Source organism: Acipenser ruthenus, chromosome 16 (assembly GCF_902713425.1).
Source record: "Acipenser ruthenus chromosome 16, fAciRut3.2 maternal haplotype, whole genome shotgun sequence".
Classification (NCBI taxonomy): Eukaryota; Metazoa; Chordata; class Actinopteri; order Acipenseriformes; family Acipenseridae; genus Acipenser; species Acipenser ruthenus.
This window is the reverse complement of record NC_081204.1, coordinates 18,640,842-18,750,929: the sequence shown is the minus strand read 5'-3', so window position 1 is coordinate 18,750,929 and position 110,088 is coordinate 18,640,842. Positions and strand designations below refer to the sequence as shown.

The 110,088-nt window shown below is 43.6% G+C and overlaps 3 protein-coding genes across 3 annotated transcripts in view; all 3 read right to left on the bottom strand.

The window, feature by feature from the left end:
* Window positions 1-25,472: 25,472 nt before the first annotated feature.
* Window positions 25,473-58,576, bottom strand: LOC131697872 (uncharacterized). The gene is made up of 3 exons (XM_058989613.1): window positions 58,289-58,576; window positions 56,980-57,490; window positions 25,473-25,888 (listed from the first exon to the last, which is right to left on the bottom strand). The coding sequence occupies exons 2-3, from the start codon at window positions 57,458-57,460 to the stop codon at window positions 25,473-25,475; spliced, it is 897 nt and encodes a 298-aa protein (XP_058845596.1). The 5' UTR covers window positions 57,461-57,490; window positions 58,289-58,576.
* A 21,374-nt stretch (window positions 58,577-79,950) lies between these two features.
* Window positions 79,951-81,630, bottom strand: LOC131697767 (uncharacterized). The gene is made up of 3 exons (XM_058988979.1): window positions 81,565-81,630; window positions 80,977-81,427; window positions 79,951-80,851 (listed from the first exon to the last, which is right to left on the bottom strand). Exons 2-3 carry the CDS (start codon window positions 81,408-81,410, stop codon window positions 80,431-80,433), a joined length of 855 nt encoding a protein of 284 aa, XP_058844962.1. The 5' UTR covers window positions 81,411-81,427; window positions 81,565-81,630; the 3' UTR covers window positions 79,951-80,430.
* Window positions 81,631-98,895: 17,265 nt separating this feature from the next.
* Window positions 98,896-110,088, bottom strand: part of zgc:56231 (uncharacterized protein LOC406257 homolog) — a 13,773-nt gene continuing 2,580 nt past the window's right edge. Inside the window, exons 2-18 of the mRNA XM_058988978.1 lie at window positions 109,927-110,022; window positions 109,432-109,551; window positions 108,459-108,597; window positions 108,147-108,331; window positions 107,808-107,919; window positions 106,858-107,037; window positions 106,454-106,565; window positions 105,706-105,768; window positions 105,375-105,521; window positions 104,906-105,071; window positions 104,511-104,693; window positions 103,970-104,109; window positions 101,978-102,143; window positions 101,119-101,239; window positions 100,611-100,678; window positions 100,276-100,395; window positions 98,896-99,205 (exon numbers count right to left, since the gene is read on the bottom strand). Coding sequence (XP_058844961.1) covers window positions 98,969-99,205; window positions 100,276-100,395; window positions 100,611-100,678; window positions 101,119-101,239; window positions 101,978-102,143; window positions 103,970-104,109; window positions 104,511-104,693; window positions 104,906-105,071; window positions 105,375-105,521; window positions 105,706-105,768; window positions 106,454-106,565; window positions 106,858-107,037; window positions 107,808-107,919; window positions 108,147-108,331; window positions 108,459-108,597; window positions 109,432-109,551; window positions 109,927-110,022 — 2,355 coding nt within the window. The 3' untranslated portion in view covers window positions 98,896-98,968. The remainder of the gene's footprint in view (window positions 99,206-100,275; window positions 100,396-100,610; window positions 100,679-101,118; window positions 101,240-101,977; window positions 102,144-103,969; window positions 104,110-104,510; window positions 104,694-104,905; window positions 105,072-105,374; window positions 105,522-105,705; window positions 105,769-106,453; window positions 106,566-106,857; window positions 107,038-107,807; window positions 107,920-108,146; window positions 108,332-108,458; window positions 108,598-109,431; window positions 109,552-109,926; window positions 110,023-110,088) is intronic.

The following is a 110,088-nucleotide window of genomic DNA, read 5'->3' as shown; positions in this document are numbered from 1 at the left end:
GGCGGAGCAGAGAGGTCGAGTGGGGGTGTAGGGAGAGATGAGGGCCTGGAGGTAGCTGTAGGCTAGTACAAGAGTCTTGAACTGGATGTGAGCGGTGATCGGGAGCCAGTGGAGTGAGCGGAGTAGTGGAGTAGCGTGGGCGAAGCGAGGTAGAGAGAACACCAGGCTGGCAGCAGAGTTCTGGATGAGCTGGAGCGGACGGGTGGCGGACGCAGGGAGGCCAGCCAGGAGGGAGTTGCAGTAGTCTAGGCGGGAGAGTACCAGGGCCTGGACCAGGATCTGGGTAGCGTAGTTGGTGAGGAAGGGTCGGATTCTTCGGATGTTGCTCAGAAAGAATCGGCAAGTGCATGCCAGAGTGGAGATGTGCTGAGAATAAGAGAGGCAGGGGTCCAGGGTGACTGCGAAGTTCTTAGCGGAGGAAGAGGGAGAGAGTGTGGTAGATTCCAGAGGAACAGAGATAGAGAGATCAGAGGAGGAGGAGGGAAAGAAAAGGAGGTCAGATTTAGAGAGGTTGAGTTTGAGGTGATGCGAGTGCATCCAGGAGGAAATAGCAGACAGACAGGTAGAGATACGGGAGGAGATGATGGAGTCAGAGGTGGGGAAGGAGAGGAAAATCTGAGCATCATCAGCATAGAAATGGTATGAGAAACCATAGGATGCGATGAGGGGGCCCAGGGAGCGGGTGTAGAGAGAGAACAGGAGAGGACCCAAGACTGACCCTTGGGGCACTCCAGTTAAGAGAGGGTGAAGTGTGGAGGTTGCTCCACGTCAGGTTACCTGGTAAGTGCGGTTGGAGAGGTAGGAGGAGAACCAGGCCAGAGCAGTCCCAGGTCAGCGAGAGATGATAGTAGAATAGAGTGATCAACAGTGTCAAAGGCAGCAGAGAGGTCGAGGAGAATTAGGACAGAGGAGAGAGAGGCAGCTCGGGCACACTTAAGTGAGTTGGTAACAGACAGTAGGGCGGTTTCAGTGGAGTGAGCAGAGCGGAAGCCAGATTGGAGAGGGTCAAGCAGAGAGCTGGCGGTGTACAGTCCGCTCGAGGGTTTTGGAGAGGAAGGGTAAGAGGGAGACAGGACGGTAGCTCTGGAAGGAGGTGGGGTCGAGGGTAGGTTTTTTGAGGAGGGGAGTGATAGAGGCTTTTTTGAAGGCAGAGGGAAAGATACCAGAAAGTAGAGAGGTGTTGAGGAGGGAGGAGATGAAGGGGAGTAGAGCAGGAGCAGCAGCTTGAAAGAGGTGAGTGGGGAGGGGGTCCAAGGCACACGTGGTGGGTTTGTGACCCTGGAGCAGGGAGGAGAGGTCAGTCTGAGAGGGGCAAGAAGGTGGAGAAGGAGGGCGAGTTAGTAGGGGATGTAGTGGGTGTAGGGGTTGGAGCAGGAGGGGGTGCGGGGGAGGGAGAGGTGTTAAAGAGTTTGCGGATATCTGAGATTTTAGAAGAGGAAGCGGCAAAGTCATCAGGGGAGATAGAGGAGGGAGGAGGAGGGGAGGGAGGGTTTAGGGAGGAGAAGGTAGAGAATAGTTTACGTGGGTTGTTAGTGGAGGCTTGGATTACAGATTGGAAATAAGTACATTTAGCAGAGGAGAGAGCGGTAAAGGTCTAGGGCAGCAGGGAGTTTGGTTCTCTTCCATTTCTTTTCAGCAGATCGCAGTGTGGTTCTTGCTGAGCGGAGCGCAGAGGAGAGCCAGGGTTGGGGAGGGGAGGGGACAGAGGGAGTCAAGGGAGGAGGTGAGTGAGGAGAAGAGGGTGGAGGTAGCAGAGTCTACGGAGAGTTGTGAAAAGGAGTCGATAGGAGGGAGGTGAGAGAGAGCAGTGGAGGCAAGGACAGAGGGGGAGAGAGAGTGGAGGTTACGGCGAGAGGTGACAGTGGGGGTAGGAGGAGCAGGGAGAGGGGGGAGAGACAGAGAAAAAGAGATGAAATAGTGATCAGAGAGGTCCAGGGGGGTGACAGAGAGGGTGGAGGGGCAGCAGGCCCTGGAGAAGGTGAGGTCCAGCTTTGTGGGTAGGAGGGGACGGAGAGAGACAGAAGTCGAAGGAGTGAAGGAGAGGGAGGAATCCAGCAGAGTGGCTGGGGTTGGAGAGATGGATGTTGAAGTCACCCAACAGGACAGTCGGGGTAGACAGAGAGGGGAGGGAGGAGAGTAGATAGTTGAGTTCATCCAGAAAGTGAGTGAGAGGCCCAGGGGGGCGGTACAGAACAATGAGCAGGAGTTGACAGGGAGAGGTTAGTTGGACTGCATGAAATTCAAAGGTATTGACAGAGAGTGAGGAGAGATCGGAGGGGACAGAAAAGAGTAAGGAGGGAGAGAGGAGAAGACCCGTCCCACCTCCCCGTCCAGTGAGACGCGGGGTATGGGACAGGACATAGAGAGAGGACAGGGCGGCAGGAGTAACAGTGTTATCAGGGGACAGCCAGGTTTCGGTGAGAGCAAGGAAATCGAGCGAGAGGTGGGAGGCAAAGGCAGAGATGAAATCAGCTTTGTTAGCAGAAGAGTGACAGTTCCAGAGTGTGCAGGAGGGGGGAAGAGGCAGAGAAATGAGGTTAGAGGGGTTGGAGGAGCAGCAGCAGAGGGAGGGCAGAGGACGAGGACAGGAGGACAGAACAAAGATGTGAGAGGCAGTCATAGCAGGAGGTCGCACTTCAAACGAGGGCGGCGCCTATCGGTCCAGAAGACGAGAACCTGGGCCAAACAGTGAATCAACCCACACCGCACTTTACATCTTACAATGCTCAGCTTCTATCATTGAATCTGTGCTATCTATTGTAATCAATGTTATTTTACATTGTATTTACATAACTCTGAAGTGACAATTATTAACTAAAATCGAATTAATTTCTGTATGTTTGGTATGTTTTCTCCTTCAGCACAAACTATTCAAAAGAAGCCTCTCCTAAGGTACCAGTAGCTTTTTTTGTGTGTGTTTTGTTTAAATATTTTTCTTCTGCCATATTTATTTGACATTTGAAAGTAGCTTGCTTGCTAAGCAGGACACAAGTAAGTGTAATGTTTGTATTGTTCTGAATTGTACACTTTTAGTTAGAATCCCTTTCATTGTATCATGTAGCTCACAGCTGTAAATCTTAGAGTACAGCAAGAAGTGGATTACTAGCTGGTTTGCCCTTTAAATACCTAATGATGATAATCCTACAGTTGGTCCCATTGAAGATGTCTCTGGTATCCTGGCGTGGTACCTGCTCCCGCAATGCAGTGCAGGTTACTCATTAGCTTGGTAAGTTTTTTTTTTAAAGAAATGCATCAATTACATTGTGTGAAAAATCCCCTGAAGAACCGTAAGGTGGCGCATTTTTTGGAGCAGAACTTAAAAACAAAAATCCTGGCTGGACATCAGATGGTGTTTAACTAGGACTGCATCCCGTGCCTACTGTAAAATGTAATTGTAATTTATGGCGAAGATTATTTTTAGTGAAAAATGCTGAAAACCCAAATGCATCGAATATAACATACATTGTATTTCTGCTTATGGCTAGAACACAGATGAGATATTATCATAGCTAATATTCTGGCATATTTCCTTATGTAATTAATGTATACAAAAAGTTCAGCTCATATGTAAAAAGGCTATGATCTTTTAATAGTTATGGTAAGGTTATTATCCTGGCTTTAGCAAGCTGTTTAATTTTCATATTTACACAATGCTGGTGCATGACGTTTGTATTTAGAAGTTCTTTTGGTCACAAATTAGCTTCATAGAAAATATTTTAACACAAAAATGTAAGCGGAATAATATTAATAAACTCCAACAAAAATGAACATATACTTGTAATATAGGGTTTAACAAAAGTGATGTCTGAGATATTACCGTTAAGTATGTAAAAAAAAAACAAAAAAAACACTATCAGAGGGAAAAAACACGATTATCTGCGAACGGCTGTAAAATCAAAACAATTAAACATGTGACAGTTTCATAAGAGAGGGGAAAGCATCCTTCTGTACAGTTATGTTGCCTTGCTGTTAATAAATAAGTGTTTTGATAAGCTGTTTTGAGCCTATGTACAAACCATAATCAAACCAACTAAAACTGGTTCTAATTTACTTTTGTTAAGTGACACGCTATAACATTAGGTAAGTGTCACCCAACTCGTAATAACACACTATACAATTGGAACACGCAGGCTTTTTCTGATAAGCACGCACCATGTGTGGGGCAGGGTACACATTGTTCCAGTTAAATGGCACAAGCTCTTATTGTTTCATCAGCCTTTGTTCCTTTTCATTATACAACCCGTTACTTATGCTTCCCATTTAAATGATGAAGGAAGTGAGAAATCATTTAAACTGTCTGTAAACATTGTGTGATTTTCATGTGTAAGCTCTGAATCAACGCAGGGTTAATGAACTCTTAAAATCAAGCTGTACATGGCTGGTGCACATCAGTGTTTGCAATCACCAGCCTTGTTGTTCAACCTTGTGATGCGTGGGTATAGCGCTGTGCTGCCTGTGAGAATTGAGCAAAACTCAGCATTGTTCTTTTTTTATATATAAATTTAGTCGTCGCCAATTTTTTACCCCGGTTTTCTACCCCAAATTAGTATGCCCAATTATTATCTGTATCCTCGGCTCACCGCTCACAACCCGCCCCCGCCAACTCGGGAAACGGATCATTTTTCGCACTGCAGATCCAACAGACCTATAGTGCCGGAGGAAAACATACATCTGGCGGCTTCACTGCAGAACCACAGGCGCCCTATCGACCACAGGTGTCGCTGATGCGCGGTGAGCCGTGGATTCCCCTGCCGACCTAAGCCCTCCTTACCCGGGCAGCACTCAGGCAATTGTGCGCCGCCCCCTAGGAACTCCCGGTCGGCTGTGACATAGTGTGGATTCGAAACTGCAATCTCCAGGCTATAGGGCACATCCTGCACTCCGCGCAGAGCGCTTTTACTGGATGCGTCACTCGGAAGCCCCCCATAGCATTGTTCTTAAATGGATCTTCTAGTTATCTGGGTTTCTGCTGACATTGGTAAAGTGAAGAAGAAACGCAAATGTTAACTTTTAATGTGCTTTGTCTCCCACCATGCATCATGCTAGGGAAATGAGACCAAATTTGGTCAAGGAAATGACGTAAGCTAGCTGTAGATCTGTGCTGTATGAAGTCATTTATTTGCTCAGAAACTAACATCTACACTTATGCAGCTCAGTCATTACACCTCCTGTACTGTATAATAACATCTACACAGATGCCAGCTCAGTCATTACACCTCCTGTACCGTATAATAACATCTACACTAATGCAGCTCAGTCATTACACCTCCTGTACAGTATAATAACATCTACACTAATGCAGCTCAGTCATTACACCTCCTGTACAGTATAATAACATCTACACTGATGCAGCTCAGTCTTTGCACCTCCTGTGCCGTATAATAACATTTCCACTGATGCCAGCTCAGTCATTACACCTCCTGTACAGTATAATAACATCTACACTGATGCAGCTCAGTCATTACTCCTCCTGTACCGTATAATAACATCTACACTGATGCAGCTCCGAAACTAACATCTCAGCTCAGTCATTACACCTCCTGTACTGTATAATAACATCTACACTGATGCCAGTTCAGTCATTACACTTCCTGTACTGTATAATAACATTTCCACTGATGCCAGCTCAGTCATTACACCTCCTGTACTGTATAATAACATCTACACTGATGCCAGCTCAGTCATTACACCTCCTGTACAGTATAATAACATCTACACTGATGCAGCTCAGTCTTTACACCTCCTGTGCCATATAATAACATTTCCACTGATGCCAGCTCAGTCATTACACCTCCTGTACCGTATAATAACATCTACACTGATGCAGCTCCGAAACTAACATCTCAGCTCAGTCATTACACCTCCTGTACTGTATAACATCTACACTGATGCCAGCTTAGTCATTACACCTCCTGTACTGTATAATAACATTTCCACTGATGCCAGCTCAGTCATTACACCTCCTGTACCGTATAATAACATCTACACTGATGCCAGCTCAGTCATTACACCTCCTGTACCGTATAATAACATCTACACTGATGCCAGCTCAGTCATTACACCTCCTGTACTGTATAATAACATCTACACAGATGCCAGCTCAGTCATTACACCTCCTGTACTGTATAATAACATCTACACTGATGCAACTCAGTCATTACACCTCCTGTGCCGTATAATAACATCTACACTGATGCCAGCTCAGTCATTACACCTCCTGTACCGTATAATAACATCTACACTGATGCCAGCTCAGTCATTACACCTCCTGTGCCATATTATTATTTATTTATTTATTTATTTATTTGTTTCGTAGTTGACGCCCTTATCCAGGGTGACTTACAATTGTTACAAGATACCACATTATTTTTACATACCATTTTTACTGGAGCAATCTAGGTAAAGTACCTTGCTCAAGGGTACAACAGCAGTGTCCCTACCGGGGATTGAACCCACAACCCTCCGGTCAAGAGTCCAGAGCCCTAACCACTCCTCCACACTGCTGCCTAACCACTCCTCATTACACCTCCTGTGCCGTATAATAACATCTACACTGATGCAGCTCAGAAACTAACATCTCAGCTCAGTCATTACACCTCCTGTACCGTATAATAACATCTACACTGACGCCAGCTGTCATTACACCTCATGTGCCGTGTAATAACATCTACACTGATGCAGCTCAGTCTTTACACCTCCTGTGCCGTATAATAACATTTCCACTGATGCCAGCTCAGTCATTACACCTCCTGTACCGTATAATAACATCTACACTGATGCCAGCTCAGTCATTACACCTCCTGTGCCGTATAATAACATTTCCACTGATGCCAGCTCAGTCATTACACCTCCTGTACCGTATAATAACATCTACACTGATGCAGCTCAGTCATTACTCCTCCTGTACCTTTTAATAACATCTACACTGATGCAGCTCCGAAACTAACATCTCAGCTCAGTCATTACACCTCCTGTATTGTATAATAACATCTACACTGATGCCAGTTCAGTCATTACACTTCCTGTACTGTATAATAACATCTACACTGATGCAGCTCAGTCTTTACACCTCCTGTGCCGTATAATAACATTTCCACTGATGCCAGCTCAGTCATTACACCTCCTGTGCCGTATAATAACATTTCCACTGATGCCAGCTCAGTCATTACACCTCCTGTACCGTATAATAACATCTACACTGATGCAGCTCAGTCATTACTCCTCCTGTACCGTATAATAACATCTACACTGATGCAGCTCCGAAACTAACATCTCAGCTCAGTCATTACACCTCCTGTATTGTATAATAACATCTACACTGATGCCAGCTCAGTCATTACACCTCCTGTGCCGTATTATTATTTATTTATTTATTTATTTATTTATTTCGTAGCTGACGCCCTTATCCAGGGTGACTTACAATTGTTACAAGATACCACATTATTTTTACATACCATTTTTACTGGAGCAATCTAGGTAAAGTACCTTGCTCAAGGGTACAACAGCAGTGTCCCTACCAGGGATTGAACCCACGACCCTCTGGTCAAGAGTCCAGAGCCCTAACCTCTACTCCACACTGCTGCCGTATAATAACATCTGCACTGATGCAGCTCCGAAACTAACATCTCAGCTCAGTCATTACACCTCCTGTACTGTATAATAACATCTACACTGATGCCAGCTCAGTCATTACTCCTCCTGTACCGTATAATAACATCTACACTGATGCCAGCTCAGTCATTACACCTCCTGTGCCGTATAATAACATCTACACTGATGCCAGCTCAGTCATTATTATTATTATTATTTATTTCTTAGCAGACGCCCTTATCCAGGGTGACTTACAATTGTTACAATATATCACATTATACATTATTTCACATTATACAGATATCACATTATTTTACATACAATTACCCATTTATACAGTTGGTTTTCACTGGAGCAATCTAGGTAAAGTACCTTGCTCAAGGGTACAGCAGCAGTGTCCCCCACTGGGGATTGAACCCACAACCCTCCGGTCAAGAGTCCAGAGCCCTAACCACTCCTCCACACTGCTGCCTAACCACTCCTCATTACACCTCCTGTGCCGTATAATAACATCTACACTGATGCAGCTCAGAAACTAACATCTCAGCTCAGTCATTACACCTCCTGTACCGTATAATAACATCTACACTGACGCCAGCTGTCATTACACCTCATGTGCCGTGTAATAACATCTACACTGATGCAGCTCAGAAACTAACATCTCAGCTCAGTCATTACACCTCCTGTACCGTATAATAACATCTACACTGACGCCAGCTCAGTCATTACACCTCCTGAACCGTATGCCAAATGTGTTCTTTGTTCTTGTTCCTGTTTTTAAATTGATTTTTAAATACAATCTTTCTGATTGAATTTAAGAAGACTAATTCATTATTTTTAAGAAGAAATCGAACCTCTTACAATTTACACTTGCTGATGTGTAAGCTCTGAATCAACGCAGGGTTAATGAACTCTTAAAATCAAGCTGTACATGGCTGGTGCACATCAGTGTTTGCAATCACCAGCCTTGTTGTTCAACCTTGTGATGCGTGGGTATAGCGCTGTGCTGCCTGTGAGAATTGAGCAAAACTCAGCATTGTTCTTTTTTTATATATAAATTTAGTCGTCGCCAATTTTTTACCCCGGTTTTCTACCCCAAATTAGTATGCCCAATTATTATCTGTATCCTCGGCTCACCGCTCACAACCCGCCCCCGCCAACTCGGGAAACGGATCATTTTTCGCACTGCAGATCCAACAGACCTATAGTGCCGGAGGAAAACATACATCTGGCGGCTTCACTGCAGAACCACAGGCGCCCTATCGACCACAGGTGTCGCTGATGCACGGTGAGCCGTGGATTCCCCTGCCGACCTAAGCCCTCCTTACCCGGGCAGCACTCAGGCAATTGTGCGCCGCCCCCTAGGAACTCCCGGTCGGCTGTGACATAGTGTGGATTCGAAACTGCAATCTCCAGGCTATAGGGCACATCCTGCACTCCGCGCAGAGCGCTTTTACTGGATGCGTCACTCGGAAGCCCCCCATAGCATTGTTCTTAAATGGATCTTCTAGTTATCTGGGTTTCTGCTGACATTGGTAAAGTGAAGAAGAAACGCAAATGTTAACTTTTAATGTGCTTTGTCTCCCACCATGCATCATGCTAGGGAAATGAGACCAAATTTGGTCAAGGAAATGACGTAAGCTAGCTGTAGATCTGTGCTGTATGAAGTCATTTATTTGCTCAGAAACTAACATCTACACTTATGCAGCTCAGTCATTACACCTCCTGTACTGTATAATAACATCTACACAGATGCCAGCTCAGTCATTACACCTCCTGTACCGTATAATAACATCTACACTAATGCAGCTCAGTCATTACACCTCCTGTACAGTATAATAACATCTACACTAATGCAGCTCAGTCATTACACCTCCTGTACAGTATAATAACATCTACACTGATGCAGCTCAGTCTTTGCACCTCCTGTGCCGTATAATAACATTTCCACTGATGCCAGCTCAGTCATTACACCTCCTGTACAGTATAATAACATCTACACTGATGCAGCTCAGTCATTACTCCTCCTGTACCGTATAATAACATCTACACTGATGCAGCTCCGAAACTAACATCTCAGCTCAGTCATTACACCTCCTGTACTGTATAATAACATCTACACTGATGCCAGTTCAGTCATTACACTTCCTGTACTGTATAATAACATTTCCACTGATGCCAGCTCAGTCATTACACCTCCTGTACTGTATAATAACATCTACACTGATGCCAGCTCAGTCATTACACCTCCTGTACAGTATAATAACATCTACACTGATGCAGCTCAGTCTTTACACCTCCTGTGCCATATAATAACATTTCCACTGATGCCAGCTCAGTCATTACACCTCCTGTACCGTATAATAACATCTACACTGATGCAGCTCCGAAACTAACATCTCAGCTCAGTCATTACACCTCCTGTACTGTATAACATCTACACTGATGCCAGCTTAGTCATTACACCTCCTGTACTGTATAATAACATTTCCACTGATGCCAGCTCAGTCATTACACCTCCTGTACCGTATAATAACATCTACACTGATGCCAGCTCAGTCATTACACCTCCTGTACCGTATAATAACATCTACACTGATGCCAGCTCAGTCATTACACCTCCTGTACTGTATAATAACATCTACACAGATGCCAGCTCAGTCATTACACCTCCTGTACTGTATAATAACATCTACACTGATGCAACTCAGTCATTACACCTCCTGTGCCGTATAATAACATCTACACTGATGCCAGCTCAGTCATTACACCTCCTGTACCGTATAATAACATCTACACTGATGCCAGCTCAGTCATTACACCTCCTGTGCCATATTATTATTTATTTATTTATTTATTTATTTGTTTCGTAGTTGACGCCCTTATCCAGGGTGACTTACAATTGTTACAAGATACCACATTATTTTTACATACCATTTTTACTGGAGCAATCTAGGTAAAGTACCTTGCTCAAGGGTACAACAGCAGTGTCCCTACCGGGGATTGAACCCACAACCCTCCGGTCAAGAGTCCAGAGCCCTAACCACTCCTCCACACTGCTGCCTAACCACTCCTCATTACACCTCCTGTGCCGTATAATAACATCTACACTGATGCAGCTCAGAAACTAACATCTCAGCTCAGTCATTACACCTCCTGTACCGTATAATAACATCTACACTGACGCCAGCTGTCATTACACCTCATGTGCCGTGTAATAACATCTACACTGATGCAGCTCAGTCTTTACACCTCCTGTGCCGTATAATAACATTTCCACTGATGCCAGCTCAGTCATTACACCTCCTGTACCGTATAATAACATCTACACTGATGCCAGCTCAGTCATTACACCTCCTGTGCCGTATAATAACATTTCCACTGATGCCAGCTCAGTCATTACACCTCCTGTACCGTATAATAACATCTACACTGATGCAGCTCAGTCATTACTCCTCCTGTACCTTTTAATAACATCTACACTGATGCAGCTCCGAAACTAACATCTCAGCTCAGTCATTACACCTCCTGTATTGTATAATAACATCTACACTGATGCCAGTTCAGTCATTACACTTCCTGTACTGTATAATAACATCTACACTGATGCAGCTCAGTCTTTACACCTCCTGTGCCGTATAATAACATTTCCACTGATGCCAGCTCAGTCATTACACCTCCTGTGCCGTATAATAACATTTCCACTGATGCCAGCTCAGTCATTACACCTCCTGTACCGTATAATAACATCTACACTGATGCAGCTCAGTCATTACTCCTCCTGTACCGTATAATAACATCTACACTGATGCAGCTCCGAAACTAACATCTCAGCTCAGTCATTACACCTCCTGTATTGTATAATAACATCTACACTGATGCCAGTTCAGTCATTACACTTCCTGTACTGTATAATAACATCTACACTGATGCCAGCTCAGTCATTACACCTCCTGTACCGTATAATAACATCTACACTGATGCCAGCTCAGTCATTACACCTCCTGTACCGTATAATAACATCTACACTGATGCCAGCTCAGTCATTACACCTCCTGTGCCGTATTATTATTTATTTATTTATTTATTTATTTATTTCGTAGCTGACGCCCTTATCCAGGGTGACTTACAATTGTTACAAGATACCACATTATTTTTACATACCATTTTTACTGGAGCAATCTAGGTAAAGTACCTTGCTCAAGGGTACAACAGCAGTGTCCCTACCAGGGATTGAACCCACGACCCTCTGGTCAAGAGTCCAGAGCCCTAACCTCTACTCCACACTGCTGCCGTATAATAACATCTGCACTGATGCAGCTCCGAAACTAACATCTCAGCTCAGTCATTACACCTCCTGTACTGTATAATAACATCTACACTGATGCCAGCTCAGTCATTACTCCTCCTGTACCGTATAATAACATCTACACTGATGCCAGCTCAGTCATTACACCTCCTGTGCCGTATAATAACATCTACACTGATGCCAGCTCAGTCATTATTATTATTATTATTTATTTCTTAGCAGACGCCCTTATCCAGGGTGACTTACAATTGTTACAATATATCACATTATACATTATTTCACATTATACAGATATCACATTATTTTACATACAATTACCCATTTATACAGTTGGTTTTCACTGGAGCAATCTAGGTAAAGTACCTTGCTCAAGGGTACAGCAGCAGTGTCCCCCACTGGGGATTGAACCCACAACCCTCCGGTCAAGAGTCCAGAGCCCTAACCACTCCTCCACACTGCTGCCTAACCACTCCTCATTACACCTCCTGTGCCGTATAATAACATCTACACTGATGCAGCTCAGAAACTAACATCTCAGCTCAGTCATTACACCTCCTGTACCGTATAATAACATCTACACTGACGCCAGCTGTCATTACACCTCATGTGCCGTGTAATAACATCTACACTGATGCAGCTCAGAAACTAACATCTCAGCTCAGTCATTACACCTCCTGTACCGTATAATAACATCTACACTGACGCCAGCTCAGTCATTACACCTCCTGAACCGTATGCCAAATGTGTTCTTTGTTCTTGTTCCTGTTTTTAAATTGATTTTTAAATACAATCTTTCTGATTGAATTTAAGAAGACTAATTCATTATTTTTAAGAAGAAATCGAACCTCTTACAATTTACACTTGCTGATGTATTGCCCTGTGAGGAGAGGCTAGTTTTTCATAGGCAAGTGTTTCAAAATCCTTACACTGGGCTAAACATTACATAGAGTGATACATCTTGAAGGTCTACCCTAGTGACAGGTTTCAAATGGATAATAAAGTCTACTGGTTTGCTCATTATTGATCACTGCATTTCAAGTATTTTTGCTTCATAAATCACAGAGCTCTTTGGAAGTTCCACCCTGTCCTGCGTTGTATTCATGAGGTGCCACTTCTTATACTGATATGTGGTACAAACAAATGCAGTAGGGTTGCCTTTCATACACCATCATACATATCAGTCAATTGCAAGTTATTCTAGGAACCTACATTGAAGAAGTAGTTTACATGATATTATTTATTGAGATACAAGGCATAAAAGGTGCTGGGATCACCTCTTCCAGTTGATTAAATTCTACCTTCAGTACTTTTTATACTCCAGGGTTGAGGTCAAAAAGGTATTGCCCAATAAAGTCACACGTTTTCATCTGATTTTTTACGCAGTTACGGGAATGCTTAATGTTCATGATGCTGGACTTGATAGTCCGTTGTCCGTCATGGTCCCATGTTTTGGACATAGCAGCTGCAGTCTTTAACACCATCTGTTAAGACAACCAATTAGCAACTTTCTCAAAATCCTCACATTCGTTAAGATTTACTGAAACATTACCAACTGGTTATGAAGACAACTTTGTCACGGGAGGAGCAGGTAATGTGAATGTCTATATTATCTTGAGACCCGAGACTATGTGTTTAGGTATAATGTCTTACAATAATGCAATACAACCATAATAATAATAGTATAGCTACACTATAGAACCGTGGTACATTTTTATAGGGGTATAGCTTCACACAATCTACATTTACTTAATCGTATTGAAGTAAGAATGATGTGTGTCATTCTCCTCTTATTTACAATGTAAAATTGACATGCTTACATGTCTGTATAGGTTAGCCTAGATATACGCAATAAAATATAGGAAGCTGAAGTTCAGGTAGTCACTCATATTATTTGCATCCCAGTTTTTGTTCTGTCCTTTAAGCTCATATGCCAATTGATTTATCAAAGTTGAATGGTTATCCTTTTGTATAAGTCCCTTTGGTCATATCATGTTGACTTGCTTTTTGTCTGAGTATCCCACGAGGATCATCCCTTCTACAAGTGCATGTAACCCTGTAAATCTCCAACTGCTTAAGAGCAAATAAAAGGGTAAACTTGTCCAATTAAGCAAATTAATTCTAATCAGGTAATGAAGGCCACAGGGGGATCAAAAAATGAAAACCTTCTTGCCCAAGAGTTCTGCACCCCTGACAAAGTTAGATGTAACACAGTCATTCATTCACAGTTGTCTGAAGGTTTTTTTTGTTTTTTGTTTTTTTTTTAAAGCACTTATTTATCTGTTTTGATTGAAGTCCTGCTTTCCTGTCAAAAGTACTATGAAAACAAACAAGGAGATCAAAATTGAAAACAAAGAACTTAATTACAAATACAGTGCCTTGCGAAAATATTCGGCCCCCTTGAACTTTGCGACCTTTTGCCACATTTCAGGCTTCAAACATAAAGATATGAAACTGTAATTTTTTGTGAAGAATCAACAACAAGTGGGACACAATCATGAAGTGGAACGAAATTTATTGGATATTTCAAACTTTTTTAACAAATAAAAAACTGAAAAATTGGGCGTGCAAAATTATTCAGCCCCCTTAAGTTAATACTTTGTAGCGCCAACTTTTGCTGCGATTACAGCTGTAAGTCGCTTGGGGTATGTCTCTATCAGTTTTGCACATCGAGAGACTGAAATTTTTGCCCATTCCTCCTTGCAAAACAGCTCGAGCTCAGTGAGGTTGGATGGAGAGCATTTGTGAACAGCAGTTTTCAGTTCTTTCCACAGATTCTCGATTGGATTCAGGTCTGGACTTTGACTTGGCCATTCTAACACCTGGATATGTTTATTTGTGAACCATTCCATTGTAGATTTTGCTTTATGTTTTGGATCATTGTCTTGTTGGAAGACAAATCTCCGTCCCAGTCTCAGGTCTTTTGCAGACTCCATCAGGTTTTCTTCCAGGATGGACCTGTATTTGGCTCCATCCATCTTCCCATCAATTTTAACCATCTTCCCTGTCCCTGCTGAAGAAAAACAGGCCCAAACCATGATGCTGCCACCACCATGTTTGACAGTGGGGATGGTGTGTTCAGGGTGATGAGCTGTGTTGCTTTTACGCCAAACATAACGTTTTGCATTGTTGCCAAAAAGTTCGATTTTGGTTTCATCTGACCAGAGCACCTTCTTCCACATGTTTGGTGTGTCTCCCAGGTGGCTTGTGGCAAACTGTAAACGACACTTTTTATGGATATCTTTAAGAAATGGCTTTCTTCTTGCCACTCTTCCATAAAGGCCAGATTTGTGCAGTATACGACTGATTGTTGTCCTATGGACAGAGTCTCCCACCTCAGCTGTAGATCTCTGCAGTTCATCCAGAGTGATCATGGGCCTCTTGGCTGCATCTCTGATCAGTCTTCTCCTTGTATGAGCTGAAGGTTTAGAGGGACGGCCAGGTCTTGGTAGATTTGCAGTGGTCTGATACTCCTTCCATTTCAATATTATCGCTTGCACAGTGCTCCTTGGGATGTTTAAAGCTTGGGAAATCTTTTTGTATCCAAATCCGGCTTTAAACTTCTCCACAACAGTATCTCGGACCTGCCTGGTGTGTTCCTTGTTCTTCATGATGCTCTCTGCGCTTTAAACGGACCTCTGAGACTATCACAGTGCAGGTGCATTTATACGGAGACTTGATTACACACAGGTGGATTCTATTTATCATCATTAGTCATTTAGGTCAACATTGGATCATTCAGAGATCCTCACTGAACTTCTGGAGAGAGTTTGCTGCACTGAAAGTAAAGGGGCTGAATAATTTTGCACGCCCAATTTTTCAGTTTTTTATTTGTTAAAAAAGTTTGAAATATCCAATAAATTTCGTTCCACTTCATGATTGTGTCCCACTTGTTGTTGATTCTTCACAAAAAATTACAGTTCATATCTTTATGTTTGAAGCCTGAAATGTGGCAAAAGGTCGCAAAGTTCAAGGGGGCCGAATACTTTCGCAAGGCACTGTATGTAATGCAGTTTGGATATTAAAATTAAAATGCAGTTATTTTTTATAGATATGTTTTTATGATATAGCAAGAAATAATGAATGTAAACTTGCTTTTTGTTGATATTTTAAAACCAACTTTGGGGGGATTAAATCAACATTTAGATCCATCCACTAAAACCAAATTAGAAATATGTACTTAATAGCAGTTTGATTTATCATAAGAGGACACTTTCTTCTACTAATAAATACAACCACCATTAAATTCTGACTTTGCGATTAGCTGGTGGGTCAACTTTATAATTTAATTCCCCCATTTCATTTACACTGAATAAAGGGTATGAATAATTATGGAGCCTACTGTATTTGCAAGTGAGTATTCCTGAGCATTCTCTATAACATTTAAATAAACATATGTAAACAATAAGTATTAATGACTTTATGCACAATCATTTACTTGAATTGCATATTGTTCACTAAATATATTAAACAACCTTCAACAATGTTACATGTAAAAACCATTAAATAACAAACAATCACACTGCACTGCACCCTTTAGATGGACATCCAAGTGCTTTTTTAAAAGGTGGTGTTTATTGGGTTTGCATTTTGTATTTGCTTGGCTGGCAAAATGGACAGTGGTACAATCTGCAGCATTGGGTACACCGTTTCACCTCAGGCAACACTCCTCCTTTCACTGCTATTATATGTAACTGAAATACAAAGAGCAAATTACAACATGATTAATAACCTACAATTAATATACATCAGTGTATCTACATTGAGACTGCATGAAAATAATGTGTAAAAAAAATTTGATATCTTGTAACAATTGTAAGTCGTCCTGGATAAGGGCGTCTGCTAATAAATAAATAATAATAATGATCTGTATGTGAAATTTAGAAAACACTGATGTATATTGGTACAGTGAGGTATATTCAATGGCCTCTATACTCAAAGCATTTTTTGCACATTTTGTATTAGCATCATTTTTTTTCAGAGCTGTAAATGTTGACATAAAATGCAAGTTATGAAGTACGATTTCCTCATACACAACATCTATACATATTAAGCATGTGTGCTGTGACTTCTTACATTTTATTCCTTTTAGAAAAAGTGTCAATAATAGCAAATTTGTGTAAAATGCTTTGAGTAGAGAGACCAATGTTTCTGTAATTGATGCATTGTTAGGGTGTTATATATATAATGGAGGCTGTGTCACAACTATCTTAAAACAGACAAAGAGCCTTGTTTACTTCTGATCATTTATAGTAGGAAAGTCAAGAGAAAATACTGATTTTTAGATATAGAAGTTTAAATGTTTAAATTTGATGAAAACTCTTTGTAAGAGTCAATTTTTATTTGTTTCATTTCAATCTATATTTTCTCTTGACTCCTCTACTGTCAACATAGATATACACATAAAATTATAATATAATGTCACCTCAATGATAAAAGGCCACTGTCCGCTGTAAGTCCAGAGTAATAAATTGACACACACACTCACTGACACACTCACTGACACACACACTCACTGACACACACACACACTCACTGAGACACACACACACCCTGTAGCAATGTCATTGTTATTTAATAAACATTAATTATAACTTTTATAAGTCTCTGTAAGTCGCCTTGGATAAAGGCGTCTGCTAAATAAACAAATAATAATAATATAGCCTACATATGCATTATGATAGCCTTAACTACAAAATACACAATGACAATAATAAAACAAACATGGTGTAGTGGGTTTTCTGATGAGTTTCATAGAGATGTAGTTGTTGATATGTTGTTTTTAAATGTCTTACGATGTTTTTCTATGTGTTGTTTAAAGTTATGTACACGTTGAATAGTACTTTTGCACTTTTGACAATGCCAGTGGCTTCTGTTTACTTTTGAAGAAGTTTCATTTCAACACAATAACAGGGAATTATGCACTTGTCTGTAGAAATAAACAATAATAATATATACTACTAATTATAATAATCTTGATTTGATATAGCGCCTTTCATAACCACATATCTCAAAGCACTTCACAAATAAGGGAAAAACAGATACAATAACACTAAAACGACCATGACATATACAAAGTGATCTACAAAACACTAACACAATTAGAAATAAAGAATATAATAACAGAAGAAAAAAAAAGGTAATTTAAATAAGTGGCTTTTTATGCGAGATTCAAAAACAGACAGAAACTAATAATCCCTGATCTCAATAGGAAGTGTTTCTGTTTCCACACCTATATAACAATGTTACATGAGAAAAAAGTTCACGAATTCGAAAGGATTGTATAATGGTTATTCACTGGTTGCCTACGAGGGCTTGAGAGGAGGCGAAATTGGGAGTGAGATATTAAGAATGAGACCAGATGAGAGGATTTCTCCGGTTGCTTAGGAGGCTTGAGAGGGGTGAGACATTTGAGAGTTTAAGAGTGAGACGAGTTTGAGGGATGGCGAGATTGAGGGCTGGAGTTTGGGAATGGTGCTTAGTAACATTGAGGTTAGATACTGATAGCAGGACGAGATAGGGGGGACGAAGAGTTTTCCCTTCTCGTCGGGTCAGGCAGCATCCTCTGGCTGCTGGGCGACGTAGAGAGGGAGACATGAGAAGAGCAAAGGATTAGATATAAACACTTTCCGCCAGGTCAGGCAGCATCCTCCGACTGCTGGGTGACGTAAAAGTGAGAGAAAGAGCAAAGTTTAGACATATAACATACAACAAACTGACTCTCGCTCCCGACGGGTCAGGCAGCATCCTCTGGCTGCTGGGCGTTTAGTGGAGCAAGAGACAGGAAGGGGACGAACAGGACAAAAGGACAGATCCTTCGCAACTCAGTGCAGCATCCTCAGGCAGCTAAGCTGGCAGCTGGGCGGCGTGGAGAGCTTAGGAAAAAGTGTCTCGGGTCCGTTTAGGAGAGACGAAAACAGAGAACCCCCCCCCCCTCGGTCGGGGCCCGCTCGGCAGGTGGAGGCACGGCCTACTGCATGAGGGGGCTGAAATGGTCCTGGACCTGAAATAGAAGAGAGGAGATGGGACAGCAAGGTTGAGGCCTGGAAGGCTTAGCGCATAAGCAGCAGAAGAATAGGATGTGGCCGGGGGTCCCCTCAGGCCGGCGAGGAACAGCCGGGCGGCAGTGGTTGAGACGAGAGGCCGACCCGGACAGCCGGGGGAGTGAGACTCACTTCCCCCCAAAAGAGGACCCCCGGCTCCCCGCAAGAACCACACCGTGGGATAGAAAAGAGATCGCAGAGCCGCACACATAAACAAAAGCTAGAAGAAAAGAGAAAAGACAAGAGATGTTAGTAGACAACCTATGCCTATAAGCCGTCCGCACTGTGGAGAGGAAAAACCCCCCTGCAGGGAGGAAACCTCTGGTGGGCCTGGCGGAGAGGGCGCCCCCCACTCCGGGCAAGCTAACAAGTGCTTGGTGAGCTGTGGCGATGTCTGCAGAGGATGGTCTAATATAAAGTTCACAGCTGAAGAGATCCAGCGCCCCATAGACTTAATCAAAGTGTTGATACCTGCGCTAGCCGCGGAGGCAGCTGCTCCGATCCAGAATGAATGGGGGGAAAAATAGTAGAAGAAAGTCCGATCCGTGACGAGAGGGTGCATAAACGGGATGAGAACCAGTGACTCGTAAGTATAGATCTGGAGCTGTCGAAGAGGGGATCTGACAGAAGATACTGAATCCTCGGCTTAATTGGACCGTTTTTGAAGATCTGATGAAGAGGATAAAGTGGTTTCCGGGGATTTGAGAGAGATCTGAGCACTTGAGGCCTAGAGCTGGGAAGTTGGAAATTGATGGAGTTGAGAATTCTGCACAGCGGAGAAATCCAAAGGCGACGGTCAGGCACAGGGTTTCCATAACGATGTCATTGAATAGGTTGAAGCATCCTTGCCAGAGAGCAGTGATGAGACAAAGGAGAAGGTCAGTAGAGATTGATTAACTTGATGGAGAGGAGGGGAGCAAGCTTTTCTCCATACCTCTGAGCGTTCTCTCTAGAGATCCGCTATCTCTAGAACGGACGAGAGGAGAAAGATTGGAGGCGAAATTGATACTGAATGCCGGCTAGGTAGCATCTAAATAGAGGAGGGGGCTAAACATAGAGACAGCCTGAGGTGAGTGATGAAGGCGAGGAGGTGCTGTAGGTTGAAAGAGGTATGAGATCCGTTTTTTTTGTTTTTTTTTTAATTATTTATTTATTTATTTTTTACTCGCAAAAGTGAGTAAATGAAGACCAGGCAGTCAAGTAGGAGGAACGGGTAGATGGGGCGAGAGCGTTCTCCATGAATCCACGTGGTGATTGAAGGAGGTCGGAGAGAGAGTTATTCAGTTGAATATTGTTTTGCTGAAAGGTAGTACGAGACGAGGGTTGGGGTCTGCTCCTGGGACCAGGTTGCAGAACTTCTGGATCTTGATGTAACTGTCTGTATTGAAGTCCTGATGAAGTCCTGATTTTTTTTTTTATTTATTTATTTATTTTTATTTTAACTGCAAGGTGTAGTGTTCTGTAGTAAAATTACTACAGCTGGCCAAAGTCCAGTATCTGGGTGCGTGAAATGGTTCACAAGACCTCATGGTTGAAATGGCTTAACGGTCAGAGTCTATCCATTGTATTCCCCTTGATGTCTTGGTACTCTTGCTTTTTTTTTTTTTTTTTTTTTTAAACGGTAAATCACAGGTGTTGTCACGGTAAGTTCACAGGGTGCACTCTGTTCCTTCAGGAATCCTGCAGAGGAAGTGCTTCACAAGAGCAGTTAGACATAGTACTTCCAAGGTAAGGTCATTGCATAGACAGAGCAGCTTTTTTCTGAGGGTAGATATTAAAGAGTGAAGAATGTCTATTGATATAGGGAGCCAGGAGGGAGCAGCGGGGGGGGGGGGGGGGGGCTCTTGAGGATCTCTCTGAGTGTCAAGCAAACTGATGGGATGGATAGGAGTGTTGAAGAAGGGACGGAGATGAGGCGGCAGAAATACTAAATTCCGGAGATGTAGGCTTTAACGGTAGAGGGGGCTAAGTGAAGAGAATCCCTTGCATGGGCGATGGAGGCTAGAATCCGTTGTTCATTAAATCAGAATGGGATGTATTTTGAGTGCAGAAAGTTGTAAATGTTTTCCATCCAGAGGTAAATGAAGATTTGGTCGCTGGGACTAAGAGTGTGGCCATGTAGTGATGAGCAGATTGCAGAAGGTTGGAGAGTGTTGTATTTAGTTGAACGGCAGATGTTGGTGTTGCAGAGTTTGATGAGGGCTGAGGTGGCAGCTGGACCTGAACAAATATATGAAATCGACTGCTGAGATGTTTTTAAAACTAAGGCAGAGAGCTGAGATGCCAACCATCCTGTGTTAGTTAATACGGGATTGATCAGTGGTTTGCTACCATCTTGTCTGTTTGGAATGGAAAAGGTGAACTCATAAATCAGAGATATGGGTTTCACAACTCCAGTCATTCTCCAAATAGTGGAACTCCTTAACTCATAAATCAAACAGATTTACAGTCTCGTACCATATATTAAAGCTTGTAGTATCTGAGAGGATGAGCGGACATATGACTAAATTGCTGAGGAAGTCAAGCGCTCCGTGTATATATATATATCTTAGATCCAGGTATTGGAGGAAAGCTGGAGTGTTGGAAGCTCTGGAGGAGAGCAGTTGCAGATTTGAACAGTAAACTAAAGCCACTTTTGTATGCTGCAATAGAAGCAGATCTGAAGAGGAAGCCGAGATTTGCTGTAATGAGGAAATATTAACAGTAGAGGCAAGATCTGCTGAACGGGCAGAGATCTGAGGGGTAAACGATGGAATGCTGTCAGTAGTCTGCAGTGGCCTGCTGTAGAGAGCAGAGAGCTGCTGAATGCGGTGAAAATTGGTATTTGAGAGTTAAGGCGTTTTTAGATGATGTCGGCGATGGGGCTGCCTTTGGGCAGAAATGAAGAATGCATAGATCTGAGGCCGCTGCAGAACCTGAGAGGATAGGAATGCGTTGCTCGGAGGCTGCTACAAAACCTATTGATTTGATCAGGAGCAGTCTAAGAGTGTATTGTCCATTGCGGGATACGAGGACGCTTGACTGAAATGTTGATAATCGTAGCACATAGTTTCCGAATGTGACTGGTAGCTCAAATTGAATGAAAATACTTTGAAAGTTATATTAAGTGCCTTGATGAAGTTGGGGGCAAATAAGGAAGTGCAAATCCAGGAACAAGAAGGTTGCAGGAATGGCCTGATGCAGGAAAGCTGTAAATTAATGTGACGGTGGATTCTTAACATCTCAGAAAGCTGATAAGCATGGCTTCATGACAAGGTTCTCAAGGGGAGGAGTTTGGATTTGAAAAATTCAAGTTAATATATGTAGAAAAAGAGGTTGAGGCAGGAGGGTACTGAGAATCCCTCAAAAAGACAACGAACTGCAGGAATTGATAGAAGGTTTGGAGAGTGCCAGATTCGCAGCGATAGCAAATCATCTTAAATTATGTAGAGCTTGTGGTGATATGCTGCCATCTAGAGGTTTTGATTGGAATTGAAACTATTGGCTTCAGTGAAGCAGGGTAGCATATATTTGGTTATTGCGATTACAATCCTTGTCTATGTATTAAGCATTTGCTTTAGAACAGTTAGTGATGATATAAGTAAGTTAATGTAGGTCTAGAAGAGGAGCCTGCAGTATTTAGATGTCACAATTCGGCGAGTTGAAGCTCTCATGTTGCAAAAGCGCTGCAGCAGGAGCCAGAAATTGCAGTCGTGTGGCACAGGCTCTCATTGCCTGTTAAAGCTGCCTGGTCGCCGTAGCAACTTACCACTCCCAGTAGTCACTCGCTGAGGCGTTGCCGTGGTAACCATGGTCTGTGAGGCGCCGGTGTAAAACAGTTGCAGTGCAGTGGTGACATTGAAACTGATGAAAACGCAGACCAAGTTGAGAATGACGCTGCGTTTTGAACGGCGCAGACTGAGCAGGTAGGAAAATAGCTGATACTATCTTGCGAGCGCAGAGCAGAGAGACAAAAAACAAACACAGACAAGGAAGCGGAAATAGTGCTGGGTTAAAGTAGAAAAAGAGAGCGAGATAGACAGGAGGGGCAGCCAATAACACATACGTGGAGCAGAGCTGGCCATGCCCTAATAATTTACGTGGCGAGCGCTGCATTGTGCGATTGGCTAGAAATACTAAATGAGGCTGAACTGGGATCAGCTTCCACCCGGAAGAGATCGCGGACGCTACCGGGCAGGATGCCACGGAGGGAAGGTAAGACAGGCTAAAGAAAAGGAAATAGGATAAGAAGAAAAAAGGAGCGCAAAGCGGGAGAGCGCCCTCTACGGCATCCCCCGAATTACGCCTAAAGGCTAACATTTAACCAATGATATTGATTGAAGCAAGAATCACATGTTTAAAGCGTTGCGAGTTTACGAAATTAATAATCACAGTGTATCTTCCAATTATTTCACATTAAGAATTGAACTCGCGAAGACGCGCGTTCTGCGAGGGCTGCGGCGTGACGTCACTGCAGCTCTGTAAAGCCGCTGCGGAGCGGATTGCGACTCGGAACCAAAGAGATCACGAGTGACCGGCTAATCGTAATTCAAATAACGACTACAACTGCTGCCCGCCTGTTAGCAGTCATTTAAACAAACATACTGTCAGTGATAAGTGATGTATAATGTTCCAATAAAATCAATGATTTCTGGCTGTCGTTTTTTTTTGTTTGTTTGTTTGAAGTCCAATATGGAGCCACATTCGCTGCCGCCACTAAGCTTCACCGGAAGTGAAAGTGCTCTATATTTCAAACTGGTGGACTGTTCGCACGCGCCCATTGTACCGGATATCGACTGCAAGTCTCCCGCGTGGTTGCAGTTCTTGAAGTTCGGCTGCTTCTGTGAAATTAACAAAACAAGGTAAAGAAACGCCAGATGATTCACAGATACAATCAGCAACGCCGCTATCCAGCACAGGACACACCAGCTACACGCAAACAGGGTGGGTATTGTGCAGTACAGCAGTAACTGCCATTGCTTCAGAGGGACATCCTCCCACCCGTTACCCGTTTCTGAGGGGATTGGTGAATGTAAACATTACTCGTTGTTCACGTTACGGGACACGCTACAACGCGTAATGTGAAAGACGCAGAACATGTGCTCAATCATCCCTGCGCTCAATTACATTTTTACAACGAAAATATTTAACTTTCAATTCAAACAACTTCTTGAATGAACATCACAAGTATATCCCAATTCTCAATCATTGTTCTGATCGATTCTTCCTAATCAGCAAAGGAGTAAATGTACTAACTGAACTACGACACACATAATGGTTGCTGTTGTTGATTTTGTTGTTGTTATTATTAATACAAAACGTCCTGTGGATATTTTTTTATCGTTTGCCTTTGCAGGTGTGCAGTGTTAAGAGCTTTGCCCACTGAATCCGTTCAGTCATTTTCATCTGAAAAAGTGGCGCGTCATAGGGGCTTCATTTACTGAAGATTCTTAACACGCGTGTTAGCCAAAGATAAGGCGCCTGCTAGATACTGCCCTATTTATCAACCACGATAAAGCGCGATTTAAAGCATAAGACCTCTGCCTTAAAAATAATACGATGGTACTCATCAGCATCTGCTGAATATGCAAAATGCATGGTGATGTATTCAAATGAAGTGGCATGAGAGCACTAACGAGGCTAATGATAGACAGACGATATTAACTAAACTGTGCTAACAGGTATATGTATGTACGATACTACACATCCGAAACTCTGTAAATAAGTGAGTCTGATTTTAAAATAAATGCGTTTATATACTAATACGCACATATACCAGCCGACTGCATAAAATAAATACATGCGTCTATATACAGGTATATTGTGATTAAATAAAACTACAAACAAAATCAGTAACAGGACATTGAAAATAAAAGTGTTTATGTAGTGTTTATGTATAGACATAAAAAGCATGCAAAATCTTACTATCCAAAAAAATGGTCATAACTTACTATGCAAACAAATAAAAAAAAAGACAACTGCGTTCATACAGACATCATTGAAACACTGTAATATAAATAAATAAAGGAAATGGGGTTTGCAATCACAACAGCACATAGTATCAGAGAAGGAAGAGTTCTCCTGAATCACAGACCTGCACACAGTGCGCTATGTTTCTCCACACGATTTGGGCACAGCTATACCACTGCATATGTCAGCTGGCACTGGGGTCCAAGGAGGGGTCAAGACTAACACCTAGGATTTTAGCATAAGGGGTTGGAGAGAGTGATAGTGTTGTTGAAGCTGACACCCTGAGTGTTGTTGAAGCTGACACCCTGGCATCCTTCAAGAAGCTGCTTGATGAGTTTCTGGGATCAATAAGCTATGTACGACCAAACGAGCAACATGGGCTGAATGGCCTCCTCTTGTTTGTAAACTTTCTTATGTTCTGATGATGGGGGTTGTGACAGGAGAGCATCAGGGAGGAGACTTGCATTCAACATACCCAGTCTTTGATTACACATTTACACACTTTACAAGGTGGGCTTCTTCCCTGCCACACACTTTCCCCCTTGTGCATCGCACACATGGCTGGAATCGGCCAGTGCCCCCCCTTAAATAATCCCCTCCCCCTTAAACCCCAGCCATTTCCCCACAAGGGATACAGCAGCCCCGCCCTCTGTGGCTCTGGGATACAGCAGCCCCTCCCTCTGTGGCTCTGGGATACAGCAGCCCCTCCCTCTGTGGCTCTGGGATACAGCAGCCCCTCCCTCGTGGCTCTGGGATACAGCAGCTTCTCCCTCTGTGGCTCTGGGATACAGCAGCTCCTCCCCCTTCTGGCTCTGGAGACGGTGGCTCCTCCCCCTTCCCGGCTCTGGAGACGGTGGCTCCTCCCCCTCCCTGGCTCTGGAGACGGTGGCTCCTCCCCCTACCGGCTCTGGAGACGGTGGCTCCTCCCCCGCCCGGCTCTGGAGATGGTGGCTCCTCCCCCTCCCGGCTCTGGAGACGGTGGCTCCTCCCCCGCCCGGCTCTGGAGAATGTTGGACATATCTGGGTTAAGGGATGAGGAAGCTTGTAGACAGCATGTAAAAGCACCATGATGAGAATGCCTGATTTCTGTGTCTTGCTGTGTGACAGATAGGAGGATGCAGTCCACAGAGTGCAATTCATCCACGGAGGACCTGGCAACCGAGGCCATGGGCACTTCATCACACCCGCAAGGTGAGAGAGCTCTCAAATATACTGTGCTGTAGCGCTCGGTGCTGCTTACAACATCATAGACACTGCTTCTTCTTTATAGTACTAACTGACTAACACTAAAATATAGCATCGCCTCACCATGAATCAACCAAGTGCATGAAATATTACCGGAGGGCTATATATTCATATTTTAAAAGCTCGCTACTCTACCATAAAAGCCAGTGTTGGCTTTTATGGTAGACAGTGGGGCCCATAAAATAAATATTAATTTCTGTGTTTTTTTCCCTGTGTCATATGCATGCAATTAAAACAGGTAAACTTCAGTTCACAATCAAATTAAGCAGCATTGCATTGAATACATTATATTTAGCAACTTGAACAAAACTTAAATATTGTCATCGGAAGATACTATTCAGTTAGTCTGTAACAGTGCATTCAGACAGCTGAATGGCTGATTCGAAACGCTGGGTGTCAACACAAAAACACCATTGCGAGGAACAAAACACGAGCTCTCTCTCTGTATTGAGAAGGCGGTGGCTCATTTGTTCAGTCGTGCAGTTCTGGGGTACAAGTCTTTTATTATAGAGCTTTGTTTTTTGTCACGGGGGTTTTCTGAGGATGCAGTGTTTCTAAGTGAACAGCAGTGAGTGCTGTGGGTGCTCTTACCAGTTGCCCCAATGCCCCTCAAAATGCAGGTCTCTTCACTGGCATGGCCGCAGTGCTCTTTCTGCTACAGCAACTAGAGAGACGCCTGTATTAAAATGTGTTTGGGTCTAAATAATAACATGATTACGTGAATTGGGTTAATTTGCACCAATACCATACACAACACTGGTGTCAATATGTGTGAATGCTCTATGATGAGGAAAAAAAGCCAGCATATGAGATGTTTTAAAGTGACGCACGAGAGGGACGATATCAATGTGATTGAACACAAATGCCTGGCAGTACAGCGGTGTTGTATTAACACCAGCACAATACAGGAACCCAGCTGTGATGATGATGGAACGTGTGCGAGTGCATGTTGCATAAACACTGTGCTTAAAATGAAACGCTGCATTCAAGACATTTTTAAAATAAAAATAAACTTCAGGTTTGTGTGTTGCACACGTGCCATTAACAAAATGGAAACTTAACATAAAGAAAAGAATTATAATGAAGGGCTGAAAGGCAGGTCAATAATTAAAATTTAAAAAACAGAACTGGAAAGGTTACCGTATCAAGCTTTGTGAACTCCAATAAACCAATGATGTCTTTCGCCACTCCAGTCATAGTGTGCTTTAAGTTTTGAGTTAACACATACAGATTTCTATCGTTTGTTGCATCTTCTTTAGCAGCTGTATCTTATCCCAGGTATATTTGCTTCCATGCAAACATGCACATGAAACTCGACTCTGCAGTCACGAGTGTGTGACGTTGTCACGTGAATACATCGTATCCACATTAATCTGCATTGGTACAGCCCACTTTTCAGAACAGAACAGCATAGCAACGCATTTCCTGAAAAGTACGGCAAAAACATTGTGAGTAAAAGTGTCGTGACTCGTCCATGTAAACGCCATTGTTGTTTGACTTCACAAGTCTGAGAATGATTTAATTGAGCTAGTTACATGACAAGCTGATAATATCTCTTGACTTCAGCCAAAGAAGCAGACACTGTGATGTTAATGTTACCATCATGAAAAACAGTAGGGTAGTTTTGTACTGAAGCACGGTCAGCCGCTGCAGGAAAACAAAGAGTATTTCTCAAACTGACCATTTTAAGAACGGTGAAAGCAGAACACATAGAAATACTTGGGACTGTACTCCTGGGGAAATAGAAATGGTTAGATGTACAGTAAAAACATAAGCACTGGCTGTGTTGCATGCTGTGAGACCAGGACTTGACTCACACTGAACAGGGACACGCAGCATGTTACACCTGCACACAAACAGAGGTGCCGTCACCACTGTTCCATACACAACACTTATATCACAAATATCAAACGCAGAGTTAATCACAGGAATCAGCTGCATAGTGAACCTATTGAACAGAATGAGGCAACAAACAAGTGAGGACTAAAAGCAGTTCATGTTTTAGGATCATGTTAGGGTCTTAAGTTGTAGTTGAAGCAGTTGAATATGGTAACAGCCAACTTGCTTTTAAAGTGATACCCAACAATTTGATTTGGCCACCAATTTCTTCTGGCCTAGGAGCCGTTGGCTCCAAAGGCAATCATTTAGTCTGGAGCCCTGTTGAGGCTACTTGCTGCTTGATACAAAAAAAACAAACAAACATAATTTTCTGAATAAATAAATAGCTATTATTAAGTTAAACAGTTTTTCTTGCTGTGGCCAACGATTAGCTGTATATATGAATGTGACAAAGATGGCTGCAGGGAGGAACTCAGACCAGAGAGAGAAACACACAGACAGAGACGGTGGTGATCCTGAGCTGAGTGCAATGGCTGCACTCAGCGTTTATTAACAAAATAAAAAGGTTTAACAAACAGAACACAAAACAGGACACGGCACTACACGCCAAAATAAACAGACAGACAAAACGAACTACACAGACAAACACGGTGAGCTTCTTTTACTATTATTTTACTTTATAATACCCTCCGTCTCCTAACCCGTTCTCCACTCACCGAACACCAACCCCCAGTGAGTGAAAACATGCAGCTTTTATGCAGTTGTACCGAGATTCGATTGCTAGTCAATCATTCAATTGGAATCTCGGTACAACTGCACGTGAATTAATTAAAGTGCAATTCCCCGTGCTCACATATTAGTTTTTACTTGCACGTGATGTGATGTGCCATCCCCGTGCCTAAATACAAATATACAATTTACACACACGTGAAACACAGACCGCTTATATCCCGTGTACCAATGCCTATACACCAACATTTACACACAACACGTAACATATAACATACACAGGGGGGGCACTTTGCCACATATACCCCCCCTTGTGCAACGCACACATGGCCTCAATGGCCACCTCCCCCCTCAGTCCCAAAGTCCCGGAAGAGGGGGAAGCAAGTTGTTTCTGGGGGTGGCCATGGTGGAATGTCTGGCACCCCCCAATTGTTCATGGCTGGCAGCTCCCTCTTCCGGGGCTTCAGCCACACTATCTGCTGCCGCGAAAGTGCAGCTGGGGGAGCTGGTCTCCTGACCTCCCCCTCTTTCTTTATGGCCGGCAGCTCCCCTTCATGGAGCTCCGGCCACAGTGTAGCGACCCGAGGCAAAGCAGAGGCCCCGGCGACCCCAGGCGAAGCAGGACCCTCGATGACCTCAGGCGACGGCAGCAGCAGCGGACCCTCGGGAGGTGGAGGCAGAGGCAGCTCCTGCTCCTCTCCCTCGGGTGGTGGTGGTGGTGGAGGCAGAGGCAACTCCTGCTCCTCTCCCTCGGGTGGTGGAGGCAGAGGCAGCTCCTGCTCCTCTCCCTCGGGTGGTGGAGGCAGAGGCAGCTCCTGCTCCTCTCCCTCGGGTGGTGGTGGAGGCAGAGGCAGCTCCTGCTCCTCTCCCTCGGGTGGTGGTGGTGGAGGCAGAGGCAGCTCCTGCTCCTCTCCCTCGGGTGGTGGAGGCAGAGGCAGCTCCTGCTCCTCTCCCTCGGGTGGTGGTGGAGGCAGAGGCAGCTCCTGCTCCTCTCCCTCGGGTGGTGGTGGTGGAGGCAGAGGCAGCTCCTGCTCCTCTCCCTCGGGTGGTGGTGGTGGAGGCAGAGGCAGCTGCTGCTCCTCTCCCTCAGGTGGTGGAGGCAGAGGCAGCTCCTGCTCCTCTCCCTCGGGTGGTGGAGGCAGAGGCAGCTCCTGCTCTCTCCCTCGGGTGGTGGTGGAGGCAGAGGCAGCTCCTGTTCCTCTCCCTCGGGTGGTGGTGGAGGCAGAGGCAGCTCCTGCTCCTCTCCCTCAGGTGGTGGAGGCAGAGGCAGCTCCTGCTCCTCTCCCTCGGGTGGTGGTGATGGCGCTGCCGGCTCCTCCGACAGCGGGGGTAGGGCTGGTGGCGCTGCCGGCTCCTCCGACAGCGGGGGTAGAGCTGGTGGCGGGCGTCTCCGCTGGGCTCCCTTCAGCAGCAAAAACAGCGGCTGCTGTGGAGCCTGAGCTTCACACCCTCGTCCCTCCCAAAAAAAAATAGGGGTTTGGGCCTTCAGCTCCTCCCCTCCGGACACAGGACGCACCGACTCCTCCCTCTCGGGCCGTGGACGCACCGACTCCTCCCTCTCGGGCCGTGGATGCACCGACTCCTCCCTCTCGGGCCGTGGACGCACCGACTCCTCCCTCTTGGGCCGTGGACGCACCGACTCCTCCCTCTTGGGCCGTGGACGCACCGACTCCTCCCTCTTGGGACGTGGACGCACTGACTCCTCCCTCTTGGGACGTGGACGCACCGACTCCTCCCACTCGGGCTGTGGACGTTCGGGCTCCTCCCACTCGGGCTGTGGACGTTCGGGCTCCTCCCACTCGGGCGCAGGACGTTCGGGCTCCTCCCACTGAGGCGCAGGACGTTCGGGCTCCTCCCACTCAGGCGCAGGACGTTCGGGCTCCTCCCACTCAGGCGCAGGACGTTCGGGCTCCTCCCACTCAGGCGCAGGACGTTCGGGCTCCTCCTCCCCTGGCTCCTGCTCTGGGCAGTCCTCGTCCTCATGCCCATAAGCAATGCACATGGTGCACCACCTTGGCTCCCTCTGCTTCCTCCTCACTTTTCCCCCTCTCTGCCTCCTTCTGCTCACCTTCCTCCTTTGGGCTGGTTCCTCCTCCTCTTCCTGGAAGGGGCAGACAGCCACCGTGTGCCCATACACCCCGCAGGCAAGGCACCAACCTTGGTCCTCCAACCTGCCGAGGAGATCCTCCAGCTCAATGCAGCCGTCTCTCCAGTTCCAGCCTTCCATTTTTTTTTTTTTTTTTTTTTTTTTTAATTTACTTTTCCACAAAAAAACTGCGGTTCCCGCTCTGGCCTGAGCCCTGGAGGCGCTGTTGTCCCGGTTCTGACACCACGTGTGACAAAGATGGCTGCAGGGAGGAACTCAGACCAGAGAGAGAAACACACAGACAGAGACGGTGGTGATGCTGAGCTGAGTGCAATGGCTGCACTCAGCGTTTATTAACAAAATAAAAAGGTTTAACAAACAGAACACAAAACAGGACACGGCACTACACGCCAAAATAAACAGACAGACAAAACGAACTACACAGACAAACACGGTGAGCTTCTTTTACTATTATTTTACTTTATAATACCCTCCGTCTCCTAACCCGTTCTCCACTCACCGAACACCAACCCCCAGTGAGTGAAAACATGCAGCTTTTATGCAGTTGTACCGAGATTCGATTGCTAGTCAATCATTCAATTGGAATCTCGGTACAACTGCACGTGAATTAATTAAAGTGCAATTCCCCGTGCTCACATATTAGTTTTTACTTGCACGTGATGTGATGTGCCATCCCCGTGCCTAAATACAAATATACAATTTACACACACGTGAAACACAGACCGCTTATATCCCGTGTACCAATGCCTATACACCAACATTTACACACAACACGTAACATATAACATACACAGGGGGGGCACTTTGCCACAATGAATCACACAACATTCTACACTTTGACATTGACTTCAGTTTAGTGGCCTTGGGAGCCTCTACAAATGTATTGAACTGAAGGCCATTTTGGCTTTTCCCGTTTTGTTGGCAATTCAGAGCCCTGCTGTTGTGTAAAGAGAGAAATCTTTGCGATGTGTTCAATATTTCACAAATGAATGGGCCTTCTTGTGTTTCAGTGGAAAACCAGGCTGTGGAGCCAGAGGAAATGAAGGAGGCGACAAACGGAGCAGAGAAAGAGGAAGACACCCTGGAGAAAGAGGTGAGCGACACAGAAGAGGAGATTCGTCAAGGACAAGAGGTCGCTACAGAGTCGGCCCCGCTCACACAGAGCAGCCGTGCAGAGAGCTGGAAGCAGGAGTTTCTGGAATTGTTCATCCGGGAATTTGAGGTAAGCCTTACACAGTTTTACCTTGTGCAGAAAAAAAAATCACGCTTCTGCCACAGTTTCAGGAATAACGGCAAGTTATGATGACGTATCACTTTAAACAATAAACCACACAGTCTTATGAAGACACATGAGCATAAGAACCATTCGCATTGCTGGCAGTCTGGAGTTTATCAAGGGCATGGTATGAAATGCTTTGCTGGAGAGAAGGAGACATCTTGTGTCAATTGGAGCCCCTGTATTTTATTTGTATGTCTATGGGGGCACCAGTTTGGCGTAGAAATATATTGTCAGCTAAAATGCCAGAATACCGTGCCCTATAAAACAGAACATAATATTTTTCTTCACTAGGCTTCAAATGACAGTCCATCAAATAAATATACTTTTTTTTTTTTTATGTCAGTAAACGGGGCCTGTCTTTCACAACACGCTAGCTTTTTCCACACCTCCTGCCTAAAAAAAAAAAGAAAGAGAAAAGCGAGATGAAATACTCTGACGACTCAATTGTTTGCATCATTTCTATCAATTTCAATCTATAATGTTTATTATATCTACTGTAAATGTGTTGTTTTGCAGACACGGCACAAAGGTACTGTAATCACTCAGTGTTTTATTAAAGTTAGTAAAATGACAATACGTACATTTGTAACTTATTTAAAAAGTGTGATTTCATATGATGCAAACACTGAAAGGTGGATAGTTTTTTGCTATGTTCTCTGTAGGTTGCCAGCTGTAAGATATATTTGAGTTTTTTGCTATGTTCTCTATCGGTTGCCCGCTGTAAGATATATTTGAGTTTTTTGTATTTTTGGAACACATTGATTGATTTCGGCTGGTCATTCATTCAAATGCACAACAATCGGGTCACGCATGAGTGCTGTGAGGAATACACATCTAAGAGCCAGTGCACACCAGACACGAACTGAACAAAAAGAACTGCAGAACAGCAGAATGGGGATTTAGCGTGGTTGACCTGGCCTGCGGTGTGGATTAGTTCATTTAAATCAATGTGTTCATTTCTTTATTCCCTGCAGATCGGCGACTCTGTCATCCCTGTTCCTGTATTTTAAATATGTTCTATATGTGTAGCCTGTTTAAAATGAAGCATTCACACATTTAATGGGATTGAGATTAAACACAAAACCTGCGTGTGAGGCTTCTCTGAGCCGCTGGGTAAAGAGATTCACTTTAGGAATTAGAGTGTGGAGATCCACTTCAACCACGGAAAGATTCAGGTGAGTTGACAAAGCTTGGACTGCAGTCGTGTAGACTGCTGTGAGAGCCTTACAAAAAAACAAAAAACACTTTCAATAATTATATATATATATATATATATATATATATATATATACAGTGCTACCCCATTTATAATGTGGTTGTTGGGGTCCATAATTAGGAGACCGCGTTATTTGTGTTTCACCTTAGAACGAATATTGGCATTTTTCTTGCCGAAATCATTTACAATGCCCACAAGCCAAATTAATATTGCAGCGTACGGTGGAAAATGAAGGAAGGAGACTGTGGCAAAGTGGCTGCTGAGTAGATACAGATGCAGAGGTGATACAGTGCAAGAATAATCACAAAGGAAACTGGAATCCAGTTTGGAAAAGGGGCCTTTATTTTAATAGAAATCCCAGTCTGGTGACCAAACAGTAATCCTCCGGAAGTACACACCAATGTGTGAAGCACGGCAGGAAATGATAATCATGGCTTACAGAACCCTAGTAAATAACAGCACATTATCCGCCCCACAATAACCCTAAATACGGTCACCAGTCCGGGTGCGTGCAGTAGTGCTCGAGGTGGGTGATAACAAATAACAGTGACTGTGGTGTTGTTGTTCCGGGTAGTGCTGGCCCAAGGCGACAGCTCCGGAGACGTGTTAACCGTCTAGTGAATTTACAAACAGAAGACAATACTAACAGTGCTACAAACAAACAAAACACTCATGAATACTTTTCACAATACAATTCAATGGGGATCTCTCCCGGTCCTTCCAGTTCCATATCTGGCTCTGAACCAAGTGAAGGAAAAGATTCATGATCCTCCGTCCCCTTTATGCTATCATGCATGACCCCTTGGTAAATGAGTGCAGCTGTCTTTACTGTCTGCAGCTGCTACGTTGTTTCCCTTCCGGGTCAATACGTTCCTGCAACAGAGTCTTGCCTGTTAGGCCAGCCTGTCCAAAGCCTTTCCCTTTCGCTGCTTAGTGCCCTCACAGGTCGGGAGGGAGATTTACAACCAGAACTCATTATATTTCTGTCACAGAGACACACAATTTGCAGGTACTCGAATCCACGGTTTAGTGGGACGATTATTCCTGGCCTGGACCACGCCAAAAACAACAAACAGTCTTGCACTCTCCCAGCAGCACATTCACACAGCAGCTTGTCTCACTCTCCCAGCAGCACATTCACACAGCAGCTTGTCTCACTCTCCCAACAGCACATTCACACAGCAGCTTGTCTCACTCTCCCAGCAGCACATTCACACAGCAGCTTGTCTCACTCTCCCAACAGCACATTCACACAGCAGCTTGTCTCACTCTCCCAGCAGCACATTCACACAGCAGCTTGTCTCACTCTCCCAGCAGCATTCACACAGCAGCTTGTCTCACTCTCCCAACAGCACATTCACACAGCAGCTTGTCTCACTCTCCCAGCAGCACATTCACACAGCAGCTTGTCTCACTCTCCCAGCAGCACATTCACACAACAGCTTGTCTCACTCTCCCAACAGCACATTCACACAGCAGCTTGTCTCACTCTCCCAACAGCACATTCACACAGCAGCTTGTCTCACTCTCCCAGCAGCACATTCACACAGCAGTTTGTCTCACTCTCCCAGCAGCACATTCACACCATTCACACCTCAGACCACCATTCTACATCTTTTTTTCATCTCGGTAACTATTATTTATATTATCTGAAATTAAAGCAAGCAGCTTTTCCACCATTTTATTGTTTTATTTCTTCCTCGCAAAGGAACCTCCTACTTTCCCCTGATTGGCTGTTGGTAGGTTACGTCACGACGCGGCGCGGCAAAAGTTGAAAATATTTTATCTCTTGTGCGCCGCGTCCCTCTGCCGCTGCGCGTAACCGCCTTCATTGAAAACCATTGTTAGTGCCGCGCTACGTCCGGTGTGAACGTCCCTTAACGGTCTCTGCTCAGCTGAGTGGAATGTTCAGGAGCCAGTTGCCTAGCAGCGTCTCCCCCTCCTTCTCTGCCCCGCCCCTCTCTCCCTTTCTCGTTGCTCCAGCTAGGAGTTCACATTCAGCTTTGTTATATTATATAGTGCAATTCTTTACTAACTTTTACAAATTAACTTATTGGAGGCTTCGTGTTTTTAAGATGGTTCCGGTGCAGTCCGGGCAGACTGACTGGAGCATCATTACAGTATACCGCACTGCGCTCCGCTTTGTGTGGCGGCCGATACACAAAATAATCAACGACTGTTAAAGAAATCACATGTATTGCTTTTTAATGCTAAATATGTATCTGGTATTCTAAGTATTATCCACAGTTAATAATTTCTCGCTCAAACTGACCCCTCCCGTTTTTGTATCACCCATCTGCTCTCCTCCAATCACTGCAGCACACCACTCTCCGACTCCACCCCCCCTTCACACACGCACACTAGTAGTAAAGGCAATACAGTGAATGCCACTTTTCTAAGCCCCGTCCCTTTTGATTGATTTATGACAATAAGCCCTGCCCATTCATCATAATTGAATGATTTATGACCCTTAAGTCCCACCCCTTTGAGTGATGTATGACCCTTAAGTCCCACCCCCTTTGAGTGATGTATGACCCTTAAGCCCCACCCCCTTTTGAGTGATGTATGACATTTAAGCCCTCCCCCTTTTGAGTGATGTATGACCCTTAAGTACTGCCTCTTTTCCCCACACTTTTGAGTGATTTATAATCCACCCCTTTTTTTCTGACATTAACCAGCTATATGTCAAAACAAGCCCTCCCCTAAAAACAGTGGTAGTTGTGTTCTAGTTTATAGACTGTTACATGTTCAAGACCCTTTATAATCATAACATGGGTTATTGACAAACAGAGAGTCCCTAAACATATTAAAGAGTTTCATAATCAGTATATTATACACATATTACACTGATATGTATGATGAGGGTATGATGAAAATGTGATGGGCCCCTACATTTTTGCTGGTTTTCCAGGTCGTGGTAGGTATCGGTGTTGTTCCATAACACACATGGTTCTATATAATGGCTGATATTAATATTACGATGTACTCTAAAAAACGATTTAATGTTATTTTAGAAGCTAAAACATGTTAGGACAGGTTTGAATTGTAAAGGTTTTAGGGTTGTAGGAGCCTACCCATAATGCACCTGCATAATTAATTCTATTACTATTACAGAGAACTCTAAAAACCTATTTAGTGTTATTTTCGAAGGATTAGCCGTGCCACAGACTGCCGTCTGTTGGCCGATTATTAATATTTCTATCTACGGTATACAGGATCTCTAATTATTTTCAAATTAAAGTCTAAAACAAAAAATAAATAAATACAAATCTTTGAATGTCTGAATGTTTTGTATGTGTGTAAATTCAATTATTTAATATAATTACAATTATTTTAGTTAAGATGAAAACATTTACAAAGAGTTGAAATGAATAAATGTTTGCTGTTAAATTATAGTCTATAATTGTAGACAGTGTTCAAGAGTTTGACGGCTGCACGTTCGAGAAGCCCACCCTTCACTCCGATAAAACACCTTTTGTACACAGAATATTTAACGAATAAATTAATTAAAACAATAAAGATGCTTACATCTGAACTAAAATATTTGTATTAATACAATCCATTATGCAAATCCAGGTGCATTATGGGTAGGCTCCTACAACCCTAAAACCTTTACAATTCGAACCTGTGCTAACATTTATTGGAATCAAAAACAACATTAAATCGTTTTTAGAGTACATTGTAATACTAAAATCAACCATTATATAGAACCACGTGTATTATGGAATGACACCGCTCCTACCACGACCTGGAAAACCAGCAGAAATGTAGGGGCCCAGCACATTTTCTTCCTACTATCATGGGTTCATTTTCTATGTAATATGTGTATAATATACTGATGATGACACTTTCATATGTTTAAGGACTGTTTGTTAATAACACATGTTATTGTTATGGTGGGTCTCAAACATGGTCAAAAAGAAAATGCACTCCAATACAACTATTTTTTTTCTGTCTTTTTCTTTTCTGTGTAATAGTCTATAAACTAAAACACAACAGCCACCATTTTTAGGGAAGGGCTATTTTTGACAGATATCCAGTAAAAAAAAAGGATGGGGCTTAAGGGTCATAAATCACTCAAAAGTGTGGGGAAAAGGGGTGGTAAGGGCCATAAATCACTCAAAAGCATGGGCAGCATGGGGCAGGGCTTAAGGGTCATAAATCACTCAGAGGAGTGAAAAGGGGTGGGACTTAATGTCATAAATCAACCAATAGGGAGGGGCTTATGGTCATAAATCAATCAAAATGTGTGAAGGGGGGCTTATGGTCATAAATCAATCAAAAGGGGCGAGGATTAGAAAAGTGACATTTGCTGTATTGCCTTTACTACTCACACTGCCCTACTCTCTCAACCTAACCCCCACTGACGTGGTCCCTGCCTGAACAATACATGCATCTGTTGTGAAACAAACAGACAACAACATAAAGTGTCCCTTCTGGCACAGTGCCTTAAGCAGTATCCCCCAGGTCGCTACAGTGTTAACACAGGGACCAGTATTAGAAATAAATAAACACGCTTTAAGAGAAACAGCAGTGATGTTTATTGACCATTCCCATCCATTCTCTATATGTTTCTACATTGTGGTTGCAATCCACAGGGACAAGGACTCAGATGTTAAATAAAAACATAGAGCCCACAATTAACCAATATATTTAATGTAAAGAACACGTTCATGTCTTACTTTCTCATTGCTGCTGACCGCAACGGGAGTTATTATCAACCAGGACGCTGTGACTGGAGGCAGCAGCGGCGATGCAGCGAGTTTTTCGCAGATATATATGCTGTGTTTTGTACAGATATTGCTATTTCCCGTCCTCTTTTTCAGAGCGAGATGTTCAAACACTCACGCTATACCCCTGATCATGTTTTTAGACGTATATTAGGTTAATTCAAGTTGAGCGCCATTGTCACAAACAGATCCAAAATGGCGTAGGCATGGGCGCAGTTTCATAGCTTTCTTTTCGCTAGTCTTGGAGGGTCAGTGTGTGTGAACTTGTTTTTGGTAAATACAGCACAGTGTAGCAGAAAAGTCATTCTTTACGAGTAAACTTCCAGGCAGTAACCTCTGCTATTTCTACCACATGTTTTTATTTAGTTTCTGTTTTATTAACTGTATTATTGTATCCTATTCTTTATACAGGACAGTATTCCTCCCTGCTGTCCAGTGGCACAGATTTAGAATCTTCCTCAGACTGCGCTGCAAACTAAACCAGGCCGCAGACACGCCTCCACAGCAGCAGAAGAGTCATCAGGCAATGAGACACGCCAAAGAGTGCGCTGCTCTGTGAGACTCGAGGGGCCACATTATCAAAGCGCTTCCTCCAGGCTTTAATTAACTTCTATTGATTTTAAAAAGGACAAAACATGTTAATGTTACAATATGAAAAAATAAACACATGGAGAGTGCTGAAGAGGACTGAAATACAGTGTATTACTCAGCTGTTTGGTTCTAGTTTTGTAAAAATCAACAGGTGGTTTAGCTCTTAATAATAAATACGAGTTAATTAAAGACTTGCCTAAAAGCTTTGAAAAGATGCCCTGAGGTGTCTTATTGTGATTAAAAAGCGTCCCCTTCCTCAAGAAAAACCTGAGAGGCGTTAGAAAACTAAAGCTCTTTGAATGAAATGCTTTGTATTATATGAATAACAGCTAGTGAAGTGACAGAGCAGGTTAATAAACTAAATGTATTGAATGAATAATGAAATCAGATAATATATGTCAGAGAGTGAGAGGTTTGTATTAAACAGTCCAATTACAGGAATCAAAATGCAAACAGGAACAAAGCAAATCAAATGTGATGCATCAGTGACCTCACACACGTCAGTGACCTCACACACAGGCCTCAGCTGTTGCTGTTCTGAGCTGGCATCAGTGTTGATGTTATTTTCTGAGCTGAACTGAGCTTTCATGACATCAGAGATCTTGGCTTTTTTTTTTGAGCCAGCAAGGCACAGATATGTTATTTTCTAAGCAAATAAATGACTTCATACAGCACAGATTTACAGCTAGCTTACGTCATTTCCTTGCCCAAATGTGGTCTTATTTCCCTAGCATGATACATGGTGTTAGACACAGCACATTAAAAGTTAATATTAAACATTAAAAGCGTTTCTTCTTCACTTTACCAATGTCAGCAGAAACCCAGATAACAAGAAGTTCCATTTGAGAACAATGCTATGAGTTTTGCTCAATTCTCACAGGCAGCACAGCGCTATACCCATGCATCACAAGGTTGAACAACAAGGCTGGTGATTGCAAACACTGATGTGCACCAGCCATGTACAGCTTGATGTTAAGAGTTCATTAACCCTGCGTTGATTCAGAGCTTACACAGAAAAATCACACAATGTTTACAGACAGTTTCAATGATTTCTCACTTCCTTCATCATTTAAATGGGAAGCATAAGTAACGGGTTGTATAATGAAAAGCAACAAAGGCTGATGAAACAGGAAGAGTTTGTTCCATTTAACTGGAACAATGTGACACTTACCTAACGTTATAGCGTGTCACTTTTAACAATAGTAAGGGATTTTAAACCAGTTTTAATTGGTTTGATTATGGTTTGTACATAGGCTCAAAACAGCTTATTAAGCAGAAACAAAGGTTTTCTCATCCCTCCGAGGTCACAGCTGCTCTCCGAGTTAAGAAAAGTCAGTCGCTCCGACATGGGTGTGTTTGGGGCCACATGCCAGGCTAAACAGCAGCTTGTCATCTCTGTGAAACCTGGGGATATATCGGCCGTCTCCACCCTAATTGCATGTCTGTCGGAGGTGGAAAGCTGGATGTCCCGACATTTTTTGCAGTATAATTCAGGTAAGACTGAAGTTGGAGCAGAAATTGGAGTTTGTAAATGTTATAAAAAAATAAATGTAGGTAAACATAATTCAAATATAAATTCCAAGGCCAGAAACCTGGGATTTGTAATTGATTCCGATTTATGATTTGAGACTCATATTCACAATACCACTAAAGTGTCCTTTTTTCATTTATGTAAAATTGTCAAGATTAAGTCTTTTTTTATCATTGCCTGATGCTGAGAAGCTAATTTGTGCATTTGTTTCATCCAGACTGGATTACTGCAATGCTCTGTTATCAGGGCTACCAAATCATGCCTTATTCCGTTTGCAGCTTGTTCAAAATGCAGCTGCCAGAACAAAGAGAAGAGAGCCCATAACTCCAGTGCTGGCTGTACTTCACTGGCTTCCAGTACGTTTTAGAATTTATTTGAAGGTCTTGCTGCTGACTTAAAAGGCGCTCCATGGTCTGCCTCCTGACTATCTAAAGAGCTCCTGTGCCCAAATGCACCTGTCCCTGCTCTAAGGTCCGCTAACTCCGGTCTTTTGCTTGTTCCAAAGATTAAAACCAAGAGAAAGGGTGAAAGAGCTTTTAGCTGTAATAACGCGCCAAGACTGTGCTACGCTTTGTATTATAATAGCATCCAGTCTTTCACAATGACAATTTTTTTCTTTGGTATAATCGTGTATTAATTTATGATACATAGTATTCTTTAAAAATGAACTCTTAAAGGGAAACTCTGCACCTGCTGCTGAATGCAACTCTGTCACAAGATAATTTTGCATTCTTCAGCAAAGCAGCTGTGTGAGCATGGGACCGGTCTCCTTGCTTTAAATCGGCTCTAGATCTAGACTGGAGGGATCACTCTTTTCTGTCCCCTCCGACCTCTCCTCACTCTCTGTTAATACCTTTGAATTTCATGCAGTCCAACTAACCTCTCCCTGTCAACTCCTGCTAATTGTACTGTACTGTCCCCCGGGGCCTCTCGCTCACTTTCTAGATGAACTCGACTATCTATTCTCCTCACCCCCCTCTCTGTCGACCACCACTGTCGTGTTAGGTGACTTCAATATCCATCTCTCCAACCCCAGCCACTCTGTTGGATTCCTCCCTCTCCTTCAACTTCTGTCTCTCTCCATCCACTCCTACCCACACAGCTGGCTGTCAACTGGACCTCACCTTCTCCAGGGCCTGCTGCCCCTCCACCATCTCTGTCACCCCCCTGGACCTCTCTGATCACTATTTCATCTCTTTTTCTCTCGTCTTTCCCTCTCTCCCTGCTCCTCCGACCCCCACTGTCACCTCTCGTCGTAACCTCCGCTCTCTCTCCCCCTGTCCTTGCCTCCACTGCTCTCTCTCACCTCCCTCCTATCGACTCCTTCTCACAACTCTCCGTAGACTCTGCTACCTCCACCCTCTTCTCCTCCCTCACCTCCTCCCGACTCCCTCTGTCCCCTCCCCTCCCCAACCCTGGCTCTCCTCTGCGCTCCGCTCAGCAAGAATCACACTGCGATCTGCTGAAAAGAAATGGAAGAGAACCAAACTCCCTGCTGCCCTAGACCTTTACTGCACTCTCCTCTCCTCCTTCTCCTCTACTCTCTCCTCTGCTAAATGTACTTATTTCCAATCTGTAATCCAAGCCTCCACTAACAACCCACGTAAACTATTCTCTACCTTCTCCTCCCTCTTAAACCCTCCCCCCCTCCTATCTCCCGATGACTTTGCCTCCTTCTTCTAAAATCTGATATCCGCAAACTCTTTAACACCTCTCCCTCCCACGCACCCACCCCCTCCCACTCCAACCCCTACACCCACTGCATCCCCTACTAACTCAACCTCCTTCTCCACCATCTCTCCCCTCTCAGACTCTGACCTCTCCTCCCTGCTCCAGGGTCACAAACACACCACATGTGCCCTGGACCCCCTCCCCACTCACCTCTTTCAAGCTGCTGCTCCTGCTCTACTTCCCTTCATCTCCTCCCTTCTCAACACCTCTCTCCTTTCTGGTCTCTTTCCCTCTGCCTTCAAAAAAGCCTCTATCACTCCCCTCCTCCTCTCCAAAACCCTCGAGCGGACTGTACACCGCCAGCTCTCTGCTTTCCTGTCCAACCACTCTGCTCGACCCTCTCCAATCTGGCTTCCGCTCTGCTCACTCCACTGAAACCGCCCTCCTGTCTCACCAACTCACTAAAGTGTGCCCGAGCTGCCTCTCTCTCCTCTGTCCTAATTCTCCTTGACCTCTCTGCTGCCTTTGACACTGTCGATCACTCTATTCTACTATCCTCTCTCGCTGACCTGGGAATCTCTGGCACTGCTCTGGTTCTCCTCCTACCTCTCCAACCGCACTTACCAGGTAACCTGGCGTGGAGCAACCTCCACACCTCGCCCTCTCACAACAGGAGTCCTCCAAGGGTCAGTCTTGGGTCCTCTCCTGTTCTCTCTCTACACCCGCTCCCTGGGCCCCCTCATCGCATCCTATGGTTTCTCATACCATTTCTAAGCTGATGATGCTCAGATTTTCCTCTCCTTCCCCACCTCTCACCATCCCCTCCCGTATCTCTACCTGTCTGTCTGCTATCTCCTCCTGGATGCACTCGAATCACCTCAAACTCAACCTCTCTAAATGTGACATCCTTTTCTTTCCCTCCTCCTCCTCTGATCTCTCTATCTCTGTTCCTCTGGAATCTACCACACTCCCTCTTCTTCCGCTAAGAACCTCAGAGTCACCCTGGAGCCCTGCCTCTCTTATTCCCAGCACATCTCCACTCTGGCACGCACTTGACGATTCTTCCTGAGCAACATCCGAAGAATCCGACCCTCCTCACCAACTACACCATGCAGCTCCTGGTCCGGGCCTTGGTACTCTCCCGCCTAGACTACTGCAACTCCCTCCTGGCTGGCCTCCCTGCGTCCGCCACCCGTCCGCTCCAGCTCATCCAGAACTCCGCTGCCCGCCTGGTGTTCTCTCTGCCTCGCTTCTTCCACACAACTCCACTGGCTCCCGATCACCACTCGCATCCAGTTCAAGACTCTTGTACTAGCCTACAGATGCCTTGACCAGACTGCACACAGCTACCTCCAGACCCTCATCTCTCCCTACAACCCCACTCGACCTCTCCGCTCCGCCTGCACTAGAAGACTGGCTCTACCTCCTCTACGCTCCCCTGCCTCCAGAGCCCGCTCCTTCTCCACCCTCGCCCCACAGTGATCTACAGATGACCTACAGATGTCAGGACTGCCCAGTCCCTGACCACATTTCGGCGCCTCAAGACTCACCTCTTCAGAAAGCACCTGTATAATTTCTGTTCTTCCCCTGGGACACTTATCACCCTTTCTTAAATGCACTTTACTTGCTCTTATCTGCCCCCTATTTTACTGCATTTAATCCTGTACTTCAGAGTACTGTAACCTGCAAAGTGTTTAATCTGTAGTATTTTTTGTATTTAATCATATCCTGATGTAACTATCACTGACACTGTTATCTGCTGTATTATTGAATTGTATTTTGTCACACTTGTACTTGCTTGAACCAAAGTCATTGTATTTATCTTGCTCTTAATTGTATTATTACTTGTACTGTGATACTTGAATTGTATTTGCTTATGATTGTAAGTTGCCCTGGATAAGGGCGTCTGCTAAGAAATAAATAATAATAATTCACTGTTTGGAAACTTTTACAGATTTTTTTCTTGTTTATTATATATTTATACCAGTACCACGTTGTTGTGATAAGCCAAATAAAAGAAGAAGCAGCGAAAGAGAAGTTGCGGGCTTCTTGCTTTCGAGTCCAGATAAGTGTAGTTTATTGAAGATAAAAGTTTGGAGTTGCAAAGTTACAACCAGACATCTTAAAGGTTACATGGTGACAACAGTTTGCAGGTATACTCTCTCCAAGCACGGATCAGAGCAATACAAAGAACACTGAGCATTTTCCAGTTTAAATGTGGTTTCTTGTGACATCATGTTTTTCTTTAAAACCAATCACAAGAGAACACATTTCCAAGTTTTTACAATCCTTATATCAAAAGATTCACATCCCACATAGTCTGTGCATCTAATCCCAAATGCTATCATGTCCTTCTTCCTAAATTGAGGCCTATACCCTTTTGTTCATTTTCTTAACTCCTTGATGGGAGGAAAGAGAGTGATAGCTTCATGGAGTTCTTTGAAGTTTCCACCATGAGAGACACCTATTGTGTCAGAGGTGTCACCTCTCTGCCACACCTCCCATAGGAGACAACAGCCACAAAACTGGCTGAGATCTCATGGAAGTAGCTTTCACAGATCTCCACTTGTCTGTCTTTCCCAAAACTAACAAGAAACACTACTTCATTCTATACTAAACCTAACATCTTTCTAAAGTCTAATCAATTTACTTATTTCTAAATAAATGCATTCCTGGGATGCTAAATAGTGGGGTCAGGATACTCATTCCCATCAATGTATTTATTTTCAAGTCTATGCAGTTTAAAAGCTAAACCCTCAAACTCATTTCCCACACAGAATTATTGATTTCTCCTGACTCGTCCATCAGATGAGGTGCAGAATAGTTTCCTTTCTGCAGACTCCCGCTCCCAGGCACTGACTACATTGACAGCCCGAGTTAAACTGACAGCTGAGAAGCCTCTTGTGATGTGTCTGCGTCACCGTCCACTTTCTGACACAATCACAGTGCAAGAGAGTTTTAAATGCATGCTCTTAAGAGTGATATACAAAACAGTGATTCGTAATGGAAGGTTAACCCTTTGCGGTCCATTTATTAATCGCGCGTCAGGCACGCCAGGTCTAATTAATTTTCACACGTGCAGTTAATTTTAGACGCACTGTTTAAAAGTATTTTTTTTCACAGTCAAACGGGTTTAAATGGCCCTGCATATCAACAAAGCACTCACTAGGCATCTCCAGCCCCGCCCCACCCTTTCGTTTGCTATAGCGTTCACCTATGTAAGAAATAAATAATAATAATAATAATAATAATAATAATAAGTTGTACATACCGATCGATCACCTCCGGATCACTCGTTTTATCACCAAACTCCTCAATAATGCGATCCAAGTCATTATTTTATTACTATAACATCTCAAAAAAGCTCTGCAAATGTCCGTGTTTTCTGTGCGCTGATTCAGTCAGCCAACTTGTTTACTTCAGACCGCCCCCGTTATCCGATACCTGATACCATGTATGACTATTCATGAGATACGCCTTTTTTTTTTTCTTTTCTTCGACTTGTCTCGGCTCCTGTCGCTCCCGCTCGGCAATTGAACGGTTTTCTCGGCTTTTTCCGGTGAAAAAACGACTAGACACCCGTTTATTGCGTTGCTATAATGATGTCGGACCCAGTCCGACAATGGACCGCAAAGGGTTAATATTTTTTTCCCCTCATGAGTGAAAAGTCCCATTGAACATGTTCTTTAAAGTTTCTCTCCTCTGTGAGTTCGCTGGTGTTTTTTCAGGGTTCCCGAGTGACCGAAACTCTTCCCACAGTCAGAGCAGCAATACGGTTTCTCTCCTGTGTGAGTTCGCTGGTGTTCTTTCAGGGTTCCCGAGTGACTGAAACTCTTCCCACAGTCAGAGCAGTGATACGGTTTCTCTCCTGTGTGAGTTCGCTGGTGTGACAAGGCGATCTGACCGACTGAAACTCTTCCCACAGTCAGAGCAGCAATACGGTTTCTCTCCTGTGTGAGTTCGCTGGTGTTCTTTCAGGGTTCCTAAGTGACTGAAACTCTTCCCACAGTCAGAGCAGTGATACGGTTTCTCTCCTGTGTGAGTTCGCTGGTGTGACAAGGCTGTCTGACCGACTGAAACTCTTCCCACAGTCAGAGCAGTGATACGGTTTCTCTCCTGTGCGAGTTCGCTGGTGTGACAAGGCGATCTGACCGACTGAAACTCTTCCCACAGTCAGAGCAGCAATACGGTTTCTCTCCTGTGTGAGTTCGCTGGTGTGAAACAAGGTGTCCGGACCGACTGAAACTCTTCAACATTTATTCAAGCAGCTTATTTTAGCGCCAGCACGAAGCGCCAGCAAACAGAAGAGCCTCAACAAAAGAGCCGGGAGTCTAGCTGTGGGAGTCCAGCGAGGGGAGGCCTGCGCTGAGACGCTGTTCGACTAGATCCGAACCTAACAGCGCTCTGGAAGAAGCCATCTACTAGGTCAGGTCTGTATCCTCCACCCCACTGCTCCTACTGTGCCTTTTGTCTTGCTTGTCCTGCTATGACTGTCTCTCACATCCCTGTTCTGTCCTCCCGTCCTCGTCCTCTGCCCTCCCTCCGCTGTTGCTCCTCCAACCCCTCTAACCTCATTTCTCTGCCTCTCCCCCCCTCCCGCACACTCTCTGGTGCACTCTGGAACTGTCACTCTTCTGCTAACAAAGCTGATTTCATCTCTGCCTTTGCCTCCCACCTCTCGCTCGATTTCCTTGCTCTCACTGAAACCTGGCTGTCCCCTGATAACACTGTTACTCCTGCTGCCCTGTCCTCTCTCTACGTCCTGTCCCATACCCCGCGTCTCACCGGACGGGGAGGTGGGACGGGTCTTCTCCTCTCTCCCTCCTTACTCTTTTCTGTCCCCTCCGATCTCACCTCCCTCTCTGTCACTACCTTTGAATTTCATGCAGTCCAACTAACCTTTCCCTGTCAACTCCTGCTCATTGTTCTGTACCGCCCCCCTGGGCCTCTCATTCACTTTCTGGATGAACTCGACTATCTACTCTCCTCCCTCCCCTCTCTGTCTACCCCGACTGTCCTGTTGGGTGACTTCAACATCCATCTCTCCAACCCCAGCCACTCTGCTGGATTCCTCCCTCTCCTTCACTCCTTCGACTTCTGTCTCTCTCCGTCCCCTCCTACCCACAAAGCTGGCCGTCAACTGGACCTCACCTTCTCCAGGGCCTGCTGCCCCTCCAACCTCTCTGTCACCCCCCTGGACCTCTCTGATCACTATTTCATCTCTTTTTCTCTGTCTCTCCCCCCTCTCCCTGCTCCTCCTACCCCCACTGTCACCTCTCGCCGTAACCTCCGCTCTCTCTCCCCCTCTGTCCTTGCCTCCACTGCTCTCTCTCACCTCCCTCCTATCGACTCCTTTTCACAACTCTCCGTAGACTCTGCTACCTCCACCCTCTTCTCCTCACTCACCTCCTCCCTCGACTCCCTCTGTCCCCTCACCTCCCGACCTGCTCGCCCCTCCCCTCCCCATCCCTGGCTCTCCTCTGTGCTCCGCTCGGCAAGAATCACACTGCGATCTGCTGAAAAGAAATGGAAGAGAACCAAACTCCCTGCTGCTCTAGAACTTTACCGCACTCTTCTCTCCTCCTTCTGCTCTACTCTCTCCTCTGCTAAATGTGCTTATTTCCAATCTGTAATCCAAGCCTCCACTAACAACCCACGTAAACTATTCTCTACCTTCTCCTCCCTCCTAAACCCTCCCCCCCTCCTCCTCCCTCCTCTATCTCCCCTGACGACTTTGCCTCCTTCTTCTCTTCTAAAATCTCAGATATCCGCAAACTCTTTAACACCTCTCCCTCCCCCACACCCCCTCCTGCTCCAACCCCTACACCCACTACATCCCCTACTAACTCGCCCTCCCTCTCCACCTTCTTGCCCCTCTCAGACTCTGACCTCTCCTCCCTGCTCCAGGGTCACAAACCCACCACGTGTGCCTTGGACCCCCTCCCCACTCACCTCTTTCAAGCTGCTGCTCCTGCTCTACTCCCCTTCATCTCCTCCCTCCTCAACACCTCTCTACTTTCTGGCATCTTCCCCTCTGCCTTCAAAAAAGCCTCTATCACTCCCCTCCTCAAAAAACCTACCCTCGACCCCACCTCCCTCCAGAGCTACCGTCCTGTCTCCCTCCTACCCTTCCTCTCCAAAACCCTCGAGCGGACTGTACACCGCCAGCTCTCTGCTTTCCTGTCCAACCACTCTCTGCTTGACCCTCTCCAATCTGGCTTCCGCTCTGCTCACTCCACTGAAACCGCCCTTCTGTCTGTCACCAACTCACTAAACTCTGCCCGAGCTGCCTCTCTCTCCTCTGTCCTAATTCTCCTCGACCTCTCTGCTGCCTTTGACACTGTTGATCACTCTATTCTACTATCATCTCTTGCTGACCTGGGGATCTCTGGCACTGCTCTGGCCTGGTTCTCCTCCTACCTCTCCAACCGCACTTACCAGGTAACCTGGCGTGGAGCAACCTCCACACCTCACCCTCTCTTAACTGGAGTCCCCCAAGGGTCAGTCTTGGGTCCTCTCCTGTTCTCTCTCTACACCCGCTCCCTGGGCCCCCTCATCGCATCCTATGGTTTCTCATACCATTTCTATGCTGATGATGCTCAGATTTTCCTCTCCTTCCCCACCTCTGACTCCACCATCTCCTCCCGTATCTCTACCTGTCTGTCTGCTATTTCCTCCTGGATGCACTCGCATCACCTCAAACTCAGCCTCTCTAAATCTGACCTCCTTTTCTTTCCCTCCTCCTCCCCCTCCTCTGATCTCTCTATCTCTGTTCCTCTGGAATCTACCACACTCTCTCCCTCTTCCTCAGCTAAGAACCTTGGAGTCACCCTGGACCCCTGCCTCTCTTATTCCCAGCACATCTCCACTCTGGCACGCACTTGCCGATTCTTCCTGAGCAACATCCGAAGAATCCGACCCTTCCTCACCAACTATGCTACCCAGCTCCTGGTCCAGGCCCTGGTACTCTCCCGCCTAGACTACTGCAACTCCCTCCTGGCTGGCCTCCCTGCGTCCGCCACCCGTCCGCTCCAGCTCATCCAGAACTCTGCTGCTCGCCTGGTGTTCTCTCTACCTCGCTTCGCCCACGCTACTCCACTACTCCGCTCGCTCCACTGGCTCCCGATCACTGCTCGCATCCAGTTCAAGACTCTTGTACTAGCCTACAGATGCCTTGATCAGACTGCACCCAACTACCTCCAGACCCTCATCTCTCCCTACACCCCCACTCGACCTCTCCGCTCCGCCTGCACTAGAAGACTGGCTCTACCGCCGCTACGCTCCCCTGCCTCCCGAGCCCGCTCCTTCTCCACCCTTGCTCCGCAGTGGTGGAACGACCTTCCTACAGATGTCAGGACTGCCCAGTCCCTGACCACATTCCGGCGCCTCCTTAAGACTCACCTCTTCAAACAGCACCTGTAGAACTCCTCTGTTGTATCCTGGGACACTATCACCCTTCATTTAAATATGCTTTATTTTGCTCTTATCTGCCCCCTATTTTACTGCATTTAATCCTGTACCTCAGAATATTGTAATCTGCCAAGTGTTTAATCTGTAGTATTTTGTACTTAATCATATCCTGATGTAACTATCACTATTTAATCATATCCTGATGTAACTTTCACTATTATCTGCTGTATTATTGAATTGTGGTTTGTCACACTTGAGAATTATTGTATTTCTTGTTCTTATTGTATGACTTATATTGTAACACTTGAATGTATTTGTATTTGCTTGCGATTGTAAGTCGCCCTGGATAAGGGCGTCTGCTAAGAAATAAATAATAATAATAATAATCTTCCCACAGTCAGAGCAGTGATACGGTTTCTCTCCTGTGTGAGTTCGCTGGTGGTTTTGAAGGCCTTGTTTCAAACGGAAACTCTTACCACAGTTAGAGCAGTGATACGGTTTCTCTCCTGGATGAGTTTGCTGGTGTGAAACAAGGTATCCAGACTGACTGAAACTCTTCCCACAATCAGAGCAGTGATACGGTTTCACTTCTGTGTGAATTCTCTGGGCTTTTTTTACATGCCCTAACAGCGTGAAACCTTTCCTGCAGTCAGGATATTCTCCACCACCTGCCCTCGCTCTAGCTGCTGGACTGGAACATGGAAAATATGAACAGGAAAGAAAATAAGATGGACTGCTTGTAGGCTTAAGGTTGATTCATACTTCAGACTGACAGTTTCTGGTTGGACTCGAGGGTCTCCGATCCTGTGCAACAGGTTGAATAATGTCCTGCGACATGTGTCTACGACGTGAAATCACATGGGGTCAGCACCGGACGTATGGCATTCATCTGCGACAGGTGTATGAACCAAACCTTAGGGCATGTGCAGGGCCGTATTAACACATAGGCAAACTAGGCATGTGCCTCGGGCCCAAACTCAAGCGGGGGCCCAAAACGGTTATGTGGATTTTTTTTTTTTTTTTTAAATATACAGATGTGCGCCTAAAGTGGAAAAAACTTCACTTCCTGACATTCGATGCGAGGCATGTACCTCAAAATCAAATTGTTCTCACGGGTGTTACACAGATTTCTGTACCCCATAGAATTCTGCATCTCCTGTGCAGATGCAGTTTCTCAGACTGCTTGATGCACATGCTCGATATTTCTGTACCCGAGCCCCGGCGTTTTCTCAAGCACTCCTGCAGCTTGCAACGCATATTGTGAACAAGACAAAATTAATGAAGTGGCAAAATAAAAACAGCACATTTAACACAGCTGATTTTCTAGATATACAGCACATTCAGCCTCCTGATATACAGCACATTCAGCAAAAAAAGGCACTTTACAGAACGTTTAAAAGGGACAAAAAACAAAGTACACAGAAAGGGTACTTAGAACTGCAAACACAAATCAAAAAGGAAGTTAGAAAGGGCAAGAGAGAGATAGAAATCAATATTGCTAAGGGGGCTAAAACCAATTCCAAAATGTTTTTCCAATATTATAACAGCAAGAGAACATTCAAAGAGGAGGTTAAATGTCTAAGAGACACAAATGGCAAAATCATAGATTAAGAAAAAAAAAACAGCACATATATTAAATGATTACTTTTCACAGGTTTTTACAAAAGAGGACACGGACAACATGCCCCACATGTCGACCTCTTCCTATCGAATTTTAAATAACTTTAGAATAACAGAGGCAGAAGTGTTAAAGGGACTAGGAGCTGTTAAAATAAACAAATCCCCTGGGCCGGATGAGATCCTCCCAATAGTACTCAAAGAAATGAAAGAAGTTATTTACAAACCGCTAACCAAGATCATGCAACAGTCTCTTGACACAGGGGTTGTACCAACAGACTGGAAAATAGCAAACGTAATACCGATCCACAAAAAAAGGGAGACAAAACCGAACCAGGTAACTACAGACCAATAAGCCTGACTACTATTATATGTAAACTTATGGAAACTATAATAAGAAATAAAATGGAAAATTGCCTATATGGTAACAATATCTTGGGAGACAGTCAGCATGGTTTTAGGAAAGGGGGATCGTGTCCAACTAACCTGCTTGACTTTTTTGAGGATGCAACACTGACAATGGATAATTGCAAAGCTTACGACATGGTTTATTTAGATTTCCAGAAAGCTTTTGACAAAGTCCAGCATAAAAGATTAATTCTCAAACTGAACGCAGTAGGGATTCAAAGAAATGCATGCACATGGATTAGGGAGTGGTTAACATGTAGAAAACAGAAAGTACTGATTAGAGAAGAAACCTCAAAATGGAGCGAGGTAACCAGTGGTGTACAACAGGGATCAGTATTAGGTCCTCTGCTATTCCTAATCTGCATTAATGATTTAGATTCTGGTATAGTAAGCAAACTTGTTAAATTTGCAGACGACACAAAAATAGGAGGAGTGGCAAACACTGTTGCAGCAGCAAAGGTCATTCAAAATGATCTAGACAGCATTCAGAACTGGGCAGACACATGGCAAATGACATTTAATAGAGAAAAAAGTGTAAAGTATTGCATGCAGGCAATAAAAATGTGCGTTATAAATATCATATGGGAGATACTGAAACTGAAGAAGGGAACTATGAAAAAGACCTAGGAGTTTATGTTGACTTGAAAATGTCTTGCTCTAGACAATGTGGGGAAGCTATAAAAAAGGCCAACAAGATGCTCGGATATATTGTGAGAAGTGTTGAATTTAAATCAAGGGAAGTAATGTTAAAACTTTACAATGCATTAGTAAGACCTCACCTAGAATAATGTGTTCAGTTCTGGTCACCTCGTTACAAAAAAGATATTGCTGCTCTAGAAAGAGTGCAAAGAAGAGCAACCAGAATTATCCCGGGTTTAAAAGACATGTCGTATGCAGACAGGCTAAAAGAATTGAATCTATTCAGTCTTGAACAAAGAAGACTACGCTGCGATCTGATTCAAACATTCAAAATCCTAAAAGGTATAGACAATGTTGAACCAGGTGACTTTGACCTGAAAAAAGAAACAAGGACCAGGCGTCACAAATGGAGATTAGATAAAGGGGCATTCAGAACAGAAAATAGAAGGCAGTTTTCTACACAGAGAATTGTGAGGGTCTGGACCCAACTCCCCAGTAATGTTGTTGAAGCTGACACCCTGGGATCCTTCAAGGAGCTGCTTGATGAGATTCTGGGATCAATAAGCTACTAACAACCAAACGAGCAAGATGGGCTGAATGGCCTCCTCTCGTTTGTAAACTTTCTAATGTTCTTATGTTCTAACCCTTGATTTAAAGTAACCTTGGAAATGCTGTCCAGAATCATCAAGTGTTCATGTCCAGCGATCTTTGAAAAAATGCAGCCGTGTCGGGGTGGAATCACCAAGGGTACACTATTCTATAGGGTACAGAAAGCTACCATAGGTAACACTTGAATTTACTTGTATGTCAAAACACTAGTGATTTCTCTGCTCTGGAGAAAAGGGCATTTTCTTTACTGAAGCGAGTCAAACCCACCCGATCAACAAAAAAAACAAGGAGACATTATTGATGATATTGCGTGCAGTAAACTAACGTATTTGACTACACAACAATATACAGGTAGGTTTGTTTTTTACTATTTATTTTCGTGGGTTATTGTGGAGCTACCATTAGTGAAAAAATGTTTGAGCACCCTTCACCTTTTTCAACTTCATATGGTGTTCCTTGTTTGTTTGAACTGTTGCCTTTTTATTCAGTAAATCAGGAAAAGTCATTGTTGAGCTGTACTACACAACTTAACATTGTGACTAGTCACGGTTCTCCGTGTCTGTCCTTTTAAGAAAATTGAGTGTAATAAATGACACGCCCCCTTGAGCCTTAATAAGGCGCCGGTTTCTTTCTAGGGAGAGAGCGTATTCTTTTTTTTCCTGGACTGGATGCATCTGTGGTTTTTTGTTACTGCTGTTTTCTGGGGTAGTAATCTTTAATTCTAAACTCTGTTCTACGTTTGTCACAATAGTATGAAGCTGCGTTTCAGTAGATGAACAAGATTCGGCTTTCGACTACCTGGGTTGAGGCTGGAAGTGGAACCTTGTGAATATGTAAATAATCGTGGAGGACTCTGATGTGGTGGAATTCCTAAATGGGTTTTTTCGCTGCAAACACGGATGGATTACATTACACGGGATACCAAAATTCATGGAGGTCTCTTCAGTCCTTAGTAGGAGTGGGGTTGGACTGTTAATTTAAATCTACAGAGTGAATGGTGTGTATTGACAAACACTGACCCAGAAAGTAGATCAGTGGGTACTGGTATTTGTTCTATTTTCGTTGTTTGTTTTTCTGTTTCTTTTTCTTTTTGTAATTATTACGTTCCTAATGACTCCTTCTTTTCGTTACTCTTGTCGTTATACTGTGTTAGTTATTATGCACGATTTGAGAGAAAGTATATAGTCCTTCTAAGACTGTTTGTTTGTTTATTTATAGACCTCTCGTTTTCTGCTAACTTTTATATAGTTTATAATGGGTATATTTTTTGTTTGTATAAATACTTTGTTATTAGGTGTTTAGGTTAAAAACCCAGGTGCTGAATTAAATGTGATTAGGGTTTTTAGTGTGTATTGTTAATTTACCATTACGCTTAATTATTTATTGGTAGTGGTTAGGAGAGTGATGGTGTGGCTTGTGCTGCGGCTTTGATTGAATAATACAACTATTAATTGCCTCAGAACTTTGGTGTCCTGTTTTCTTTATTTCGTGGTATAGTTTTATTAGAGTATGGTACTTAAGGTTATTTCTTATTAGGTGTGTGGGGTTATTGGTGTGCTCTGTATTTCTTTTTGTTTTTGTTATTACAAAAACAGGTACATTTAGTTTTTTGTAATTAATTGTAATCTTTTTTTGTTTACTTGATAGTAACTCTGCTTCAGGGTGCAGGTCAGGTGGCCTCTGTGTCACTGGTATCTGTAGTCTGGTAATGGTGCTTATTTCATGTTTTTTTTTATATGTTTTGTTGCTTTTCTGTTATTGTTTGTTTTGATTACTTTTCTATTGGTAAGGGTATTTCCCTTCCTGGCACCCCAAATTTATTTATTCTAGTAGCACCGTTACAACATAGGCTTTAGTTTTTAGCACATCCCCTACAGTTTGATTTTCTGTCAGCTTCATTCAGTCATTCATAAAAACTTAAAACTGAGAATTCTACCTGTTGTAAAAGGGTGGAGCGCTAGTTATAAAGGCTAGAATGTATATAGAGGTAGGGGTGTGTGTGTGTGTGTGTGTGTGTGTGTGTATGTATATGTGGCGGTTTGTTCTGGGGTAGGAGGCCCGCAGGTTTATGCTTGCCTCGGACCAAGTGATGGGTTAATCCGGCCCTGGCTGGGTGCTGGAGTGGATTATAGCATGTTAATTTCAGATGTGGGGGCTCGCGCTGGGTTACACCATCTTAAAAAAGCAAAGTTAAACTTAGAGTAAGTAGCTAGGTTCCAAAAAATATATTCCTATCCTCCCCACGTGTTGCTACAACTGTTTAAATAATGTATTTTTCTTTTCATTGTTCACATCCTGACAACTTCACACTTATAGCTATACGTTTGCTTCAAAGCTCTTTTCAAAACGTTGGCTCTAGTACAGAATTGCCCACATTGTCAAACAGTTAACAGAGCAATAATGATCATTGATGTGGTACGAAACAGAAAAAACAGAGCACTTGTGTCTTTTTGTATCTCTCTTCCTGCAGTGATTTAGAGTACATATCTAAAACCCCAGAGCACTACAGCACACATTTCTAAAAGAGCTTTACAATAGACTTTCAAGTTATGTGTAAAAAGGTGGCAGGATGTGAACAATGAAAATAAATGACAGGTACGTTATTTAAACAGTTGCAGTAACACATCGGGGTGGGTAATGCTAGATTTTTCAGAACCCGCTACTTACTCTTTAAAAAGTCTTTACTTTATGTGTAAAAGCAAAGTCAGTAAAGACTGACGCAGGTGAAACCGAGCCCTGGGATCAAAATCTGCCTTCAAAGTTCTCCTGTAATGTTTCGGGTCCATTTCCTCTAACACACCCTACAATTAGATATTTTTCAATAGCATCACATTTAGGGGTGTTAAACATGTAGAGTTTAAAAGTTAGTAAAGGGTCAAGCGTTTTTAATTTTGCTTAATCATTTAAACTTTGTCAAAATCGTGCAGGTCAAATATTAACAAGAGGGAGTCTGCAAATAACAGCTACTCAGAGTTTTCTTTCGTTGTCTTCACCAGATGCATCTGCCAGCTAGCTCTCCTAGGTGATGAAACTCTGGGTGTTTTGTTGGTTTGCACCCTCTATATATGTTTTCTTTTTAAAAGAAGAGAGAAGCTTGCTTCCATTTTATGTTTATTTTTTGGTCTTCTTTTTTTCCTACTGCTGCCAGTCAGACAAGTACAAACTATTGCTATTAGTATTTTTTTTAACTGAATATTGATTTTGTAAATGTCACAAGTTTCTTTGAATTACCATGATACTGTTCACACTATTACAATCGCTCTGCACGTCTGTATTTACATTAAGATGAGTCGCTTCTGCATTTAAATGAAAACCCCATTTAGTTGTTTCACAGAACTTGAACGTGTTTCTCAGTGTGATTGAGATACACGAATGGCTGAAAAGGATCAATTGCATTTTTTAGAGAGTAGAAAAGCCCAGGTACAACACAGACAATCAGAAGCCCTTTTTATAACTCATATGCTGTCATTTATAGAAACTATTTATGTAAAAATAAGTAATAGCACTATCTCAATGTTTTTATTTTAACGTTTAAACTATATGATTTTCAAAAGTTTAAACTTTTGATAAATTAAACAGAATCAAGCACCCCTAATAACGCTACACATGTACAATAATATCCCTCTATTTTGACACTGAACAGTTCTAATCTTATATACACTGGCTCCCAGATACTCAGTTTTTGAGGACGGCCTGTTCTAGACAGATTCACAGTTGTGCCATATTCTCTCCATTTCTTAATAATGGACTTTACTGTGCTCCGGGGGATATTCAATGCCTTGGAAATGTTCTTATATCCTACCCCTGATTGGTGCTTTTGAAGAACCTTATTCCGGATTTGTTTTGAATGTTCCTTCGTCTTCATGATGTAGTTCTTGTTAGGAAATGAACTAATCAACTGTGGGACCTCCCAGAGACACATGTATTTAACCTGAAATCATGTGAAACACCTTAATTGCACACAGGTGGACTCCATTCAACTAATTATGTGACTTCTAAAGACAATTGGTTGCACCAGAGCTTATTTAGGTGTGTCATAGCAAAGAGGGTGAATACTTATGCAATCAGTTATTTTCTGTTTTATATTTGTAATTAATTTAGAACAATTTGTAGATTTTTTTTTTGTGTGTTGATCAGTGGCAAAAACTCTTAATCAATTCTGATTCCATGTTGTAACACAATAAAATGTGGAAAAGTCCAAGGGGGGTGAATACTTTTGAGAGCCACCGTACAGTACTTTAGTTCTTCTCCCCCTTGGTATAATCGGGTAGGAGTGCCGTGGGAAAGGGGCTTATATCTATATCTTAATAGCATCACCAATAGTGAGTGCTATCCTGAACTGGTGTGAGTGGTACAGGAAAAACAAATAGCTAGTAATGTAACCTCCATGCTCCCTCCCTCCCTCTCAAGCACACTGTGGATATCACGCAATCTAGAATGACAATGTCACAGCTACTGGGAGTCACTCACCAGCTAGACTGCATTCTGAATGTGATCGCCCGTCTCCCTGTCCACCTCCTTGCGTGCTGCTGGAAGAGCCTTCCTCTCCAGCGCCTTGCTCTCTCACGCAGATTCTCTCCAGCACCACGCTACACTCCCGCAGGCGTACAGGCTCCAGCTCAGGGATGTTTGGTTTGAAGTCCTCGGATTCTTCCTTCCCTAGTTCCATGTGCTCAAACTCCACTTCAGGTGGCTCCTGTTTAATACGGACAGTTTCCAGCACCTCTTCTTGTTTCACAGGAAGGGGTTCTTCTGTCTGGGGGATCTCCAATTCATTGTGCTCAGCTTTAATCTCAGAGACCTCTGGCTGGCTGCTGTCACATTGCATCTCACAGAGCTCCTGTTTAATGGGGAGGGAAGCCAGCCCAGAGAACTCCAGTGTAAAGGGGAGAGGTTCGAGTTCAGGGAACTCCTCTTTAATCTGGACAGACTCCATCTTCACACTGTCCATGGCAGCACACGGGATTCTGTTTAGAAGGTGCTGAAAAAAAAAGAAATCATGGAATTTTTTTTTTTTTTTTTTTTTTACAGTACTACAAGGCCATTCAAGGGATACAGAATTCTATGGCTTCTCAATAGCTATGGAATACTGTAACCCCACCCGTGTAGAATATTGGGGGACCCCAGTGTTTAATACAACTGAACACATACCTCACAGGACACAAAACATATGACTGCAACGCAGAGTTTTTAGGAGTAATGTGAACGCAGTCAAAGATTTATTTGCAGTCTACACTGGGATAACGAGAGCTTTAACAAAACAGCAGAGTAAAATAAATTAAAAGAAAAAAAAATACACGCTGCCCAGTATTTGTATGTATGTTTAGTCTGACTTCTATCATTGCTTATTAAGTATTATCAAAGTCTTTCTGGGCAGCGATACCTCATTGATTAGTTTACATTTCCGATACAGAATTTCACGTCAAAAACAATATATAGAATCGCTAAAAATAAATATAATGTGACGCTTTTGTGCCTCAAAGTAAGTAAAACAATAACACTGAGTACATCACGGTAACTAAGTCAAACAACAAGCCTGTCCACATCACGGTTTTATTGGGAGAAAATAGTGTGGCGAGTAAACACAGATATGTTTGACTTTCCAATTCAGCCATCTTTCGAAAAAAAGAAAAAAACTGCGCAGGCGTGAAATTACAGGGAATACTGAATTAAATGGGGTTCCAAAATCAGCGTCTTATCGGTCCTTTCAAAGTAATAAAATATAAGAGCTTTATGTAGTTTTAAAACCTATTTTACGGCTCACTAAAAACTCGATTACCTCCTCTCTCCTCTCCCTCAGTCTCTGAACGGGTCTGCCTCCCACTGAACGGGGGACGCTCTGCGGAACAAGGAATATACCAATCGCAAAATACAAACTGTTCAGCGAGGCTTGCAAATTAATCTAATATGGACTGCAAAGGGAATTCTGATACCGGGGATGCTTTAATTAAAAACGAATAAGACTTTCAATGTTAATGTTGTAAACGAGCTGTTTGTAGCTCATTCTATTTGAATTCAGGTTACCCCCGCGCCCCTGCCGGAGTTGGTATAGCCCTACATGATGACCCGGGACGCTGTCCCTGCTGGAGGCAGCAGCGCCGATGCAGGGAGTTTTAAGGATGGGCGATACCACTGATTTTCTTTTCGATCCGATACCAAGTAATACCAAGGTTAGTATCCCAGTAACGATACCGATACTTTTAAAAGTCTTCTTATGTACATAAAAAGGGGAAATCTTTGTGATTTCTACAGTGAAAATTGGTAAATGCAGACATCAAAAATTATATTTGAAAGCCTTTGCATTAGTATTAAATAAACTACCAATGATCAGACTTCTCTTTGTTTTCTGTTTAATAACAGCAATTATAAAACACATGTTCAATAACGTTCAACACATGTTCAATTATATTATTACCCTTTTCAGGTGTTATTCTTCACATCACTTCAACTGAAAATTTGGGCTAATCAGATACCCTGAAGTGAAATCAACAACATAAAATAAAAATCTCTTAAGAAGAAAAGAAGAATAAATGCTGCTCTGATTTCTAGGAACACATACATTTAGCTTTATCTTTTAATTTAGCTTTTAATTTTTAACACATAAACTTCTTACAGCACCAGGCAGGATGCACTTGAGGTCAACACTTGAAATGTAGGCTACATAAAGTAATTGTCAACCTCTACCTTGATTCTTTCCCCATTTATAGGTTTTTGTTTAGAAACAACAGCATGTTGACATTTTCCCCTTCAGTCTGTTTCTTCTTTGGCTCACTAACTCTCCTGCCTTTGAAAAAATTCTTTCTGAGGGTATGGATGAAGCAATGAATCCCAGGTATTTTGCTGCAAGTCTGCTTAGGGATGGGAATGTTTGCTCATGCTCTTGCCACCAATGTAATGGGTCCTGGTCCCGAGGAATCAACTTTTCCTCTAAGTAACGGCACATTTCAATGAGTGCATCAGTACCTGTTGAGCGGTGCTGTTGGGCAGACAGAACTTGAATGTCAAAATCCGCCCATATCCCTCCTTTTGCTGTAGCTGGGACAGAGCTTGGGGTAGATGAGGGGGTCACTGGTGAGGCAAATCTTGGCATAGGTGCAGAGGCAGAGCTTAGCACAGGTGCTGAGGTAGAGCCTGGTGGTGGTGACTCTGAAGTGGGCTGATGGACTTCCTGCGTTTCAGTGAGCATTTGCTTTTTCATAGTTTCCACATTGTCTGTCACGAAATGCAAGGTTTTTAAACCTTATGTCCAAGAACGTGCTGGCAGCGAGACTGTGAAAGGTTTCAATCCCACGGAATCTGCGTTGACATTGCAGTGCCAGTTCTGTGGCAAGGGAGCTACCTTGACGCTCAGTGGCTGCAGCTGCTCTGAGAAGTAGTGACACAAGGGGAATCACTTTTGAGACAAACATGTTTTTCGGCTGAAACTTCCCATGTTGCCTCTTCGAAGGGTCTCAGGGCCTCAGTGGTAAGGTGGATCATGGATAGCTCTTCATTGCTTAAGCATAGGGTGTTCTTTCCAAGTAGACAGAGGGCTGTGGTAACTGCTTCCCTCTGCTCATGGAGTCTCTCCAACATGTAGAATACAGAATTCCACCTTGTTTCTACTGACTGAATCAGTTTATGCTCTGCCACCTTCAGTTGCTTTTGTATTTGTTTGAGCTTCTCTGAGGCTTTCATGCTGTGGTGGAAAAAAGATACAATGCTACTGCATTTTTCCAGGAGCTGAACAACTTCAGGAACAGCTTTAATTCCATCTTTTACCACCAAGTTTAAGGTGTGGGCGAAACAGGGGTAGTGCTTCCACCCAGCCTTGTGCACTGCAGAAACCATATTTGCACCATTGTCTGTAACAACTGCTACCACCTTCTGAGTTATGCCCCATTCATCTGTTATTCTTTTTAGCTCTAAACTAATGTTGTCAGCTGTATGCTGTCCACAGAAACTACAGGTTTCTATGAAATGACAGGACACAGTCAAATATGCCTCTGTGGACCTTGAAGTCCACATGTCTGTTGTGAGAACCACACTGTTTGCACGTTGACAATTTGCCCTTACTTTGTCTTGACAGTCTTTATACATGTCGGCAATTGTACCCTCCATCAAGCGTTTGTGGCTTGGGATTTTATAGCGCGGATCAAGGGTCTTGACAAATGCATTAAAACCTCTATCCTCAACAATTGAGATTGGCTGGAGGTCCCTCACAATCATCTCTCCCAGATGATTTGGGAGTCATCTATGAAAATTAAAAATACTTATGTCCCACAAGCTACACTACATGCAGTTATGTCTTTATACAGTATTGGCAGTATATGGGAGTAACTCTCATTCAGCCTAAAATAGTTAGACTAAGTAGCTACAGGCAATTACTTAACATTTAAAGTATGTAATTTAATTAATGTATGAAGAGTTTCATTCCAAAGTGCATTATCCACCATTTGATAAAAGTGAAACCTTTGTGATAAAATGATGGCTGGCATAAGAGTTCCCTTTCAAGTCGAAAATAACCATCAAGGTATGGGACATTGCCGTCAGGCAGTAGGGATTGGCTGAGCTTTATGTCAAAGCTGCCGATAGGCCTCCGTGCAAGCTGCAGTGTAAGCCCGCCCCCCTGGGAGCTTACTATACGCAACGCGCGGAGAGTCACTTCCTCTTTTGCCTTCAGCCTCAGTAGCGGTAGGACTTAGAGCTGTTAACTGATTGTACTCAATAAGCTTAGGCTTGAGAAGCTGGTTTATCCCCGTCTCCGAGTTTATTTCAGTTATACTCTTCGGAGTAATTATTATTATTATTATTATTATTATTATTATTATTATAGGATTATATATTGTTTTTACATTATATATTTCCTTCACGCTTTGCTTCGGCATCGCGTTTCTTCGTGGTCTCCCAGTCTTTCCTCTGTTTATTATTATTATTGTGTTTTGGGTTTTTGTAAAATATTGTGTGTAATATATATTGTTTATATATATTGTATTTTTTGTTTAGGACGCGTGTTGCATTGGCCTTAGGCCACGCGCATATCTGCATCCTCGGTCTCGCTTAGGCTAGACCATGTGTGTGTGTGTGTGTAGTCTGCTCTGCAGTCTTCCTTCCCCACCGCGGCGCGTTCTACCGGCCACGTGGTAACTGTATACTACAGTCCCCTCTCTTACTCATATATATATTTTATTCTGTATATTGCTGCAGCGTCCAAACACAGGGCATACTGCCAGCTATGTGCGGGGTTCCAGACACACACCCTTCACCAGAGAGCTAGGAAGGCGATTGGGGGTCGTTCCCCATCCTCGGGGTCGTCCCATACCATCTCGGCCCCACCGTCATCTGTTTTGACGCCGCCGGTGACGTCACAGCTCCCCCGGAGCCCATCCTCCCAGCTTACAGCTGGTCAGAGGTCCCCAGCCAGGCGTGCTCGGGAACGTTCCCGCAGTCCCTCCTCTCGCGGGGCACATCCCCGTCGGGAGTCTAGATCGACATCTCGATCACCTCGCCGTAGAAGGCACTCTCGCTCCCCTCGAAGGGGCAGGCGACATCAGGACACATTTGGAGTGGCTGAGCTCACCTCCAAAATGTCACAGTTTATGGAGATCATGATGGGACAGCAATCCCTTCTCATGACCCTAGCGAATGTGGCGCCTCGGGCTCCAGAGCTAACAACCGGGCCCATCGCTAATCAGCCGGTGGTTCCTCCACCAGTGCCTCACGGCCAACCCCAGGAAGTGTGGGACGTCGATGCTGTCTCAAGGGACGCGTCCGACGCAGAGCCCCTATTTGAAGAGGGCACGGAGCCTGAGGTGGCATCCCAGCACTCTGGGCAGGATGACCCTGAAGTGCTGGATACTAATGACCCTATGTGGTCAGTGGTGGAGAGGGCAGCCCGTCACTTAGGCATGGACTGGCCTGTGTTAGAGCCAACACGACGCTCTCTGTTTGAGTTGCCGTCAGCTCCGCCCCTTCAGTCCAGGATGCTACCGGCATTCCCTTATTTTATTAAGGAGGTGCAGTCCACCTGGGGGGCCCCGGCCTCCGCCCCTGCAACTTCTCGCAAGGCTTCGGCCTTCACCATGCACTGGGCGAGTGAAGCTGGGTTAGCGTCCTTCCCACCAGTGGGCGCTGCGTTCGCCGCATTGGTAAAGGCACCAACATTATCGGGGCTGGCTAAGGACCCCTCCTGCCCTAACAGGCAGTGTAGGATTATGGAGGCCCACCTAAAAAAGGGGTACACCGCGGCTACAGAGGCAGTTAGGCTGTCTAACGTGGCCAGCCTCCTGACGGTCTACCAGGCGGCGCTCATCCATGATCTGCCTGAGTGCCCATCTGTTGCCCTTAGGACCGAGCTGGGTGCAATTGCGCAGCTATTGGTTAAGCTGGCTCAATTGAATGTGCGAGCACAGGGCAGGAGCATTGCTTCTCTTGTGGTGGCAAGAAGGCAGCTCTGGCTCTCGCAGGCGAGGGTACAGGAGCCTGATAAGGCCCCATTGCTAGATGCTCCGATATCACCGGGGCACACGTTTGGCCCAGCGGTTGAGGAGATGCTGCAACGCTCTGTCAAGGCGCGTGAGGCGTCACAGCAGTTGGCAAAAATGTGGCCAAGCAAACCCTTCCAGCCAAGGCGGCCACAGGAGCGCCAGTGGCGCAGGGCACCGCCGCAGCAGCAGGCGCAACCACAGGGCAGTAAAACCGCCCCTTTGGGTGTATCAGCACGCAGCCAACCCGCGTTTGCAAGACCACAGCGCGGAGGGTGGCGCCCTAGAGGAAGTGGCAGACCGCGTCCTCTTGGCTCTGGCCAGGCCCCTCGTGAGCGAGCGCAGCCTAAGCAGCCCTGAGAAACCCAGGCAGCTGTTAACCCACCCCTACACTGTTCCACAGCTCTGTTCTGGCAACAATGCACCAACGACATCTGGGTGCGCAAAACTATATTCACCGGGTACACCCTTCAGTTCCGGTTAAACCCCCCCCTTCAGGGGAGTGGTGGTAACTGCAGTGAAGGACTCGGTTCAGTCCTCAGCTCTGAATGTGGAAATACAGGCATTGCTCAAGAAGCGTGCCATTCAACTAGTAGACCCTGCTCTGACCGACCAGGGGTTCTACTGCAAGTACTTCCTAGTGCCAAAAAAGGGCGGCGGGCTCCGCCCTATTTTAGATCTGCAAGTACTGAACAAATACCTACAGGTGTTGTCGTTCAAGATGCTTACGCACAGGCACATTGTCCAGTCTCTCCGGCAGGGCGACTGGTTTACCACAGTAGACCTGAGAGATGCGTACTTTCATGTTCCCATCTGTCCGGGTCACAGGAAGTATCTACGATTCGCATTTCAGAGCAGGGTCTACAAGTTTTGTGTCCTGCCATTCGGCCTGTCTCTAGCTACTCGAACCTTTTCGAAGTGTATGGATGCCATTTTAGCTCCCTTGCGGGCTCAAGGCGTCCAACTGCTGAACTATCTGGATGACTGGCTCGTCTGCTTGCAGTCAAAGGAGCAGTTGGCACAGCACACAGTGATGGTTACAGACCATCTTCAGCGGCTAGGTCTGAAGGTCAATTCAGAAAAGAGCCGCCTCGTGCCGAGCCAACAGACCGAATTCTTGGGTCTGCATCTGGACTCTGTGTCCATGGAAGCGACCCTGTCGACACAAAGAGTTGCCTCACTGGAGCGGTGTCTCTCCCTGTTCAGGTTGAGAGAAACAGTCAGCATGGAGCTGTGTCAGCGCATGCTGGGGTTGATGGCTGCCGCCTCGCAAGCCCTTCCTTTGGGCTTACTATACCAGAGACCTCTGCAGGCCTGGTTCAATGCCTTCGCGTTGCATCCGCGGAGAGACAAACACCGCAGGTTGAGGGTATCCTGAACCTGCTGGGAAGCACTGCGCTGGTGGAAAGTTCTGTCGAACATCCGCCAGTGCGTACGCTTGGGTCCCATCTTCCGAAGGGAGGTTATTACGACCGACGCTTCCAACCAGGGTTGGGGAGCAGTCTGGAATGGGTCGGGGACTCGCGGAGTGTGGTCAGGACCCTGGAGGTCGGCCCACATCAATGCTCTGGAACTCAGAGAGGTGGACCTCGCCCTTCGGCACTTCTTGCCAGTGCTTCTAGGCAAGCACGTGTTAGTGCGGTCAGACAACACCACGGTAGTGGCGTATATCAACCGCCAGGGCGGCTTGCGGTCCCCCGGTCTTCACCGGATGGTAACACGGCTGTTGCTTTGGGCACAACCGCGTTTAGCCTCTCTGCGTGCGGTTCACCTACCGGGCAGAGTCAATTACGCAGCGGATCTCCTGTCCAGAGGAGGTCCTCTTGCAGGCGAATGGCATCTTCACCCTCGGGTGGTACAGCGCATTTGGGAATGGTTCGGCACAGCGCAAGTCGATCTCTTCGCTTCGCGAGAGACCACGCACTGTCCCCTATGGTTCTCGGTGAAGGACCTCGACAGCCCCCTAGGAGTCGATGCACTGGCTCACGAATGGCCGCCAGGGCTCCTGTATGCATTTCCACCGATTCTGATGCTCCCCGCCTTCTTGGAGAAGGTCAGGGTAGAGCAAGCGACGGTGATTCTGATCGCTCCTCGGTGGCCTCGGAGAATATGGTTCCCGAGTCTGGTGCAGTTGTTGCACGGTTGCCCGAGGGAGCTCCCTCTGCAAGCGGACCTGTTGTCCCAAGCCCAAGGAGGGCTATGACACCCAAACCCCAAACTCATGCAGTTATGGGCTTGGCCCCTGAGCGGGAGCGCCTGTCAGCCTTAGGGCTTTCGACGGCGGTTATATCGACCATTCAGAGTGTGAGAGCGCCCTCTACTAGGTCGCAGTATGTGTATAAGTGGCAATTGTTTTAAAGTTGATGTTTGGCTAAGACATTGGGTCAGCCATTGTCTAAGCAACGCCTTTCCCATTGGATAGTGGATGCTATTAAGTTAGCATATGATTCTATGGGCCTTCCGCCACCAGGGCAGTTGAAGGCACATTCCACTAGGGGAATGGCAACATCCTGGGCCCTCTTTAGAGGGGTGCCGATGTCTGACATTTGCGCTGCAGCCAGTTGGGTTACGCCGCATACTTTTATGAGGTTCTACCGGTTGAATGTACTGGAATCCTCTGCTCCGTCATTTGGAGCATCTGTGTTACACTCTATGACGCCTCAGGTTGCGGACGTGTAGAGTGGTTGACAATATGGTGTGACTATTCCACCTTAGGACATGTGTCATTGCGAGCATAGACGCTGAGGCACAGCTCCGCATATGCGTAGATGTACTGCCTACGCAGTTGCGTTATGACGTAAGTCTGTCCTACTGCCGAGAATCCTCCCTCGTGACGGCTTGGGTACACTGTTCCCATACCTTGATGGTTATTTTCGACTTGAAAGGGAACGATAGGTTGCGGATGCAACCCTGGTTCCCTGAAAGAGAAAATAACCATCAAGCCGCGAGGTCGCTCTGGAAGCCTTCACGGCCTGAAGGGCAAGAGAGGAAGTGACTCTCCGCGCGTTGCGTATAGTAAACTCCCAGGGGGGCGGGCTTACACGGCAGCTTGCGCGGAGGCCTATCGGCAGCTTTGACATAAAGCTCAGCCAATCCCTACTGCCTGACGGCAATGTCCCATACCTTGGTGGTTATTTTCTCTTTCAGGGAACCAGGGTTGCATCCGCAACCTATCGTTATATTCACCAGATCATTCCTGAAGGTATTAGCAACCTGAGATCTTTACTTACATTTTATAAGATATAATAAGAACATAAGAAAGTTTACAAACGAGAGGAGGCCATTCAGCCCATCTTGCTCGTTTGGTTGTTAGTAGCTTATTGATCCCAGAATCTCATCAAGCAGCTTCTTGAAGGATCCCAGGGTGTCAGCTTCAACAACATTACTGGGGAGTTGGTTCCAGACCCTCACAATTCTCTCTGTAAAAAAGTGCCTCCTATTTTCTGTTCTGAATGCCCCTTTGTCTAATCTCCATTTATGACCCCTGGTCCTTTTTTCTTTTTTCAAGTCAAAGAAGTCCCCCTGGTTGACATTGTCTATACCTTTTAGGATTTTGAATGTTTGAATCAGATCGCCGCGTAGTCTTCTTTGTTCAAGACTGAATAGATTCAATTCTTTTAGCCTGTCTGCATACGACATGCCTTTACTAATCTATGTTTTAGAAATCCTGAGCAATGCATATCTGTTTTTCCACAAAATTGATATAATGCATTCAGATATTGTTTGAAAATGTGTCCAATCTAGCAGCCTATTGAGTGCGTTTACATGCACAACAAAACACCGACTGGAAAAAATCAGGTTATGGCAATAATTCGACTGAAGTGTTTACATGCACAGCAATACCGCGATTACACAAAAAACCTTGTTTACATGGGATCGGTGAAATAGTGGGGTTTCTCTTTATAAAGGACCTGGCGCCGGTTAAGTAGTCAGACATGAACACATTTAAAAAACAGATAGAAATCTGACAAAGCTGATAACATGCCCAGATTAATCAAAGTGTTGGGCAGAAATCTTGGTGTGTTACTGCTATTAAGACCCCGATTAAAGATATCAGATAAAGGTGTTTACATTACTTTTTACATAGCCGGATATTAACCTTAGTCGGGGTATCGGAGTATTAGTGTATATGTACATGCACCCACTGTAATATTATGCTCCTCAAGAAATAAAATGTATTAACTATTTTCTGTTCAAATGATTAAAATAACCTAATATTATCACTTAGATACCTGGATAATGCCTGCCTCTCTGAAAGTCAGAGAACTCTGCCTCACTGTCACTAGACGTGGCGGTATTTGTCTGTGTTCTCTCCCCCTCCTCTAATCGGCTCCACCGCAACTCGTCATGCTCTCGTGTGTGACTAACTTTTTAGTGTTTTAGAAGGTTTGTGGTATTGCCACAATATCTTACACACTTTTGACATATGTCACATTTTGCTTCATTGCTGTTTATTGGAGTGAAATGACTCCAAACGATGCTTCGTTTTCTTTCGGCCATGAAAGCAGAGCAGCGCTGGTAACCGTGTTCACTCTCGTTTATATGACTGACTGTCTGTGACTGCGTGTGTCTCGGCGTGCCTGTGTATAGCCTATATGAGGAGCGGAGGGAGAGGGCGGAAGAAGTAGTTCCTATCCTAAACAACAATGTGCTACATTTCATTTTATTTTATTTTCACTTTTCAATATCTGATACACATTTAGTTTCATAAAAAAAAAAAAAAAAAAAAAAAAAAAGGGAGGACAGCGCAGCTCTGGGCAGCTTACAGGCAAGCCCGCAGGCGCCCGGCCAGACTACAGTCTCCCGAGTCAGTGCAGGGGTGGTAGTGGTGAGCTGAGCCTAAAAAAAAAAATTATAATTGGGCATTTCAAATTGGGGAGAAAATAATAATAATAAAAAAAAAAACTAATTGGCAACGACTAAATTATATAAAAAAAAAAAAAAAAAAAAAAGAAAGCACCTGGTATCGATATTGTTATGTGAGGATCGATTCTCAAAAATGAAACGTCAGGATTGGAAGTATCGATACTTTGGATCGATCCGCCCATCCCTAAGTTTTACACAGGTTTATATACGCTGTGTTTTGGAGGCGGCAGCGCCGATGCAGGGAGTTTTACACGGATTTATATACGCTGTGTTTTGGCACAGATCTAGAATTTTCCTCAGACTGCGCTGCGAACTAAACCAGGCCGCAGACCCGCCTCCACAGCAGCAGAAGAGTCATCAGGCAATGAGACACGCCAAGGAGTGCACTGCTCTGTGAGACTCGAGGGGCCACATTATCAAAGCGCTTCCTCCAGGCTTTAATTAACTTCTATTGATTTTACTTCTATTGAAATACAGTGTGTTACTCGGCAGTTTGGCTCTAGTTTTGTAAAATGAACAGGTGGTTTACCTCTTTAAAATAAATAGAGTTAATTAAAGACTCGCGTAAAAGCTTTGAGAAGATGCCCTGAGGTGTCTTATTGTGATTAAAAAGCGTGCCATTCCTCAAGAAAACCCTGAGAGATGTTAGAAAACTAAAGCTCTTTGAATGAAATGCTTTTTATTATACAAATAACTACCCAGTGGAGTGACAGAGCAGGTTGAGAAGTTTGTATTAAACACTCCAATTACAGAGTTCTTTTTTTTTTAAGGTTTAAGAAAGATTAACCTAAGAAATCCCGTAAATTAACTGAAAAGGATGAAAGAAAGAAGGTCTGATTTCTTAAGTTAATGTTTTTTGTTGTATAAAGTCACTCCTTTTTATTGTTTGTTCATACACACTGAATGAAAGCAGTGAAGCAGCACAGTAGATCTGCACGCTGGGTAGAAGGGCATCACTGGTATGCAGAGCAGAGAAAGACCAGCAAAAGCAACAGGACCAGCTGGCATTGTAGATATTTCAAATGAATAATTATTCATTGTATTGAAGAAGACTGGCCCCTCCCCCTGCAGCCATTTAAAATGCAGTTATCTGTTTATAAGTACAGCACAATGGCAACAGACAAGAGCTGTTCATGTTCAGCACTGGGTGCGTTAAGTAAGTGAGCGGCTCAGAGCGGCTCAGTAAAAGAATCAGCTTCACGACTCGCTCAGTTCCGCTCCCGCTGAGCCGCTCAGAGCGCTCCTGAGCATTTCTCATCAGTGATCAGAGTGAGCGGACGGAATGGACACCTGCAGGAAAGAAGTGGAGATCACAGGCAGGATTGACAAATACGTTTGTCAAGAACGATGAACTGGTTTCGACTTATGAAGTTATGTATTAAATTGGCTAAATAAGATGGTAAAAACTGTTGTTTTCGAATTTGTATCATTTAATTTCATTTTTTTTTAAATGTAGAGCTGTTTTATAGTTGTGACTGTATTTTAAAAGTCGCTCAGCGCTGTCGTGGAGCACAGCGTTAAGTCATTTAAATCTGCGCAGTGTGCTTTCTGAGCACTCTCACTCTGAGCGGCTCACTTAACGCGCCCACTGACATGAAGGTGACGTCATAAAGGAAAGTGATGTCATAATGTCTCTGCCAGTGAATTTTCAGCAGAATCTTCATTGCAGAGATTTACTCCTGAGGGGTAAGTTCACAGAGATTCTGTTCCCTGGGTATTTATTTATTTATAAGATCAATATATATGCATTGTAATTAAGATCGCCCACGCGTTTTGCTGATACCACTGATATTAAATAGAAAATGTCATATATGTATATATTATATATATATATATATAATATATACATATTAGAGCTAATAACATGGTAAGTCACTATTAATTGTAATTGTCATGTGGTTTGTGTGTGTTTTTAGGTATTATATTTGTGGATTAGTAGATTAGTATCCCCGCTCTATCGAGTTGCACCTCTTTGCAGTGTATTCTGTTGTATTCATTATTATTCATTAAGGAGTGTGTGGTTTGCATCCTATGGTTCATAATATATATTTTTTATTCTTTAACTTAGTTTATTTAAGATTACTGGATAGTAAAACATTCCTACTGCAGTTACTGAACATGCTCCCAATCACAAGGACTATGATTTCCAGTGTTGGGGCCGTATGGCCAGTATTCAGGGAGAATGTGTCATGTGCTTAGTGATGTCATTGATGATGTCATATGTGATGTCAGATGTGACGGGAAACACACACATAAGGGGCAGAGTTAAGGTTGCGTTGCTATCTGAACTTGCAATTTCCTAACCTTTGAACTTTTGCAACCAAACCTTAACGTAACTTTAACAAAGTTTTTGCCATTGAATTTATTTATAACACAATTTATAACGGGCAGAGTCAATTACGCAGCGGATCTCCTGTCCAGAGGAGGTCCTCTTGCAGGCGAATGGCGTCTTCACCCTCGGGTGGTACAGCGCATTTGGGAATGGTTCGGCACAGCGCAAGTCGATCTCTTCGCTTGAGACCACGCACTGTCCCCTATGGTTCTCGGTGAAGGACCTCGACAGCCCCCTAGGAGTCGATGCTGGCTCACGAATGGCCGCCAGGGCTCCTGTATGCATTTCCACCGATTCCGATGCTCCCCGCCTTCTTGGAGAAGGTCAGGGTAGAGCAAGCGACAGTGATTCTGATCGCTCCTCGGTGGCCTCGGAGAATATGGTTCCCGAGTCTGGTGCAGCTGTTGCACGGTCGCCCGAGGGAGCTCCCTCTGCGAGCGGACCTGTTGTCCCAAGCCCAAGGAGGGCTATGGCACCCAAACCCCAAACTCATGCAGTTATGGGCTTGGCCCCTGAGCGGGAGCGCCCGTCAGCCTTAAGGCTTTCGACGGCGGTTATATCGACCATTCAGAGTGCAAGAGCGCCATCTACTAGGTCGCAGTATGCGTATAAGTGGCAGTTGTTTCAAAGTTGGTGTCTGGCTGAGGGCCATGACCCGGTCTCCTGCCCTATGGCAGTGATATTACAGTTTCTGCAGAAGCTGCTAGATGAGGGGAAATCTCCCTCTACACTTAAATTGTATTTAGCCGCCATTTCGGCTTGTGATGTATGCATTGACGGGTTATCACCTGATTGCCATTTTCTGGCATCTCAGTTCCTGAAAGGCGCAAGACGCTTGCGGCCTCCAAGGACGACCAGTTTACCGTCATGGAGCCTTGATGTGGTGCTAGAAGCCCTTACCAAGGCACCGTTCGAGCCTCTCCACAGTGTGGATATGAAGTTCGTGTCTATAAAGACTGCATTTTTGCTATCAGTGGTATCAGCAAAACGCGTGGGCGAGTTACATGCACTTTCGGTGCATTCATCATGTATGTACTCGTTTCGCAGGAGACGGTTCTAAGGTCTCCATGCGTCCAAATCCGGCCTTTTTACCCAAGGTCATATCCCCGTTTCATATGAACCAACCAGTCGAGTTGATGGCGTTCCATCCTCCTCCTTTTTCTTCCCCAGAGGAAGAGCGGTTACACATGCTCTGCCCTGGCGGGCATTGAGGTGTTATATTGACCGCACAAGGACTGTGAGGCAAACAGAACAGCTGTTCATATGCCATGGTTCCAAGACTTTGGGTCAGCCGTTGTCCAAGCAACGCCTTTCCCATTGGATAGTAGATGCTATTAAGTTAGCATACGATTCTATGGGCCTTCCGCCACCAGGGCAGTTGAAGGCACATTCCACTAGGGGTATGGCAACATCCTGGGCCCTCTTTAGAGGGGTGCCGATGTCTGACATTTGCGCTGCAGCCAGTTGGGTTACGCCGCATACTTTTATGAGGTTCTACCGGTTGAATGTACTGGAATCCTCTGCTCCGTCATTTGGAGCATCTGTGTTACACTCTATGACGCCTCAGGTTGCGGACGTGTAGAGTGGTTGACAATATGGTGTGACTATTCCACCTTAGGACAGGTGTCATTGCGAGCATAGACGCTGAGGCGCAGCTCTGCACATGCGTAGATGTACTGCCTACGCAGTTGCGTTATGACGTAAGGCTGTCCTACTGCCGAGAATCCTCCCTCGCGACGGCTTGGGTACACTGTTCCCATACCTTGATGGTTATTTTCGACTTGAAAGGTAACGATAGGTTGCGGATGCAACCCCGGTTCTCTGAAAGAGAAAATAACCATCAAGCCGCGAGGTCGCTCTGGAAGCCTTCACGGCCTGAAGGGCAAAAGAGGAAGTGACTCTCCGCGCGTTGCGTATAGTAAGCTCCCAGGGGGGCGGGCTTACAAGGCAGCTTGCGCGGAGGCCTATCGGCAGCTTTGACAAAGCTCAGCCAATCCCTACTGCCTGACGGCAATGTCCCATACCTTGGTGGTTATTTTCTCTTTCAGGGAACCGGGGTTGCATCCGCAACCTATCGTTTTATTCACCAGATCATTCCTGAAGGTATTAGCAACCTGAGATCTTTACTTACATTTTCTAAGATATAATCTATGTTTTAGAAATCCTGAGCAATGCATATCTGTTTTTCCACAAAATTGATATAATGCATTCAGATATTGTTTGAAAATGCGTCCAATCTAGCAGCCCATTGAGTGCGTTTACATGCACAACAAAACACCGACTGGAAAAAATCAGGTTATGGCAATAATTCGACTGAAGTGTTTACATGCACAGCAATACCGCGATTACACAAAAAACCTTGTTTACATGGGATCGGTGAAATAGAAAATGCAATTTTCAGATATCTAAATTACAGGTACAACTGCATGTGACAATATACCCTTGCTTTTTCCTCACTCCATACGTGTTATCCTCCAGATTAATGTGCGTTCCTGTCAGTTAAAAATCAAGTCCTAAAATCAAGAGGGAAAGCAAGGTGTTCATCCATAATATACGTCTCCATAGACCAGCAAGTGGCATCCCATAGGTATGCTAGTTGGGTTTTGCCTCTATCACCATGCGACTTCCCGTCTACTAACAAATGTTTGTTCAGGACATGGCAGCAGCTTCTCATGAGAAAGATTAAACTTCTGCCAGAGCTGTAATTGCATGAGGGTGAATATACACCCAGTAAAGCTTCTCCTTTAATTCCTCTCACTTCAATGGGAAACAGCAGCAAAGACAAGTATTTTTGCAGTTTATTAGAACACAAATGCTTTACTACACTCACATCTCCAAATCCCTTTGACTGAATACGCTTTACCATCACCTTCTTAGTTCCTTTTTCAGAACTAGCCTGGTTAACTTTTGACCAGTACTCTTCCTGTGCTGCCCAATCCATTTCCACCATCGTGCCAATTCTCACAAGCTTGGTCAGTCTAGACAGAAACTAGCAAGCTTTGGATGACAGTTATTCTATGTTGAACCACGTCTGCTTCAGCAATATCAGACATCCATTTAAGACAAAGCCCTATGCATTGCCATGGGGTCTGTACCATATTCCTCAGCCTGTCCTATTTCTGACAAATAATCAATGGGTAGAAACAGCAAGAAAGGCTTCACAAAAATAATTCCAGCTACGTATATTTCCCTTCTCAGCTATCCACCAGCTTCTAGCTGAACCTTTCACAACAGACAGAGTAACCATTATCTCAGGATCCCCCATAGGACGAGGGCTAGAAAATTCACACTGTTCTATGAACCCAAACACGTCACTTCTGTGTCAATTCAGGAAACACCAAACAAATTGGTGGTTTAGTGGAAACACCTGAGTGAGCTGAAAAACCTATTATGGTATCCTTAGCGGGAACAATTCTAGGAGAAGATATGGGAGCAGAATCACAGACATTCTAGGTGTGCTAGCAGATTTAACGTGTTGAATGAGCTTGCTCTGCCATTGTTCATCCCTTCTTAAACAATGGACCACTTTGTATTCCAGTTCTGCTACAGCTGTGACAGTGGATATTTGCACATGTTCAAATCTTTGTTCTATATAATGCCTAAGCCACTCCTCTCTGTTGGTATCACTTTCTTGGGCTAATTTACCTTTATTCTCCATGGTATCTAAACAAGTACTTAATTGCAGAATGGAGTCTTATTGTTTCGATCTCTGGTAGCACAGCAGTAAACTCCTCCCCACCATCTAAATCACTGTCAATGGTCCTGGTGATATAAGAGTCATCCAGTAAAGAAGCAATCTCTGCAACAGGTTCTCTTTTAGTTACACAAGGTCCTATAGTAATATTAGAGAAATCCACAGCATCATGCGATGAGCCTTCCTCTGGATTGGACATTTTAAATGTATTAAACTGGCTTTTAACCAAGTACAACTAAACAAAAAACTGCCAGTATTTTTATACCGCACCACAAACACACATTAGTACTGAAATTCTTAAGTCCCTGTACACACCACCAGTCAGTAACAAATCTCAACTCTAAAAGCACAATGAAAATAACTTTACCTGTCAATTATATTCCTACCTGCAATAACCCATATTTAAAAAGGGTAGGTGAGCAGAGTGCCAGATCCAAGAAAAAACGCTGGGAAAGTCAGCATTCAATACAGTAATATGCATTGTGGTAATAAACAAAGAAAGAAAGAAAAGAAAATATTGTAGATCAATGAGACAAATGTCCAAAAAGTGTCCCCTGGACTAAACTGTCCATGCACAGGGAATAAAGAAAATAAACAGCCTTCTGTAATGAGGTGCTCGTTGAACCCCAATAAAACTGAGCCTTCTGTAATGAGGTGCTCGTTGAACCCCAATATAACTGAGCCTTCTGTAATGAGGTGCTCATTGAACCCCAATAAAACAAAAACTATTTGTCCAGATCAAGTGTATATACAAAATTCAGGTGATTAACAAAAAAAACACAGAAATATTAAATTTTAAAAAGTTGAACAAAAATTAGCAAATTGGCTCGATCGCACCCAGCATTCAGGAAGCGGTACAGCAGCAAAACCACCCGGGTTTGGAAAAATCCTTCCAACAAACGATTTCCCAATGGAAAGGCAGCTCAGAGAAATGATCCTTTTAAATCCCAGCGTAAAGCAGGAACGGCTTGGTGAGGCAATGGCCAGTAATCCACAGCCTGGATAGAACATTAAATAAACCTCTTAATTCACTAATGTGAATTTCAAACTCAGCTGAAGAAGTTCATTGCAGATTTCTTTCCAGAGTTGTTATTTTTTTTATTCTTCGACAGCAGTAGCTTAGAAAATACTTTTTCTAACAAACACACACAGCAACCACACCCTTCTCTCTCCTCTACCCCAAACTGACTCCCCCCTTAAACAGTCAGGTGCATGTAATAAAGAAATAGCCAAGTGGTTTAATGAGACAATGATAATCAATTAGATAGAACCAGGCCATTGCTATAAAGACCGTTAAAAACCATTAACATGATCAATAGGAGAATAGATGCAAGGATAAATACTAATGTGTTGTGTATGGTAAACAGAATACATGAAGATTTTAATAACGTTCAGCATTTACCACGAAACCAGAGATAAAGTTACATTTGTAACTTTAAACTGCTTAATAAGCTTTCAATTAAACTCCGATAACCTGGCCAGGTTTCCTGCCATCCAGTTAAGTGTGGCATGCAGCAAGCTTCAGGCTGCAGGGGTGTAGCTAAAGCTACAGCGGACGGGTGGGAATGCTGTTTAACAGTGCGGATTGTATTCTAAAAGAAACCAGAATTATTATACTGGGTAGGGTTATGTATGTAGATAGAATATTGCATAAAGGGGATTTTAGGTTAATAAATGTGTATGCACCAACCACTAAGAGTACTAGGCTACAGGTGTTTAAAATCTTACCTGAGTTGGTATCTACAAATAGGAGCATTATTTTGGGGGGGGGGGGGATTTTAACACTTCACATTGTCTAGATAAAGACATTTCCAAGTCAACATAAACTCCTAGGTCTTTTTCATAGATTCCTTCTTCAATTTTAGTATCTCCCATATGATATTTATAATGCACATTTTTATTGCCTGTGTGCAATACTTTACACTTTTCTCTGTTAAATTTCATTTGCCATGTGTCTGCTCAATTCTGAATGCTGTCTAGATCATTTTGAATGACCTTTGCTGCTGCAACATTGTTTGCCACTATTTTTGTGTCCTCTGCAAATTTAACAAGTTTGCTTACTATACCAGAATCTAAATCATTAATGTAGATTAGGAATAGCAGAGGACCTAATACTGATCCCTGTGGTACACCACTGGTTACCTCGCTCCATTTTGAGGTTTCTCCTCTAATCAGTACTTTCTGTTTTCTACATGTTAACCACTCCCTAATCCATCTGCATGCATTTCCTTGAATCCCTACTGCGTTCAGTTTGAGAATTAATCTTTTATGCAGGACTTTGTCAAAAGCTTTCTGGGAATCTAAATAAACCATGTTGTATGCCTTGCAATTATCCATTGTCGATGTTGCAGCCTCAAAAAAATCAAGCAGATTAGTTAGACATGATCTCCCTTTCCAAACACCATGCTGACTGTCTCCCAGGATAATGTTCCCATATAGGTAATTTTCCATTTTGGATCTTATTATAGTTTCCATAAGTTTACATATAATTGAAGTCAGGCTTATTGGTATGTAGTTACCTGGTTGAGTTTTGTCACCCTTTTTGTGGATCGGTATTACGTTTGCAATTCTCCAGTCTGTTGGTACAACCCCTGTGTCAAGAGACTGTTGCATGATCTTGGTTAGCGGTTTGTAAATAACTTCTTTCATTTCTTTGAGTACTATTGGGAGGATCTCATCTGGCCCAGGGGATTTGTTTATTTTAAGAGCTCCTAGTCCCTTTAACACTTCTGCCTCTGTTATGCTAAAGTTATTTAAAATTGGATTGGAACAGGTCGACATGTGGGGCATGTTGTCCATGTCCTCCTTTGTAAAATCCTGCGAGAAGTAATCATTTAATATATTTGCTATTTTTTTTCTTCATCTATGATTTTGCCATTTGTGTCTCTAAGACATTTACCTCCTCTTTGAATGTTCTCTTGCTGTTATAATATTGGAAAAACATTTTGGAATTGGTTTTAGCCCCCTTAGCAATATTGATTTCTATCTCTCTCTTGGCCTTTCTAACTTCCGTTTTGACTTGTGTTTGCAGTTCCAGGTACTCTTTCCGAGTACTTTGTTTTTGGTCCCTTTTAAATGCTCTGTAAAGTGCCTTTTTCCGCTGAATATTTTTTTTTAATTGAACTTGTAAACCATTTTGGCCATTTTGTTTTAGATTTAGATTTGTCTACTTTTGGGATGTAATTGTTTTGAGCCTCTAGTACTACATTTTTAAAAAACAGCCATCCTTTTTCTGTGGATGTTTTCTCTATTTCACTCCAATCTACTTCTGTTAGTCTGTGTTTCATACCTTCATAGTTTGCTTTTCTAAAATTGTAAACCTTAGCTTTAGTCATTACTTTGGGGATTTTAAAAAACACTTAAAATGAGACCATGTTGTGGTCTGAGTTTGCCAATGACTCCCTGACCTCTGTTTTAGTTATTTGGTCTTCGTTATTTGAAAAGACTAAATCAAGGCATGTCTCCCCTCTAATCGGTGCCTTGACAAATTGCGTTAGGATGCAGTCATTTGTCATTTTCACCATTTCAGTTTCATCCGTCGTGCTCCCCACCGGGTTTTCCCATTTTATATGGGGGACATTGAAATCCCCCATTAGTATGGCTTCTCCTTTTTAAATGCATTTCGAATGTCATTGTATAACAGATTATTTTGCTCAGCATCTGAATTTGGCGGTCTACAGCATGCCCCTATTATGCCCTTTGAATTTTTGTCCATTATTCTGACCCATATTGATTCAGCGTTATTTTCTTTGTCCAGAATTAACACCTGGGCTTCAAGACTATTTCTTATGTATAGTGCTACCCCTCCGCCTCTTCTGTCTTTCCTATACAGTGTGTACCCACTAATATTATATTCGTCTCCATCACTCTCAGACAACCAAGTTTATGTAACGCCTATCACATCGTAGTTACTTGTTAGTGCAGTAGCTTCAAGTTCTAACATTTTGTTTCTGAGACTTCTAGCATTAAGATAAATACATTTAATAGTAGTCTTACCCGAGTTGTTGCCCTTGTTTTGATGTGGTCTCCCTTCTGCTTTTTTTTTTGGTTCTCCCCCCTTCCTTTCTAGTTTAAATGCTTCTGGACCTCCTCAAGGATCCTTTCTCTGAGTAGATTGGTTCCCTTTCTGTTTAAGTGCAGTCCGTCCCACCTATATAGATAGTCCTTGTTGTAGAATGTGCTCCAATGTTCAAGAAAGGTGAAGCCTTCCTGTGTGCACCACGATTTCAGCCATGCATTTTGATTTTGTATTTCCAGCTGTCCATATGGTTCTTTGCAAGGTGCAGGCAGTATCCCAGAAATACCACAGTTTTGGTCTTGTCTTTTAATTTCCATTCTTAGCTTTCTGAATTTGTTTTGCAGGGATCTTGGTCTGTCTCTTCCAATGTTGTTTTTACTGATGTGGACGACTACTACCGGGTTGTCTCCTGTTCATTCTAGGAGCCTGTCCACGTTCTCAGTGATGTGCTTGACAGAGGCTCCTGGAAGGCAGCACACTGTTGTAGTAAGGGGGTCCAAACTGCGAACTGAACTTGCTGTGTTTCTGAATATGGAGTCCCCAACAATCATGACCTCCCTTCTTTTTGCTGTCTGGCCAGCACTGTTTATAGGGTTCTCAATGTTGTTCCTTTCGTTCTCTTGATGTTGGTTTTGTTCATCTAAATTTTGAAGTGGCTCAAATTTGTTGGATGTTTGGATTTCTGGTAGTTGTGTTTAATGAAGTTTCTTTTTTTCCCTGCTTCTGCCTATCTGAACCCAGCTGTTTCGACCCTCCTGCTGCATTGCATGTTGGACTCTGTTTTCAAGGCGCAGTTACCTGTATTATTCCATTATCTACTGATTTCTCAAGTGAAATGTTTTTGATTGTAAAACGTCACTCTTTTTTATTATTTTATTATTAAAAAGGGTATCACCAAAAAAAGAAAACCTTACACACTGAATGAAAGCAGTTGAGCAGCACAGTAGATCTGCACATTGGGTCGAAGGGCATCACTGGTATGCAGAGCAGAGAAAGACCAGCAAAAGCAACAGGACCAGATTGCATTGTAGATATTTATTCATTGTATTGAAGACTGGCCGCTCCCCTTGCCCAGAGGAGCCATTTTAAATGCAGTTATCTATTTATAAGCACAGCGCCATGGCAACAGACAGAGCCCTGTCTGAGCAGGCACCTGCAACCAAGCAACAGGAGTAAAGTTTTAGTAGTAATGGGTACATGTTTATATTCTAGGGTTGTGTGTGGGTGTGCGAGTTGTTTTTTTTCTATTGTAATGACATTACACATGAACTAGCTCACCGTTTCAGGCTGTCCGTGTCCGGGGTGTCGGAGGAGGTGGCCTTGGTGGTCTTGAATCGCCCCTGAATCAGCCTGTCCTGGTGACGGGCAGGGTAGGTGAGGCGTTGGTTATCTTCCTCGGGGATGAGACTCCACAGCTGAATCAGCTCATCTACCTGCTGCTCCGTCAGACAGGCCAACCCACGCAGGCTCACCAGACTGCTGGCCAGGCACTGGACGTGCTGGTACCCGGGGGCACCATCAGGTCCATATGACTCCTGGAAACAGAGAAATAAAATTGTACTTGGACGTGTATTAGCGTAGATTATGGCTTGTGTAACAGCATGCAAAAATCGAATGTTTAACATCTATGCATTAGTCTCACCTCACAGGTGAACCAGCAGGAGTGAGAGCCCAAGGAGAAGTCCGGGGAGACACCTGGCGCTGGCGTTTCCGGGGCAACGAAGGCCATGAAACGTCGACTTGACCGGACCGGACTGCAGACAGGACCGGAACGACTGAGACTTGGGGCGCGGATGGCACTACCAGCAGGTTAAAGAGACCAGGGATGGTGGGGTCCTCGACCTCGTCGTCCACGTCATCCTCAAACCCCTCATCCTCAACGTCCAGATCCTGAACTGCAGCCTCGTCCGGGTCCAAGTTGACGGCCTGCAGCATGCTGCCTGTTTGCGAGTACAGGTACTCCACTCCAATGAGCTCTCCTGGAAAGAAAGAAAAAAAAAAAAAAAAAAAGTGCAAGCAGCTTTATTGTTTTCGTAGTCAGTTACAAGCAGTTGACAAGTAAATGCTGTTACATACCTGTATACTCGCAAGGCTTGGTGAAATCCTCAACCAGACTGCAGCCACGACACAGCTTCCCAAAACATACAGTACACGTCAATATTGGTTATTTACCGGGATGAAGCGGCTGAGATGGAGATGGAAAGACTTCACGGAAGCCGACCCGCACGCGCAGCAGTAGATCGGCAGCGTCACGCCTCCCTTCATGAGCTGCCCGATCTTGGTGTACAGTTGTACACCTGGGGGGTCCTGGATGCAGTGGAGGGGATGTCTCTACACCAGCTAGATGGCCTGGATGCAGTCGTGGTCCAGCAGTGGGATGCCCATCGTGTCCAGACCCTTCTCTTTCTGGTACCGCTGCATCAGCCCGGCAGCCATGGGGAGCAGGCCCTCACCCTCGTGCGAGGTCAGCATGGACATGAGGACCTGCACAAACTCGTTCCCCACGTCGGTGGACCAGGCAGCCATGCCGGCAGCAGCACATACAAAATCAACAGAATTTAGTGGGTTTTTTTTTGTTTGGTTTTTTAAACAATAATTTGATGTGTAAATGTTCTGTATAAACATATGAGGTTAACAAATCATTTTTACCTTCTTGGTCGAGTCCATTTTCAGGATGGACCCGAACGTGGAGGTGACCCCGGCCTTGACCTCTTCCAGCCACGAGAGGACGTCGTAGCCGTACACTCTCAGCAGCCATCGGAGTCTGGGCACCGGCAGCATGGGAAGGGGTGCGATGTTGGGCTGCACGATTCCCTGGGCCAGAAAGGGCCCGAACTCGGTGAGGTACTGCAGGGACCGCTGCATCCAGGCCTCGCTGTGCTGTTTGCACAGCATATTGTACAGCTGGGTGGCACTGTTTCCCAGAGTGCGCTCCCGCATCAGCCTCAGCACTCATGTCGCAAGACAGCCTGCAAGACACGGTTATTAAATGTGCATCATTCAACAGAAGCAACTAAATGTTTTTTTTTTTTATTTATTTTTTTTTTAATAAAAAAAAAAAAAAAAAAAACCCACCACAACACAATACACTTACCGGTACGTGAGAATCGCTGGGAAGTGGCTCCGATGAGCTGGATCCAGCTGGTTCAGCACATGACCGGACCAGCCAGCCACTTTCTTCTTGCACCAACGGCACTCCAGGTACACCATGGCCATGTCGTACCAGTCGTCGATGCTCAAGACCCTCCGGACGGTCTTGTACAGCCTGCGCCAGTCAGCTTGTGGCCGAGGCACTCGGGCTAGGTGCACGTCAGCTTGAATGCCCACATGCGGTCGGGCATCCTGAGAAACAGCGGAAGGCAGAAGGGGCCTGGCGATGCTGGAGGTTGATTGTGGATCAGCCGGGGCTGGGGAGGGAACCACCAGAGACGCAGGTCCGAGGTCAGCTCCAGCTTCCCAATCCTGTTCCTGATGAACAGAGCCCTGGCGATCCACTCGTGCTACTCCTTGGGCAGAGACTGCTTCCATGCTTCAGGAAGAAGCACCTGCAGGAAAAATAAAAACAAACATATATGCACATTATAACTGCACATATTTAAAATGCAATATAGGGCACAAACTTTGTGTTTACTTTTTCACACTTGGTTTGTGTAAAGAAAATAAAAAAAAAAAAACATCTCACCTCAGCACTCTGTGCTGGTCGCGTTTGCAAAGGCTGCTTTGCCGGTTCAGCCGTCGGTTGGGAGCGCTCTTGGACATGAGGGAACAGGATCGGCTTGTAGAGCACACACACACACACACAGATTTGACATGTTACTAATGATATACATGCACTATACACTCTAAATGATCGAAGCAAGCAAAGCATGCTGTAGTGATTCGCATTAAATCTACTGTGCCACAAACTACACCACCACTAAAAACATGCAAGCAAGCCACGAGTGCGTAATGTGAGAAAAGATGGAGGGGCAATTGGAGGTGGGAGATGAGGCATGCGCATTGTGCAGGGCAGTCAGGAGAGTGAAAAAGGGCAGAGAGTGGTGCGATTTTAATGTACAGTGAAGACACAGGGTCCGACACCAAGACCTACTTTATCACGTTCAAGGAAATCAGTTGTTAGCTAATAAACACAGCAACACAAAACAGTCATAAAATCATCTAAAAAATGAGAGAGTCTCAATACTGTACAATATGTGATTCTGACATTAAAACTGAGTGTTATACTCACTGGGAGGGGCTACGTCACAGATGGCAACCAGCTCTGTATCTGTGACCTCCTCCCAGAAGGCAGGCGAAGCTGGCTGGCGCTTGGACACCCCTGGAAAGTAGAAAAAAATAAAAAATAATAATAATAATAATAATAATAATAATAATAATAATTATTATTACGCCATGTACATGATGAATGAGGAAATAATAAATTGAGATTAAGTATAACACCTACCTAGCGCTGAAGGTGCACGAGGCTCGACCTTCGGCGTCCTCCGACGCAGACGGAGGCTGCTCTCCAGTGGCGAGCGCGCAGGAGTCGGGGACGGCTGCTAGGTCCCAGGCCAAGGGGAAGCAAGCTGCGTGGGGACAGCCTGCGAAGACCCAGCCTGTGACGACGCTGGGGACCGGGACTCCTGGTCTCGCCGCAGGATGCATTTCTGCAACGCCTCCATCTGCGTTCCGGTTCGGGGTGTTTGACGCAGGAGCCATTTGACGAAGCTGCGAGACATAATACACAGAGTGTTATATTTGTGTCTGAATTTTTGGTTACATAACAAAAAATAAAATAAATAATTGTGCAATACAAACCCTCCGTTCTCCTTGTCCATAGCCTCGTACAGATCCCTCCAGATGAGGTCCTTGTGCACCCCAAAGGCCACAAGGCGCAGGTCCTCCTGACCGGGATGGGAGGGGCGCAGCCGGGCTACGTCCTGTGCTCTCCGGTCCCTGACAGCCGAGGCAAAGTCAGGGAAAGCACAGGCGTAGCTGGCAGGGCATCCTTGTTGGCCATGTAGGGTGTCATGGAGCCGTCACCCTCCCGCTCCCTCTGGTGGCTGGTCACCAGGGACACAGCGTAGCCCATGTCATTTGTCAGCAGCCACTGGAAGGTTTGACCCCGGTACTTGCCAAACTGCATGGTACTCTGGCTGAGGACCTGCATGATGTTCCCGGGGTCACCTCCTTGTGATACGACATGGGCCACGGCATCCCTCCAAACCTCTTTCACTGGCAGACACTGGCAGCTTCGGGCGTGTGCTGGAGGAGCAGGTCCTCGGACCCTGGCACCCTTTGAAGGGATGGGGTTGCTTCCATTGTTGATAACTGGAATACAACTTACATGTTACCAATTACTCTGCAGATCAAAGTTGATTAAGCTCATCTAGATATTTTCTGACATATACATTCATTCTTTTTAAATTACAATTTGTTCAATGCAAGTACAGTTTGGAAAATAAATAAAGGGGGTGATGAATGAAGTATTTCAGCTTTTAGGAATGTCAATGTGTGGTAATAAACAACAACTTGGAGTGTATGCAGCATTAATAATAATGATGGCTGTAAACAGACACACACTAGCTACAATTCCTTTTACACTGAGATAGGCTATAGAGACAAGGCACTTATCTTTACCTTTGACTGTTAGATTTAAATTCGCTCTGTGAAGGAAAGACAGTTCAAACAATGAAAGTACATTGGCCGCTGCGTGGCAGGGAATGACAGTAGTTAATATTATCATACCCTTGACGAGTCTAAGTTGCATTTGGGATATCTGGATAGATAAATACAGCAATACACATAGCCCAATACACACTAATACTAGCACTACAAAAGCTATACATTAATGAATGATGAACATTTTAATAGACACAATAATAGTATGCATAACTAAACATACCAAGTCAAATACACACTCATAACATTGAGTGTAAGCAGCATTAATAATAATAACACACAGTATTATTAATTTTACATGGAGATAAAGAGAGCACTTTACCTTTCAAATAGTTAATGATCACTCTGTGAAGGAAAGACCAGCAAATAACTAGTTATCTAATTAATACACTTTATATAGTTAAGTCACTGCATTTGGGATCTGAAAAGTGCCTATTACAGTAAAAGTAAAAATGTTTCAAATAAACGTTGCAATAGATCAAAAGCAAAAACTTAAATACTAAACACTTGATCTCCACGAAATAGAATGCATAGCTAAATATGCAAAGCCCAATACACACGGTAATACTAGTACAACAAAAGCAATACATTAATGAATGATAAACGCTTGATCGACAAAATGGTAATAGCGCGTAGCTAAACACAACGCCAAATACTTGTTTTTTTTGGTTGTTTTTAAGCTTTTTTTTTTTTAAATAGCAACAACATTAACATTAACAACAACAAACGATTGATCTCGACGAAATGGTAATAGCGCATCGCTGAACAAAGCTAAATACTCTTATTTTGTTTTATTACTTTAAAATAATAACAATAATTTTAAGCGCATTGGTTATTATAGATGAAGCGTTATGATCACAACTGTGCTAACTGTCAATTTTCGCACAAATATTGGAATTGTTGGTTAGTAGCCAATTTAAATTTGATTTGGTTGCACACAATTCTAAATAATAAACAGTCATATACTTTGAAAATAATGCATATAGAGGCTAACATTGTTCTAAATTCGAAATCGCTCTGTTTGAGTTTGTGTGCGTGTGGTGACATATTCTTAATTTTGCAATATAAAATAAAGTCTACAGCATGTATTGGTTCTTGTATATCTCCAATCCTATGCCGAGGAATTATAAAAACAGGACAGAGGAGAGGAGAAGCTGGAACAGAACCCAGAGAGACAGTACTGGTTCTTGTATATTTTAATGCCACTATCATTTAATGTGCATTTGTAAAGCAGTAGAAAGTGATAATAGTGTAATGAATGGCTATCTGCGGTGCCTGGCTTCGTTGCCACATACTCAGAATTTGCGATTGTTGTTTTATCAGTTTAGTCTTAATAATTAAAACTATCATGCCATATCAGTAAAACGAGTAGTGCATTTTTTTTTGGCTTCTGTTCAGCTACGACAACGTTGTAAAAAAAAAAATGTGATTACAGAACATTTTTGTACAGCCCGAGAAGACGGTAATTTCTCTTTGTGTGTATCAGTATTGCCTGCATGTCCACGAGATTATAAATAAACAAACAGCTTTACGGCCGAGAAGCTAGTAGTAAACTCGAATTATACTAAAATGTCCGCTTCTTGGGGGAGATTCTCCATGAATAACTATGCGATCTTTACAGTTACAACGCTATTTTATAGAGCAAGCGATTGTGAAGCGTTCTGTCTATACATTTGGTTACCAAAAATAAATATTTCAATGAAAAGATACGGCCCCAAATTCCCCCCCCCCCCTCTTGTCACATGCATCTTTTAAATGGATTACACACGCGATTTCGTTTCAACAGATTCAGGATTTTTGACTGTTTTACCACAGTTCAGTCGTAAAAATAATTATATAACTATTTTTAAGCAAACTATATTCATGTGACTTGTAAAGCTGATGTTTTATGCATTTAATTGTTTCGATTGTGTTAGTTTAAAAAAGCATAATGCAGTTTTTTTTTTTTTTTCTCGCGTGGATGCAGTTGCAACAGTTCTTAAAAAAAATGTTCTTAGTTTACAGTATGTGTGTGTACTGTACTGTGTGTACGTCTAATACAATCCTTTCCACTGTACTTCTTGTTTAAGTTATATGTGTTAGTAAAATTGTACCAGCGAAAAAATGCTGCTTTAGGAATTTTTTTTCTTACCTTGCTGTTTTCCATGTAAACAGGTGCCCCTAGTGGTGGGAAAGTGTCATTTCAGGGTGAAATTTGGTCAAAAGTGGCATGTCACCCATATTGATTGGCTCATGGTGGTCATGTTTGTTGATGTAGGAACTTTTCCTAACTAGCTTTTTTAGAGTACCCAAGATTCACGTCAATCAGTCAAAGGGCTCATGAGGAGTTGTTATTTAAGTGTTTTACGCAAAATCCAACATAGCTGCCACACCATGTGACTGATTCTACTTAAGGAAAAATGGATCAATCGTGGAAATGAGCGCACTATGTACAAAATTTCACAGCTGTGCTATGCATATCCATTCATGAGAAGACTTTTGAATATTGTCCAAAATTTTCATTAAATCCAAGATGGCTGCCACACCATGTAACCAAAGGCCGCCATATTGACGACGACACAACATCCCATAGTCCTCTACATCCGTGTCAAATTTCGTGCTTTTTGGTGGAGCCGTTATACACAGTTTTATAGCCAGTTGCGTATGTTGATGATGTCATGCAGCGTGGACGCCATGATTTTCACAGTAGCAACTTCCCTTGAAGAAGCGTAACAGATGACCACTGAGATGTTTTATTCCAATTTGTTTCAATCGGATAAGCGGTTTCAGAGAAGATGTTTGAATTTTGATGATTTTATATTTTTATGGTAATTTTATGTCATTAATCAATGTGGTTGCCAAACCACAGAACCAATCAGCTTCATATTAACAACAGTTAAATCATGGACTATCCCTCAACATGTATAGCAATTTTCAGAACTCGGCAGTAAGCGGTTTCCGATACAAAGGCGTTTTAACAAATTCTGCAAAATCCAATATGGCTGCCGAACCATGTGATCTGCGCAAATTTGCTGAATATCACCGACTATCATCCATAGGCATCTACCAGTGTACCGAATTTCGTGAGTTTGAGCATGTTTTGGCAGAAAAAAAAAAAATAATCCTAACAAAAACAATAGGCTTCCCCAGCCTACGGCTTGGAATCCTAATAATAATAATAATAACACAGCAATAACAATAGGCTTCCCCAGCCTTTGGCTTGAAAGCCTAATAAGCTGTCATGGAAAAAATAAATAAATAAATAAAACTGTCAAAAGTCTACAGACCACCGCAATCAAAGTTGAAATCTCATTAAATCATAGTAAATAGGCGAAAAAAATACATGACTAAATTAAAAGATTACACTGTCGACAGGCAGCTGAGTTTTTTGTTTTTTTTTTTTTTTAATCGCCGCCCCTTCCAAAGTTGGAACAGGCTCCACACGATTTGATTGGCCGCCAAATGTTGGAACAGTCCGCTTCTATTGGCCCAATGTTGGAACAGTCCGCTCCGATTGGCCGCCAAAAGTCGGAACACTCTGGTTCCTCCATTCAGATTGGTCCCCAATGTTGGAACACTCTGTTCCAACATTGACTTGAAGATCGAGTCAGAGAAGCGTTCCATATTTTTTTACTTTATTTTACTGAGGTCCCCCTCCCCTCCCCCCTGCACGTGTTCTCTGCATTTTTTCGCTTATACTTCCTCTTCAGTGTCCGAGCCCTCCTCCTCCGCCTCCTCTTCTTGTGGCACCAGCTGGTGGTCCTGGGCACGGGAAGAGGCGCAGGGTTGGCTGGGTGTGATGGGGCCCACGACGATCACCCCAGGGGCTGGGGCCCCTGAGGAGACTCCACAGCTGAATCAGCTCATCTACCTTCTGCTCCGTCAGGATGAGCGACCCACGCAGGCTTACCAGACTGCTGCCCAGGCGCTAGACGTGCTGGGACAAGGGGTGCCATCAGGTCCACAGGACTCCTGAAAACAGGACAAAGAAATGATCCTAGATTATCACTTCTGTGTAACAGCATGGAAAAATGGAGATGTTTAACATCTACACATTATGCTGATAACTGGAATGTAGGTATGAATGCATGTTATTATTTTTATTATTTTTTATTATTATTAAGCACTGACATCAAAGTGACATCATAAAGGAAAGTGATGTCAATGTCTCTGGCAGAATTTTCAGCAGTGAATTTTAATTTGAATCTTCATTGCAGAGATTTACTTCTCAGATGTAAGTTCACAGTTTCTGTTCACTATTTATAAAAATCAAAGACCAATATACATGCACTGTAATTGAAATGTGTACATTAAAGACAATTTTATATTAAAAATGTTATTTCTAATTTGCCCTCTGCTGTTTACAATAGGTAGTACAGGTAGTGAATTCAGCAATGAAATTATTACTGTTATTATTATTTACTTCTTCAGACATCCAGGGCTGCTTACAATTGTTACAAGTTATCACAGTACAAAGTATCACATTCTAAAATATCACATTGCAGAATATCATAATACAGATAAGAGCAGCTATGAAAGTACAATAAAATCAATTCAAGTAGAACAAAATAAAGCATATAAATAAAAACACAGTAAATTATGAGAGTGAATTCGACTAAGAGAAGCTAAACCTGATAGTAACTATTTGCTTACGAGTCCAGTAAGAACATGTAGTAAGCATGATAAATGCATGAGAATGATTTCAAATAAGAGCAATTACAGAAAACTTTATTTACACAGTACTCTCCTGGTTATCCTGTGAATATTCTGGTTTGCTGTATTTTAAGAATGTATCTGAAATGTCTTTTTGCACAGGGGTTAAGGTTAATAGGGGGCAGCAGTGTGGAGCAGTGGTTAGGGCTCTGGACTCTTGACCGGAGGGTCGTGGGTTCAATCCCCGCTGGGGGACACTGTTGCTGTACCCTTGAGCAAGGTACTTTACCTTAATTGCTCCAGTAAAAAACCCAACTGTATAAATGGGTAATTGTATGTAAAAATAATGCGATATCTTGTAACAATTGTAAGTCGGCCTGGATAAGGGCGTCTGCTAAGAAATAAATAAATAATACAAATCATTTCAAAGAGTAACGGAGCTGAAATAAAAGATATATATATATATATATATATATATATATATATATATATATATATATATATATATATATATAAATATATAGATTACAACAAACAGTTCTACCAAATGGCCACACGATGGCAGCATTGGATAAGGAATAGGGAGAGCTGCGTTCTGCCCGTTTTCATGAAGCCCCGCGACCTGACACATCCCCATGCGAGTATTTATTCTTAAAACCAGTACTATTTTAATCCACAACAGTGACTGATAAAACAGCCTTTGTACAACAATTATCCTGCGGTCTCCAGGTAAGGGAGCTGTGTGGGAGATGGAGTGTGCTGCAGAGAGGATTTCCACTCGATCACACAAGGGAATATAAAGAATGCCGTGTTCAGTGCTGACTCTGTGATTTAGTGTGTGGATATATTGAAACAACTGAAGGTTGTTTTTTTTTTTTTTTTTTTAAGTAGCGAAAATGTACGTGATCTCTAACTCGCTGTCTTACAAATACAAATTTGAAAATAAGCGTGTGTGACGCTTATTTCCCTACAAGCTCTTGTCTTTAACCACGGGAGCACAGACAGGGGTTTGAAACCACACATCATTGCGCGTATCCTTACTGATGTCTGTCCCACAGGAGTTTCCTGGCTGTAGTTTATGTGTAGGGACCTACCTAATTCGCGATTTCGCGGAAATGCTGAAATTGAGGGGTCACCGCGAAATTCACCTCTTAGGGCCAATGCATACAAACAAGTACGGAGAGGAGAAAAAAACAAAAAACAAAAAAAAAAAAAAAAAATGAACTACTGCACAACGCAAGTGACGCAAACTACGTATCTTCCTTCTGCAGATAGCCCATTTTTATTCCTTCGCCGTCCCGGGTGCGTTGCACTTAAGCAACAAACAAACAAACAAAAAATGTCCACAAGTAACATGACAAAGTTTTCAGCCTATCAGTGCGTCTTTACTGCTTTTATGTGATCTGTACTGTGCAGGAGGGGGCGGGACAAAGGTGCTGCATTGTTTTGATTTAGGATGCTAAAATCTAGTTTTCAGCATTGGAGGGAAAATAGTAGATATGGACGACAAAAAAAGCAAAGTATATTTCGGCTGATGATCGTTTTAAGATATTTCACAAAGAAACTATATACAGACTGAGGTAATTGTTTTCCATATCTTAATGTGTATTTGGAGAAAATACGATTGATCGCTATTTAGCTTCAGAATCACACATTAAACAAACGGCTACTTCAGAGGCTGCTGAACAGAACGTAAAATAAACAGCAGCTTTCAGAAAACAAACTGGAAAGTCAGCGCAGACCATAAGTATTCCTGTCTGCAAGTTAAATCAGTACTAAAACGATCCAGCACAGCCACCTCGCTTCAACCTGCTGCTTACAGTTTGAATTTTAGACCCGAATAGCCACGTCTTCTTTGTTTTGACTCGGTACTAATAAAATAAATTACTGGATGGGACAAATAACATGACAACGAACGTGCTGCATACATTGCCTTTAATAAAGTATGCCAGATGCCCTTGTGTAACCGAGTTTTTGGGCTGTTTCTAATCGATTTCCACATCTGTATAACTTGGCAAAGCTGTGCCTTACACTTCCAACCAATTCAGTGGATGCAGACGTGCAGTGTCAATGTATGGGCAAGTCAACTGCAGGGGGATGCTGCATACTCGCCTTTAACAAATGACAGCACTCGATTTTAGAAATGAAGAAAGTACCACTATTTTAGGCTTTATAGTGTTCTGAAATACTTTCTACTTAGGTTTATTTAATGTTTAAACAGGTCCATGAAATGTCCGCAAAATCTTATTCTTAAATTTTATTCCGCAACATACCCGTGAAAAATACGTAAATTTACCGCGATTTAAGTAGATCCCTATTTATGTGGCTGTTCTTTGATCAGAGAGAGAGAGAGAGAGAGAGAGAGAGAGACTTAACAATCCTTTATTAAATAATTTAACAGTACTACATTTCCATTAGAATGGTAAAGGATTAAAAGTCAGTCTAAAAAACTATTAAAAAGCAGACCAATTAAATAAATAAATATTTGTTTTTATAAAATCACATTGAGCGCTCCCTCCACACTGAGCGAGCAGACAGCCTCTCCCACACACCACCTCTCCTGGAAGCTCTGCAGGTCATTAAAGTTTAAAATAGGCAAAATCAACCTTTAACCTGCTAACCACTAGTACTCTGAAGAGCCTGACCACGTCTGTCTGCCCTATGCCTGTCCGCCCTATGCCTGTCCGCTTATTCCTTCTGGATATTAAGTGTGGAGTAGTGGTTAGGGCTCTGGACTCTTGACCGGAGGGTTGTGGGTTCAATCCCCAGTAGGGGACACTGCTGTTGTACCCTTGAGCAAGGTACTTTACCTAGATTGCTCCAGTAAACACCCAACTGTATAAATGGGCAATTGTATGTAAAATAATGTGATATCTGTATAATGTGAAATAAGGTACAATGTGAGATCTTGTAACAATTGTAAGTCGCCCTGGATAAGGGCATCTGCTAAGAAATAAATAATAATAATAATAATAATAATAATAATAATAATAATAATAATAATTAAAATGGCCAGCTTTGCCAGACCTAAAAGGAAATTGATCAACACACAAGTATGCTTGTGTTTTTGCCTATAGGGGACCCCAAAAATAAAAAGTGTCAAAGTGAAAACTGCTCCCAGCTGTTGCAGTCTCTCTTGCAGGAGGTTGAATAGGGGCTCCAGTCTCCTACACTCGCTGTACATATGAAAAATGGTGTCTTCCTGCTGACAGAAGTCACAGACCGAGCTGATTTTATGGTTGATTCTGTGCAGGAACAGCTTTGGCCAGGATACCATGCAGGAGCCTCCACTGGAGATATCCTGCTCTCTTATCTAAGGGGGGTTTGTACAGCACCCTCCATTCTGGGGTCCCCTCATCTCCCAGAGACAGATGAGCCCTCCATTTGGTATCAGCCATCCCTCTCAGCTTGGGTTGCCTTAATACACAGTTTATACATCTCTTTACTGTTTAAATTTACAAAATCTATATTTTGGAGTTTTTGTAGTTTTAAGAGCTTTCCTTTCTCTTCCTCCTCCCCCTCAGCATCCTTAATCTCTACTGGAGTCATCAATAACACAGGAAAAGCACCCTGTCTGATCCCCCTGTTCTTGAGCCATCTCCTCTCTGAGCCTCACTGAGCCCCGGGGAGAGACAGCTCTTAACCTGACTCACCACCCTCTCCACCTGCCTCTCGCTGCACCAACCCAGCCTGGCAGCCAGCTCACCCGCACTGAGACAGCGAGAGTGTCCAAGGGTCATCAGGTGAGCCAGCCTGACTATTCCAGCCCTCATAAAGCTTGTCTGCAGAGCCTGTGATTGAAGGCACTGCACTGAGAAGAGGGGATTGAAAAGAAGGGGCTCTTCTAGCAGCCTCTGAGCTGTCATTGTCGCTTCCTCTCTTCCCACCCTCACTGTGCTCCAAGTCTGTAAAACACTTTGATAAAAAGACGGCAGGTCAGAACTGTCCAGAGCACCGGCCCCAGCCCGACTTAAAAAAAAAAAAAAAAAAAAAAAAAAAACAGGCAAGCTGCTTCCAGCGTGCCCCCTTCCCAGTGTACAGGAGTCTCTGTACTGTTAATAAAATGAAAAGCAGGCACCTTGCCTGCGACGTTAACCAACCCCTGCCCCCCCCCCCCCCCCTCATCCTGGGGGAGGCAGAGCACAGCCGGCTTCAGCCAGCGATTCCCACCCCAGAAAAATTCTACAAGGAGCCTCTGCAGGCTGGTCACCAAGTCTCTAGGAGGATCCAGACACAGCATTGAGGCCACAAGATTGTTAATGACCAGGACCCTCCCTCTATAGGACAGCTGAGCCAGCATCCCCCGCCACTGACCCAGTCGGCCTTTCACCTTTTCAAATCAACCCCTCCCAATTCTGCTCCATGTAAGTATCTGTACAAGGAACACACCCAGCACCTTCATCCCTGTCCTGCCCCACCTCAAAACCTGGGGCAAAACAGGAGGGCCACCCTCCTGCCAGCTCCCTGACAGGAAGGTGTCACTCTTGGCCCAATTAATTCTTGTGGACGATGCTCTCTGAAACATACCTAAGCTCTGACACAGTTCCTGGTGCTTTCCCTCTGGCCAGCTGCTTGACAGCAGTGGTCAGCTCTTGGAGAGACAGTCCCATTTCCAGACTCTGCTGCTCCTCCAAGCTCAGACTGGGCAGTCCCTCCAGTAGTGTGTTTATATCAGTCTGATTACATGACTCGCTGCAATACAGGTCAGTGTAGAATTGCACTGGCGCATCATTAAATCTCCTCCTGACCAGTCAACTCTCTACCGCAGGGCAGCTGAACACAGGACAACCGCTTCCTATCTGCTCTCCTTCTCTAAACCAAAGCAGCATCTTGTAGGAGCATCCATATCTCTCAGCTCAATAAATCAGGATCGCACTTGTGCCCCCTGCACCTTCTCCTCCAGCATGCTGCCTAAAGCTTGTCTCTGCTCCACCAGAGTCTCCTTTGCAGCTGTGATCTTGGTTATGTCTAAGGTGTACTGCTGACAATTTAATTTGTGTTTTTCCTATATCCCACCACTGCCTCAGATGCTTAAATTGGCTTTTTTGTTCTTGCCATTTTAACCAAAAATCCTTACTGTTTTGTAAAATTGGTGTTTTGAAATAATTTGATGTTGAAATACCACCGAGATGCCCTGTGTATTTCTTAACCTGTAATTACTGTGATCAGAGTGCAATGAAGGTCAGACAAGCTGTTCAGTATTATTGTTGCTTGTGTGAATTTATTGAGGTGGTGTTTGAGTGCGTATATCCTGTCCAGTCTTGCTCTAACTGTATACTGAGAAAGGCTGTGTGACCAGGTATACTGGTGAGTGGTGGGATGCAGACACCTCCAAACATCAACCAAGCCACTGAACTTTAAAATAGCAGCCAATTCTCTCGCTGAAGGAGGATGAGGTTCAATACTATTCCTATCCTTATTAAAATCTACTGTACAGTTAAAATCCCTTCCCACTATTAACATATCATCATCATGTACTGTTAAAAGAGTCTGCTTTAAAACATTCAGGAATACAATTCTATCCCTTCCTATATTTGGAGCATAAACATTAATAAAATCATAAACTACCTGTCCTATCTTAGTCCTCACTTTTACAAGCCTCCCTCTAATTCTCTTTAAAATCTAAAATGTCAACTTCCAAACCTGGTTGAAAAAGCACAGCCACCCGTGCTGTTATTTGTTCCGTGGCTCAGCACACACTGCCCTCTCCATTCAGCAAGTCATCCTGCCTCATTCTCTGTCTGTGTGTGTCTCCTGTAAAAAAGCCACTCCCACCCTCTCCTGTTCTAAAAATTCAAATAACTGTGCTCTTAAAATCCTGCCTACAACCATTGACATTAAAAGAGATCAAATAAATTCTGTCCATGATGGCTAAAAAGTTTAAAAAAAACTAAGAAAAAGCAAACAGTAAAAGATGGAAAATTCTTATAAAACCTATCCATTTTTTAAATAAATAAATAAAATAAAAATAAATAAATATTTACACTTTGGTTTTCTGATGTAACGTTTTCCTAATTGTTTGCATGAATTTCTTCAGTCTATACCGTTTTGGTTGATCTAATTCTTGTGTTGTGGCTCTCTTGAGGGCTATATGTGCAGAATTCAAAAACAATTTCAAATCTGGAAACTACTGTTTTATATCTACACCTCTCCTACCTTTTGTTTGATCCAAAAACTCTTATTTTGTTGACTGAATACAGTTTTTTCCTGGTAGTTTGGCTCTCAGTAATGACGGAGAACAGCGAAGAGTCCAAGACCTCGCCGCTGTCTACACCTCCCATCTCCCCCTCCTCATACTCCTCACTGTCATTGACCGCCGCTCATATTTTCAGCTGCTCCTCTCCCTTTAGCTCTGCTACTGCCTGTTGTGAGTCAGACAGAGATGGATTCACAGCAGCGCCAAGTAGAGACTCAGCGCTGCGCTCCTCTCCCTCTGAACAGGGAGGCACAGCAGCTCCAGGTAGAGACTCAGCGCTGCGCTCCTCTCCCTCTGAACAGGGAGGCACAGCAGCTCCAGGTAGAGACTCAGCGCTGCGCTCCTCTCCCTCTGAACAGGGAGGCACAGCAGCTCCAGGTAGAGACTCAGCGCTGTGCTCCTCTCCCTCTGAACAGGGAGGCACGGCAGCTCCAGGTAGAGACTCGGCGCTCCTCTGCCTCTGAACAGGGAGGCACAGCAGCTCCAGGTAGAGACTCAGCGCTGTGCTCCTTTCCCTCTGAACAGGGGGGCACGGCAGCTCCAGGTAGAGACCCAGAGCCACCAGCACTTCTCCCTGGGTTCAAGTCAGGAGTCCCCGCAGCACGAGATTCCACTCCCGCAGCGCCGTGGCTCCCAGACCCGAACCTCGACCTGAGCCCAATCTCCTCACCATCCGCTCCTTCAGAGCCGACGGGCTGAGAGTGCCCTTGGTCCAGTGAGACCGCTTCAGAGCTCCGCTCCGACATACTTTCATTTTCTTGAAGACCTGTAACTAGTGTTTTTATATATTTTTTCTTTTTCATTCCACCACAGCAAATTCCTGATTTCCAGCGGTCTCTGTTGTCTGTTCTATTAGCTCAGTTGGTTCTCCTGGCCCTGCCAGTGACTCTGGCTGCCGCAGATCTTCCTCCCGCTCTCCCCGCCCGTTTCACTCTGTTCTCTCAGGATCTACTTGACAGTTTTTACGCTGATGCCCCTGCACCCCACATTTAAAACAGCGCATTGTGTTAGTGCTAGCAAAGACAACATATTTGCTTCCTTCCACAGTAAATGTCCAAGCTACATCAATATCTACATTAGGATTGTTTAATAAAATGAATACCTGCTTTCTAAGTGAGATGACATGCTTTACTTTGGGATCTTTGCATCCTAACGGTATCGACCTAAGCGGGGATGTTAATTTTCCATACCTTGAAAGCTCTCTTTCCAGCAACTCATTTAAGGAAAGGGGGCACATTTGACAGAATCACTTTAGTTACAGGTGTAGCTAGCGGAGACACCATCACCAGACTTCCTTTAAGCACAGATCCTTCCTGCACCAGCACATCTACAGCTTGTGTTTCACTGAAAAAAATAACTAACCCTTTATTCATGCGTGACGCTGATTTTATTTGACCTTCTCCTACCACCTCACTGATAGCGAGCAGGCATTCCTCCACTGACACTGTGCTGTCAGGATCACAACGACAGCCGTGCCAGCTGACCCAAAGTCAGCACAAACACAACTACGAAGAAAACAATCAAATAAACAAATAAATAGACTATTTACTAGAAAACTAAGACACATGTCTGTATTGGTGTCAGATTATCTATGTGTACCGACCCTTTTTTCGCCAACAGAGAGATCAGATCCCAGGTCTGTGACGTCATCTGCTTTTGCGCCACTAACAAAGCCTCCTGCTGTAACCACGGCTTCAAGAGGTTTACATGATAAATGTGCTTTTCTCTCCGTCGCGCCGGCTGGCAGATCTCATAATCCACCGTCCCAATTCAGCATGTAAGGTCCTTGCCACTTCGCCAGAAGTTTAGACTCCGAACTAGTTAGCAATAGAAGCACTTTATCGTGAAACGTGCGTGACATTGAGAGAGAGAGAGAGAGAGAGAGAGATGGAGAGAGATTGAGCACGGAGTTTAGGAGGGGTATTTTGGAATGCAGGGTCTGTCTCAATACATTCCTTTTTGTCTAGAGTGAGAGGAACTATGACCATTTATGGGCATTTCTGAAGGTCTCCTGTTGGGGGATGGGAGAATCTCAGAGATAGCAGATGCAGAGGAATGTGTGTCAGGCTTGGAGACTTGCCATGTACAGGTATAGTGAGGAGGGGTCATAAATGACATCATTAAAAAGGGTGTGTTTTGGAATCTACAAAACTGAAGTGAATACATTGTCTGGGGCTTGGTTCTACCAATCTCACTGCAGCCCAGAGTGACACGACTCTGTACAGTAGTTCTTGTATTACAGCAATAAACATATTTTTGACTTTCACTAATATTGTTTTTCAGTTTTCATCAATTTTTCTTGACACTAGTTTTAGACAGTGAATTTGGTGGAATCCATACCAAAATATAAACAAGTTGCTCACGATATCAAGCAAATTCTTGCAGTCCCTGATGTGATTGAATTGTTCTTCCTACAGTTACTGAATCTGTACCTGATGATGGCTCTGGAGCGGTGGCTGGAAATGGTTGTATTCCCATCAGAGGTGACTTTTTAATACTACCCAGCATATGTGAACTGCTGAGATAAAGCTGCTTGATTTTTAAATAAGGCTCCTATTGCACATCAAAGTACACAGAAAGAGTACTTGGAACTGCAACCACAAGTCAAAAAGGAAATTAGAAAGGCCAAGAGAGATAGAAATCAATATTGCTAAGGGGGCTAAAACCAATTCCAAAATGTTTTTCCAATATTATAAGAGCAAGAGAACATTCAAAGAGTTGGTTAAATGTCTAATAGGCACAAATGGAAAAATCATAGATGAAGAAAAAAAAATAGCAAATAAAGTGATTACTTTTCACAGGTTTTTACAAAGGAGGACACAGACAACATACCCCACATGTCGACCTGTTCCTATCCAGTTTTAAATAACTTTAGCATCAGAGGCAGAAGTGTTAAAGGGACTAGGAGCTCTTAAAATAAACAAATCCCCTGGGCCGGATGAGATCTGCTGGCCAATTTTTAAATTTACATCAACCTTTGGATAAGTGCGCACATCCCCATGAACACATTTAATATGTACCTGTCCTAATATTGGTTTATGACCCGGTGAGATTAATCTCTCTGGATTAGGGACTGACTACACCCTGAATCAAAGAGAGCCTGGGTTTGTGTACCATCCACGGTTACAGGAATAACAAAACCTGTCTGTTGGAGTGACTGAGGTAATTGAACACTTACCTGGTCGAATGATGTCACATTCCATGGCGGAGCAATATGATCCACCTCCCGGCATGTCCAACACCTCAGTGAACTGGTTTCTTGCCTTGGAACTCCAGTATGCGGTCAAAAGACTGGAGCCAGCAAAGGGGCTCGGTGGTAGGGTGGCCATGCGTGACCCCACAGGAGCCGGCAGGTATCCTCACCCTGCCCAGGGAGCTCCCCCCGCCACACTCCGTCCAAAAACCTGGCTACCCCCCCCCGCCCCTCACTCCGTCCAAAAACCTGCCTACCCCCCTCCCTCACTCCGTCCAAAAACCTGCCTTCCCCCCTCCCTCCATCCAAAAACCTGGCTACCCCCCCGCCCTCACTCCGTCCAAAAACCTGCCTACCCCCCTCCCTCACTCCATCCAAAAACCTGCCTACGCCCCCTCCCTCCAAAAACCTGCCTCCCCCCCCTCCAGCCAAAAACCTGCCTACCCCCCCTCCCTCAGTCCAAAAACCTGCCTACCCCCCTCCCTCACTCCGTCCAAAAACCTGCCTACGCCCCCTCCCTCCATCCAAAAACCTGCCTACGCCCCCTCCCTCCATCCAAAAACCTGCCTCCCCCGCCCCCTCCATCCAAAAACCTGCCTCCCCCCCCCCCATCCATCCAAAAACCTGCCTCCCCCCCCCCCCCCCCCCCCTCCATCCAAAAATGTGGCGGTGCTAGTGTTAAGACCGTCTGGTCTTCTATGCACGGCTGTCTTCCTCTGCCTGGCTTGCCTGTCTGTCTCTCCTCCTCGCTCCAGACACGGGTTTTATTAGGGTCTGGACCGCAGTTTCCAACCAGAGCTCCCGCTGTTATGCTTCCTAACGCGGCAGACCTGAGGAATAGCAGAGCATTATTTTTATAGGTCGCGCACCCCTGAAGGCCCACCTCCCGACCAAAGAGAGACAGAGCGAGCCCTCACCCAACCTCTCCATGGCACTGCCATGATTGACAGGCAGACCCTTCAGGGCTCCCGCGCTCCTTCTGCAGGATCATGCATGCATCAGACAGCCAGTACAAATCTCACCCTGTTAGTGAGATTTCAAAATCTAATTAAATACTGTACTAGTATGGTTTCCAGTAGACTTGTGCTGTCATTTCATATTTTATTTGATTACAAGATGCTGAATAAGACATCTAAATATTTATTATAGGTGATGATGCAAAACCGATAGATGATCTTACTATTCAACTGAAATCAAATTCAGTCAAGCGGCAATACTAATATTAATAACTCAACCAGTAGGAGGAGATTCATTGCAAGTTTTTTTGGGGGGGGGGGGCAAGGGGAATTTTCCAAGGTGACCGATCTTGTGGAAATAGAAACCAAACAAAAACTTAAATATTTATTGCAATTTTGAGAAGACAAACATTAAAAACAAAATCTATACACATATTACCACCATTTACTTGAACAGGCCCCTCTTTCTGGTAGAGCTTGACGTGCCTGCAACAGTTTTCTTGGATAGTTTAGCAGGCGAGCCAACAGTGGCTCTTAAGTTGGCAAGTATGCCTTTCTTCGCTTTAGGTTCACCAGTGCCTCCCTGGGTGCATTTTTTGCTCATTTCAAATTGTACCCGAAGCTCTAATAGCAATGCTTCCTGCGCAGTACAGCTTCTGTGCAGTTCTTTCATTTCCTCCTCCTGTGAAAAATGACGTGTCAGTTAAGCCGCAGGAGAAACCATTTCACACATTTACTATCAACTTAAAAATAAATGCCCCACAACATAAAATCCCCCTGCCAAGGTTGTAAATCCAAACTTAAAGCCTTCAATATAATGAAACAGTTGAAGACCACTGACAGCATGTACAGAATTAAAATTAGGAAATTTTATATATATTAGTGGACTAAAATAAAAATGGAAACCCCAATGTAAAGTCACTTAATAGGGCGTTGGGCCACTATGGTATCCCTCTCTATGGAGTTCTCAGCGGACTGTTTTTTGATGAAACTGGCTACTTGCGTCCCAGGTTGAAATTTGCAGTCAATTGATCTGCAGTTGCTCATCTGTTTTGCCTTGCACTTCGAATTAATGCACAGATATCACGATCCTGGAGTATGCGCTTCCGCCCACTGTTGCCCTTTGCTAATGTCTCCCTCAGAGTTCCATGCCGACATTACCTTAGACACCGTTGCTCATGAAACATCAGCAAGTTGTGCGGTCTTGGTCACTGAAGCTCCTGCCAAACGCACCCCAACAATCACCCCTCTTTTAAAGTCACTGATGTCTTCTCTTGCAGCCATGCTAGCCATATAGGCAATCAGGCCTGTCCAGCATTTTTATTCATGACCCCAAGCATGCTGGGATGTTATTTGCTTAATTAACGCATGAGCCACACCTGTGTGGAAGCCCTTGCTTTCAATATACTTGCTGTCCCTCATTTTACCCAGGTGTTTCCATTTTTTTGTCCACTACCTATATATTTAAAAAAAAAAAAAAACACCACACACAAAGCTCTTTTCCAGATGTCTTCAAAAGTGTGACAGACTGATAGATAAGAACACACCCTGAATATAGCTACAGTATCTGATATTCAAGTCTCATGACAATTGGAGGAGCGGTTGTGTGCCACATGTACCATTTCCTAAACAATCCAAGTCACAGGGACACAAAAAGGCTTCAGGTGACAAGATTCAATAGCCACAGGTTTGTAGGACCCTTCTTTGGAGAAAGAACACAAGACAAATGCTTTGCAGTTCATGAAGATGTACCTGTTGAGCTATTTTCTCCTCAAGCCTCTTATTCTCTTCCACTTTTTCCAAAAAGTTATCTCCTGCCTCCTGGATGGCTTCATTCAGGGCTTTAATCATCTTCTCCATGGACTTTATAACCTTGAATGAAGGGACATTTAAATGATGCTCCACGTCAGAGTTCACAGAATACTCTGAACACAAGCAGGGCAGTTCAATGCAATTATTTCTCTCCACTCGTACCTTAATCAGTAACAGACATCAATATAATGCATTAAAAGGACATTGAAATCAACTTCCAGTAAAAGAATAACTGCATTATTTATAAATGTTTGACAATACAAAACAAGTTATACCTGGTCTTTTTCTTCACATAGTTTTGCTGATGATGAATTTGCCTCCCAGAGTTCCTTGTACCTCGCCTCTTAAATAAAAAGAACACAGATGAACACTCCTGCAGTAAAGAAGTCCTAACAGGGGGAACTGCTATAAAAGTAGTATTAGGAGAGCAGATATGCTCAATGTTATGGTGACTCATGCACTTTATCCTAGAAGCATGACATTTTGGATATTTTCAGTATTAGATGATCATGTAGATGATCATGTAGATGAAATTGAGCAGTGCAATTCAGTACAGTGGCAAAGAGAATGATATGATGGGGTGCACGGATCATGAAGCTCAAAGCACGAGGTCCATCCAGAAACCAAGAAGTCACATGACCACAAATCAGGGCCATCTTTGATCTCTGGTCAAGTGAAGCATACGGATTAATTTTGCTTAACAAGCTTTCCGAAATGGTTCGATATTACCGGATTTACGACACCAAAAACCCCCCTGCACAGGGATGTTTAAATATACAATACCAGATTTGTGAGCAATTGTGGCAGATTGTAGGGAATTTGCACCATCCATAGATTCAGCTTCAGAGGGGTTTCTCTGAAAGGCTTTTAGATTCTCCATTTCTGTATATTTTCTCTCCAACTCCTGGATTTAAAAAAAAAAAAAAAAAAAAAAAACCACCACCCTGAATATTAACTATTTCACACAGAAATAAATCCGACAATTATTTTAGAAGAAGTGGTAAGTTACAGTGGCAGCTCATAACCTTTATAGGCAAGGCACACAGTAAGTGAAGGCTGTAGACAGGTTTAAAATAAAGTTACAGAAAAGCAGTATTCATCCATAGCAGAAATGCCAGTCACAAACATGTAAACACTGATTCGTATATTGCAACATTCTGAGCCCTTAACTATGCATTTGTTAATACTGTATTTACAGAACACTGGTCTGCCTAACTGCAGTTAAACTGGCTCTGCTAAACCGCAATCCCCTATTGTTCACACAGTTTGTATTGTACATAATTCTATCACTAGGTATCCATAACTAACAGTTCCTCTGTTTCTTCTCAATGCAAGACCTTAAGATCCCCAAGTCAAATCCTTCCTCGCCTCAGAAAGATGACCTGTTACTATGGCAACACCCCTTTCGAGCTTGCTCAGTAGAATGCTTAACACACCTCTGCTTTACAGAACTTTATAGTCAATTGAACAGAATAGATTTTATTAAGGTTCTTGTTTAATAAAACATTTGAGTAAGGAAGTACCACTGGAGAGACAGTCCTATTAAAACAAACAAAAGTTGCCGACATTTTATCAAGATGACATTAAAAAGACCAACACCTGAAAGTAAACTGATTATAAAAATAAACAGGGAGACCCCTACCACGACTTTTTCTTGTTCAGCAAGAAACTCCTCTATAGGGACATAGTTGTCCTCTACCTCTTCCATTGCGCGCTGATAAGCATGTTGCTTGATGGCATCTTTGTACATGTCAAAAGTGTTCTCCAGCTTCTCTTCATAGCTCTCCTTTAATTCTTCAACCTGTTTGCTACAGGGACCGCACACAATTAAATCAAAAACAAACAATTGAGTATCTGGCATGCAAGTCCAAAACTGAGCTTTCTACTACCAAAAATGAAATTAAATATCTGACTTGAGATTACCATTTAAAATCAATGAAGCACATCTTGAGCCCAAATAAAAATCAAAAGGTGGTGCGGCAATAGCTACTATCCCAAGAGTCTGTTACCTACTATTTAATACGGGTCCCTCCCACCCCGCCTTTAAAATATAGGTCACAGTAAATAAGTGAACCAAAACAATTGGTTTTAAATGTCTTGCAAATGCTCATGTTTACTGGTTGCAGTGGAGTGTGATGTAGTCCCAAAGTTAAAATGGGGAGGTTGGGACCACATTTCCCAAGGTGCATCACCCAAATACAATGAAGCACAAGTATTTAAGAGGTGCAATAGTTTACTGGGGTTGTCTGTGTGAAGGTTTAAAACTGCAGATAGACCCAACCTCTGGGGGGCGTCAAAATCCAGCATTGTTACGGATACTGCAAGGACATGTTTGATTAAAAATCGGTAAACAGCTTAGCCGTCCGCTTTGAGTCATGAATGAAACAGGAAGTAGTCGGCGCTCTTGACGTGGCAGGTTTTGATTATTTTGTGTTACAGCCAGCGCCTTCTGCGCAAGGACGCCGGTAAGGAAAATAAGCACACCAGCATCGCCCTGCTGTGAACCAGATATTCCTTGCACTAGAAGACAAGGTCCCAAATGTGGCAACACAACCACTACTTTGCCACATAGTACACCTTATAAGCCTCCCCAACCAAGATGAGACAAGCACAGGAACAGACTGCTGCTTCTGGGAAGAGAGGAAGAGCACCTAAACATGTAGAATGCTGAAAGGAGACAACCAGTACTATTGTGAAAGCTTCATGCTTTTGTCCCCGTCAATGTTTGCTCCAACTTTGTCTCAGCATCACACCTTTACTGAGCTCCCAAATACAGCCTTAAAAGCATATCTATCCCAGGCAAAGCGAAAAGAGCAGAAGAAGTGTCTTCACAATTGACTAGCGATGTGTTTTTAGTACATTTCTACAAATGTTTAAATGCTATGCAGTATCAGCGTTTAAACCTTATCTACATACACACACTCTTTATATTACCACTCTGATGTATATCCACAGCCCTGGTTAGCATTTTCCAAGCAAAGAAACCCTAAAGCAAATACCGTTTTAACAATTGCAAAGACTTAAACTATTAACCTATGCTTATATATAACAAACTTAATTTTTTTTTTTTAGCCAATTTGAAAAAAAAAACCCCACATTTTATCATTCCAGTCTGCTCAGTCCAAAATCCAGGTACAGAGCAATGTGCAAACAATGTTCCTTTGTTTACAGATACCATTTTTCAAAAATATAACAAAAAGTCAGAAATAAAACACTCGTCATTAACTCTTACAGCATGAACAGAGTGCGCCACTGAAATCGCCAGATCCACCAAGGATCAAACCTGCCCCACTGTCCATCTTCCTGCTGCACCAATTAGAATAGCTACTTGGAGGCAATTGTCAAACCCCTTTCCTTTTTATAATATCCGCCCTCACCCCGACACCACAGCAGCCGGATCCTTTCCTTTTTATAATATCTGCCCTCACCCCGACACCACAGCAGTCGGGTACACGACTGACTGCTGTATTTGAGGATCAATTACTAACATGAATACGCGTTTGGTGAAATTTGTCACGTATTTGTCATGTTATACATATAGCATATTTAACCACGTCTTCAGAGTAAACATTTAAAATTCCCATCCCTGACTTGAACCTAGTTTAGACTTTGTAGCATTAAAATGTGCACCTACTCCCAATTCTCTTCATTCTCCATTAGCTGTTCAAGCATCGCGTTGCCCATCTCTCGACGGATTTCTATCTCCTGCTTCAAGTTTTTCCGCCTTTCTTCAACCAGTTTTTCTTTGAGGCTCTCAATGATGTTCAGAAGTTCCTTAATAAAAATGGAGAACATTAACTGCAGCATTACATTTTTTGGCAAGTTCTGTTTATCCCAGTACTTAATACATAATAGGCTGATCTGATTTCACATTTATTTAGCATTTCTCTTTTGGATTTCAAATATTCTTATCCTGCAGGTTAAACAAGGCACATTTTAGATATACATATGTTATGTCACAAGGTCCACAGCGACAGCAGTCTGTCACCGACCCAAATGACCGTTTAAGCTCTTATATAATAGATATAGCTACAGGGTGTATATCGGTGTACTTGACAGTCTGGCTATTGCACACGTCATGCAGCACAGATTCCACTTGCTCAGAAGTTACTGCTTAAGTATTACTATGTGCCTTTAATCACGAACAACAACACACCACACACTGAGACCAATACCTCCTGAGGCAGGATGGACATATCTGCTTCACTGTCCTCTTCATTAAGCAATTCTTCCTCCAACAATAAACTATCCATTGCCTCCTCTTCAACAATTGCATGTCTCAACAGCATTTTACCATCCTTACCCACTAGTCTGGGAGCTATACTCGCCAATGGCTTGGGCCGAATTACTTGTACCACCTGAAACAGACAACTATTTAAGAGACCAAGTGTGCCACAGCCACGAATGCCATTTTCAGTTGCAAGCTTCACACCTCAAGCAGTGTAGCTAAGGAATCCAACCACAGAATGTATTGTGATTACAATGTAACACTTTGACCGTGTAAGAAAGCAGTTGAGTGGATTCAGGTAAGACTGCCATAGTTTAAAAGTACAGTAGCATCACTACATACCTGTTTGGCTACAGCTGAAAATTTCATCACATGAAGAGTTTCATCAAAGGTAGAAGCACACTGGTTTATATTGACAATCATACAGGCTCTGCCTTTGCCACAGAAAATGGACTGAAACAGACGTGTCAGTTTGCTCTCCCGAAAGGGAACATAGTTATTCTTCACCCTGGGAAGATAAGTAAAAAGACTCACAATGTGGCGTCACACTGGACAACAAGGATGTTTGAAAATAAACCATGTAAATGTGTTTGAAGTTGATGGAAATTGGCAATACGCAAGAGCTCACTTTTCACTTGCTTGTCCAAATCTACCTCAGGCCACTTTCAGAGCACCCAGTTAGGTTTGAAAAATGAATCAAAACCAAGCTCCTTTTGATGTTTCCCCATCTCCCTCAGACTGCACACAACACCTCAAATCAAACCACATGCGACAGGGCCATTCATTTGTGAAGTGCCAGCATTCCTCTTACTTGGGGTTCTGGTTCTGTCGCAGGGCAGCGATACACTTGCCCAGAATAAGCAGAGAGTTATTAATGTTTCCAGCTTCTTTTAGCCTCTCTCCAAAAGTCTTTGTTTTGTTGCACCTTTCAGATCCAGCCAAATCACATAGAGAAAGTCTAGTCAAAAAGGAAAAAGTCATGATCAGTGAGGAACTTAAAACATAGCTTCAGATGTGATCCATGTCACTTTAGACAAGTAAAAATGAATTATACTGGTCAACTTAACTTTATTTGGGTACCTTTTTTAAAAGAAAAAAAAAAGACAGAGGCAATGGAAGAGGAAGAATGCTGCAATACTTACTCAGAAATTTTTTGGACTTGTTTTCCATCAATTCTCAGAAGCTTAACTGAAAATATACCATGACTGTAAAAGACAGTGGAATAAAGGTCAGCCATCCACATGGAACAATTACATAGAGAGGATGTTGGGAGTGAAGGTCGGAGTGATTAACATGTTCCCCAAAATCTATTCATGCAAAATCGACTGTTCTACTTAATGCTTCTTAAAGACTACACCACAACTGTTCTAAAATAGAATGTGTTGCAAGAGCAGGCATTCGAAAGATACATACTTAATCAGTTAGGAAGTCCAGTTAACCTCGTCTCACATTAGCACTTTGGGGGACAGAAGACACTTAACTATGGCTCCCGACTACAGCGTTATAAAGGGGGAGCACTGTATATTCAGTTAAGAGGCCATGGTATTTGTACCGCCTTATAACCTGTTCCACAGTATAAAAGGGCCAAAGGAGCACTGTAGTAACTTATTATGAATCATGTTTTAATAAAAACAAAAGTTAATGCCATGATCTGTGTGTTTAGAAGGAGTTGGTATTCTACCATGCAAGAGACATGTATGGCAATAAGATGTAGTGGATGTTCTGCAACGTGGCACTGATTGGCTTCATGATTTACAGTTAAAGAATCCTGGATCCTTGAACCAACCATGTTCCATGTTTGACAAAAGGTTTGATTATCATTGGAAACTGTTCTTCACAAATCAAGAGACACCTCATTGTATGGCCAGGGAGCCAACAAGCCTGGCATACCTTCTACTGGACGTCTGGTTCATTCTGGTGCATGCGGCACTTCGGTTTTTGTTTCCGATCTTTAAGATTTTGCAAGCTTCTTCTGTGTTAAATATGTTGATCCACTTCAAATCTAAAGAAAAAAAAAGTTAATTCCATGAGTGAGTAAGGCTCTCAAATAAAACCACAGGGTTATTGTATACTCTGTCACGCCACACATTTCTCTCCAAGTCAAATGGGAAGTGAATTAGGAAGCTTTCAGCTAGCTGCCCCCCCCCCCCATATCTACTACACACACACAGTACAAGGGACAGCATGCATGGAACAGCTGTCATGTGACATTATACTGAGTGCTGCTCCAAAGAATTACAAAGATGGGAAACTCACCAAACCAACCATCTCAAGGAAAACCAATAGAAGTGTACCTCTCACATAGGAGTTTCCAGAATGGTCTTCACACACTCTTAAAGCATTCCTTTTATGGTTTCTAGATGTGGGCAAAGGCTCCATCAAGTCATAGACATATTCATTATAAATTTCACAGAAAGAGACCCACACTGCAAACTGGAAAGGCTCCCCTCCACTCAATGAAGAGTCTGCCTCCACTTGGGGGAAGAAAAGAAAGAAAGTTGTTTAATATATTATATATATATATATATATATACACACGTCAAACGTTTACATACTCCAATGGAAACTTATTTCTATGGTTGAAATGGAAACCCCTGTCCCACTTGCAGCCAGTTCACTTTGAATATCTTTGGCAGTCAATCTCAGATTGTTATTAACCTTCCTCACAATTCTACTTCTTGGTGAAAGAACCTTCTTTCTTCCAGACCGAGGGAGCGTTGTGACAGTACCATGAGTCTTGTACTTCTTGATAATAGAAAGAAGAGTTGAAATACTCATGCTTGGAAATCTTCTTGTATCCTTCTCCAGCTTTGACAATAAATAATTCTGCCTCAGGTCTTCAGCTAGCTCTTTACTTTCCCATATTGACTTCTTGGTAATGACAGCAATCATCCTGTGCCTAATCCTTTATGCTCCAAGAATGCTGGATTGTAGGTGAACATTTTCAAGAATTAGGTTCTGCATTATCATATTAAAATGTCTAACACCTTGTAGACAATACTAACATAGCATCAAAGGGTACGAATACTTTTGATTTAACATTTTTTGGAGTTTCGCAAAATAAAATTACAAAATTGTAGACATTATTTCTTGTAACTTTTTCCTCGAAAGATTTTCTTTTGCTACAAAAGATTTCCTAAAATTCTTTGAGAAATTATACATTTCCACTGGGGTATGTAAACTTTTGACTACTAAGGTGTGTAATATATTTAAAAAATAAGTGCATGCAGAAATCCCCATTCACCTGTCTGATCATAGGATACTGAAGAAAATGACAAACTGGCATTTGATGTAGACTTTAAAAGGCTTGCATGACTTGCAGCACTTGTGTTTGATTTCGTTGAGCGGTCGTTTTCCTACATGAAACAAAATCAATATAAATACAAAACTCAATATAGATTGTAACCAAGATGTACTGGTTATAATCAATAGTTATTTCTCAGTTGCAAATCTTTTGAATACAATTCTCTATAGTACATTAGAAGTGTAAGTGTCAGAGGGTTTGCACACAACACTTTAATCACAGGAGCCAAGGTTTCAATCTGCTGTGCTTTGGATTTCAGAGCATTTTTTCTTTACTGACCTCTTTTAACATGGCAAAAACAGCAGCCTTTGCAGATTTCTCCTGTTTGACTTGATTGCTGTCCAAATACTGAACATCACTGCTTAGATGAGGTTTAAAATCCATATGCTGGTATTGCCTCCCTTTCACATGGTTAAAGATCACATCAAGAGACCTCGGCAATATGCCACCATCGTTTTCAGAACCTGTGTGAAACATATGCCCTTTTAATTCCAAAAATGCATACAAATTTAGAAAAGTAGTTTCTATCTCAGTTCTGAAACACACATGCAGGACAGTGACTGGTGAAATGTTGCCTTTTCAGACTCTTGCCTTGGATTGTATGTGTTTTTCCAGCATTGGTCACCCCATAGGTAAAAACCAAAGCATTTCCTCCATCCAGGTAATTGTATACCAGCTCCCTTACTGTGCCTTTGAAGAAGTCAGTCTGAGTTGTGTCGGGTCCAAAGATCTAACAAAACAAGCAATTCATTAACTTGAGTCAAGAACAATGCAGCACGTCAACAGCTTACCTCAAAACCACCAATGTGCTGTATAATACGGAGCAAAATTAACTTCAACAAAAGCCACAGATGCTAAGGAGACTTGGTGGTCCAATGGTTAAAGAAAGGGGCTTGTTGCCAGGAGGCAACCATTTAAGCCCCACCTCAGTCACCAACTCACTGTGTGACCCTGAGCAAGTCACTTAACCTCCTTGTGCTCTGTCCTTTGGATGAGACATAAAACCGAGGTCCTATTGCAAGTGACTCTGCAGCAGCAGTTATGAGGCATAGTTCACCTCGTAGTCTCCAAGTTGCTTTGGATAAAAGTGTCTGCTAAATGACTAATAAAAATAATAATCTAAAAGACCCAATTTGTGAGGTTGTGGCATGACCCCCACAGAAAAGTAAATCATTGATAATTAACCTATAGAAAAACTTCAAATTAATTTCAAGTGAAAAGGTTTTTAGTCCCAACGGTCCATATATTTGACATTGAAATTTGTCTTCTGAGCTGAAGCGTTAAAGTATAGTATATATGGGGCAGAGATGATCAATTGCTATGGTTGACAGAGTATCCAGATTTCAAGTATAACTACTAACTATTTTGAAAAAGTCAAGACATTTCTCATGTAAATGTCACACTGTGGGGTTGTTGCAGTACATGACCATTTAACTGAGAAGTGTTCCATGACAGGAGAGGGGTTCAGGAGAGCCACTTCATGCCAGCCGTGCATGATCCCAATGTCTAAGCTGGCACTGTACAGTGTGTGCAGTTTAAGTGAAGGGAAGCCTTAGACAAGCACCTGAGAAAATGAAAACTTGTGTATGGATTGCCCCACCCCTTTCTCACTGCTCTTCATGGATGAAGATTCTTTAGGAGCTCGCAGCACAGCCACCTCAGCATTTTCCAAAACTATACAACCCTAAAGAGGGGGGACAGAACAGTACATCAATATTCAACACATTCAAAATACAACAGCTGTTTCACAGACACACACCCGCCCCTGATTACCACTGATCTGGAAATTCAAGTGGTGTGATCTAAGATGCAAATTAACATGCACAGCACTGGCATTGTAGCTTGGGGTTTATACACAAATGCTTCCATTAAAACACATTATAAATGTGAACTGCAGAAATGGGCTTCAGTAGCACAACTGCATCCTTGTGTTCTCCTTGTTCTGTGCCAGTACCAAACATTCAGCACTTTACATATGCATCACTTTCTGCAACACAAGTCACTGCATGTGTGGAAATGCCCTGCATGTTTGCAGAGATTTTGCATCTGTCATTTTTACCTGATCCTCATCATTTGCAAGCTCTCCTTTGGAAAACGGCCTCACTCTCAGGTAGACTTTTAACTGACGCTGCTCTGCGTTATCAGCCTGCTCAGCCTACATTCAGCAGAAGAGAGAAGAAAAAAAAAGAAAAAAATAAACCACACATGATTTCACAGTAGT

What these genes read in the sequence shown, in the direction of transcription:
- LOC131697767 (XM_058988979.1), bottom strand. Translation starts at nt 81,410, where the DNA reads ATGGAAGCAGTCTCTGCCCAAGGAGTAGCACGAGTGGATCGCCAGGGC. An exon ending in CCAGCGATTCTCACGTACCG is followed by an intron (nt 80,852 to 80,976) that starts GTAAGTGTATTG and finishes CGTGTCTTGCAG; the next exon opens with GCTGTCTTGCGACATGAGTG.
- LOC131697872 (XM_058989613.1), bottom strand. Translation starts at nt 57,460, where the DNA reads ATGGACAGTGTGAAGATGGAGTCTGTCCAGATTAAAGAGGAGTTCCCT. An exon ending in TTCAGAATGCAGTCTAGCTG is followed by an intron (nt 25,889 to 56,979) that starts GTGAGTGACTCC and finishes AACATTCTCCAG; the next exon opens with AGCCGGGCGGGGGAGGAGCC.